The sequence below is a fragment of the Vitis vinifera genome, chromosome 4, assembly GCF_030704535.1.
Source record: "Vitis vinifera cultivar Pinot Noir 40024 chromosome 4, ASM3070453v1".
Lineage (NCBI taxonomy): Eukaryota > Viridiplantae > Streptophyta > Magnoliopsida > Vitales > Vitaceae > Vitis > Vitis vinifera.
In genome coordinates this window covers 18,026,237-18,149,188 of record NC_081808.1, presented here as the reverse complement: position 1 = coordinate 18,149,188, position 122,952 = coordinate 18,026,237, and the positions used below count along the sequence as shown (strand labels likewise).

Genomic DNA, 122,952 nt, shown 5'->3' with positions numbered 1-122,952 from the left:
CTATCATACCCACCATCTCACCACCTTCCCATCCTACCTTCATGCTTCATCAAACCCACCACCATTTCCATTTCTATCCTCTAATATCCATTAAACCCATGCCCTTACGTTTGCATGGCCATGCATGGCCAGCCTTTGCAAATGTCTCCACCATTCCTCTCCATCTCTCATGTTCCATTATGCCCATGTGCATGAAGCCCCAAGTGCATGGCCATCTCTATTTTTTTCATCCCTCATACCCATATTTGCATTCCCGTCACCACCATTCTCTCTCTAGAAATATAAATCGGGTCTCTTTGTCGTTCAAAAACCACATTCCAAGTATGAGATTCACTTATTGAATATGTGTAACAAATGGGTTTGTGATGTGAGTATGATAGATATATGCATGGGAAAATGGGATGGTGGGGTGGGTATGATATTTTGGCAACATGAAAATGGGTTTGTTGCATACCGAGGATAGCATAATGAAGTTGGGAATAAGCTTAAATACATGGAGAAAATAAATTTTGGGATGGGGTCCACAAGCTTGATTTGAATTTGATATTGTATATAAAGCACACATTGGAGTATTTGACTATGCATGGCTACATTTCTTCAAGCCACGTGTCATTCTACTAAATCGCCTTTTTATAAAAATTCAATTCTCAAAATAATTTTTCAAGATTCCAATTTTCGAAATTTAATTTTTCGAAATTCCATTATCAAAATAATTCTTTAAGATTCCAACTTTTTCAAAATTTAATTTTCCGAAATCCCATTCTCATAATAAATTTTCAAGATTTCAATTTCTTTAATTTCCTGAATTTTCATTCTCAAAATAATTTCCTAAGATTCCAATCTTCAAAATTTAGTTTTCCCAAAATACCATTCTCAAATAATTCTTCAAAACTCTGATTTCCCAATTTAATTTTCAATTTCCAAAATTCCATTTTTCGCATTTATTTATTTAATCATTATTATTCTCGTTATTATTATTTTATTTATTTTTAAATTCCACATTTAAATAATTCTTCAAAATTCTGATTTCCAAATTTAATTTCCAATTTCCCAAATTCCAATTTTCGCTCTTATTCGTTTAATAATTATTATTTTCATTATTATTTTATTTATTTATTTATTTATTTTCAAATTCCATATTTAAATGATTCTTTAAAATTCCAATTTCCAAATTTAATTCTCAATTTCTGAAATTCCAATTTCTGAATTTAATTTCCGATTTCAAAAATTCCAATTTTCATATTTATTTATTTAATCATTATTATTTTCATTATTATTATTTTATTTATTTTCAAAATTACATCTTTAAATAATTCTTCAAAATTCTGATTTCCAATTTCCAAAATTCCAATTTTCATATTTATTTATTAAATCATTATTATTTTCGTTATTATTATTATTTTATTTATTTATTTATTTTCAAAATTCCATCTTTAAATAATTCTTCAAAATTCCGATTTCCAAATTTAATTTTCAATTTCTGAAATTCCAATTTCCGAATTTAATTTCCAATTTCCAAAATTCTAATTTTCATATTTATTTATTTAATCATTATTATTTTCGTTATTATTATTATTTTATTTATTTATTTTTAAAATTCTATCTTTAAATAATTCTTCAAAATTCCGATTTCCAAATGTAATTTCCAATTTCCAAAATTCCAATTTTCACATTTATTTATTTGTTTATTATTATTATTATTATTATTATTATTATTATTATTATTATCATCATCATTTTATTTAATTCTAAAAAAAAAATTACATCTTCAAATAATTTCCAAGATTCCAATTTTCATAACTTAATTTTCATAGTTCCAATTCTCAAATAATTTTTAGAATCCTAATTTCTTTCAAATTTAATCTCCAAAATTCCAATTCTTAAATTTAATTTTCAAAACTCCAATTCTTAAATAATTTGCCAATTTCTTTCTAATTTAATTTCCAAAGTTCCAAGTCTTTAATTTAATTTCCAAAACTCTAATTCTCAAATAATTTTAAAAATTCCAATTTCTTTCTAATTTAATTTCAAAAATTCCAATTCTTAAATTTAATTCCCAAGACTCCAATTTTCAAATAAATTTCAAAAATCTAATTTTCTTTCGAACCGTTTTAATTCCACTCTAATTTTCAAATAATCTTCCGTTTCTCTTGATTTTATATAAATAAGAATGATTTTTTTTTTCCATAATTTCGAAATAAGGAAATTTGTGAGACCAATTCATGCAAGATAAATTAGGCTTTGGTAGAAGCCCTACATATAAGTTTTTTCTTTTGATTGTTGACTGTTATACTTAATGAATGTTGCTTGATTTTAGTCTTACTCTTTGATATGCATGTGATGATTTTATACTTGAGCTAACCACGTTTCCATGATAGCGACTATTACTCGCTGCTAAGGTACACTCCCACTCCCATTTTGCTTACTCTTACGCGTGATTCGTTTTATTACTTAATCATTTCATTGTATCCATTAATTTCCTCATCAATTACCACACTTATTTTACCTTATTTAGTAGAGACCTATTCTTAGGGGCTTAGAGGGGTGCTACGGTCTTTACCGTACCTTCCCAATGAGTAACCTGACCCCCAAACCCAGACTTAACTTTTCACAGACCACCTTTTCCAAATAAGGAGTTACACTTAGGGTTTTTCTTTCTTATTTTATTTACCCTTTAAAAATAAAACAAAAATAAGTGGCAACTTCAAGTGTTTTTTCTCAAATTAATTTTTCACCAAATAAACAAAAAAACGAGTTTTGCCATCAAGTGGGAACGCATCGTGCCAAAATGCGGGGTCCACAATATTATTAAGCAATTATTAGCATTATTATTGGTAGAAATAAGGAATTATATAATATTTAGTGAAAAATATATCTTGAAAAAATAAAAATAAAAATCATAAAAAAATAATTTAAATTCCATACACTCGAATCAATAGTAACATAGACGATTAAAATAAGTACTTATAAAAACACACAAAATTATATTTTTAAATATATTCTAATTATGGCACTCTCAAATCAAAGTAGTAAGGCAATGGATAAAATTAGTACTTGTATTATAAAATGGTAGTTTGATAAGAGATAATAATTTTTTATCTAAAAGTGTATATAATTTTAATTATTTTTAATAAAAATAGTATATTTAGATTTTACAAATAGATTCCTACTTTGTGATTTTTTAAATATTCGTATAAATTTTTATTTATAAAAAGAATAAAAAGTTATTTACCTAACATGAAATTTATGATCAACTAAATAAATTTGTGGACATTTCTTAAAATAAAAATCACTTCCTAAAATATCGTGATATCCAGAAACCAGATTACCCTTTAATAGGGGTCAAATAATCTCGGCCAAATATATTATATACGACAAAAAAGAAAAAGAAAAATAGGTTATTTAATTAAAACTGTTTGAAAACTTAATTTCAAAAATCTAATCCTTCATTAGTTTTTTTATTATATTTTAATAAAAATATATTTATTATTTTCTTGTAAAAATAATTATTTCTTTTAAAACTTATACATGAATACCTCAAATAATCAATAATATTTATGTCAAAAATAGATTACTCTTCTAATAAAAATATGGTTAAAACCATAAAATGGGGTTATTTCATCATATTTTAATCAAGTAATTCAAAAAATATTCCACCTTTAACTTTTTTGAATATTTTATTTTTTTCTAATTACAATTATTAATAAAAATAAAATGAAAAAAATAATTCCAGTTGCAACAAAATCCTGAATTTTGGTTGGTCGTTTAAATTCGTTCTCCAGATTTTCGTATGTAACGTTTGCCACGTGGAGTCTCCTCTCTCCCTTCTTTAGGCTTTAAATTAAAATCCACACTCCCAACCTTCCCGGAGAAAGAAAATTGTGATGGTAGGAAACAACGTCAAAGGACGTTGTTTCCCACCAATCTATCAGTTTCAGCTCCACCCTCGAAACGTAAGCTTCAGAAATCTGGGGTTCTACCCAGTATGGCTGCTGCTGCTACCTCCATGGAAGTCTGAGTCATTTTTTCCTCCATGGATGGCATGGATTCGACTAGAATAAATAGCGGGAGCATTGCGGAGAGGAGAGCCGCCAAGTTTGGCTTTGATGCTTCCATAATCAAAACGCCGCGTTTCAGGTGTTCCAGACTCTTGGCGTTGCCGGCGGCTCGGTCGCCGCCCCTCATTATACCTCCGGGCATCAGTCCCACCGTCTTGCTCGATTCTCCGATCATGCTCCCCAACACTCAGGTGAAATTCAATTCTTGTTTATTTATTTTGGCAAACTTCATTTTTCTTCAAAAAAACACTTTTTAGACTAGAAGTGCTTTTTAGAAACACTTCGAAACGGAATGTTAATTGTTGATTACGACTGGATTTTTGTATACATTCTATGGAATTTCGAATGAAATATTGGTGTGTTTGGTGGACTATGGTTTCTCTGATTGGTCCAAAAGGATCAGTTTCAATCAAAATGCAAATGGATGTAGCTGTTTTTTTACCTTAAAATTTGGAATTTTCTAGAAATGGTATGATTTTGTAATAAATGGGTGAATAATTAGGTGGGTTTGGTGATTTAATTTTTTCTGTTTCGGTTCAAAAATTGTATGATGTGGTTTTGTGAATCTCCAGGATAGGATTTAGGGTTGAAGGTTTAGAATTTAAGGCCATTTATGGGAACATTTTTGAAAACATTTCTCAAAGAACAATTTTTGAGGGAAGTTTTCAAAACACATTCTTTGGTGTTTTTTTGGAACAAAAGTATATTTGGAACTTGAAATGTTCTCCAAGGTTTTTCAATCATTCTCAATGTTGTATTATTAGTTTTTTTTTTTTAAACTATTTTCTATTAAAAAATTATCTAAAACAACAATTGCCAAAACTATATCCTTGTTGTAATGTTTTGAAGCTGGGGGATTGCCCCTCTCACCAATCCAAAATATTTTAAAATAAAGTTTTAAATATTTAAATATTAAAAATCATTAAAATAAATATTTGATTATGGTCGATATTTTTAATTTTAAAAAATAATTATATGATTTATTTAATGAACGTCATTTGCAAAGGAAAAAGTGTGTTTTCATATATTCATATGAAAATAATCACAAAATACTAAAAATAATTTAAGTTTCATGTACTTTTCGGTCAAAGTATCTAAGATAGTCAAAGATAGTACCTATATCATTAAAAGTTCATACCTTTGATAAAAAAATGTATGAAATGCTAATTATTTTTAGATAGCCGTTTGAAATTTGTATTTTATAAATTTGGGTTCCTATTTTGTAGTTTTTTTCATATGAGTGTATGAAAACACACTTTTCCCTTTTGCAAATGTTATAAAAATAATTTTTATTTATTTTCAATTCCATGATTTTTTTCTTTCTTTTAGTCTCTTGTGATATTAGTGAAAATTTATGTGCATAAAGGCAAAAGGCAAAATGGCAAAATAGAGGGTATAAAGAGATAGGAGTTAAAAAAATAATGTCTTTGTAATCTAATAAATTATTATTAATTTTTTTTATCTTAAATTATTATTTTTTTAGTTTTTAAATATCAATGTCTCTTGTATTAGTGTTATTTATTTTAGTTTTTTTTGAAAGATAAAAATTTTAAACTAAATTATTATTTATCTTCATCTTGATATGTATATATAGTAATTTAATAAATAATATATTTTATTTTGGTCATTATATATATATATATATATATATACATTGAAGATAACGTCTTATAATGTTTTAATCTAATAAATGACATAAGTTTATTTTAATCATTATTTAGCTGTTATTAAAATAATATAAAATCTTCTATTATAAGTAATCTAATAAATATAAACCATATTTGTATTTTATTGAAAAAAAAAGTCATAAATGATGCTAAATGTTTTCAAGCATAATCATGCCTCTAAAAAATGTTTTCTAGCATGATTATGTATTTAAATAATAAAAAAATATTTTAGTATGAAATTTTAGTAAGAAGTTTGAGAAAATTTTATTATATAATAAAGTCAAAGAAAAGAAGAAATAAAATAGTGATAAAAGAATGAATTTTCTTTTAATAAAAAGAGGGAAAAAAATTAATAGCAAAGTCATAAAAATTTGATGTTTATGTTTTTATTTTTTTTCATATTTTTATTTCAAATCTTAAGGGACAAAATTTGAAAAAATAAAATAATGATAAAAAAAATGAAAGATTTTTCCTTAATAAAAAAAAAAGAAAAAAAAATTTGTAAAGTCATGAAAATTTGATGTATTATGTTTTAATTTTTTTTTTTTTTCATATTTTTCTTCCTAATATTAAGGTTTTATTTTATTTTATTTTATTTTTAAGTGTAATTCAAAATGCTTTCCAAGATGTTGCTTTATTGTCATCTTTTATTTAAACATTTGGTTTTAAATACATTCATTGATTAAAATATGAATTTTAGCTCTATAGAGATAACGCATTATCTCTCCTATTTGAAAGCCAAATGTTGTGAAAGACAGATGATTCATTGATTCCTCATCCCTGCTACATAAGCAGCACCAACTAAACATGTTCTACCCTGTTGCCTTGATGCAAAGTTAGAAATTTTTTCTTCCAAATTGCCATATCTCTTTGGCTATATATCCAATAAACTCTTAAGGAAGCCAAAAGGAAGTATAAGCTATATGGATTTCACCAAGAATTCCCTTCTAGGACAACTTTCCATCCATTACTACCATTTCTCTCATTTCTATTGAGAAGAACATTGGTGATAGCTTCTAGAAACACTACTAGGATGAACACTATTGGTAGCCTTCTTTGTTGAATATTGATGCAACTGCATGTTCCTTCCTTTGCCATTACCCACTAGCAGCTGTGAGTAGTAAATCATACTTATCCTCGTTCCTGACTACATCAAGAAGAGCCCATCCTCAGACTGCAGGTTCCCAATCACGCAATAAAGAATATCCTATGTGCCTAGGCACCTCCATGAGTTTGCCAAGGTGACAATTTGATGATTCTGGTACTTGTAAGGTACATGGCACAGGTGCCCTGATATTTTTTCCATTAGGGTATGAAATTCAGATATAATTCTCATTAAATACCCACCCTATGTGCCCATATGCCTTGGGGTGGTTTTGGATCCAAAGATGGGACCAACTTGGCTTGTTTTTGTTGAGTCACCACTTTATTATTCGATGAAGCATTGGCACCTGCACCTAATAGTGCAAATTGCTCGGTTGCCCTTCAATTTGTCTTCAAACTGCTAACTGGTCAGAGTGGTTGTCTCATATTGCCTCTTAATCTTTTCTAAAATTCCACTACAAAGGCTCTCAACCTATATTTGAGCCCTTATTCACCCATACCAAACTTTTCCTGCTGTACACAGTAGTCCTTGAACCAATGTAACACTAAAGATCAGGAGACAGATAATCTGTAAGGCATGGCTGATATATCCAATTTTTAATTACACAGTGGGGTTTGAACCAATGTGACACTAAAGCATCCATTGCTGAATCAAAGAATACTTTCAGCTTAGACAACCAATAGCCAGAAGGCAGGATGAACAAAGGGACAGAAGCATTTTTTCCTGGGACATTAGATATTGACACTCAACTTGCTGTTTCCTTATTTCCTGTTTCCTTGAAGACATTTATCGTTATGTTGCACTAAAGCATGGATATTGAGTCCTTTCAATTCCTTTTGATGTATATTCTTTTAATTTCCTTTTAGGCACAACTGTCTCCTACAACTGGAACTTTTCAAGTGCCTTCTCTCATTCATGAAGGTTCAGTAAATTCAGTGGCTCCTACTGTAGATGGTGATCAGGCCAATAACTTCAGTGCCTCCGGCAAGTTCAAATCACATGCAAATCCCATCTCTTTGCCATGCTTTTCTAGTATAGAAATTCAGGTAATTTCTGTTTGATCTTAATTGCTATTGCTGGTTGAGTATTACAAATTTCAGATTCATGGTGTTGAACTAATAAGTGGAAATGTTTAACATAACACAAATTTGGGGCATAATGTGGATAATGCATATAATCTAATAGTTATCATATTTGCAGCTTTCATTTGTTTCCAGGTAGCTCCCAAAGTCTTTTTGAGGTCTTTGGTGGGTGAGAAGTTATTCAGTTCTTATAAACCTAGTTCTAATTTTTCCAAGAACACTCTAAATCTCTTCTCTTGGGTTTGTAAGGAATTTGTAGAAAGTTTGCTTGATCCTCATGATCCTTTTCATAATTTTCTATTTTCATGCCTATGCTTTGAAATGTGGGCAGCTAAACTGTTGGACTCATTGGGGCATGGTCCAACTACATATAATATTGGAAAGTATTTACCATTTTATGTGTTCCTTAGTTTCATAATTTTTTATTTTTAATTTTTTAAATATCTGCATCAGAAGCTTCATGTACAGAGTTTCTAAGGATGCAATATTACGCTTTATCCTAAGTAACCAACTTTATCAAGAAAGAATATCTTTTCTATGCCAGGGATCTGACTACAAAGCCTTGAATTGCATTGGAGTACCAATTTCAAAAGCCTAGGAAATGTTTCATTAGTTTCAAGATCAGGCCCATTGACCCTTTGAAATGATTTTTCTTCCCTAGCTAAGCAATGAGGAAGTTTTATTCTTGTCTATTTTGCCAATTCCTTAAATTCTTTCTTCCTACTCAGAATTGAGCTCTTTTTTTTTTTTTTTTTTTCTCCAAAAGTAGATGGATGATTTTGAAAGTATTGAAAGAAAGTTTCCTTTCTCTTGTTTTGCATTTTATAAAACCTAGCAGTCATTTCCCAGGGGAAAGAAGGGGTGGAAGGCTTGGTTCATATCCTATTTGTTGTTTTGTAATATTTTGCTAATTTTCTCTTGTGATCATAGGCAATATCCATGCTTGGGAGTATATTTCTGAGGATCCTCCCATTGAATTTTTCCACTTTCATCTCAATTTTTTTTTTAGTGGGTGGCAATGCCATGGAAGGAAATTGATAAGAAACTACTATTACTTTTCTTTGTGGGGTTGCAACTTTGGTTGGACTGGCCAGCTTACCAGGCTGAAAATTAGAAGGCTCAGGTTAGTTTTTTTGTCCTAATGATTGGGCTTGGGTGAAAAATCTCATCCAAATTGCTCAGGTTAAGGTGTTGTGACCCAACTCAACCTGCAATCATTAAATATTTTCACTCAATAATATAATCTTATATATGTTGGTATATTTGTGTGTGGATGCATGTAACTGGATCAAGCTTGCTGACACACTTACAGGGCATGAGAGTGTAGGCTTGATTTTTACTAAATCACCTTCTACTATGAATGGGCTGACACAGAAAAGAAAGCGGAAGTTACTTCTTGTGTTATCAGTTATTATGTTAAGAAGAGAAACTTGACAAGATAAGTGAATATTGAAAAGAACAGTACAGAAAATCACGCTCACATAGTTCTTGACAGAGGAGGGATGTTGAGGGGCAAATCACCTTTTAGATTTGAAAACATGTGGCTTAAAGCAGAAGGATTCAAAGACCTCACAAGGTTACAATGTGAGAGGTTTCTGTAGTCATATGTTGGCAGCAAAGCTAAAGGCCATTCACAGAGGTCTTTGGGAATGTCACAAATAAAAAATTTGAGACCCTTAACAAAAAAAATAAAAAATAGCACTAGCTGATTTTAGCAAATCGGCTTTGTTGGAAGAAACCATGTAGGGGCAAAAATTAAGCAAAATTTGGTTAAAATAGGGGGATAATAATACCAAATTCTTCCAAAAAAAAAAAAAAAGTGGTCAATGATCAAAGAAGAAGAAATCTCTTGACCAAAGTTGAGTAAATGGTGGTCTTAGGAAGTAGACACAAAGGAGGGGGTTGTCCAAGGCTTTCCAAAATCTCTTTTCTAATTGGGGGATTGGAGACCTAACATCAGTGGGATGTCCTTTGAAAAGTTAAGAAGTGACGAATCTGGGAAACCAAATGTTCCTTTCTCTGAGGAGGAAGTTCTAGCAGCCTCGTCCAGTTTGAGTGAAGATACAGCTTCAGGCCAAATGGTTTCACTATGGTATTTAATAAATGGGTTGGAACTTTGTAAAACTTGAGGTGACGGACTTCTTTAGAGTTTTTTCATAATGGCTCCTTCAAGAGAAGCTTAGATGCTACTCTCTTGGTTTTGATTCCAAAGAGGAGGGGTAGCTGAGGACTTGAAAAATCTCAAACTCATTAGCCTAGATGGGGTCCTATACAAAGGTTAGCAGATGTCTTGACTAATGGAGTAAAGAAAGTGGTAGGTAAGGTGGTTTCGTCTTACAAACATGCTTTTGTGGAGGGTAGACAAATTTTGGATGTAATCCTCATTGCAAATGAAGCCTTTGATTCAAGGCTGCAATTGACCTCAATTAGAAGGGATGAAGAAGATAGACTGAATTATAAGGAATCTGAGTGTGGGAAATTCTCTTACAAACCTTTCCATGCCTCTTTTAGGAAAGAAGTGGGTCTTTCCCTACATGCATGGTGTGGACCCTTGGAACCTTACAAAGGTGAGTTTCTTTGCTTGGAAAGCTGTATGGGAAAGGATTTTAACGTTTGATCAACTCAAAAGGAGGGGATGGACTCTACCAAATAGATGCTACAAGTGGAAAGGGGAAGAGGAGTCAATTGATCATATGCTTCTTCATAGTCCCAAAGCAAGAATTCTATAACAGCTGAATTTTTTCTCTTTTTGGAATAGCCTAGGTAATGCATTCTTGAGTAATAGGAAACCTTCAGAGCTGACATGATTATTTTGTGCGAATGAAGTTCTTTTGCGTCTTTTTTGGATGTTGTGAATGGAAGGAAATAGGAAGTCATTCAAAGATACTGAATAGTTGGATCAAACAATCAAATCTTCCTCTAGGTGTGCCTTTTTGGATTGGATTAGACTGTTCACATAGGTGACAATTCCTTGAGCATGGTAGGCTTTGTAGATTGGTAGAGTTCAAAGTAGGTAAAGGGGGGTTGTTTTTGGTTTTCTCTTCCTTTCTGCTTGCCTGATGGCACTTGTTGTGTACTTCATATATACTTCGGTGTGTGCTTTTGTAGGCTCTTTTAATACATATTATTCTTTTTGCCTATCAGGAAAAGAGCACTACCTTTCTTCATATTCAGGAACTTCTTATAATCCTTGTCATACAATAGCATGTGCCTTTGTTGTGCCTTACACAAATCACCACACTGACTTTACTTTGTGATAGAGGGTTCTCTTGTGCTATTGCTCACTAGTCACTGTTGATTAGAGAAAAATTCATTGAATATGATATTAGACTCAAGTGGGTGTATCAACCAAAATGCTTAAATGAATATTCTGATAAAACTGATGTGATAGTAGAGATTAAGGAATCAGGTACCAAATCTCATTCTAAATTTTAATCACATTTACCGTACACCAATAAGGGAAAGTGTGTCTTCTTTTAAAGACAAGGTATTACTTCCTATATAGTGTTACTCAAGTACAGAATTTACTCAAGGCATCACATGTAAGTTAGTTTAGCGGACTATTCTCCTATCAAGTCCAGCATGTTGAGCATACAATCAGACATATATCCATCTTTATGCTTTTCACATTTTCCAAAAGTGTGCATTATGAATTAATGTTATGGAGCCTGAGATAATTACTTGTTTTTTTATTAGATTAACTTGTGGTGCATATTAATTTCTGAGGTTACACATTATGTTGTTTATTGTACGGCCAACATTTTGCCTAACATTATTTAAGGCTACCCTGTTTTGTTCTTCTATGCAAAGTCATTCTTACACGTAGATGCCGAACTGCATATGTTCCATAAATCACATGCTTAAATGAATACATTCATGCTGCAGTGCAATGTCTTTGTTTCCAGGCCATGCACATAAATTAGACATATTTGAGTGAAATCTAAATGTGTGGCATTTATGGTTTGATTAGGTTTCTTCCCCTTCCGATCTTGCTCAAAGTTTTGGGGCTGAAGTTCACTATCAAACTTGTGCTCCAACACATTCACCAGTGGGTTTCGAATTTGCCACAGAATTCTCTACAGAAGCTTCTGCTAAAAACTATGTGTTTGATTCTGCCACTGATGTAAAAGTTTCAAACACTATGATTTCTGATATACCTAGTGATCACATGTCTCAGCACAAGGAGCCTATCCACAGTGAGAATGTAGGGATGCATCACATTCCAGAAGAACAGAAAGGCACATACCCTTCCATGGGAATGGGAAGAACTTCAGAAGATGGATACAATTGGAGAAAATATGGGCAAAAAAGTATGAAAGGTAGTGAACATACAAGGAGCTATTATAAATGTACTCATCTAGATTGTCCAATGAGAAAAAAGGTACAACAATCACATGATGGTCAAATAACAGAAATTATCTATAAGGGTGGTCATAACCACCCAAAACCACTGCCTAGTCGTCGATCAGCTCTTGGATCCACACTTCCATTTAATGAGATGTCAGGTTTGGGGGAAGGTGGTGGATCTAGTGTCAGAGTTGAAGGTGGCTCAATTTGGAGAAACGTTCAACCAGGATCTAAGAATGATAGAGCTGGTTCTGATTGGAGGGCCAATGGTTTGGAGAGGACATCCTCAACATCTGCTGTAAGTGCGCTCTCCAACTCCTTATCAAACACAGGAGGAATATCCATGGGTATATTTGAATCAGCAGGAACCCCAGATCTTTCCTTAACAGTTGCTAGTCAAGATGATGGTGAAGATGGGGCTACTCAAGGAAGCATATCACTTGGAGATGATGCTGATGATGAAGGTTCTCAGTCAAAAAAAAGGTGTCTTCAGAGTTTTATTTTTTTACCTATTATCATTATTTTTATAGCTGGTGTTTAGTTTCAGGTCACGATAAACTACATAAGACATCTCTTAAGTTGCCTTGTCATTTCAGGAAGAAAGAGAATTGTATGACTGAAAAAAATTTGGCATCCAGGACTGTACGTGAACCAAGGGTTGTTGTCCAAGTAGAGTGTGAATCGGACGTCCTTAATGATGGATATCGCTGGCGAAAGTATGGACAAAAAGTCGTCAAAGGCAATCTGCATCCTAGGTACTGGTTTTCTTTTGTTTCCTTTGTACTGTATTTTTTATGTTTCCCAAATATATATATATATAAAATACAAAATAAAAATAAAAGAAGACGGAGAAAAAGAAGAATAAATTAATTTATTAAAAAAACAGATGCAAATAAAGAAAGCAATCAGTGTGGGTTATGGCAGGAACTCCTATTTGAATGTTGATGAATCAATATATGATATGAAGGATAAATGTTACTTAGAATGATTCAAAGTATTTCTTTTAATAAGCCGTGGTATTTTTTAGGTCACAAAATTCATATGCTATAGTCCTTATTTTTATGAGTGCATCAAAGTTCAGCTTAGTAATTTTTTAAATTGGCAAGATGAGTAATTCATGCTGTTCAACAGCATGTATTGAAAATATTGGTTCCCTAAACTTTTCATTCCTTCAGGAATTACTACAAGTGCACAAGCACTGGATGCTCAGTGAGGAGGCATGTGGAAAGAGCTTCCAACAATCAGAAATCCATAATTGCGACATATGAAGGAAAACACAATCATGAAGTGCCTGCAGCCAGAAACAGCAGTCATGTGAATTCAAGTGGTGGAAATTTGCCTTCAGCTGCTCCTGGTGCTCAATCAGCACTGGCTTTGCACAGGAATGCTAATGCCCCAAGGCCAGAAGCACTACTTCAAGATCTTGTCCCCCACTTTGACATAAAACCTGAATTCAGCAATCAGTATATAAGGCACAGTATGCTTGGGAACTTTGCTAATGATATGAAATTTGGTCCTTCCTCCCTTTATTCAATGCAGTTCCCTCCCCTGCAAAATACCATGCTTTATGCTCCTTTTGGACTGGATTCTAATAATGCTGATCCCCACCAACCTGGTTCAGTTGCTCCAGTAGCCCCAGATTTCCCAATTTCATTGCCATTGAATCTCCCCCCACCTGCAAATCTGGGTCTGCCTGGCTTTGACTTCAACAGTCATGGAAACCCGATTGGTCAAGTTGAGCCATATTTCGTGGGGCAGCAGCTTCAGGAGAACGATATGAGGTTCCTCCATCCTAAAGAGGAGAAGAAGGATGACATTGGTGATGCAACTACATCATGTTCATCATCAACAATATATCACTAGATCATGGGAAATTTTCCAACTTAAAGTTCTTTTCTTTTGCATCTAAGTCATAATGGGAGCAAACTCTGCTACTCCTCTGCAATTTGGTTCTTTTATGATCAATTGGTATCTTTTTCTCTTCTTTTCCCTTGTTTGCTTGTTCTTTTCAAATTTAAAGCATTTTAAGAATTTCCCACACACACTGCACACTGGCATCTGTAACAAACTAGACTTTCCTAGTTCTCACATGTATCAGATAGTTCTTTCTTTCATAGACATTGGTAGCTTAAAATGGTAGCAGAGCTCTTGTTGGTCAACTAAAGATTTCATGGCTGATGTATTGTAGGCTCATTATCCAAATAGCTCAAGCTTTTATGCAAGTTGGTAGCTTAACAAACTCTAATTAGCATTTGATTCTGTTTTAGAGGTATGAATGCTGCTGAACTCTGAGTTTTCTGATTTTGAATGTCTGAAACTACTAATATCTTCTGTGATGCTCTCTACCGCTCTGCAGGGTTGCCCTTCTGTGTTGGTCTTCAACCATGAGCAGCTTGCATTCTTATAGTAGCAGAATGGCAAGAAAAAAGGTAATGTGTCTTGACCCAAACCTTGGAGGTTTTGAGGAAGTTGGTTACAGTCACTCCCACAAAATTTGTCATTAATTTTTTGTGGTGTGTGGGGCTTAGAACCCCTCTAAGTCAGCCTACTTGAGATTTCAACAAGGTGCAAAAAGTTTTTGTGATGTGCAGCGCTTAGGATCCGTCTCCTGTGTTGGCCTTCAACCATGAGCAGCTTGCATTCTTATAGTTGTAGAATGGCAAGAAAAGAGGTAATATATCTTGAACTGAACCTTGGAGGTTTTGAGGAACTTGGTTATGGTCACTCCCACAAAATTTGTCATTAATTTTTTGTGATGTGTGGCGGGTAGAACCCCTCTAAGTCAGCCTACTTGAGATTTCAACAAGGTGCAAAAAATTTTTGTGATGTGCAGTGCTTAGGATCCCTCTCTTCTGTGTTGGCCTTCAACCATGAGCAGCTTGCATTCTTATAGTTGCAGAATGGCAAGAAAAAAGGTGATGTATCTCAACCCCAAACCGTAGGTTTTGAGAAGTTGGTTATTGTCACTTCCACAAAATTTGTCATTAATTTTTTGTGATGTGAGGTGCTTAGGACCCTTCTAAGTCAGCCTACTCTAGACTTCAACCATGAGCAGCTTGCATTCTGATAGTTGCAGAATGGAAAGAAAAAAGGTAATGTATCTTGTTGGAAAGTCAATCTTTCTAAATCTTCCATATTAAGAATAGATGATTTGTATATGTTAGTTTTCCTATTGTAATTCCTGACTTATAGATGGATAGTCTAGAATATGGTAAGCTGATTCCTGACTTGTAGAAAAAGATCTCAAATCTCCTTGTATAAATACACACTTCAACATCAATAATAATTATTCAGCCAATTCTTCTTCTTTTCATGGTATCAGAGCAGGACTAAAATCCTGATTCATTGTTGCACTCTAATCTCTCGTGTAGCATCTCTTTTCTTCAATCATCATGGCAAAATCAGAGATTCCTACGAATTTCTCAAAGGCAGATCTCTCCAATCCCTATTTCACTCACCATTCAGATCACCCAGGTTTGGTTTTGATTTCCAAATCTTTGAATGGAGACAATTATTCGGCTTGGAAAAGGGCTATGATTCTAGCTTTAAACTCTAAGAACAAATTGGGTTTTGTTAATGGCTCGATCAAGGCTCCTTCAGAAGAAATTGATCCTGAAGGTTATGCGACTTGGTCACGGTGTAACGACATGGTTCACTCCTGGATCGTCAATACTCTCAATCCAGAAATTGCGGACAGTGTAATCTATTATTCTACTGCTCATGAAGTTTGGGAAGATCTCTGTGAGCGATTCTCTCAGAGCAATGCGCCTCGCATCTTTGAAATTCAGCGAGATATTGCTTGTCTTCGACAAGAGCAACTCTCTGTCTCTGCCTATTACACAAAATTGAAAGGCCTGTGGGATGAACTGGCTTCCTACAACGCTGCAGCACATGGGGCACAACAAGATCAACAAAAATTGATGCAATTTCTGATGGGTTTGAATGAATCTTACAGTGCTATTCGCGGGCAAATCCTCCTGATGAATCCTCTTCCTTCTGTCCGCCAAGCATACTTCTCTGTCTCTCAAGAAGAAAAGCAACGCCTCCTCACTTCGACGAACGCAGCAGCGGAATCTGCCGCAAGTGCTGCTATGGCCGTGCGCAGCAACGACAAGTCTTCGGCAACCTGGAAGGACGGAATAGATCGATCGAACACAAGAAGGATGGAACCGACTAATCGCCCCTCTGGTTCTCAAAATTTCCGGGAGAATCGGTCTTCTCAAGGACAAGATGGCAGACCATTTTTTGATCAAGATCGGCGCCGCATGGGTTCTGGTAGAGGACACCCCCAGTGCTCGTATTGTGGAGATATGGGTCATTGGGTCCAAAAGTGTTTTCAACTACATGGATACCCACCAGACCATCCAAAAGCAAGAATGAACTTAGGCTAAACTCAAATCGGAATAAAAGTTTTTCTGCGGCTAACCAAGTTTCTGAGGCAGATGAAGGGAAACCTGCAGTTGCATTGTCAGAAGCCCAACTCAAGCAACTTTTGTCACTTCTTAATAACCAAGATGAAAACTCTAGTTCCAAAGTGAATGCGGTAACAAAGCCAGGTTTGTCCAAAGTCGCTTCCCGCAATTGGATTATTGATAGTGGGGCGACAGATCATATTACTTCATCCTCTAAGTTATTGCATAAAGATAAAAATTGCTTGTTACCGCCCGTATTATTGCCTAGTGGAGAAAAAGCGAATATCGTTACGAAAGGGACTTTGCCTCTGAATTCCGTCTATTATCTGCATGATGTCTTATCTGTGCCTACATTCAAAGTTGATTTAATATCAGTTAGTCGTTTGACAAAAGGTCTAAATTGTTCAGTGACGTTTTTCCCTTATTGGTGTATTTTGCAGGATCTGGCTACGAGGAGGACGATTGGTTTGGGTAAACAACGTGATGGACTATACTATTTGGTGGCACTAGCGACGGAGAAATCTCTAACCAACCATTCCTCATCCACAAACCAACCAGCCTGCAATCTCGCCATCTCTTCCACTGATCTCTGGCACAGTTGCTTAGGCCATGTATCACCTTCTCGTTTGAGTTTCATTGCCAAGAATTTTTTGAATTTTTCTGTTCAGTCCAATAATGCTTGCCCTATATGTCCTTTGGCTAAGCAAAGTCGTTTACCTTTTGGTACTAGTGCTATTTCTTCTACAAAACCTTTTGAGATTATTCATTGTGACATTTGGGGACGTTATCGACACCCTTCTCTGTTTGGTGCCCATTACTTTCTCACTATTGTCGATGATTATACACGTTTCACTTGGATATTTTTAATGCGACATAAAGATGAAGCACAATCACTTTTAAAACGTTTCTTCAGCTATGTGTTCACACAATTTGAATTTCGCATTAAAACTTTTCGAAGTGACAATGGTAAAGAATTTACCTCACTTCGTTCCTTTTTCCAAGATAATGGTGTCATCTTTCAACATTCTTGTGTTTACACGCCTCAACAAAATGGGGTTGTGGAACGCAAACATCGTCATATTTTACAAGTAGCCCGAGCTTTGAAATTCCATGCTCAAGTTCCCACTCAATTTTGGGGGGAGTGTGCTCTCACTGCCGTACATATCATCAATCGGTTACCTTCACCAATATTGTCTTTCAAAACTCCTTTTGAATTGCTTTACTCAAAACCACCTTCTTACTCCCATCTCCGTGTTTTCGGATGTTTAGCCTATGCCACCAATGTTCACACCTCTCACAAATTTGATTACCGTGCCATGCCATCCATCTTCATCGGTTATCCTGTTGGTCAGAAAGCATACAAATTATTTGATTTATCAACAAAAAAGGTCTTTACTAGCCGAGATGTCAAATTTCATGAAGATATTTTTCCTTATGTCTCTCTCAAGCCCAACTCTACTCTCCCTTCGTTGACCCATAATTCTGGTCCAATCCCCTTGGTGGCCCACGACATCTCTTCCTCATTTGACTCTACTTCTCACGCACTTTCCCCTCTTCTTTCCAACCACACAAGCACACCGTCTCCCGCCACAGAAAATGATGACTTTTCCTCTCCTTCTCGACCTTCCGAACTCATTATGGAACCTTCTTCTCAGATTGATCCAAACCCTTCACCATCGCCTTCTACAACTCTAGTATCGCCTTCTCCGGGGCCACCGTTTGCATCCATCCCGTCCGCTCCTCCAGCTGAGACACCCATCTTTTCACCAGAAACACACTCACCCAAACCAGCCACTCCGCTCCGTTGCTCCAGCCGCCATATCGCCCCGCCAATCAAGCTCCATGATTATGTTTGCTCCCACGTTTCCTCCAATCAATCGTCTTCCTTGATTCCAGGTCCAACTAAAGGTACACGATATCCACTGGCCAATTATGTTTCTTATCACAGATATAAGCCTGCATATAGATCTTTTGTTGCTCAACATAGTGCTGTCACAGAACCCAGGTCTTATTCAGAAGCAGCCGCTCATCCTGAGTGGCAGAAGGCAATGTGTTCTGAGTTGCAAGCTCTCCAAGCTAATGGCACTTGGTCTCTCACTCCACTACCGGCCGGCAAGACACCGATTGGTTGTCGATGGGTGTATAAAATTAAACACCGTTCAGATGGGTCTATTGAGCGTTACAAAGCACGATTGGTAGCGAAAGGCTTTACTCAATTAGAAGGTGTTGATTATCAGGATACCTTTTCCCCCACCGCCAAGATCATATCTGTCCGCTGCTTGCTTGCATTGGCCGCAGCCCGTGGCTGGTCTATTCATCAAATGGATGTTAACAACGCTTTTCTTCATGGCGACTTACATGAGGAAATATATATGTCTCCGCCGCTAGGGCTTCGGCGACAGGGGGAGGAAAACTTGGTATGTCGCCTTCATAAATCACTCTACGGTCTGAAACAAGCTTCTCGCCAGTGGTTCGCCAAGTTCTCAGAAGCTATTCAATCCGCTGGTTATGCACAATCTCGAGCCGATTATTCTTTGTTCACCAGAAAACAAGGCAAGTCCTTTACTGCCCTCTTGATATATGTTGATGATATTCTGATTACTGGAAATGATCCTGTGAGCATTGCTACAACAAAAAATTTTCTGCATAGTCATTTTCATCTCAAAGATCTGGGTGATTTAAAATACTTTCTTGGCATTGAGGTTTCTGCTTCTAAAAATGGGATTTTTATTTCCCAACGTAAGTATGCATTAGAGATTATTGAGGATGCAGGATTGTTGGGCGCTGCCCCTATTGATACACCTATGGAACGAGGATTGAAATTGTCTGATAAGAGCGATTTGCTCAAGGATCAAGGTCGTTATAGGAGATTGGTTGGAAGGTTAATATATCTAACTGTGTCGAGGCCAGATATCACTTATGCAGTTCATGTGTTAAGCCGGTTTATGCATCAACCGAGAAAGGCTCATATGGAAGCAGCGTTCAGAGTTGTACGTTATCTCAAGAATGCACCTGGTCAGGGTCTGTTCTTCTCTTCGAATAATGATTTCAGATTGAGAGCCTATTGTGATTCTGATTGGGCAGGTTGTCCACTTACTAGAAGGTCCACTACAGGCTACTGTGTATTCCTTGGACCTTCACTGATTTCTTGGAGATCAAAGCGACAGAAAACAGTGTCACTCTCTTCAGCCGAAGCAGAGTATCGTGCAATGACAGGAGCTTGTTGTGAGTTGACATGGCTTTGGTACCTTTTGAAAGATTTGGGTGTTTTACATAAGGAACCTGCCTTGCTGTATTGTGACAACAAGGCAACGTTGCACATTGCAGCCAACCCTGTTTTCCATGAGCGTACTAGACACATTGAGATGGATTGTCACTATATTAGGGACAAGATCCAAGATGGTTCCATTATTACAAGACATGTGAGCTCAGCGCACCAACTTGCAGACATTTTGACTAAACCATTAGGAAATGAGTTTTTTGCTCCTATGATTCGCAAGTTGGGAGTGCAGGATATCCACTCTCCAACTTGAGGGGGAGTGTTGGAAAGTCAATCTTTCTAAATCTTCCATATTAAGAATAGATGATTTGTATATGTTAGTTTTCCTATTGTAATTCCTGACTTATAGATGGATAGTCTAGAATATGGTAAGCTGATTCCTGACTTGTAGAAAAAGATCTCAAATCTCCTTGTATAAATACACACTTCAACATCAATAATAATTATTCAGCCAATTCTTCTTCTTTTCATATCTCGACCCGAATCTTGGAGGTATTGAGGAAGTTGGTTTTTGTCACTCCCACAAATTTTATCATTATTTTTTTGTGATGTACGGTGCTTAGGACCCTCTAAGTCAGTCTACTCGAGAGTTCAACAAGTTGCAAAAATTTCTGTGATATGCGGTGCTTAAGACCCCTCTAAGCCAGCCTACTCGAGATTTCAACGAGGTGCAAGCAGTATCCAGAATGAGAACCAGCTTAAGAATGGAGGAGTGCATTTTCAGTTCTATTGAGTTTTTTTTAGCTGCATTCATGTTGGAGATTTTGAACTCATATTCACTACTCTTGGTATCATAAATTATATTTATATTCTTCTTTCTTATACATTCAAGTCAGTAAAAGAAATGAGGTGCTAAATTTGGGTCGATTTGTGTCGGGTTCGTGTCCTATTAAGAAAAAGGATAATAAAATATATATCAGAGTGCGTTTTACAATAATTCTAGAAAATATTTTCAATCTTTTTAATATTTGAATGATAAAATTTTTTAAGTATTAAAAATATTAAAAAAACGTTTCCTAAAATTATTGTCAAACGGACTTTTAAGAATTCTTTTAGTATTAATTTTAAAAAACACTTTTAACATTTCTAATATTTAAATGATAAAAAATTTTAAGTATTAAAAATATTAAAAGCGTTTTCTAAAATCATTATTAAATGAATTCTTACTCATTTTCATAATTGGATTTCTTTTGAGACATGGGTATCACGAATGTTGATATGGTTTATATTAAATTAACACAAAATTTGGGAGAACAATTTACTTACTCAGGTGTTACCATTTTGAGATTATTATCATCATTTCAAACTTACATAGATCATAAATAATTTTTTTTTTCGAAAACATTGAAGAAAATGATTTTTTTTTTTTCTTGTATGATCTTATTATATAAAATTTATAAATAAATAAATGTAATTAAAACTAGTTAAAATTTATATATTTTTAAATTATATAATTTTTATATATGAAAGTTAAAATAAATAAAATAAGTTTGAAGTAATGTATAAAAATAATTTATTATTTATTATTTATTTATTTCATTTCAGGAAATATTTACTTTTTATTCTAAAATATTATCAAACATGTTCTTTTTTTTTTTTTTCTAAGACCCATTTTAAGGGTGTGATGGTCATTTTACACCTTAACTTTGAAGATTCATCTTATAATTAGAAGGTTGTCAATTATCAAATTCTTGTGAAGATTGGTAAAATACACTAAATTCCTCAAAATTTAACTTCAAAAAGAAGCTAACACATCAACCACTATGATAATATCCAAACAATTCAAATTTAAATAATTTAAATGGTAATTAAATTCTAACATTTAACTAATGTCACAAGTTTAAAGTATAAACTCAAAAATTCCAAGGACAAATTTTTATAATAATCATCACTCATCGCCTCAATTGAGAGTATCTAAAAACTTGACCATAAAAGGAAATGAGATCAAAACCCAATAAAAAATATTAATACAATTTAATGGATCATATATTTTCAATTATAAGATAGACCATGTACAATTTTTTTTCATACAAACTTTAAGTTCAAACATCTTAAATTATTCAAAACTTTTAAACAAACATTTTCATATTTATGTCAATAATAATTTTATATCAAATCCAATTTAAATGCATTCAAAACTTTTTTTTTTTTTTAGTCTGATTATCAAATAACAAATAATATTCAATTAGGTGGAATTTTACATATGGGTGACTAATTTCAAATTTATTCATTTTAAAGTAGATAAGATCAAATACTATTAGTACTAGTAACCTATAACAAAACCATTAAATATTGAGGTTCAAAGTAATTAAATTTCCTATCAAGATATGTAAAGGTTCAACAATTATATCACATTAACTAAGATTAAAAAGTTAATAATTATAACCCATTAATTTTAGTAAAAAAAGTCAACAATTTTAACCCGATGACTATTACAAAAAATATCAACAATTATAACTTGTTGAATATGGTTAAAAAAGTCAACAATTATAACTCATTAACTAAGAAAAAAAGGTCGATAATTGTATCTCCTTAACTAAAGTGAAACAAATCAAGTCAAACACTTTATTTCATTTGTTGAAGCTTACCAAAACATAATATTTCCCTATTTTTTGTTATAACTAAAAAAATGTTTTAACTATTTTTCATAAAATAAAATAAAATAAAATTGTCAGAAGCATAAAGAGAAACAATGACAATATTTTACATAATTGAAAATAACGTATAAAAAGGAAATACTTTCTTTTATAAAATTTATATTATTTTCTCAAAAAAAAAACGCTCAGAATCATAATGAATTTAAACTTAAAGAATCTAATTCTCACTTAACATAACATAACATAAAAAAACAATAACTATTATTAGTAACTATTTATCTAAAATTATTAATTGATAATCTTAAATAATATTTTATATTAACATTAATATTCTTAATTACCAACATTAATTTAAAACTCTTGCTTTTAATCCAATTCCAACAATCTGTCATTTTTTGTTTTTCCTTAAACTAAAACTTTCTAAAATCCTCTTAATATTTGAACTAAACTATTTTTTTATTATTAAAATTTCATTTTTCTCCTCATTTAAACTTAAACCAACCATTGATGAAAATATCGACAGATATTTTGGAAAAAAAAATTTGGGTATTGAGAAAAACTCTAAAAATGATATAATAAACAATATTTGACATTTTAAAATTATTGTATAAAAAAAGATAATATATGTATATGATATAATTAATCATATTTGATAATAATATTGTATACGTCCATAAAAAAAATGAATTTTATAAATTTATTAAATTACATCAAATATTATTTGACAATAATATTATGATATTTGATTATAATATATCTCACTTTAAAATTATAATTCATTTAATTTCAATAGTATTAAATGATATAAAATAAATTATGATATATGTATAATTTTTTTAATATTTATATTTTTATATTTAATTAATATATAAATGATATAAAAAACTGTGAAGAAAATTATAATGATAGATTTTATATTTTTAGTAACTAATTAAATGAAATTTTAAAATAAAATAATTAAAATTAATTTATTTATGAAAATATTTTTTATAGTTTTACCATGTGTTTGTCTAGTGCATATTATTTATCAAATAAGTCGTTAGTTTAACGTTCACCCAAGGTAAACTCTATACTTGTTTTTGGGTTTGGGCGGATTTGAGCCTCAACACTAGGGATGACAATGGGACGGGATTCAATTTTAATAAATGGGTTTGAGAATTTTTTTTAAAACCCAGGGGTTCGGGGCGGGTTACCCTAAACCCACCCCGATTATATATAAAATTAATTTAATTTAAATTTTAAAAATAATTTAATTTAATTTTTATTTTACTATTTTTAATTTATAGATAATAATAAAATATTTTTAATAAAATAAGTTATAAAAATATAATAATTTAATTACTTATAAAATATATTTATTTTAATGTAATTAAAAAGTTTTAAAGTAATTTTTTTAAAATAAATAAATAAAATTAAAAAAAAAAAAGTTAAACAGGACGGGACGGGACGGGCATGAGAATTTATCATACCCGCTCCATTCCATTTAATTTTTTAAATGGGACGGGGATGATAATTATTTTGAATAAATGGAGTAGGGTTAGAATAGTGACGACCCGTCGAACCCGCCTTGTTGCCATCTCTACCCAGCACCCGCTAATTGCGTTGACTGGACCGAAAAATCAAAGGCCAAAATTTTTTCATCCATAAAACCAACAACCATCCTATGCAAGTGGGAATCCCATTCAAACACTAGGCATTGTAGCAATCCAAATCTAAGATTCATAATTTCTTTTCTCATATTTATTTATTTATATTGTTTACATCTATTTATTTGAATATTTAGAATTTTCCTATCTTCATCAATAATCAATCTATATTCACATATTTCTATTTTTTTTTATATAAAAACAAATAAATCAAACCCTAATTTATATTTAGATTTTTCCAACAGAATATTTAAATTATTAAAAACTCTTTAACAAACTAAAATACTAATTTAAAGTTAATATTTTATTTAACAAAACTGATTCCAAACCCTAAGCTCCCAAAACTTCAACCCTACGTTCTCTAATTTATTTGATCTTTATCTAAAAAGATTTCTATATAATGAATTCATTAATCTAATATTTTAATGTTGAACGTTTCCACCATCTTTTAATTAATTAATTTATTTTTAAAATTATGATTTTACCCCTATACTTTAATTTGGGCGGTCGCAAGAGTTCTTAAAAAATACCATGTGTAATTAACTTCAATTTATACTCTTTAATTTTTGTGTTTTTTCAAGCTGCTTTTGGCGGAGATGAAGAATTGCCACGTGTCCACTCTTACCTAAATGCCCATGCAAGCAATTTAACATGTGAAAAATCTTGGGCCTTTTACATACCTATGTTTTAAAAACCGAACCGGCCAATCGGACCGTTGATCGACGGCCTTTTTGATTCGATTCACCCATTTGACCCTCCTATCTAGCCTAGGCGGTTCAATTGGTGAACCGGCCGGTTCTTCAAGAACTGAATCCACCTTTTTCTTATTTATTTTTTGGGCAAAATGGGCCAAAATTCCTTCAAAACTTATAGGAAAAAAAAAATCTACTTTTTTTTTTTTTCCTTAAAAAAAATACTGTGTAGTTAATGGGTAAGAATCTTTGTTGTCCTAACGCAAAGGCAATAGAATAGGTCCAATTCAAAATACTTGTGGCTCAATTTCAAAATTTGAAAATATATATGAAGAGGTCAAATATGATTCTTTTTTAAAAAAAAAAATATGAATTTTACAAATTTTCCACTTGTCAAGTAATAGTTGTTTTAAAAAAAATAAAAATAAAATAATATTTTATCAGTGTAGTTTATGCTATTTAAAGCGATGCAGTAGGGCAAATTCTTAGGTTTGCTTCTTATGACAGATACACCCTCTCTCTACAGTAGCAAATCCTTACCAATTTCCCTCTGTTCTTTATGAGAAAAACCTCAAGAACTACGCTTTTATCCCTGCATGCCCATGCATCAATCCCCTGACCCTAACCCTAACCCTTGTTCATGAGTTGATTAGCTACAAGTTTTCCAATTTTTTAGACTGCAGATTGAAACCCTAGACATTAGAAGAGGCTAGAAGATCAAGATCTTTGCAAGGGTTGTTGTTGACATTACATGGACTAGAAAGAAAGATGATTGAATGGGGAGATGTTTACAAGGTGGTGGAAGCCATGGCACCACTCTACGTTGCACTGCTGCTGGGCTACGCCTCCGTGAGGTGGTGGCACATGTTCAGCTCCGATCAATGCGCCGCCATCAACCGCTTCATCTGCTACTTCATTTTCCCATTCTACAGCTTTGATTTCACCTCCCATATCGACCCTTTCTCCATGAATTACAAGTACATGGGGGCCGATATCATGAGCAAGTTCATCTGTGTTGCTGCGCTTGGCCTCTGGTGCAAGTGCAGTAGCAGAACCGGCAGCTATGGCTGGTTCGTCACCTGCTTCAGTCTCTGCACAATGACTAATTCTCTCTTTATCGGGGTGCCCATTTTAGAGGCCATGTATGGCCGGACGGGGGTCAATCTCGTCCTCCAGGCTTCCGTCGTCCAAGTCATTATCTATAGCACCGTCTTCTTGATTCTCTTGGAGTTCTGGAAATCTTTCGTTTCTTTAAACAAAACAATTCCTGAGGACTCTAATATTGCACCGGTGGGGGCTGCAGAGGAAGATTTGGAAGGGCATAGGACGACGGAGGTGTCGGAAAGCTCGGGGCCGTCGTCTTTCTGGCCACTGATGAGGAACGCGTTGCTGAAACTCGTGAAGAACCCAAACATTTATGCCTGTGTTCTTGGCCTCATTTGGGCTTTTCTATCAAAGCGGTAATACCACTACATGTTCATCTCTACAAATTTTGCAGGGGTTTTTTTAGAATTACCTCAAAATCATTCTCGATATCGACTCATTTTCAATTTATGTTGAAGGATGCATCCATGGTGAATGAGATTAGGGTTTTTGGTTGTGAATGTTTGTAGGTGGCATATTGGAATGCCAAAAATTGTGGAGGGATCCGTACAAATCATGTCAAGAGCTGGGACATCCACTGCCATGTTTAGTCTTGGTGAGATCAATATTAATGTTCCTTAATTTCCACTTCTTATTCTTAATATATTCATCCACTCTAGAACAAGATTAAATTCTTATTTGAAGTATCAAATGTTTGGGAATAATTATTATACAGCCGTTTTTCAATGTTTAATGTCTTTGTAAATAGCTCTTTGCTGAAGTATTAATCCAATTATCATTTTAAGTGGTATTCTTTCAAAAATGGTTTTTAAGGGTCTGTTTGACTAAAACGGTTTTCTATTTGTCGTAACAGAAGACCAGGAAAACATGTTTAGCAACCTATTTTTTGTTCTTAAAAACAAAAAATGTAGTGTTTTTGGATGATATCTTTTAGTTATTTTTTATTATAAAACATCCAAAAACAATTTTTTAAAACTATTCTTAAAAATTAGTTTTTTAAACTATTTTCAAAAATTATTTTTTAAAACTATTTTCAAAAGTAGTTATCAAACATATCCTAAAATTTTATCTAATATTTTATTTTTTTAGAGAAATAAAAAACCCTTTTAAGCATTTAAAAGTGCTTCTAACTCTCGTATGTCTTTCAAACAAGTTTTCAATTTATTAAAGCCTAGGGCTCTGACTTGATCTTCTTTGTTCTCTTTCTATTAACATAATTTGTATTATGAATTATCTTAAAAAGCCACTTACTAATTCATATTTATACGTCTAACAAAGAAGATGATCTAAAATTCCATGTAGACATGATGGTAATGAATGGAAGCATCTTTAATCTTCTTTCTTAGGCTTAGTTTGATTAGGGTTTTGAAATATATGCAGGGTTCTTCATGGCAATGCAAGGAAAGGTGATGGCATGTGGAGCGACTCTGACTGCGTTTGGGATGATTATAAGGTTCATTGCTACACCGGTGACCATGGGGGTGGTCGCCTTGGCAATTGGCTTGCGTGGCAATGTTTTGCGCATCGCCATAATCCAGGTATTTAAAGCATTGATCAAAGCTTAATGCATATGTTTTTCTTTCATAAACACCATGTCTATCGGTGCATTATTGAAAGTAGGTTTCCTTTTTCATTTTTGGAGTGCTTAGTGCCTTGGCATTTTGTAGAATGATGAAAAGAAATTCTACTAATGTTGTTAGTGTTTTAGCTTAAGTCGATTTGACATGTGTTATGGGCTCATTATCTAATTGTTTAAGCTTTTAAGTCAAATAGAAGGTTATTATCTAATAGTTTAAGCTTTTAAGTCAAATAGAAGGTTAATGTGGTATTGGTTATGATTATTTGAGTCCCTAATTAGTAGGTAAACTTGATATCGACTTGTCTTAATTTTAGAGATGACGTGTTTGTACTTCACTAACAACTAACAAATTAAAGTTTTTGAATTAATCTATAATTTCATATTATATTCGAATCTTATTTCTTAGGAATTTATAATGTTATAATCTTTAGGTAAGCCTTGATTATTTGAGAGATAATATTATATATATACCTGTTATCTATTTGTCTAAATTTTAGAGAGTACGTGTATGTCTTTTACTATCAACTAATAAGTTAAAGCTTTTGAATTTATCTATAATTTCATGTGATATTAGAATCTTATTCTTGGAAATTTATTTTCGTATAACCTTTACAAATACCTTATTTTTAAAATCTTTTATGCATAGATTCTAGAGAAACAAACAATTGTAGTCAAAGAAATTTTGACCTTTCTCTTACCTTGTAAAGGTAAAAATAAATCACGCAAGTTTTTATTTTGGCTTCATTTTAATAACCTTCCAAATTTTTTATTTTTAAAATAAAGAATTCTATATAAAATGTCGGATACAAAAGGTATTCACTTGCCTTAACTTTTAGAAAATTTCAAAATTTTAATATATCAATTTTTAAAAATCATTTATTTTTAATGTAAACCTCTAAAAAATTTTATATAATTCAAACATAATTTTTTTACTATTTTTCTATTTTTAAAAATAGCAAAGAAAAAAGTGTGTCCAAACAAACACTTGTTTATTTTCATTAAATTAAATTATAAAAATTATCTATGTATTTAACTTATGTTTTAATTTAACCTTTAAACCTTTTCCCCTTTTTTTTTTCTTAATTGTTAGTGTCTTATGGCTAAATGATAAATAACTAAAATGATGAAAGAAATAAAACTCATAACAAACACAAACATTATATAAATAAGTTTTGTTTAATATTGTAATGTTCATGTACATAAATCATGGGTTTTTTCATCTATTTCCTGTACAAATAATATATGAAATTAATTGATATTTGGATATAGTTTAGGGTTGAAATTATTTATAAAAAAAAAAAAAAAAGCTTTAAAAGACTAAATTGGAAGGGTAAAAGCACAAAGGTGATTCCATAATTCACCCTTTTTATTCTCTCTCTCTCTATATATATATATATATATACATTTCAAGAAATAATATAAATTTGTTATTGATATTGAGATGTTTTTGCTCTTCTATCCCCTTTTGGTTTTTAGGCTGCATTGCCACAATCACTTGCTTCATTCGTCTTCGTCAAGGAATATGGCTTGCATACAGAAGTGATTAGCACTGCGTAAGTTAATTATTTTTATTAACCAACAAAACATAATATTAATGCAAAAATATTAAAAATCTTATAATTAATTAATTTCTTTTTGTTTTGCAGGGTGATCCTTGGAATTATAATTTGTCTTCCCTTGTTGGTTGCATATTACGCGATTTTGGTATACATAAGATGATCTCTTTGATTAAATACTTTAAAGAAAAGGCCATAATTGTTCTCATCAACTCCAATAAGGGCCATTCATCCATCGTGGTTGATTAATTAAGATTAGATTATAAACCAAGCTTACCATCATGTGAATTAGATTAAGTAAATGCATCTTAAATTAAGGAAACATAATGTTTGTTTCTTAGATTTTTTATCAAAACTTGAGATATTCTTATTGCTTTGTGCAATAAGAAACAATGAACACAACTTTAGTCTTATAAAAGTTCAAATTTCTTCTTTACTTGGCACAAATTATATATACTTAGACATAGATGTTTTCATTTTCTACAACTTTATTCTTAAACTTTATAACTTCATAAAAATATTTTATATTATTATATTATTTTTTGTTGAATGCTTCAGATTTTTGTTTTTCCTTTTTATTTATTTATTTTTTTAGATTAGAATTTTGGATATATTTGCTTGCTTATGTGTGTATGAACTTATATCAAATGTTTGCATATTAAATTTGCAATATCTAATAAAATTTCATATACAACTTAGGCTACCTTCATTTTACATTAAGGGCCTCTTAGGTAACTGTTTTTGAAAATAATTCTAAAAAATAATTTTTAAGAACAGTTTTTGAAAAATGTTCTCTGATTTTTGTAAAATAAAAGTTTATTTGAAAACCTAAAATATTTTTAACTTGTTTTTAATATTTTAAATATGTTTTAAAAATAATTTTTATATCTAGTGTTTTATTTTTAATTATTCTATATTTGTATAATTATTTCTTAAAATAATTCTCAAAAAACAAGTGAAAACAACATAAAATAATTAAAAGATGTTATCTGAAAACAATTTTTTTTTTAATAATAGAAAATAGAAAATATTTTTTTGTTATCAAGCGTGTCTTCTTTATTTTTTGTTTTGGAGAACAAAAAATTATTCTAAAAAACAATTCTCAAATAGGTCTTAATTCTCTCTTAATCATATTTTCCAATAATTATTTTTTTCTTCACATATTAATTATTATTATTTTATGCTTAGATGAAACATATGCATCCTCAATATTGTTCCACATGCTTTGATAATTTTATTATTGAAGAATAATTTTGAAAATGCTCATTCCTAAACATTAATATATAAAATAGAGGAACCAAGTTAATTAAACACATGATTATATAAAAAAGATAAATCAAATTTCTAACAAGAGCGGGGTTTTGATTTTATTTCTATAAAAATAAAGTTTTTATTCTTGTTCTTATTTCTAATAAATAATCTAAATGTTATAGCTTATGGAAAATGAAATTAATTTTTCGTTCGTATTTCTTATTCTGAAGTTTCAAACATACCGAGATAAACAAAAATTGAACATATTATTAAGGCTTTTTTATTTTTTCTTTTTTAATAATTTTCTCTTCTTATGGGCTCATTCCCTATTACTTTACTTTTAATCTCTTTGGATCAAGGTTAACTTGGTTGATCTTATTGCATTAGGATGGGAAAGTTATATTTTAAAATGAAAAATCAAAAGGATAAAGATTTAAAAAAAAAAAACATGGAAGGAAAGTATTGAAATTACAAGTTGTCTTAGGCGTCCAATTTGAAATTTTTGGAAGAAAGTAGAAGGAAAAGAATGAAAAGAGACAATGAAAAATAGGTTTAAATATAATAAAAGGAAGACAAATGAAAATTAGGGTTAAATATAATAAATTTTTATCCCATGCCTCTTGAAATTTGTTTCTCATTTTTCTTTTTGACATTTTTTTTAGGTTATATTTGGTTCCAAAAAATAAAAATAAAAATTATAGGAAAATAAAAGGTAAAGGAAAATAATAAATGGATTTAAAGTAAATAAATTATCTTTATATGATATTTCAAATTTATTTTGTTTTATTTTATTTTATGTAAACATGTATCATTTAAAAATATATAAAATTTTAACTAATTTTAATTATATTTTATTTTAATGTAAAGTTAAAATCATTCACATAGAACCAAACATAACCTTAATTTATCATTTACCTCTAAAGATTCCAAAGTTTTACAAGATAGAAACTCTGTAGAATTCATCTACCCTCCCAAAGTTTCCAACCATTGGATTTAGGGCAAGAATTGGTATGTAATTGGCAATTTGGCATTCAACAATCAAGAAGGATGGCCTTAGAAAAAGTTTTTGCTCTATTCTCATTTTAATTATAAGCCATCAATTATGCGAATGACCTTTTGGGGACTTTATATTATTTTATTTCATCCTTCAAAAAGAATTTCAATCGATGTAACCCTTTAGGATCCTTATGATCTGCATCTGTCCCTTTTGGATAATTTTTTCTAAAATAAAAATTATATTTTTTAAAAAACAAGATTTCAAAAGTAAGCATTGGAAGACAATAAAGCTTGATCCCTGTGGGCCCATTCAAAAGATTTATTAAGATGAACACTAAAATATACCAATATAGTATAAATTATTAAAACAGAAATGCTGTTCAAGACTTCAAAACTTGTGATGTTTTTTCTAATTTGATTAGGAAAAAAAATTGATCTCTAAATGCACCAAATCTCTTAAAAGCATCTCCACCCATAAAAACAGCCCACATCCTAAGCACCTATTTGGGAAAGTTTTCAAAAATAATTCTTTAAAACGATTTCTAAAATTAGTTTACTTAAATCTTTCTTTCATGTTTTCCATCTAAACAAACAAATAAACAACAACCTTTAACCCATCTAACAATATTCATCATCCTTAACATCTAAAGCACAAAAACACATATCCGGTGTGAAGCAGAAAAACACACATCAAGTGTTCACAGAAAACATGTTTTAGTTGTTTTTACTTATATTTTAACAGTTATTTTAAAAAATAATTATAAATAAATATATATATATATATATTTTAACAGCTGCAATGATATCAGTAGCTAAACACAAAGCTACACCAAAATTTAATGAATTGCAACCCCTATAAAACATTCCACCGACCATGTGAGCTGTATGTTTGGTTCTCAAAAAATGATAAAGAAAGAAAATAAATGTTAAAGAAAAATAATTTTCTCATATTTGGTTATTTTATAAAAAATTTCAAAACACATCAAATATAATTAAAACCAGTTAAAAACTTATAAAATTTTAAATTGTTTTATCTTTATATCAATGAATTAAAACAATTAAAATAAGCTTAAAATGATAAATAAAAATAATTTATTAATTCTAAATCTTTTTTTTATTTTCCTTCTTTTTTTTTTTTTCCCCTCAAATTCTCCAAGAACCAAACATGGCATAAGTCTCTCCCCAGAACATCGCCCTGTGTGACCTACGACCAGGACTGCCAACCCAACAAAGTTCACGAGTCTTAATGCAAAGTACCTCACCGAAGACCTACAAAATTTGAAGCCTGCCTTCCGGAAAAATGCGGGATAGCTTAGCCACAACCACACCCCAAAGGACCAAACAACTTCCTAGTTATCACAATCTGTATTTCTCCTATGTTCCCTGCATCCCACTAATAACTTCCCCGTATCCAGGTTCAGTCAAGGGAAATTGGCCCCCATTAATAAAACTAGCTGCTGACACAATTATCCTTACTGTATTATGCACAACAAAAACAATATATTAACTAGCATTGCCAAATCCATGATTTCATCAACTACATTCTGATATTTTGTTTTTCCCTGATAGGCCAACAACATACTGATAAACCTTCGGGTCATTATTTCCATTTCTCAAACACACCACATCACCAGAATCAACTTCAACTACATGAGAATTCCTTGTGGGGTGATCACAGTCACATGTCAACCAGACAACCCATCAACGATTCCCTGATTAGAGTCTTCAAGATACCGTCAAAGGCTATATAGGCTGGCTCCCAGCAGTGTATCTGTGCTCATAAAATCCACTAAACAGGTAAATGTTGAGACTAGAGTTTTGATGAAATTAAATTAATAAAACATAATATTCAAATGACGTACTCATTATAAAACCCACAAAATGAACTAAACTATAACTATAATCTTAAGTTCCAAGTTCAAGTTCAAGTTCTGCCCAAGTAAGAATATCTGTATTATCTTCTGGTGGTCATGCGAGTATGGCTTCATTTGAAGTTCTAAATTTTCAAGTTCATTATCATTCAAATAAAACCTATTTCACTTCATATCACTTGAGCTTCAATACTCCACATGTACATTCAACAATTTAACATGTTGCCATACAAAATCACTCTCTCTCTCCAATTCCCATTTGTTCCCAACTTTTTATTTGGAGGGGAAAAAGAAAAGAAAGTGGAAGGACAAAATGACATTGGACTTTGTAGGTATATTGTTTTGGCACACCACATGAACTAATATATGATCACCACACATGTAATTAGCATGACACTTTAACTCATTCGAAACATGGTCAATTCATCAAGCAGCACAATTCATAAAGCTCCATGATCCAGGTCTACTAGTAGTTGACCCTATATACATATATACACATGCAAAACAAAAATTCATTACTAACAAGTTAGAAGTACAATTTATGGCCCCCCTAATATCTTCATGGATTTCTCTCATTTATGTCACCTGAGCTTCTGAATGCACAAGGAATCATAACTCCACTTCTCCAATATGAAAAGGATGCCCCTCTATCTCAGTTATGCCCTCTAATGGAGTCAGTGAAAGGTAGCTTATTTCTCAACGATCAATCTCCAAAACTCCGAAAGCAGCTCTATCTCCATGAATCATCATTGAACATGCTTTCTAGACAGCACCCTACCATTAATATTATTGAGCTAGTTGAAGGCAAGGTTCAAAAGGTCCTATACTGCATGGACTTTCTATGAGGGGACTAACCTTTCAACTTCCAAAACCTTGGGATTGACATGGAGCCTTTGGCTTTACAAGAGGCTCACAAAAAGTAGGAATATACCATATGCATTTCAAAACCATCTTCACTGATTTGAGAGAAGAGGAGGGTAAACAATGTCTGGGGGACACATGTCGAGACAAGTGGATTTACAACATGATAGAGCATTCACCTCACTCATAATGTACCTATGAGCAAGGTGAATGCCTACATCCTGAAATGGATAGGAAAACTTCCCTTGACATGGACATACAAGAAGTCCAAGCTTTTACACAAGAAATAAGCATCCACTTCCAGGTTGGCACCATGTCCTAGTAGGACAGAAAGAGGTCATGGCTATTAGAGCCACATAAAGATGAAATGACATGTGGAGCTCATTAGTAATCCCATGTGAAGTGGGGCTACTAATGACATGGCCTCTGGAAGCGCATTCATGTGTTCTACGGTATATATATTTTTTAGGAGCACATTAGCACAAAAAAATTTTGATAGGCATAAAAAAAAAAGTGCTAACACATGCTCCTATTGAATATATATTCTGTAGAACACATGTAGCCCACAAAGCATGTAAAGTCTATGCTAGTAAGAGGGGCATATGCACCAACCTATATCATATCATGCCACCTTGCTAACATAAGCCACACAAAGAAAGGAGCTAAATATCGGCGTTCAATTTCATAGTGACACTTAGACCTACAATTTTTTGACATGTATCCATTATGATGTAAAGGCCAAGTGGCACATAGATGCACCTCCAAAAATGCATATCATTAGTAGTTGCAATTCATAAAAAGCCATTGATGGAGCATCATGTGTCAGGATCTTTTGGTTTCTTTCCCATACTAGGACATGTGACAACCTAGTGGGATTGTTTGGATGTCCTATGGTGAACGCCAAATAAAATTCTCCCATACATCTCACGATGGAAGCATTTCACCTTGCTTAAAATGCAAATGAACGAGTCACCTCAACATGTTAATTGAGCAATGGTTGGTTTCTCCCCAACATTTACTAGTTGACTTTACCAGTTCCTTCCCACTCTCATGAACAGGGCAACCCCTTGGAAGGGGCAAGGGCCTAAGCCCATCCTTACTGAGATAAATACATCTCCTGCCTTTCCAAGGGCATAGGAATACAACACTGATATACGTTATACCTCCCCACATCAAGCGTGAAGCTCGAAGAACTCAAAAGGGCTTGATGTACCTAAGTGGCATGCTTGACCTGCTTTACTATTGAGCATATGAGATGGTTTCACAGTTTAAGAGACTTGGTTAGAGAAGTTAAGAGTTGCAACTTTTTAAATAACCAAGACATTTTTCAGCCAAATCAAACTGGAGGTTCCACACATCTTTTTGTTGTGGTTGATTTTCCTACCAAGGTCAGATTAGCTAGTGCCTTTTCTACCCTAGTTGGCTCTTATTCAAAACAACCCTCTAGCTAACAGGAAACACTGCAAAGATGGATTCTGATTTTCCTTGAATTAGAAAAAGCCTCTAGTTCAGAAACCCGTCCTCTGCATTCACCACTCCAGAACATTCAACTGCGGAAGGGCCTCCTACATCCCCTCCCGTCCTCCTCTACGATTTCCAGAAATCGAAACATCAAACTAAAGGAATCCCAAGCCCTAAACACAAACCTATCAACCAGATCTTTTGCTCATCAACAAGAACAATCCCACAACCTTTTCTTAACCATCAACAGAAGAAAAAAATAAAAATTTGCGGAGCTAAAGTACTCATATTATCATTATTCATATGATCCATAACACCACACTATTCCCACCTAAAGGATCATCACCACGTCTAATATACACACCATAACAACGCTTCATCACATCTCATAGATCCTAATCACCATCACCCATATCGATAAGCCACAGGACACAACATCGAACAGGAAAAAAAAAGTTCGAAATCAGAGAAGCAAGAATTACTTCTTGAAGCTGCCACGAACCCCAGGGCGAGGCTTAGACGATTCGGGGACGGAGCTGGCATGGAGATTGGAGAGCTTGGCCTCGTCGAAAGGGACCTTAGGATGGCGAGCTTCGTGGTGGATTTGCATCGATTTGAGGTCGGGAGCGGTGATTTTGCAGAGAGGGCACTCGAGCTTAGCGTGGCCGCCCTTGTCGAGGCCGGAGCGGTCTGCTTGGCCGGCCTTGCCTCCGCCACGGTTGGTGGTGGCGGCGTCGACCTTAGCGGCGATCTCCTTCGCCGTGTGCTTCTTTGGTTTCGCTTTTCCGGTCATGCTCGGAGGTCGGCGGTCGGCGGTCGGCGGTCGGTGGCTGATCGATATCAGAGGGGAACCCGAACCCAAACCCTAGGTTTTCTTCGGAGAGGGTGCGGCGATGGGTGGGAAGATCTATATAGAGTATGATTGATGGCGTGTCACTCGTTGATTGCTTCAATTTTTTGGATATTATATATATATATATATGAAAAATTATTTTTATTAAAATCATTTGGAGGGATAGCAATGCAACGGACTTAGACGAGTCGTCGCGAGTATGAAAATTTTTCATTCCTAACGCGTTTAACTTTGTTTTGAAAAAAATTTAATTTTTTTAAAAAATTATTTTTAAAATTTTTAATTACATTTAAATAAATATATATAAAAATAATTAAAATATTATAATTATTTATAATTTATTTTATTAAAAATTATTTTTTATTATTACTATTATTCTTATATATTAAAAATAAAAAAATAAAAATTAATTTCATTTAATTTTTTAAATTAATTTTATTTAATTTTTTAAATTAATTTTATATATAATCAGGATGAGACGGGGTAATACCCGAACTCACCCAAAACCTATCTTGCATTTAAAAAAAAATCTCAAATTTATCTTTAATCCAATTATTTAAATTTCAAATCCTTCTAATTAGGGAAAGAGAAAACTACATTTCTTGTCATCCCTAATTATTTGCACTAATTTTTAATGTTTAGGTTTTATAAAGCTTGTGAAATTATTTTATTTAATTTTATTTTTGAAAATATATTATTTTTTGTGCTATTTGAGATCGATGATGTGTGATGGTCTCCAAAAAGCCCGCGGCCCGCTTTAGGCCCGGCCCGGCCTGACGAGCTAAAGCCCGGCCCAAGCCCGTTTATGGGCGGGCCGGGCCGCGGGCCTAAATTTAGGCCCGGCCCGCCCCTTTAAAAAAAAACTACAAAAATAAAAAGTATTAAAAAAAATATTCATTTCAAAATTTTATTCATTGAATGTATAATTACATTTAAAATTGTGGGAAAAGTTTACATCACTACAAAATAAATACATCCCAACTAGGTTGGCACCTATTTATTTGTCAATCATCTGTATTTTTCAACCATAAAAAATAAAAATAAAAATATAATATACATTTAGTCATTATTTTCTGGCGGTAATGGCGAACTATCATGCATCCATGAAGATCTTGATAATTTTAAAGATTCCATATCGGCAAGCATCTCTGTTTCTCGAATGGAATCGTACATCCTTTTATCTGCTATTTCCCAATCTTTCACACATATCCCTGCTTCAATAACATCTGGCGCTAAGTTGCATCGTTTTTTACTAACTACTCTTCCACCTGCACTAAAAGCAGCTTCTAATGCAACTGTACTCACAGGAACTGTTAGTACATCACGAGCAATTATAGAAAGCATAGGATATTTGTGTTGATGTGATTTCCACCATATTAAAATATCAAAATCTTCTTGATCTTCAAATAAAATTATATCAGTATTAAGATATTTATCTAAATCAGATGTATTATTTGGAGAACTATTTGTTGTCTTTTTTCGACTTTTCAACTTTTCTAGAGCTCCTTTATAAAAAGATGAGGAGTTTGTAGATGTAGGTGGTAATTTAATACTATTAATATTATTACCATATTTTTCTTTATAATAGTTATATAAATTATGTAATAATGAATTTATTTCATTTTTAATTTCTTCAATTTTTATTTGGTCATTAAAATAAATAATTGTTAACCATTCATCCAAAGCTTCAAATTTCAATCTAGGGTCCACAATTAAAGCAATATAAAAAATTAAAGGTATTTCCCCCCAATATTTTCTAAATTTTTCTATCATTGCAAATATTGTATCATTAAATATTTCAAAACTTAAACATTTTTGAAGTACAATAAAAATATTAGTTATTTGCATAATAACTCGATTTGAAGTTGGATAATATACACCACAAAAAATGTTTGTTGAAGTATAAAAAATTTCAAAAAGATCTCTTAAAAGATCTGCAATATGCCAATCATAATCACTTAATGCATAAATATCTGTTTCACAATCATTGTTAAGTAATTGTATTTCATATAATTCGACTACTTTTCTATATTTTGTAATATTTTGTAAAAGTTTATATGTGGAATTCCATCTAATGGCCATATCCAAATTTATATTTTTTTCTTTTCATATTTAACATTTTGCAACAATCAAAAAATAATTCATGTTTTGCTTGAGAACTATTAATACTATATGCAATGCCTCTAATTTTTTCCAATGTATTATCAACATTTTTTAATCCATCCTTTACAATTAAATTTAAAATATGTGCACAACAACGCACATGAAATATTTTAGCATGATCTTCTTTTACTTGCCAATATCGTTTTAGTCTATGTATTGTTGTATCATTATTAGCAGCATTATCTAATGTTATTGTCAATATTTTATCACGAATGCCTAAATCTATAATTTCATCATTTATTAAAGATGCTATATTTTTACCACTATGTGGAGCATTTATTAATTTAAATGAAATTATTCTTTTATTTAATTTCCATTCATTATCAATGTAGTGAGCAGTTATACATAAAAAACCAGTGTGAGTTAAAGATGTCCAAATATCAGATGTTAAACAAATATTTCCTTCAAAATTTGCAAAAAAAAAATTTTAAATTTCTTTTTGTGTATAAATTTTTTTCATAATATCTCTTTTAACTGTATTTCCAGACCAACCTTTAAATTGAGGATTAAGACCTCGTTGAATTGTTCCTACAAAATCATGAGTTTCCATCATGTTGAAAGGTTGTTCTGCTCTTATTATATAATCAATCATTTCTTCACGACAGTTAGATTCATCATAAGAAAATGTTTTTAAATTTCCACTTTCATTTTTACCTAATTGCATATAATTTCTAATATCTACATTATTTTTAGTTTTACAATTTTCGTGATGTCTTTTTAAATGACTTGTGCCTGCATTTGAGCCACCAGTAAGAAATTTATTACAAATTTTACATTTTGCTTTTATTTCTTTTTTATTATTTTCTAAAATTATTTCTATTCTATCAAAAAAATTCCATATATTTGAAGTAAATTTTTTGTTTGATGATATTTCATCACATGGACTAGATGAAGAAGCACTTGTCATATTATAATTATTGATAAAATATTATGCCAAAAATAATAAAGTAATAAATATAAAAAAAAATATAACAAAAAAATAAAGTAGTAGGGGTGAAGTATGTTACTCAATTAGAGAACCGATGCAGAAATTCCTAGCAAATTTGAACTCTTGGAGCCACCAATGCTTGTTTTGCACCACCAACAATATTGTATAATTTGAGGGAAAAATAAAAGAATTTGAAATATTGTAGAATGTGAGAGAAATAGAGAGAATTTGATGAAAAAATGAAAAGGAAGAACATGTATTTATAGGAAGGTTTTTTTAAAAAAAAAAAATTGGCCATGTGACCGTTGGAGGCTTAGCCCCAACGGTCACATGACTCACATGGGCAGCTGGCTGGAGCTCCAACGGTCACATGACCGTTGGAGCCTTTAATTTTTTTTAAAAAAATAATATACTTTATTTTTATATATATATAATTAACTCAATTATTAAGCACAAAAGGAATGTAGCTCAGTTGGTTAGGGCCTTGATATGAAAGCATAAGGGGAGGGGTTCAAATCCCCCCCTCTCCCTTCCTTTCTTTAAAAGCCATTTTGACTTATTTAAAAAAGCTCACGGCCCGGCTCGCCCAGCCCGCCCCCTAGCCTGCCAGCCCGCGGGCTCATAGGTCGGGCTGCGGGCCTAACATTTTTCCATGGCCCGGCCCGCCCGTTGGAGATCACTAATGATGTGGCTAAAAAATTTTAAATGGACACTTTTCAATCATGAGAAAAATGAATTTAATTCATTTGTTAGAAACTTTACTAAACTTCTTGTGGATATTGAAAAATTTGTAAGAAAAGAAAAAAGTAAATAAAAATTCTTTAAATCTCTTCTCTAAAATTATTTTTCATTTTCTTGTACACAAATGCAATCGAGGCTTCTTAAATTCAAATGACGTTGGTTCAGGCTAAAGTTTGAACAACTTTGATTTAACTTAAAGCAAGTTTAGTATTTTGTAATATTTATAAATATATTATCCAATATAATAATTTTTTTATTTTATGAATTTTCTAAAACAAAAATATCAAATTTATCAACTTGGTTTTAATACATAACTTATTCAATATGAATACCCGAATCTAATCCAAATTTGGAAAAATAAGGTTGATTTCCATAAGTAACTTGAATCTAAAGTGGGGTTGTGTTAGAGGTAGGTTTAACGAATTTTAATTGAAAAATGGTGAGTTTACTTTTGTTCATGACCTTTCTCCCCAAGTGAGTAGGAAGTTCAGTTTGACCAAACCCTCTCAATCGGTCAAGTTATTTATAAGCAATAAGAGGATTTAATAGATATATACTAAGAGAAGAAATAAAGAGGCGAGATACTCTTCATATTTAGACTTATTCTATGAAGTCTTGCTAATCCAACCGAAAGTAATTAGTCAAAAAGAGAATCAATTAGATGTGTGACAAATTTTTAACAAATTTAATGTAAATAACGAGTATATAATTCACAAGAAAATAAGGAAGAGAGGAAGCAAGAAAGATGTAAACTCATTTATAGTGGTTTGACAAACTTTCTTACTTCCACTTTCCTTTAATTTCAATCCAAAGTTTGAGGTTTCTCTATATCAATAAAGTTTTCAAACCAAATCTTCAAATTCTTACAATTGGATTCTTCAACTCCAATGGTCTTTAACAATTCCACTCCAGTGATCATTAAGTGCACTTAAACAAATCCTCACAAGGTTTACCAAAGATGCAAAAGTATAAAACTCTCATAGTTTGAAATTTTGGCTAAAAGATACAACAAAACTATGATTAAATGGTACACGAAAGGATTATACAAGTTTCTTGGACAAAGGAACACAAAAATACTTTCAAAGGCTCAAAGAATTATGAACAATGATTTGGAATAGTTCTCTTAGCAATAAATAAAGTGGTGAAGCATTATATAAGAGTTTCAATGAGAAAATGGTCATTAAGCATTTTTTATACTCTACCAATCAATCATGTAGTAAACCACTCAACTAGTTGTTGAAGGTACAAAATATAATAGGTAACCATTGGGAAGCAAACAACTTTGATCGATTGAGCTACCAGTAGGTTAGCGCTCAATCGATTGGAGCTTCAAAGCTCCATCAATGGCTACTACCATTTGAAATTGCAAAAGGCTCCTTTATCAATCAATGAATTTCCCTATTCTTTCATAATTTTGAAATCTTTCATCCTTTTTACTTACAAGATTAGAGAAAAGTATGTTGGTGTATCTATTAAGAACTCATCATTAGCTACTTTCAATGCAAATGCTAGCAAGACCATTTGTAATCAATATAGAACAAATGACAGATCTCAAGTGTGGTATGACTATTGCAACAAACCTCATCATACTTAGGACACCTACCAAAAGATTCATGGCAAACCAATAAATTGAAAAAACAACAAACCTAGTGACAAACCTAATTGTGTATTTCCTTCTATAAATTAAGCTAAGATGACTTCTTCAATAAAGAGCAAATGGATCTTCTTCTTAAACTGCTGAAGTTCAATTTCTCATCTACTATACCTAATATTTCTCTTGCTCAAACAAGTAATGACCTTAATGCTCTATCTTGTGTTCAAATTTTACTCCTTGGATCAATGATTCAGGTGCATCTGACCACATGGCCAGTTTTTCTCATCTATTTAATGCTTATTCATTTTATTCCAGTAATGAAAAAATTAGAGTTGCTAATGGTACTTTCTCACATATTGCAAGAAAAGGCTTAAGAAAAATCTCAGAGAATATAGATCTTAAATCTATTCTCCATGCCCTTAAACTTGCCTATAATCTTTTGTCTATGAGTAGGTTATCCAAATATTCTAATACTTTCTTTGATTCTCATTGCAAATTTTAGGAGTAGAGCTCAAGGAGGATGATTGGTGGTACTAAGATGATAGACGGTCTTTACTATTTTGATGACAACCTCTTCGGTAATAAAAAAAGCTCAAGGTTTCAACAATATTACTTCAATTTCTGTTCATGAACAAATAATGTTTTGACATCTTAGACTAGGACATCCTAGTTTTCCTAATCTTACACATTTATTTTATGCTTTATTTAAAATTTTGGATTGTTCATTTTCTTCAATGTGAGAGTTGTCATTTATCAAAAAGCCATCAAGTTACTTATATCTCAAAACCCTATCATGTTTTAAAACCATTTTATTAGATTCATAGTGATGTTTGGGGTCCTTCAGAGGCTACCACTTCATTAAGAAAAAAACAATTTGTGATCTTTATAGATGATCACACTCGATTATGTTAGGTATATTTGATGAGTGAAAAATCTAAAGTGGAAAAATTGTTCAAAGATTTTTATAGTATGGCTGAAAATCAATTTCAAACAAAACTCGATATACTTCACTCTAATAATGGAACGGAATATTTTAAGGAATGCTCAAGAAATTTTATGAAAGAAAAAGGTATCTAACATCAATCTATATGTCATGATACTCAACAAAATGAAATTAATGAGAGAAAATAATAAACATTTACTTGAAGTGGCTTATGTCATAATGTTTTCTATGCATGTTCCAAACTATTTATGGGAAGAGGTTGTTTTAACATCATCTTATTTTATTAACAGGATGTCTACCTAGGTTTTAAAATATATCACACCTTTAGAGTGTCTCAGAAAACTCTCCCACTATCTAGAATCTAATCTAATTTGCCATAAAAAGTTTTCATCTACATTGTATTTGTTGACATACCTGGAAAATTTTGAACTAAACTTGAACCCAAAGCTGAAATTTTGATTGATGGATTTTTGTTTTTTATCATATCAAAACCAAATTTATAACATAATTCAACTACACTAAAGTAACTTTTGCCTGATCAAAAATTGGCTTTCAACAAAAGTTATTGTAATATAGTGGTTTTAGGTATCATCCACTAAGATGGCTTATTTTCAATAATTAAGGCTTAAATGGGAAGAAAAGAAATGAATGTGATCAACTGAAAATGGATTGACAATTCATGATAAAAATGAAAATGGCAATGACTTCAAAATAGGAAGAACAATTCAATTTAAAACAATCAAATTTTGAAAGAAGATTACTATGAAAAAATACTCGAAATTAGGAATCTCTAGAAAATAATCTCTTATCTTAAGGGCCTACAAATTAAATATGAAGGACCATGAGGTTGTATTGTTATAACAAATCATCCATAAACATTACTTATAATCTCGTTCAACATGACTGGATAAAGCATGTTGAAGTTGATAGACACTTCATATAAGAAAAGTTAGAAAGTAGGTTAATTTGCACTTTGTTCGTGTCATTAGATAGACCACTTACAAATGTTTTAACAAAAGGTTTAATGAGCACAACATTTCAAGCAATTATAGGCAAGGGTTGGGCATGAATAATATTTATTCACCCGCTTGAAGAGGAGAATTAGAAATTTGAATTTTCATATTTGGGTTTCTTGTATATACTTATGTAATTGTATATAACTATAAATTAGATTAGGGAAGTTCATATAGCTGTAAATTAGACTAGGAAGAATAATCCTTGATTTATAAAGATGGTCTTACTTTATAGGGATTATTAATTTATTTTTTTCCTTATTTATTTTTTTAAAATATAGGATTAGTTTATTTTTTTCTTTAAATTACTTTGTAAATATTTGATATAAATTAGGATTGTAACAACTAATTGAATTAGATTTTTTTACCACTTTCTCCCACATTTACCAACTTATTTCTCTCATTCAAAGTTCTTATAAATAAATGCTTTCTTTTTCTAACTATAATTCTTCAAGCGTACCATTAAGTCAAGTGTTTTTCCATATAAAATAAATTACTTCAGTATTTGTGAAGGTTTATTGGAACCACAAAAAAGCTTGAAATTGAAGCATTGAGGAGAGTGGATATAGATTGATTACCGAAACATTATAAATGAAGTTTGCAATTTTTGGCTCATTTATACGTCTCAATTCTTTTTACATTTGAATTAGTTTGCGTTCACACATCTAAGCTACATTTAATTTTCCTTCATCACAAATTTCTTCCCATGGTTGGACCAATAAATTTAGCAATTTTCCTTGTCCTATGGTTGCCCCAAAGAAATTGAATTCCATCATAAATTTCTTCCCATGGTTGCCCCAAAAAGTTTAGAAATTTTCCTTCCATGGTAGCCCAAAGAATTTGAATCCTCATAGAAATTAGGCATTGACAAATTCGATTCTAAAAATATGGAGAGAATCACTTCTTTAAGGTAGTTCAATGATTCTTCAAAAGGATCTCTTTTTTTTATATAAACTATGAAAGTAATTTTTTTTTTAGCTTGTTTCCAAATTTTAAACTATTTTTCTTGAAAATATTATAGATTAAAAGCATAATCACTCCAAACCTTCCATACAAAAATTAAATAAGAGAAACTAGAAAAAAAATATCATGTTTAAACCAGAGAGAGAAAGATTGAACTTGTTCTTCTTGTATATGGTATCAAAAAGAAAAGAAAAAAAAAATGAACCATTTCTCAGTAACAATATGTGGTTTCTGAAACAACCACAAATATGAAAAACCCTAAAAAGGAATTAGAACAACCACCCAGTGACAAAAACCAAAAACAATGTAGGTAGTTACAGAGGGTTGCTCCTAAAGGGGGGAGAGAGATGAATGAACAAGTATTGTATGTAATGTAACCTAACCCTAACCAGGAAATGTACCACCCACCATCTTCCTCTTCTCCTGCTAAATTGAAGCTAACCTTGCCTTATGCACATTCTCGTCTCCTCTGTAAAGCAACCTCCTCTTGTTCGACCCATACCCTTGGTACCTGTAGATAATGCTGTAAAGGCTTTGCCTCATACTCAATATGTCATATGTCTCGATGAACTTCAGATCGTTGATCCTCGATTTTGCTCCTGCAAAGCGCTGGTACTCCTCAACCACAGAAGACAAACACCAATTCTGCAATTTTCTCAAACAACCCACAAGACAGCCTGTCCGGTGCTGCAATTCAAACGTACAGAACCTAATGAGCAAATCATTCAATCAAATAAACAAGAATTCAAATTACAGGGTTCTTAGTTCTTCCTGTTTCTTTTTAACAGTCCATGATGAAGTGGTATGGCATTATAACATGGAACGATACTATTTTGTGCTGCAACAACCTTCATCAATTTATTCTTGTAGAATTCCAATGAAAGCTCTATTTTTTTTCTTTCAAAAATGAATGAAAGTAGTAAATATAGATGATGTGGGAAGAGGATTTTTTCATTCATGATGGCACCCTTGTTGAAAACCAAGGCGTAAATTGATCAACAAAGGGAGGAATTTGAGACAATAATTAGTCCCATGAAATCTACGAGGTTAAATATTAAAAAAAATTTTAAAAATAAAATAAAATAACTAGGAAGACAAAGATTTAATTGCTGATAAAGTGAAGGCCCAGAATCTGCAACATACCTTTCCGCGTTTGCAATGGATCAGAATGGGATGATTTCTCACATCTGCAAACACCAAAAGAATCGAATATCAGAACAATAAAAAAGAAAAATAACAATGCTGAAGAAAAGCGTAATTTAACATTACAAAAGTTAAATAACTGAATTGCCAGTTTATAACATAGTACCCATTAAGACTTTCAAAGCCTCTGAGATGGTATCCGTGGACATTGCCACAGGAGGCTCCTGCAGATGGCAAATGTTCATGTTGTAATTAACAAAACAAAGAGCAGAGAACAAACGATGCAATCTAACAAAATCATCGTGTTTAAAAACACACATCATGTAGAGTTTCCCGTATTTCTATTTAATGATCAGATCAATCAGATCATCAGCAATCGCCCATCACAAAACTCCTCCATATTTCCCAATGTATCATCATCTTAATCACAAATCATAAGTAGTCAAAGTAATCCGAAACAAGGAAAACTCAGAATATGATGCATTCATATGGCAATCACATCAAATGCTTAAAACCTTATTTTTTATGATAAAATCTCCAAACTCTCCCCAAAATCACATACCAGAGTGATTTCTTAAAAGGGGTTCTCTCTACATAGGCTAAACTTAACCGGGAAGAAAATAAGTTTCTTCAAATTTTCAGCTTATGAAAGGATTGTTCAAGTTGAAAAACCTACCTATGATCCAATGATATAAGTCGTTTTTTCCAGATAGTATGCTAAAATATACCGCCCTCTAGAAATAACCCGGTTTCTATAATATCTTACATTCTTAATATAACAATCACCCTATCAATATTCAGTCTCTGCTATAATTTTTTATATTCATTAGGATTGTAAGTAAAAAAAAAAATGATACCTTCTTTCCTTCAATGCCAAACTGGAAGAGGCGGATATTCTGAGATTGAAGAAATTTACAGTTTTCTTCCGGATATGGCTCAGGACACAAGTATCTGTTCCAATTCAAATCAAACCCAAAGTCATATATCAGTTGATTCACATTTCAATCATGTTCAAATTGATGTAAACAGTAATAAAATTTTGAATTACCCTTTGCTTGGCAGCCGAGAAAAGGTAGGAAAATTGAATAATAAAAGAATGGAAAACTTTGAATTTTGGATTCTATTTTGACAACAGATAGAAAATAAAAGGTGAGAATCTAAAACTTCCTACTTTTTTTTCCTTTCTCACTTTCTTGCCAAAAAAGGAAAAGAAAAAGACTCAAATTTGTAATCCTCCGTTTGGCTCCCCAGAAAAGTTAGGAAAATCAAACGTAAAAGAACATAAAAGGATGAGAATCCGAACTTCTTTTCTTTCGTTTTCTTCAAAAAGGACATTGATTCAAATCCGTAATCTTCCACCTGGTTTCTATAGAAAGATAGGAAACAAGAAAAAGCAAAACAAGAGTCGCAATTTTCTTCCATTGTCGTCGATTTTCTCGGGAACCAAACAGCCCATAAAACCTTTAGAAGGGAAAAAAAAATTCAAAACTTCTTTTTCTTTAAAAATAAGCATGAGCCAAATAAACACTCCGTTTGGTTCCCGAGAAAATCCACGAACCAAGCCCAAATCTCCTACATTCAAATCCTAGAACCCCATTACTAAAACCTGCAACAAAACAAGAACAAAGAGAAGCAGAAAACACAATAACATTCATAACAAAATATTTCCTTTTCTTGCATTGTCGCCCATTTTCTCGGCAACCAAACACCCCAAAAAATTTAAAATATATATATATAGGATAAGAAATACCCACATGATGGATCGAAGATTCAGGGTTTCGAGGAAGGGGAAATTGATGGGGCTGGGGAGGCCAGATCTGAAGATGTTCTCTTCAACCATGGAGAAGTTGGAGGGAGGGACATAAACGGCGTCGTTTGCAACGCCATTTTCCAACATCAACCCCATGGCAGGATGATAAAAATTTGTATAATTCTTGACACCAAAGCCAAAATGCAGACGCAAAAAAAATCAAAGAATGGGGGGGAGATTTAAGCTTGTAGGGTTTAAGAGAGAGAAAAGGAGAAAAATCTAGAGAGAGAAAAGAATTCTATGGGGAATTCAGGAATCTGTTTTCGTTGGGTGATTGGTACTTTGGATTTTGATAGGTTTAGGAATTAGGAAAATTAAAATCCCATTGAATTCAAAGTCCAAAAAGTGTGGCCACTTCCCCCACCCCTTTTTTTTTAGGGTTTTTTTTCTGGTAGGGAATCTATTTTAATTGAAAATTCACAAATAGCCACATAGTTCCCATTTACAATATTCTTAAGACATTCATTAAAAAAAAAACATTTTAAAATTTTTAAATACTTTTAAAAAAAATTAATAAGATTTCTAACGTTTCCTAAAATCATTCCCGAGCTCTGAAACTACAAGTTCAATTAAATACATATTCTTTAATTTAATTTTTTATATATATATTTGGCATATTATTTACCTTTAATAATAAAAGTTGATTTAAAATCTAACATTAATTGGTTAAAACTTTTAATATTTCTAGAATTAAAAATAAAATAAATAGAATCCCATTCAAACTTTATCTTGGTGTCAATCTCCAAAAACAGAAATATTATCAACTTGTTTTTACTTTCTAAACAAAAATCAAATATCTTTTTATTTAATCAACATTTTCAAAAGATATTTATTTAAAAATAAAAATATTTTAATAATTACAAAAATACTTATAAATACCCATTTGTCCCAAATTTAAAATATCAATAATTTAATTAAAAAAAATTGAAGTCAAATTCTTTGGCATTCAAAAGTGTAGAACTTATAAATTGGTGGGCTATGATGGGGGAGGATAAGAGTAAAAAGAGGACTAAGTCAAGGATGAGTGAGAGTAGACTAAGCCTTTGGGAATTGGATATTTCCATGAAAAGGGGTGGGGGGAATCTAGAATTCAAAATTCAACAAAGGTTCTTTGGACCTAGTCTTTGCATGGGAGTGTTTGGATACTTTCCTCTCTCCTCTCTCCCTCTTTTTTGTCCTTTTATATGAAATTGACATGTGTTTGGCTGCTCTTTCAAACCGCCCATTTTTGCCTTTTGGTCATTATCACATTATCTTGGGCTGCTTCCTTGGTAAAAAAGTTGTTCCACCACTCTTTTATTTATATAATTTAAAATATCAATAGAAAATGTCATGTTATACCGATACTTATGGAACAAGGAATTCATATGGTCTAATATATGTCATGAAATATAAATATATGAGACCTGAGGTATAAGGATATAAATTAATAAATTTTTAGATATAAATAATAGAACTTAAAAATATGTACATGATATCATTGTTGGCTTGTGAAGCCTAAATCAATTTTGTTACGCTTTATTTGAGATGTCGGGGTCGAGTAACTCATGAGGGTCGAGTTCCTAAATGAACTCACAAGGTTGAACGGGGTAGCCCCTTGGAGAAAAAATTTTATGTAATGATTTATGAGTTTACCCCATATTATATATTTAACCCTTTTTATGTTTAGGGTTTCAATTTTTTCAGAGTATATAGCTGCAATTAGAGATGTGTTTTTCGAGAGTTTCACCATTGTAACTCTTCTCATTTGTTTTGATTAGTGGATTGTTGAGTATTGATACACTCCATGAATATGAGAATAACATTGATCACATTAATCGTTGAACTACGTTAAAATTTTTATATTTTTCTTTATTTATGCTAGTGTGTGTACGTGGTTTGATTAACAAACATATGGGAGCTTTTTGAATGGATAAAAAAAAAAGTACACTTCGATACTATAGTCAATAGATTCCAAAATGTATCACATATGTATTTAAATCTCGTTACTTCATATTAAATCTAATTACTTTATATTAATAGTGATTCTAAGAGACACTTTTAATATTTCTAATACTTAAAAAACTTTTAGAGACAATTATACTTTAGAGATGGATAAGACTAATAATGGGCCTAAGGTCCATAAAATGCGTAAAATTCAATTTTCACCAACATTGTTTATATCTAAAAAAATAGTTATTGCCCTTTTTCAAATATATGAAAATTACATTTTAAAATCTTGTTGTTAATATTAAATTTTAATGAAAGTTTTATTAACTACTTTCACCAACATTACTAAAATGTCATATTATTAATAATAAAATAAAATAGGAAAATAAAAATAAAGCCAAAAATAAATTTAAATTATATAAAATTTTTTACTTAAAATTTAACTTATTCAATTATAAAATATAAAAATTAAATTAAATTAGAAAAATTAAAATTAAAAAAATATAACTATAAAAGTCTATAATAGGTTTATTGTGCTTTCATTTTTCAAATTTTTTTTAATAAAAAAGAGAAATAGAAAAATATTACAATATTTTTAAAAAAGAAATTAAGAAGGTGAAATAAATGTGAAACTTGGAGTTTAAAAGGGAAGTAAAATAGTAAAAGTAAAGAAAAAGGGAAAAAAAATATATAAAAGTAAAAATAAAAAATTATCTCTAAAACTATTTCCTAAAATTATGGTCAAACAATTCATAAAATTTATTTCAAATTTCTAATAAAAATTTTAATGATAATTATTTCATTACTAGAGTCTAAAAATACAAAATTATCTCTAAACTCAAAACATTTAAACCATTTTTAAAACCGAATTTTTGTTTTTAAAAGGGTTATTGAAAACTCATTCATCATTTTTTGACCCCATTTTTAACAAAAATACTCTCGGTTTTTTTTATTTTATAAAATTAATCATTTCTTATAAACCTTCATATAAATACTTGAAATGGTAAAAAATATTTATGTAAAAAATAGATTTACTCTTCAAGCAAAAAAACGAGAAGAGTTAGATTTATAAATATAAAGATTATTTTTTCCCTTTTAACTAATTAATTTTAAGATTTATCTAATTTTAATTCAATCATTTATACTTACTCTTTCATAGTTTTCTATATATATATATATATATATAAAGTTTGCCAACATAATAAGTTTATATAAAAATACTAATTAATTTAAAGGAACGCAAACTAATGAAATTTAAAACCAATGAGAATTAAATCTACATGAAATTTGCATGTATAAGGAAATTTAAGAAAAAAAAAACTTCCACAAATATCAAAAGAAAAAAATGTTAAATAAAGATAATGATGCGGAAAATAATTATTTAATTATTTAAAAAGGCACCATGGCCGCCATGGGTGGCTGTGCTTGAAGACAAGAGATAATGCCCATAAAAGAAAATATTTATTTATTTATCATTAATAAAATAAAATAAAATAAAAAGCACCATGAGTCATGGGTGGATGCTGTGTGCTGAAGAAAACCATTGGCTGCTGTGCTCTTAAGTAAATCTCTGTCATTTGGTTTTCTTCGGAGACCATGGCAATCTGCGGCTCCCACCTTCCCACAACGTTAATTTTTTATTTTATTTTTAATTAATTAATTAATTAATTCTTGTTGGGAACGATAATGGCCACAAACATGTAGTGGTTTTTTGGCTGTACATTGCAGTCATATTGGACGCGTGTCATCGGTTTTTTTATTAAATGCAGGTAATATTAATCCAAACTCTAATATTTTTATAATATATATATCATCATATGTAATAATATTCATTTTCGTTTTAAATTTTTAAAAAAATATATAAAATTTTACTATATCATATACTTTTGAATTAGGCATTAATCGAATCAAACCCTTAACTCACTGCCCTATAATTTAATATAAAACTAAAAAAAAAAAATTGTTATGAAAGCCTTCCTTTAACTTGTATTTAATAAAAGGTTTTTTTTTTTTTTTTTGGAATATTATTAGTGCACTTTGAACAAACTTTGAGTGATGGGATAAAACTCACCGCAATGGGCGAAATGTTATAAGTAATAATAAATATTAATATTTTTATTCAATTAAAATTTATAAAAATATTTAATTGTCCTTTATATTTAATAAAAATATTTTTAAAATAAAATTCTCAAATAAAAAAAATTTTATTACAATTTTTTTTCTTCACATAAATTTATGTTTAAATTTTTTTGGATAGAAATGGAAATAAAATTATAATATTAATTAATATTTATTATTCACTAAACAATTCTATATTTTTAAAAATTATTAATTTATGAATAACACCATGTAGACCTGCTGCATTTAGGAAATGTTAGCAAATGGCAACATGTTGGGGGTGTTGAAAAAATTTGGATACAATGGAGAAAGGAAACACTCTCACACACTCACTTTGATACAATAAAACTCTCTTAGATACAAAATAAGAACAAGAAGAAGAAGAACATAAGAAAGGCTCAAACAAGTTCTTGGAACTTTGTCCAAAGACTCTATTTCCTCCCACCTCTAGAAATATTTTGGGAACTAAATGGAAATAGTCTTGGGATTAATCAAGTCTTTTCACTTTTCTGCATGAGATTTCAAAAAGAAGAAAAGTCATATATATAGCACTCTTAGGGTTGAAAAAAGGTTACAAGGATGAGAAAAAACTCATTGTCTTCCTCAATCTCTTCATCTTTGTAACATTCAAAATTAAATCATATGTTTAATTCACACATTAAACATGATTTAATCTCAAATGTGTAACTCTCTTACACTTAACATCTTAAGTTTATAAAGTTACAAAGATGAGAAGACTCATTGTCTTCCTCAACCTCTTCATCTTTGTAACATTCAAAATTAAATCATATGTTTAATTCACACATTAAACATGATTTAATCTCAAATGTGTAACTCTCTTACACTTAACCTCTTAAGTTTATAAAATTACAAAGATGAGAAGACTCATTGTCTTCCTCAACCTTTCAAGTTTTGTAACATTTCAAAATTTAATCATGTGTTTAATTCACACATTAAAAGTGTAACCCTTCTTACACTTTATTTTCAAAAAGTTATTTTCAAAAGTGTAACTCTTCTTACACTTTATTTTTTTAACCAACAATATATATATATATATATATATATATATATATATATATATATATATATATATATATTTATATAAATATAACAATCCCCCACTTGGTTAAAAATAAACATAAACCCTTATAACCTTAACAGTGAAAATGCATAAAATAAAATATCTTTCGATTTGAATTTTACCTTAGTGTAATGGTCACAAAGCTTCGTTGAAATCCCAGGTTGCTTGTAGCATTAAACCAGTTATTCCTTGTAACGAAACCGGTAACAACACACACACTTCCACTAACCACACGAATGCCCATTATTTTCTTGCTTAGCACTTTTATGGCCATGTGCTCAATCCATTCATGAACTTTCTTGAAAGAAACTCCAACTCTCATGAGAGGCGGCACCACCCCTAAGTTCACATAGGTGAAATTCTTCCAACATCCTTGTTGCCTTTAAGATGCTTGTCACACATAGACTGAATTTCATTAAAAGCTTTAAGCTTAACCCTCCAACGGTAACAACCAACATTAATCATCACAGATGGAACTCACATGTTCTAATGCTGCCACAACCCACTTATCAATGACTTGTTTTTACCCATTGAACTTAAGACTAGTCATTTCGTAGTATTAAGTTGGGTTACCATCATTGGTGAGTTTTATTTAAGGAGTTTTAGTCTCATCCCTCTAGATGTTATCCTTACTAAATCTCTTGTAAGAGGTTTAGTAAAAGGATCCGCCAAGTTTCCACTTGACCTCACAAATGAGATTGAGATGATTCCATTTTGAATCAATTGTCTTACATACTCATGTCTAATGCTTATATGTCTAGACTTCCCATTGTACACTCCACTGTACGCACGAGCTAGAGTGGCTTGACTGTCACAATGTATCGACACTGTTGACACATTATTTGTAGTAAAAGGGATGTCCATCATGAGATCCCTAAGCCACTCAGCTTCTTTTCCAGTTGCAGCTAGAGCTATAAACTCTGCCTCCATGGTTGAGTGTGATATACAAGTTTGTTTCTTGGATCCCCAAGAGACAACCCCACCACCAAGTGTAAACACCCAACCTGTGGTAGATAAATTATCTCCCACACTCGATATCCAGCTTGCATCTGAATACCCTTCAATTATAGCAGGAAACTTTGAATATTGGAGGCTTAGTTCTTTGGTATTCTTTAGGTAACCAAGAACTCTACCAATAGCTTTCCAATGTTCCACGCTTGGATTGCTAGTAAACCTACTTAGTTTACTAACTGCAAATGAAATGTCAGCCCTAGTACACTAAACAGCATACATAAGACTTCCAATTGCACTTGCATACTCAAGTTGAGCCACCGATCTACCATCATTTTTTTCAAGTTTTATACTTGAATCAAATGGAGTATTAGCATCTTTAATCTTGAGATGACTAAATTTGCTAACTACTTTCTCAATATAGTGGGTTTGGTTCAAAGCATAACCCCCGCTATTTCTTTTCACTTTGATACCCAATATAGTATCAACTTCTCCAAGATCTTTCATCTTGAAGGTTGAGGATAGAAACTTTTTCGTTTCTATTATTCCTCTCATGTCATCACTCAAGATTAACATGTCATCCACATATAGACACACTATGACCATATAGTCATCACAAGTCTTAGAATATAAGCACTTGTCCACATTGTTGTGTCTAAATCCATCCGAAAAAATAGCATGATCAAATTTTTCGTGTCATTGTTTGGGAGCTTGTTTTAAACCATATAATGATTTGACAAGCTTACACACTTTGTTTTCATTCCCCAGTAGAACAAAACCTTCCGGTTGTTCCATGTAGACCTCCTCATTGAGATCCCCATTCAAGAATGCCGTTTTGACATCCATTTGATGAACAAATAGATTATGAATTGATGCCAAAGCAAACAATATCCTAATCGATGTTGTTCTAGCCACCGGCGCATAGGTATCAAAATAATCAATACCTTCTCTTTGTTTAAACCCCTTAGCTACTAATCTAGCCTTAAAGGTTTGAATCATGCCATCGGTGTGATATTTCCTTCGAAATACCCACTTGCATCCTATTGGTTTAGATCCTGGTGGAAGGTCTACCAATTCCCATGTTTGGTTGGACATAATTGAATCCATTTCATCATTGATAGCCTCTTTCCAAAAAGCAACATCTCTAGAAGTCATAGCTTCTTTGTATGTTTTGGGATCCTCCTCTATTTGAAGTACTATAGGAATTTTTCTTATAATATCTTCTCTATTTCCTTCTACTAAGTAAAAGGAAATTCTTTGAGAGTCAATCTCATCCGATCCCAACACTTTCTCTTTTCTAGCTCTTTGGCTTTTCCGAGGCACAATGGGTTGCTCAACAACCTTTGAAAGTGTCTCCTCTTGAGACTCTCCAACACTAGTAGGTACTTGAGAATTGCTATCACTCAACAAATTCTCAAAGAACTCTACCTCTCTTGATTCAATTATCACATTAGACTCCAAGTCTAATAGCCTATAAGCTTTGCTATTTGAGGCATAGCCTACAAATGCACACTTAATGGCTCTTGGACCCAATTTTGTTTTATTTGGATCCGTTTTCTTGCAATAAGTAAGACACCCCCACACTTTGAAGTAACCTATATTAGGCTTCCTTCCTTTCCATAACTCATATGGAGATATCTCATTTTTCTTCATAGGAATTCTATTCAAAATATAGCAAGCAATCAACAAAGCTTCACCCCACAAATTAAAATTCAATTTAGCATGCAATAACATAGCATTCACCATTTCCAAAAATGTTCTATTCTTTCTCTCCGCTATGCCATTGTGTTGAGGTGTATAGGGTGCGGTGCACTCATGTATTATGCCATATTCTTCACAAAAAGAATTGAATTCACTAGAGAAATATTCACCACCTCTATCACTTCTAAGCACCTTAATATTTTTTCCTAATTGATTTTCAACTTCGGCTTTGTAAACTTTAAAGGCATTGAAAGTTTCACTTTTGTTTTTCAACAAAAACACATAGGTAAATCTAGAACAATCATCTATGAATGTAAGAAAATACCTATTTCCACCTCTTGTTAACATGCCATTAAGTTCACAAAGATCACTATGTATTAAATCAAGCAAATTAGATGATCTCTCAACACTATGAAAAGGCTTTTTAATCATCTTTGATTTAACACATATTTCACACTTTTCAAATTTCTTGGTATCACAAGCAATCAAACCACATTTCACAATCCTTTTAATAGTGCTTAAACCAACATGTGCAAGCCTATTATGCCACAAAATTAAAGAATTTGAATCACACATATAAGCGAAAGTAGACGTCATTTTATTGATATTATCATTGGTACTAAGTTTGATCATCCCATCACAAGAATACCCCTTTCCCACAAAGTTCCTCGATTTGGTTAAAATTAACTTACTGGATTCAAACACCGCTTTGATACTCGGTTTGCCAAGTAAATCCCTACTAACCAAATTTTTATTCATATCGGGGACATACAATACATTTTTAAGAGTAACCTTCTTGCCGGAGGTAAAAACAACTTCAATAGTGCCCTTGCCAAGCACCTTGGATTTTCCTTGATTGCCCATTTGAACCTCTTGATCTCCCTTTGCATCTTCAAAGGTCTTGAAAAGAGATTTGTCATAGGTAACATGAACTGTGGCACAAGTATCATACCACCATCCTTGCACCTTTCCTTGGACAACGCACACATCGCTTAGTGTTACAATGGTCTCCTCATCAATTGCATTCACCATAGCCCTTTTTTGGTCCTTTCAGAACCTACACTCCCTAGCATAATGCCCGGGTTTTCCACACACAAAACAAGGACCTTTCTTGCCCTTAAATTGCTCTTGATTTTTCTTGGGGCTCATATAATTTCCGGAATTCTTTTTGTTGTTGTTATTTTTACCTCTAGGATGATTGGCCTTTGAAATCGCATTGGCTTTGTTAGTCCCACCATTGGACTCTTCCACCATTTTGTCTCTTGATCTCGATTCTTCCTCAATGCGAAGATGTTTTTGAATCTCTTCCAAGGAGTAATCTTCACTCTTGTGGAGAATCCTCTTCCGATAACCTTTCCAACTTGATGGTAATTTAGCCACAATAGCACCAACTTGGAAGGCCTCCGGAAGTTCAATTTTGAGAACTTTCAACTTATTCACAATTACTTACAACTCATGAATTTGTGGTAAGAGAGGCTTTTCATCAAAAAAATTTGAAATCTATGTATTGAGAAATAAGAAACTTTTTGGTACCTTCTTCCTCGGCTTTGTACTTGTTTTCAAGAGCCTCCCAAATCTCCCTCGCGGAATTGGTGTTGGTGTAGAGATCATATAGTCTATCGGATAAGGCGTTCAAAATATGACCCCTACATATGAGCTCATCCTCCTCCCTCTTCTTCCTTGCCGCCACCACTTGAGGTGCGTCATTTTCCTTTGGTTCCGGTAATGGTGCCAAGGTAGGATCAAGGATGTAGAAAATCTTGAGTGCTGTGAGAAGGAATCTCACCTTGTCTTGCCACCTAGTGAAGTTGGAACCATCAAAACGATCCAACCTCACAAGGTCTTGGTTCATAATCTTGATAGTTTCTCCCTCCATTGAGATTAGAGTCTTTGATTGTTGAAAATTTTTGGATACAATGGAGAAAGGAAACACTCTCACACACTTACTTTGATACAATAAAACTCTCTTAGATACAAAATAAAAACAAGAAGAAGAAGAACACAAGAAAGACTCAAACAAGTTCTTGGAACTTTGTCCAAAGACTCTATTTCCTCCTACCTCTAGAAATATTTTGAGAACTAAATGGAAATAGTCTTGGGATTGATCAAGCCTTTTCACTTTTCTGCATGAGATTTCAAAAAGCAGAAAAGTCATATATATAGCACTCTTAGGGTTGAAAAAAGGTTACAAGGATGAGAAAAAACTTATTGTCTTCCTCAATCTCTTCATCTTTGTAACATTCAAAATTAAATCATATGTTTAATTCACAAATTAAACATGATTTAATCTCAAATGTGTAACTCTCTTACACTTAACCTCTTAAGTTTATAAAGTTACAAAGATGAGAAGACTCATTGTCTTCCTCAACCTCTTCATCTTTGTAACATTCAAAATTAAATCATATGTTTAATTCACACATTAAACATGATTTAATCTCAAATGTGTAACTCTCTTACACTTAACCTCTTAAGTTTATAAAGTTACAAAGATGAGAAGACTCATTGTCTTCCTCAACCTTTCAAGTTTTGTAACATTTCAAAACTTAATCATGTGTTTAATTCACACATTAAAAGTGTAACCCTTCTTACACTTTATTTTCCAAAAGTTATTTTCAAAAGTGTAACTCTTCTTACACTTTATTTTTTTAATCAACAATATATATATATATATATATATAACAGGGGGAGTAGGGGACAACTTCCATAGGTGAGCGGGCCGCATGGAATGCGTGGTCAATGACACTACTACCTTGCCATGGTGGTTATTAGGATGGAAACGTCTCTGAGCAAGGAGCAGTAGGACTGGTGGAGGTTTGTAAGAGAAAAAAAGGGTGAGCTAAGCAAAGAAAGGAAAATTGGGTATGGTAGGCGAGTTTTCTGATATTCAGGGGTTTAAGTGAGAGTTAAGAGGAGGATTCTGGTGGGAGAAGGAAAGCAAGCATATTCTAGGAAAGGTATGAAGCAAGGAGGATTGAGGAGGCTAGGGGAAAAAGCCATTTTTGAGAGAAAGAAGAGTATAGAGAGACGGTACCTATAGCTAAGAGCCAGGCATATCGATGCCTGTGGGGGGTTTTTACTGGTATGAGTATTCACTCCTTGCTATCCTTATTTCCTTCTTGTTGATTTCGGGTTTATTTAATGCTTTGATGGGGATATTAGAGGTTGCATTTCATTTTATTTTATCATTGGACTTGATATTGCCTTGCTCATCTAATTCCTGTAAGCAAAAGTTGAGAATGAATGTGAATGTAGACTTGTATTTGCTACTGGATGCTTGAAAATCATATATTTGTTTTTGTGCGAAGCACATTTCCACTCTCAATCGACTCTTCTAGCTCATTGACAACCCATGAAATATAGCTAGTACACTGATGTTTAGTTCATTTATTTATGCTTTGTTTCTTTTTTTTCTTGCTCTTCTATGTTATTTGTCTCCTGTCTTCATGTTTTCTATTGTTGCTGGTTGAGGTATCCTACATGTAACACCGCTCGAAAGTATCAGCTCCCTAACCATCATTTTCATGGCTTACTAATGTGCTACTCTTGGTGAAGAATTGGATTTGGAACCCACAACTCTGCTTTGTGATGATGCGACCACACAGTTGTTCTCAAAGACTTCCAGGATGAAATGATCTTCATGATGTTCACAGAGATATTAGGATGGTGTGGGTTCCTAGAAAAATGAATTTGGGTTCTATACGGTCTCTTGTCACTATGGTAGCTTCTAAGCTTCAAGCCTTCTATAACGAATCCCTTCGAGTCCACTCACCTACTCCAATCACTTCCACTAGGAAGTGTGTTTATCTCCCAGAAATAAAGCATGTCAGGCACCTCTTTGATGGTGTACGTCAAATCTATGTCTAGATGAAGGCTAATGATGTTTAAGTAGGACTACTGAGATTTTATGATTCGGTGGGGCCAAGATTGTTTCGTGTTGAGTGGTGACTTTGTGGGTGATGAGGTGGTAGGACCATTTAGATGGTATGTGGTGTCGTTTTTGTCTTGGAAAAAATGGGAATTAGAAGTTAAAAGGAAACTTGGAATTCTTTAATTCCAACAATACCAGATCAACTCACCACCAAGTTACCAACAATGCAGCCTTTGCACCCTGGACCCCACTCCTACATGGCCACTCTCCAGTGTACCACCCTGAAGTACACGTGTCTATCATCCTCTTAATTCTTCAGTTTTTGATGTCAAAATTTAATTTTTGAAACTCTAATTTTCAAAACTCCAATTTTCAAATAATTTTCAAAACTTCAATTTTCAAATAATTTTCAGAACTCCAATTTTCATATAATTTTCAAAACTTCAATTTTCAAATAATTTTCAAAACTTCAAATTTTGAATAATTTTCAAAACTCCAATTTTCAAGTAATTTTCAAAACTTCTTTTCTCAAATAATTTTCAAATTTCCAATTTTGAAATAATTTTCAAAACTCCAATTTTTAAATAATTTTCAAATCTTCAAATTTCAAAACTCTAATTTTCAAAACTCTCATTTTCAAATAATTTTCAAAACTTCAATTCTCAAATAATTTTCAAAATTCCAATTTTCAAATAATTTTCAAAACTTCAATTTTTAAATAATTTTGAAAACTTCAATTCTCAAATAATTTTCAAATTTTCAATTTTCAATACTCCAATTTTCAAATTTCAGTTTTTCAAATAATTTTAATTACACTGTAGTTTTCAAATAATTTTAAATCATTCATTTTCTTCATCCTTCATTAGGGTTTAGAGTCACTAAAAATCTCGTTTTTAAATAAACTTGCTACCTTTCCTTTTAAGTAAACACTTTCACAAATTTTCTTTGATTTTAAAATAATTTTTCGTTTTCCTTGATTTTTAATAAGCACGAAGACATTTTTCATAATTCCAAAGTACTGAAATTTGTGAGATCAATTCATGCAAAATAAATTGGGTTTTGGTGGAGGCCAACATCCATAATATTTTCTTTGAAAATAATTCAAGTGAAGTGCATGATTAATATTGTTTGATTTTGACCAATTTTATGTTAGATATTTTACATTTATCATTATGAGCTAACCTCGTTTCCATGACAACACATTCTTATTTGCTGTTAAAGTACGTTCCCACTCCTACTTCATTTATTTATTCATTCTCATACTCGATTTGTTTTATTATTTTATCATTTCATTGACATCCATTGATTTCCTCATCAATTGTCACACTCGCCTCACCTTATTTAGTAAAGATTCGTTTTTAGGGACTTAGAGGGGTGTTGCAGTCTTTCGTTGTACCTTCTTGATAAGTAATCTGACCTTGGGACTCGACTTTAGTTTTCCACAAACCATATTTTTCAAATAAGAAGTCGCATTTAAATTTTCTTTCTTATTTTGTTTTCTCTTAAAAATAAAACAAAAATAAGTGGCTACTCCAATCTTTTCTAAAAATCATATTTTTCACCAAATAAATAAAAAGCGAGTCACACCATCAAATGGGAATGCATCATGAAAAATGCAGGGTCCACACACCCTCACAAAAAAAAAATAATAATAACATTAAAATTTTGCTTATTGTAAGACAATTTTCTAAAAGAATTTTTTTTTCTTTAGAAATTCCCTTTTATTTCAAATCATCAATCCCCAACTTTAAAACCATAAATCATATGGGCTTTAAAGGTTAAAAAATGATTTAAAATATGTTCAACAACTATTTTCAGGAATAATTTTATGTTCTTTAGAACACGTTTAACAACTAATAATTGCTTTCTATTTTTTATTTTCTATTATTAAGAATAAAAAATATGATGCTTTTACATAATATTTTTTAATCGTTTTATATTGTTTTTACTTATTTTTTATTGCTATTTTAAAATATAATTATACAAACATGTAGAATGATTCGAAATAAAACATTAAAAATAAAAATTATTTTTAAAGCATATTTAAAAGTATTAAAAATAGGTTAAAAACATTTTAAGTTTTCAAACAGACTTTTATTTTACAAAACATCACCAAATAGTTTTAAAAAACTATTCTAAAAAATTATTTTCCAAAACCATTTTCGAAAATAGTTACATCCTTAATTTCTTCAATAACAAAGTTGTTTCTAAATACTTAAGTACTTTTAAAAATTTTATGGCCTCTAATATTCCATTTCCAAGAATTTTATTTTTTTACCAAATTTATAATAATATTTGCAACAAATTGGTTTCATATATTTCAAATTACTTTTATAAAAAAAATAAGAAAATAACTTGTATTAAAAGTATTTTAAAACAAAGTCTGACAAATTCGTTGAAAATTAGGTTATATCATAAATAATAAAATTTATTGTCAAATATAAACCGTTTGATAATTCCTATCAAAATTTTTTAATACTAATACTACTCATTTTGTACATAATCATAAAGCATGTAATCCATTTAATGGAGTTGAGGTGAATCGGGTCATCTTAGATTAATTTGAATATGATTATAAAACTTTAAATTTATAATAATCATAAATTAATTTTTTAACTAATTTTATAAAAAAATATAATTGAAATTGTGCAATTTATTAATAAAGAGTCTTTATATTGAAGGTTACAAATGGATCAAGTTTAAGTCGAAGATTCTAAAAAAATCTTTTATTATAACATTCAACACTAATACGATTTATTTAATAAATGGGTTAAGTTTAACTTGAAGTAATGGATATGTGTATTTACACACAATTATGACATCCAAAGTAGGAGTTAAGAATCTCATAGTATTTCCTAATGGAATTTGTGAGTCATATAAAAAATTATCACCCTTAATTTGAAAAACAAGTTTAGGATTGGACCAACACATGCAATATTCAATCAAAATTGGACACCCAATTAGGATTGGATTCGCAATCAATCCAATTTCAACCTGATTCACCATCCAACCCAATTCTAACCCGACCCATGAATCCGATCCGACCCACCATCCAAACCAGATCCCAACCCGACCCGCAACATTGAATTAAAGGATAGATAAGGGGATAAGGTCACAAGCACCAGGCATCCAATGAAAACCCAAGAACAACTACAACCACACCCCCAACATGGCCCCTCCAAATCTTTAACTCTTCTTTCTATCTATGTCCACCACTCTCCTCTTCATTTCTTTCTACCAAAGCCTCTCTAAACTGAGAGCCCTGAGATTACCAAAGAAGCAGGATGGCAACAGCTTCTCCGATGGCCAGCCAGCTCAAGAGCAGCTTCACCTCACCAACAACCTCTAGGGCCCTGCCTGTTGCCTCTCCCAAAGGCCTCTCTGCTTCTCCTCTTAGGCCATTTTCCTCTAGGAGGGCACCCTCCTCTTTCTCCATCAAGGCTATCCAGTCTGAGAAGGTAACTCACAAAAACTACTTCAATTTTTCTTTTCTCAAATTTTGATGAATGCTGAAATTTCTCAAATGGGGTGCCCTTATGTCTAGCCGTAAGGGTCCTATAGACAAAAGGGTGCCCATATAGATATAGTATGAGGGTGGTATAGACAAATGGGTGCCCATATTTCAAGAGATATTGTACAAATTTTTGCGCAAAATTCCACTATTAGGGTCCTATGAACCAAAGGGTGCCCATATCTCTAGATAATTTATACATTTTTTGTGAAATGTTCTATGCATATGGGTGCCCATATTTTTGGAGATTTTGTACAAATTTTTGTGCTTAAGGGTCCTATTCCTATAGAGAAAATGGTGCACATATTTGAATATATTTTGTAGATATTTTTGTGCCAAATTTCACTATAAGGGTCTTATAAACAAAAGGGTACCCATATTTGAAGAGATTTTACGGAAATTTTTGTGCATTGTCTCACTATAGGGTCCTATAGACAAAAGGGTGCCCATATTTTATAAAGATATTTATATTTTATTAAAAAAAATACTTTTAAAATTAAATCTAACCTACTAGAAATATTACATACTTGCATACGTATTTATTTATTTTTCCATTTATTTTTCCTTTTATTATAATTATTTTAGAAAAATGTAAATATTATTATTATTATTATTATTATTGTGCATTGTGCAGCCAACATACCAAGTGATCCAGCCCATTAATGGTGATCCATTTATTGGAAGCCTTGAAACACCTATAACTTCAAGCCCATTGATAGCCTGGTACCTGTCCAACCTTCCAGCCTACCGGACTGCGGTAAGCCCAGTTCTTCGGGGCATCGAGGTGGGCCTGGCCCATGGGTTCCTCCTTGTTGGGCCCTTTGTGAAGACCGGCCCATTAAGGGACACCCCCATTGCTGGGCCAGCAGGGTCTCTAGCTGCTGGTGGACTTGTTGTTATACTGAGCATCTGCTTGACAATGTATGGAATTGCATCCTTCAAGGAAGGAGAGCCGTCGATCGCTCCGAGTTTAACCCTCACCGGGCGGACCAAGGAGCCGGACCAGCTCCAATCGGCCGACGGTTGGGCCAAGTTCACCGGAGGGTTCTTCTTCGGAGGAATTTCCGGCGTCACTTGGGCTTACTTCCTCCTCTATGTCCTAAACCTTCCTTACTTCGTCAAGTAGGGTTTTCGCCTATTGAGATGATCAAAGAATTGTATATTTGTTGACAACTTTTATCACAACCATCGTGTTTAAATTGCATGCATGCCTATTTAGATAATGAAGTACGTGTTGTTCCCTTTTTCCTTTCATTTCAAAGCAAAATGACTACTCTAATAGTCACCAACTTAGACAAAGCAATGCCTATGTCATCGTCTCTATCTATTCGAGCAGAAGAGATGATCTTTTATATTTCATGGTGATAGTATGATTTTGCTTCATGCCACTGGCATAGATAAAGCAATGCATTGTATCGTCATCCTCCTATTTATTCCTTCAAAAGTTTTCGGTATCTATAGCATGCATATGTTTGAAGGCATTGTCAGTCTATGAGTAAAAATGTCTTTATTTTATGTACATACGAACCTACTAGTATCAGCACAGACAACATCGTTGGATCGAAAAGACAAACCATTTTCAACATCTCACAATCACAGAATCGCTAACCAAGCTAGGAGGAACCCGAAACAAGAGGAGCATCAACATGTGCAGCCCTGGAAGACTAAAACTGCCTCAGGGAAACAGCAGGGAGAGACAGCAACTCTGGTGGAATGAGGTTGTCCCAGCCCTTTATAGGGTTTGTAGTTGCAGAACCATCCCATCCTATGTGTGTAACGTGCTTCACATCGGTTGGAAAACCTATCTGCATCTCCTCGTCCGAGTCTTCCATGTCTTCCTTAGGGACTGGAACGAAAGAAATGAACGATTTAGGAGAAGAAAACGATAGAAAAATGATGACCAAACAATGAGAGTTACCAAAGAATTGAGAGAAGTTCTTGAAACCCTTCACCAGTCTATGGAAACCGGTGGAGATGTTTGGCTTTGGGAGGGCCAGGAGCCTGAATGAGTTCTTCATGCTATCGGAGAAGCTTTCTTGATCTTCCTCTTGTGCTCCTTTCACAAGGCAAATGAGAAATCAGAAACAAGACCCGATAAGCCTAAGAAACAAAAAACAAAACACACACACAAAAAAAAAAAGGAAAACCAAGAAACGAAGAGAGAGAACTGATGGTAGATGAGTTTGTGTCAGGTTTTGATCTTCTAGGCTGCTGCTCACTCACAGCCACACTGGCATAAGACACACAGCCTGCAGTGAAGGGAAGAACGACGAGCCTCTCCATTCGGTCTCTCATTGCTTATCAACAGTAACAAAGGAGAGGAGTAGGAAGGAGAGAGGAGACGTGGTGGTTGAGGAAATACAAAACTTCGAAGTGGAGTTGGTATATTATATTGGATGGTTGCTGGCTTTGTTATCAAGTTAGAATGATTCTACTAGTGGAAAGTTAAGAACCAGAATACAGAGTTTGGTGAGAAACAAAGATGGAGGTTTATGTTTACGAGCTCCAGCTGATCAATCAACAAAAGTAGGTCTAATTGCTAAGTTTAACCTACTAATAGTTCAACTCTCAACACATTTGATAACATTCCAACCTTTAAGCCCTCTCAAAACCCTTCCTGTTTAAGTCCTCTTTTTGGTGGGCTCCTCCATTTTACTTGCCTCCCTTTTAGAAGAAGCCACCATTGTTTCTCACATCTTATCTTTCCTCTTTGTCCCTTTCCTGTTCTTTTCCTCCTTTCTCATTTCTTTCGGGTTTCTGGTTTTTTTCAATACTTGGTTTGGACTCCACCTTGAATGAGTGTATCACAAGTGATCTTTGATCCTAAAACATAGAGCTAATCAGTGATTAAGACCGGCTACGAATTTCTTCACTGAATGATGGTAGGGATTGAATAACAGGTTCTTGGGGAAAAGGATGTTCCTGGACCAGGAGGAGCAGTGACCGGTTTTTAGAACTCGGTGAGCCACCAAAAAACTCTATTGAGTTACTTGGCTGAACCACGAACTCACCAAAATTGACTGCATACTTCACCAGAATGGGCACACTGCTGTTACAATGAACTACTCAGTTGACTCAGTAACTCGGGGAAGTTTACCGAATCATGTTAACTCATCAATCCAAAGATGAAGAACAAAAGATATCCAAATCCCCATGATCAAAGACCCCAATATACAGCAATAGTAACAACTTGGTTTGACATTGAGATCAGTTTCAGAAATTATTTCAGGTAGAACCAGCCTTAATCCAGGGTTCCCAAACCTCCAAAAACCACCCACTGAGTTGACTCAGGAAATTAGTACAATGCATGAAAAACATTTGATCTTTACCACATCAATGAGTTTTAAGGATTTCAATTTTACTTCCATTTCTTGAGTTTTACTACATTAGATTTCATTAGGAGTTGAGCAGACCATTCAGGGCTTCCAAAAACTTCCTACTTCAACAATTTTAGACAAATTTAGAAGTTTCCACTTGCCCAGAAAGTTTTACAGAGTTGAGATTCATTATACTAAAAGGAAAGAAAATCCCGGAACCAACAAGACTTCGAGTTTTCATTCTAAGTCACTTGTCCTGGAAATTCTAGGCCCCATCCAGTTGGCCTTTTTCACTTTCCCTTTCACTCATCATATTCTTTCTCCTAGTCCTCTCAAGAAATCTTCACCGTACTTTTTTTCTAAGCCTTTCCCCTTATTTTGTGGCACGTAATTCATTACATTCCATTGCAGGATAAGCCCTATCTGCAAGACTTCAAAGGCCTGTCCTTCATCAGTACGTGTACAAAAGCCGAAAACTAATATGTCCAAAGCAAGTCAAGACCTCAATTATAGCTTGAGATTGTGTTCCATATTTTGATGGAAGTAAGAATTTTCGGGTGATGTTTGGCAGACACATTGCAGCCAAATTAGAAGGTCTCTATATTGGCCTTTGTGTAGCATAGACGTGATCCCACAAAGAGTGAAGGAAACAAAAGCCAAAGAACAGGAGCAAAGACAAAAGCAAATTTTCATCTATGTTTCATCATTGGAGAAATTGAATTACAACATAGAATGTATCATACAGTTACATCCGTCCATTGGGTGGGCGGGGGGGTCGATATTAGTTTTGAGGCCTGACCCTTCAACTAAATGATTTGCTAATATGATCTAAAGCTACTGTAGCATGGAAGAATCATTTTGCATGATAGTATTCAGGAAATAAAAAATAAAAAGCCGATGAATATAAAATTACCTTAATTCTCAATTAGGCATCAATGTCAAAATCAATAGGAGCAGACTGGAAATCATGGACTGAACAACCATGATCTCTTCATTGAATTGTGGAGGTCTTGAATTACTTCCGGGGTCTAGATGAACCCTTGATGAACTGTTTCTGACTTATGGCAATCAAATCCGGTGAGTACTCACTGGCATAATTTATAGCTTGGTGACTTGCAGCATCACCAGTAGTCTGCACAGGAGCAATGCCCATGCTTAAAATGATGGAACCGATGAATGTCTCTAATGATTATTTCCCTGCCCAAGAGCTCAGAAGCATACTTGATAAAGTTGTGACAGTCAATGCAAACGCGAAGGTTTTTCATGACCCGGATCGGTGTTCCAGGAGCAGTACTAATGATGCCATAAGCAATGGCAAGTTTTTCACTGTGATAACCTAGTAGCACTTGTCTTTGCTCTTGTTCTACATCTTGCATCACTGGTGTGACGTCAGTTGAATACCCGATTTCCTTTAACCTTCCAATTAGCTCATCTAAGTATGAATAAATCTTAGTGTCCTGTGGATGAGACCTATCTCCCATGACAAAGCTGTGCACTTGATTCTTCAGCTGAATCCAAGATTGACTCGGGTTTTTCTTAACCCCTCTCTGTTGCATCAGACTCCTGATTTTAGCTGCCTCTTCCCATCTATGCTCAGTGGCACAAATGCTAGAAAACAGAATGTAAGGTCCTGCATCAAATGGTTCAAGTTCAAGTAGTTTTTTGCAGACCCAGATCCCCATCTCGATGTTTTTGTGGACTCGACAAGAAGATAGAAAAGACCTCCATACAGAGCTCAGCTTGGAGATGGCATTGTTATGAATGAACTCCTTTATCTCATTTAGGCGACCAGCTCGGCCATAGAGATCAACCATACAGGTGAAGTGCTCAGCTCCAGGCCTGATGCCATAGACTTCTCTCATCAATCTGAAATATTTGCAGCCTTCTTCAAGCAGCCCGGCATGGCTGCAGGCAGTTAAAACGCCTACAAAGCTGACCTCGTTCGGTGTAATCCCCTCATTGATCATCAGCTCAAAAAGCCGAACAGCCTCTCTTCCTTGTCCATGTAAAGCACAGCCAGATATCATTGAAGTCCATAACACAACGTTACGATCTTTAGCTTGGTTGAAGATCAACCAAGCATCATTCAAGCTCCCACATTTAACATACATGTCAATGATTGAGGAACCCAGGAAAACATCCAGTCCATGTCCAATTTTCTGAATGTAGCCATGGACCTGCCTGCCAAGCTCCAGAACCCCAGCACTTGCACATGCAGAAACAACGCTTGTGAGGGTGAATTTATCGACCTCAACCTGGGAACAAATCATAAAGCTAAAAGTCTTCAGAGCATCTTCAAACCTACCATTCTGAACATACCCAGAGACCATTGAACTCCATGAAACACTTTCCACCACTGCATCATCACAAGACTCTTCAGAATTCATCATTGAAGATTCTTGAGGCAAGTGTTTGAAAATCACCGACGCCTTTTCCATTTCCCCACATTTGCAGTACATATCTATCAGTGAATTCCTCACAAACCCATCATCAAGGACTCCAACTTTCAGTACCTGAGTATGTATCTGCTTCCCTAGTCCCAAAACTGATAAGGAAGAGGCCAACACCAAAGCTATGGAGAAGGTGAGTTTGTTGAATGCAGGTCCAGCTGCAACCATCTTATACAGAAGTTCCAAGGCAACTCTTTCACAGCCATTTCGCATCAGCCCATCTATCATTGTATTCCAACTTGCAGCATCTTTTCCGGGCAATTGCCTAAACAGATCAACAGACTTTTGCATATCTCCAATCTGTAGATAGGAGCTCATCATTATATTCCAAGACACAGTATCTTTCTCGGCCATCAGACCAAACAACTTCTCTGCATATCCAAAGCACCTGCATTTCACATAATAATCAAGGATAGAGTTGTTCAACACAGCGTCTAAATCAAGCCCATTCCTCAGAATCCAACCATGAATTCCCTTCCCAATTCGAGAATCATTCACATTCGAAGAACAACTCTTCAAAACTATGGACAAAGTGAATTGATTGGGGCATACACCTTGATCCTGCATCTTGGTGAATAGACCCAGAACATCAGCAGACAACCCAATTCGAGCAAAACCCGAAATCAAAACTGTCCATGAGAAGACATCCGTTTGGGGAATTTCTTCAAACATTTTATGTGCTTGTTCCAAATTCTGGGATTTCGCATAGAGATTCAGAAGATGGTTCCCTCGAATACCAACACAACCATTCTTGATTAACTTAGCGTGAAGAACCTCAGAGTTTGGGTAGTTCATGGAATCACTAAAGGTTGAAGAACTGTACCAGTATGATTTAGGTGTGATCGGGATTTTCTTGGTGATGGAAATTACAGAGAAAATTTGAGGGCACCTCACAAATGATACCCCAGGACTCAAGTAACAATAACCCCATTTCATTTTACCACTTTTTGTTAACAATTTTGGATCAGCTCATTGTTTAATGGAAGATTTTGAGCGCCGTATGAGCAATGGATACTGGATTTCAGTTTCCACGGTCTGTTTGGTTGATGAGAAAACTGCATGAAAAAAGGCAAGAAACTAAAAATTTGAACCACATGGTTCTTCATTTCTCCCTTCCAAGAAGTGAAAAATAAAGTAGTAGAAAATATTAGATTCAGGATTTCATTCCGTTTCCTCCACTTTCTCAGCAGCCAAACGGAGGCTGCATTAGATGCATCTGCCGTGCATGCATCAACGCGTGAGCCTACCCTCAAAACGACGTCGTATCATAATCCTAAATTGGTTTATATACATATATATCCTACCAAAATTAGCCATCCAATTTTTCTTTTTCAATTTCAATTTTACTTTCATAATTAAAAAAATTCAAAAACATCCCAAAAATGATGTTTAATCATTTAAAAAATTAAACTATAAAAATATACAAATACTACTTTGACTATCAAAAATTAAATTTTCAAAATCATCAAAACTCATTAAAAATTATTAAAAAAAAAATAGTTTATTTTTATTTGCCATATAAGTAAAATATCTAATATTTTTAAAGATAAAAATAAATTTGAAATAGACTTAGAAGGGTAGGTTGAAAGCCCAAACCAATTAAAGAGGCCAAGGCTAAAAAGGGAAAAGTAGTCAAAAAGTATGAACTCGAAAAAGAACACATCACAACAATCTGCAAGCAGGGAAGGTGAGGAAATCCATCACATTACATTTATATGTAAAGCTAGTAACATTATACAAAAGAATAAGCAGAAAATTTTGGTATTAGACCCACTACTACAACTACAGAGATAAACGTATAGGTTGAGCCTTGATGCTAGGAAAGAATTAAGGATAAGGTCAGGCAATTACAAATATCAAAGAGGAGGATAGAAGTAGGAGGAGAGGGAAAAGCCCAGGAAGAGCAGGCCTCCTACTGTTGCAACTGTGCCTTGGGAGATCTTGGATGCTAGCATGCTTCCTCCCACCACTGCCAGTGATGTGCAGATTGTGTGCCCTATTGTTGCCCCCACTGCTACTCCGATCGCATTCTTGTGTGTTGCCAGCTGCACATTCACAAACTTCACCTTTCAGCAACTGAAATGAAAAGGATTGGGATGTGGAAGATGAATGCATGCTATGAAATTATGCTTGTGTGTAAGGGATTGATTGGATGTGTTGTTCGTTTACCAATTTATTACGTTTTGTACTTCCAGAGAACTTCAAAAGCAAAGAACATGGGAACATGGACAGCAATGATATGTGTGGTTTGTGGGTCAAGGGATGGGCCCAAACAACCAAAAAATTCGAGATTCTAAGCATTTAAAAGAATTGTCCAATGGAAAGCTAATGAAATTATACACTCAGTATGTAGTCGAAAATTTCAAAATACAAGGTTTTTTTAAAAAAAATAGACGGAGCAGGCCTTTCCAGCAAGATAAGTGGCTCGGGAGTAGTTGAGCCTTGGGCCTAGGTTCACTTTAACAACTATGTGGAGTTTTTCAGTGTATCTAGGTTTTATCCTGAATCCTTGTGTACCATGAGGGAGTTGGGGCATGGAGGTTTCCCCCAACATAAAAATAAGAGGGAAATAAGTTTGATGTTGATGAACTGCATCATAGGCACCATATGCAACTGATGATATTAAGATTTGAGCGTCTTCCAAATTAAGGTCAGACGCAAGTCTATTTCCTTACAGTTTTGAGGTCTCTCGTTTGTAAGACCCACTTAGATGGCATCTCTTGTATACCCTGAGTATATATTTTTGTTTACCTGTAAGAAAAATCTCATTTGTCCTGACTTGTATCGGACCCATATTGTTTCTACATTAACCTAAATTAGGTCTGGCTGTCACTGTCCTCGGCAATAATTAATTCTACTTACTTTTGTGGAGAAACCAGTTTGCAGTATGCAAGACACTGAACAACGATTTCAATTTCAATGGAGGAGCCGCTCAACAAACAAATTAAAAATAATATAAACATAAGCCAAGATGGACTAGATGGAAAAAGAAATTTCTAACCGCAATTGTTGCGATCTGGCTGCGATCCCCCCACTCGGCTAGAAAAGTCAAAATAAAAGACTGCACATGATAAAACACAGAATGCCTCAGTATATGAATATCATGAGACATCAACAAACTGTGACCAAAATTTTCTTAACACATATTGTAACTATAGAATCAAATGTCCTTTGTAAGCCTCAAGAAATGGATAAAAGGATTAATAAGAAGCTGAGGAAACAGAAGTTCCATGTAACCAGAAGGTCATAGTATGTTCCACGAGACATACCTCCAAGAATATTGGTGTGCAGAATCTTGAAAAGAAGCGGCGGAAACTTGTTTTCCCTTGTCCAGACTCAAGTTTCTCTTCAACCTAAACATATGAATCGACAAGTAATCTCAGGATAACCATAATAACGTGTTCAAGAACAAGGGGAAAAAAACTTGTCAGGGTGTCAATACTGATGCAACATTTTTCAGCCACTAATTATATATGAAGTAGAACTTGCAAGGGTAAGTGAGGATAAAAATATTTTAAAAAATTTGAGTAATGGATCCTGCATTCTTTTGGATGAACCTGGGGCTTTTATACAAGGAAGCAAAGTGACAAATAGCACCTATAGACCCTGCCTACATATATCCAAATTGACCAGCCTATTCTAGCTCTATGTTGCATGGACACTTTTAGATATGTAGAGCTGTATGAAATAAGCGTCAAACCATGACAAACTTCATTTAGATCATATATCCCTTGCACATATATGCAGCACAACATAGAAATATTTGCTATTATTTTTAATCTAAAGTATTACATAACTTAATATACTAGGTAAATGAAACTTTGGCTTTCTGAACAAGACACTCCATATGAGTTCAATACTCCATCATGCTAATGCCAGAGTGGCTCGGCATTGATATTTTATGATCTTAGTCTGTATAGACATTATAAAGCCACTGAAAGCAGCAGATCAGGACTTGAATCCAGATTGCAGTAGATCTGATTTATAAGTGATGAATGACACTCTCGTCAGAGCTGCACAACATAGCGGACAGTAACAGTGCTCTTGATTTTTTCCCTATAATTCAATTTAGTAAAGATCTTAATGAAACACTTGGAAGAATTCTAAAAGAAATGATGGCACTAACATGTTTTCACATAATCAAAGCAAATGTTCCCAAAAACCATATCACAGATTATAAGTATCATAAATATTTGTTATACGGTCCCCTCAAAACTTGAGAACGTGTAATCCAACTTTAGTAACATTTTAAATTACCAGTAAGAACGAACAAGCATTATATCATCATACTGATCTAACCAAACAAGAGTCTAGAAAGGCAAAAGTAGATAAGAAAATGAATCAGTTTTCTACACCTATACAAATAAAGTGAATCTGCAACTGATATTTAATGAAAAACATACTTCCTCCATTTCCTTTTTCTGGGATGCCTTTGAATCTGATCTCCAAGCAATATAAAGCAGCCGCAGTCCGAAAAATGCATAAAGAACTACACACAAAAAGAGTATGGGACATCTAAGTTCATATTAACCTCATTCAAAAGCCCAAATGACTCATAATTTAATTGCATAATCAAGTTGGAAAAACATCATCCATGCAATGTAATATAAAACCAATAGAAAGCTAAGCTTTCAAGATTTACTCACACTTAAATATGCATATAACTAGTCATATTGTGTAGACAATATCTGGGGTATTGTTATACATTATCCTATTGATTTAAAAGTACAGTCCAATTTTCAGAATTTTGGTTCCTCAAATATTGACAAACATTTGGATTGTGATATCAGGATTGTTCGGACCTTACTTGTGAAGGTGGTTAGGGATGATGATATCATCACTACATGAGAGAACATAATGATATCATCACTAGATGAGAGAACATACAAGCAAGCGAATGACAACATCAGGCATTGCATCTCAAAAAATGTCACAAAAGGATCCACAATACAAAGGATTAGAATTTCATAGCTGATATTAACTTTATGGTACATAAATCTTGCTACAACATACATCATCATGCAACATTATCCAAAAAAAAAAAAATTCATCATGCAACATTAATGAGAGCATTCCCTAAAATGGTTGGGAGGCCAAAAGCTAATAAAACTGAGGGTCTATCCAACCTTCTAATGGAGGGATGGGTAAATAAGGAGAGAGAGGCTATGAAGGTTCAATGGGTGGCTGTGCCAAATTTTTCATATTGCTTTAGAGTTTGGGCATTCCCTCTACTAGGTTCCTCAAGCAGCTCACCACATGGTGGATTTGTTGGCAAAATAGGAATCAATCAGTTAATCAAGTTTTGCATTCATGGTTGTAACCACTTTTAGTTGTTGCCATAATTTTTCTTGTTTTAATGTGAAGTAGCAAGGTACTTCTCAATGCTAAAAACTTGATGGTAGAACAGCATATTATCCACCTTGTATCAGCAATTAAGGTGTTTGTCTTTACTTTATTTGGCTGGCACTGCTGTATACTAGTTTGTGCCACCTTTTAATACTAAGGGCACTTTAATATATCTCTTATTTTTCTATAAAAGGAAGAGTCTTCCAAGAAGTCAAAGGTCTGTATCTAGTAAAGATTGACATGGATTCGAAGAATAATCATAGGAATTTAATGAAAGAAATTGTTACCAAATCCTTGCCATTAGGTGAAGAAACCAACCCCCACCCCCACCCACAACACGAACAAAACATCATTCTAGTCATGAATAAGATCATTGAAAGAAAGGTGGGTCCTAAATTTGGAGAATTCCGGGTCAAGGATTCTTCGGCTTTATAAAGGAGAGAAACAGCATTGGCCTCCATTAGAAAAACATGAGACAAAGGACAGCCCAATACTTGCAGATGCTTACCCACCAGCACTGAAGACAAAAATAAATGCCTTACTCTATTCCTCACAAAAGAAAAAATATATTTATATTTTCTTGTCTGAGTCCTTAAAGATTCAAAAAAGGGAAGGGAGGGGAGGGCAGATTGTGTTTGAGACTATTCCTCACCTTTGAGGAACTGAAATACTGTCTAGAGACCCACCACTAACATCTCACCACAACAAATAATGCTGCCACAACCAAATCCACTGCCATTTCTACCTCCACTAACTCCAAAATCAACATCCATCACCTTCCCCTTCATAGAGACTGCCACTGCTACAGCTTTTAAAAGAAATACCAACACGTCCACAAATCAGAATTGCCATCACCACACTATAATTACCACAACCACAACCACCTACACAGTGAGACTAGCCCAACTCCATCATTATCACTATATCAACTCCCAACACCACTTGATGAAAAATAGCATTGCTACTGCCACCAAAACAGAACACCATCACCAATACCTTAACACTACAGCAACTGCCACATCAACACTCATATTCCCCATTCATCCATACCAACACCACTGACATCAACCCCATCGCAACCCCTACCAACCTCATCACCAAATTCCCTAGCAACTCCTCTGCCACCTCTTATAGAATAATAATCACTGCCTACTACAACACCACCATAACCATATAATAGAAAGTTCAATATGCCCATTTTTTCCCAGCATATTACCTAGCACTATAGACTTATAAGAACTGGTTACTTAAAGAACTCATCCTTCTCAAATAGACCCCTCCATATCAACATCATTATTTCATTAGTAATTACACTATGCCTCATTAAGAGAAGAAAACAAATTTCAAATTAAAACAATATTTTGAGAATTAAGTGGAAAAAGGTGGCCAAGACAGATGGAAGTCGGAAAGGATTTTTTTTTTCTTTTTAAAATTTTTCTGGCTTGGCGGCATAGATATTCAAAATATTAAGTCAAGATGGCTTCTAAGCACAAGCCAATAGTTTCTATAAAATGAAGAATAAGATTATAAGGGAGAAAGGAAGCAAAAACTGCCAGAAATAGACAAATAAATTTATGTTAAGAACTATACAACCAATTTCAAATTTTCTACATGCATCAGGAATCCAATAATTAAATATAAGAGTAGGTCATAAGTCAAAACTAAAATCAGCCAGCATGAGGCAACCAAAAGGTAAACAATCAAATCGATGTTTTAAAATAATTAATGTCAAGCGTCAAAATAATCAGGAAGCAGAATATGAAAAAGCATTGCATAAAAACTAAAAATGAACACATGCACTGCAATAAAGCAACATAAAAACGTAAACTACATACCTGTAGCTGCACTATTTGTATGCTTCCTTGATATCAAATTTGGCACAATCCTGCCAAGCCCAGTGGAGAGTACCTAATTGGCATGAACAACAACTTTGACCTTGACAAAACTGAGAATAAGGGAAAACTTAATAATAAATCGTGCTTCATAGTTTCTGAAACTACAGAAAACCTATGGCACATGAAAATGATCATTGCATCACACACGTGCATTGGGGCATCAGAAGAACAAATGGAGAAAGCCGAAGCACAAAAAGGTACAGCTCTTGTATGGAAAATAAACAAGAAAATAGATAGCTTACCGTCATTACAATCAAAGCACTGAGCGCACCAGATAAAACAATTGATTTAGGGTGTCTCATTGCCATAAGAGCTGCTATTATAAATGTTTCATCTCCAATCTAATAACACCATTATCAATAAAACATTCATCAGATGCAAATATAACAAAACTGGTAAACATACAGTACCACAGTAACAGTTTGAGGCTCACTATAATAATCAACAGAAAAATGCCCATTTCTAAGGTCCAAAATGTTAAGACAACAAGACAGTATTTTTAAATGTATCATATGCTGTTTGATACTTTCTTGAGATGATACATTGGTACCATTAGAATATGTGATCCATTCTCACGGCCGAATAATTATGACCTCCAAAAACACATAAAATAGAACTGGCAGCAAAATGAGACATTTTGGCAGTGAATCACAAATTTATTTATGAAATTGACTAAAAAAAATAGAACTAAGAACTAATTGCAAGACCTAAACAACAATTATTGCTACATAAAAACATTAATAAGAAGAATAGCACTAAGAATCGAGTGAACGAACCTCACTAACAATTATCATTGACAAACTTGCAAAGAAAGCATCAAAAACTCCAAGACCGGAATCCAAACTGAGATCAAGACTAATAGAATCAGGGTCCTTCTTGTCTCCTGTAGTTTCAACCTCAAGGTCCTCCAGAACAATCTGTGCCCAGAAATTTATACAAACGTATAACATCCATGCAGAGAAAGAATAAACATGAGCATATAAGTAAAAACTTTCAATACATATAGATTCTAAACCAATACCTCCTCTTGTATCAATGCCAAAATTTCTTTTTTTTTTTTTTTGATAGGTAAAAAGAGTGATTAAATTAAAAGTGCTTGAAAAAGGTGCATCAAAGTATACATGGAGTATACAAAAAGCACCTTCCGGCAAGCCAAAGGAAAGGCCAACAACAACCCGCCCCCCGAACCAAGCCTAAAGCATAAAACACCTAGAGAAAACTTATCAATGCCAGACTTTTACTTCAATCAAGTCCCTCTCATGGCTGCAAGTTGACCCAATTTACACTTTTGTAGGTTCTCATTTGTTCATCATTATTGGCTTATATTTCCAGAGCCTAATTTTACATTCTAGGTCTTGATTTTACTTTTCTGAGCACCTCTAGTGTATTTTCCAACAGCATTTACTTTTGACCCAAAACTGATCATTCATTACTTTGAGAATCACTCTGCTTTCTGTTTCTTTACCATATTCTCCCTTCAGGCTTTGTGGGATACTCTTCATTGGAGCATTGAAAATAATCTAGAGAAAGAATCCGATTCTCTCAAGCAATCACTTGATCCCACAACCATCCCAAAACTGGTGCCCATTTATACTCAAACACATGGTAGTCCAATTTTTTTAGGTGAAAGCTCCAATTTGACCAATTGAGCTGATGGAGCAGCTCAACCAGCTTCAGTGTTTAATAGCCAAACAGTCTTTTTCTGCAGAAAATTGAAGTTTGGAAAACAGGAGAGCATTTGAAGTCTTTGATTGGAAAATCTACCATAACCCATCTTGAAGAAGCTATACCAATCTTTCTGCACCATTTTCTCCTTCCTTCTTTCTCTTTAGAAAAGAGAAAGCAGGTAGCAATTTCTGCCCTTGTTGCTAAATGGCCCTTAATTTTTCTATTCTGGCTCTCAATTTTCATTCTTTCCATATTAAAACCAGAGGAATATAGAAGAAAGTTGGCTTCGCTAAGCACAGCTCAATTCGCTACTTTGGCCCCAAATTTCCAATTTTTTCTCCATTTCCCCCCAACCAAACAGAAACCAACCCTAATTTTCCATTTTTTCCCCAGAAATTTCCCTTTTCTTCCCACATTCTCACACCAACCTAACAGAAACAAAATGAAAAGAAGAACAAAACGACAGAGGAGTAATCACCTTGCTACGCCGTCCCAGATCCAGAACCGATCCATTCGTCTCACCCTGTTCAATTCCATCCACAGATTTACAAAAAACCTCAACAGCAAACCACAAACCAATCACGATCAATAAAACGGAGACGCAAAATCGAAACAGTACCTGAGACAAGGCCACGCAAAAGATGGACGCAAGGAGAAAAACAACAGCAACCAAACCAAATCTCCTTCCACTTGCCCTGAAGTACAAATAAGAACCCATGGCGTCTGAATTCGGAGAAATCCAAAGGGAAAATGAGATACGCTCGGGAAATCAGATCTGGATACCAGATCTCAATCGCCTTTCTATGGAGTGCTGGTTTGCTTGCTCGGAAACACCTAAGCCCGTGACATTATAAGGGAAGTCAAGAGATTTTGCAATCGTGCAAGATCTCCTAGACTTGCTCCGGGAGAAGTTGCATCCTACGTTATATATCACTCGGTTTCTCTGTCGGTCTTGCCATGCTCTAATTTATTCAAATTTTTAAAGATGAAGGTCGCGTTGTCTATATGGACTCCACCAAATGGTACATGTAGCACTCTTCAAAAGATTAATCATGGAATATACGCGACCTAGGTTGACGCTAAGGTCCTCTTGGTTATTTCTAAAAATATTTTTCAAAAAAAAATGAAAAAAAAAAAAACTGGAGGCTATTTTCAATTGGTTTTTTTTTAATAAAAAAATTTTAAATTTCAAAAAATAATAATAATTACATTGTTGGTATTTTAATAATGAGTATTAGATTCGTTGTTAATCTAATCCAACAATGTCGGTTGGCAATCCTCTTATTGCTCTTAAGCATCTGCACCAAGGTTAATCAAGGGATTCCTTAATTGTGTTCATCAAGATAGAACTGGGTAAGGGAGGAAATCCTCGAGATTAAGTGATTTTAAAGTTTTGCAAGAAATTAAGTGGCTATGAATTGAATCAAGAGTGTGCACACAAGTGAAGGAATGATTAAGTTTTAGGGGCAAACTTGTTTTTTTTTTTTTAGTATAAGTCTTATTTATATGGTTTCCGCTTGTTATGTCTTGAATGGTTCAGGGGGAAGGGATAAAGTCGACTTTCTCCTTGTGAATGAGTCGTAGTTGGTTAAGTATGTAGTATCATGTCAAGTCTATTATTAATTGGTTAGATATGTGCCAAGTGACACTCAACAGGTTTTAGGGATATTGGTTGTTGATGGGGCATGTTACTAACTAGGGTTCGCTTGTTTTACTAAGTCACAAGAGTGATAAGTCAAGCAAGAGTGAGCATAACTTTGACATCCAGTTGCTCGTGTTGCAGTGCTTAGTGCCCTCAAGAGCTCTCTCTCGACTATGACCACTTAAGACTAGAAGAATCAGGCAATCTTCATTATGGTACATTAGGTTAATAGGTGAAATCGAGTAGGATTGATAGTCCTAGTCTCACCCAAGCATCGGTTCCCAGACTACAAGAAGGGTGTGGGCGAATGGATGGAGATGGGAGCTTGGTTCCCTTGAATGAAGTGTAATGTAAGGATGCTTGGCATTCCAAGGGGATCAACCTCGAGTGAGGGTGCTTGATGGTTGTATTGCAGACTTGCAGTTGGGTTGTTTTGGTCAATAGACCCCAATGGTTATGTATGGATAAACTCGATACCTCCATACACAATCATCCTTCTTTCATTACTGATAACCCGACTCTTGGTAGCTTGGCATGTAAGGGTATCAACAAAATTTATACCTAAGGTCCTTACACTAAAGTAGCAAAGCTACTATAGCATAGTGGCTCTAGGATCGAACACTGGGAAGGGTTTTTACTTTAACTGGTGAAGTTCGGAGGATGGAGTGAACTTTTCTTAATAAAAATTAGGTTAAGATGAAAACATAAAAAGATGAAGGTGTTGTAAACTAAACTAACATGAAAATAGGTTAAAAGATGGAAAAAGAAGTTTCTCAAAGCTTTGGATAGCCATGCTTAACTCACTGTGTAAAAATGGAGATTTTGGGACTTTTCACCTCGAGTTGGGGAAGCAACTAAGGTGATGCTTACTTCCCGAACCGGTATGAGTTTAACAACTGAGTTTTAGTCCTTGAAAACTTACAAAAAGGGTAGCTGAACCTCATAAATGCTCTTTTATTGATATAGGTCATCTCCTCGACTTGCAATACAATGGCTCGTAGGAGATAACTAATGAACGTCAGTGGATCTAACAATAAGAATCCACTGAGACCAAAAGGTTATCAAGTATTAGCCATTCAAAGCAAGTCAGAGGGATTAAAAGCTTTACTTTGAATGAAAACATTTATGACGCTCAGCTACTTACATTTATGGCTTGGAAATCTCCATCCTGACACGGGAGCTTCACATGGCATCCATTACTTCAAGAAACTAAAAGGTTTTAGCCTCTCATCCTTGGGGATTTCATCCTCCAAGGATGTTTGACTACTAAGAAAATGAGAAAGAAAAGAGAAAAGAAGCTTCTGAACAAAAGTGCTCTTATAACTTATAAAGTTACAGGTTACAAGATATCTTTGTCTGAGGCTCTTCACCTCTATTTAAAGACAATAACAAGCTAAATTACAAGAGCTATTACAAAAGCAACCTATTCATTGGTTGATTACAAGGGTAAAATAGGTATTTACAAAGCAAAAAATCAAGCAAAATATCTTGGAGAACCGGCAGCGGAATGGAAAGATGAAGGGTCCAAATTTCGCAAGGTGAAAAGCCACTTTGCGAAATTTCGCAAGGTGGTTCTTCATGGTGCGAAGTGGCCAAATTTCGCACCATGAAGAAAATATCCTTGCGAAATGGTCAAATTTCGCACCATGAAGAAAATCTCCTTGCGAAACGGTGTTCCCATGGTTTGATGCAGTTGTCTTCCGAAGGCCATATCTTCCTCATTTCAGCTCCAAATCATACACGGTTTGAGGCGTTGGATTCTTGACTTCCTGAGCTTTGAAATGGTATATAGCATGTAGAAAATGAACTTTGGGAAGTACTCCAAAAGTGCGAAAGAAGACTGCAGCTGTTGTCCTCTATTTTCTTCACTCTGTTTTCCTCTTCTCCATTGTTCTTTCCTTGCAAAATGGTGTTCCCATGGCTTGTGCTCGTGTTTCCACTTGAAATTCAAGCCTGTAAATGTCCAAAAACCTTGCTTAACTCGCCCAAGTAGCTCCTCCATCAATTGGCATGCTTGAATTGGTTCATAAGCTGATGAAAAACATGTAAACTTGCCACAAAATGGTTAAAACCAATTACTAAGGACCTTAATGAATTAATTGGGTTAAATGAATATGATTACTACTCAAAGGTGCTTAAAACCATTATAATTAGGTCTACAAAATAGCACTTTTTGGTAGTAATCAATTACTCTTTTGTCACTCAATACTTAAATTTTTTACATACCATATTCTTTAGACAAACATATTCTAAATTAAGCAAAACCTTATGGATAAAATTGCTCAAATTTTAAAATTACATGAAACTAGAAAAAAAAAATCAACCTAAAAATTTTACATATGGTTAATAATTTTTCAAAATTTCTCATTAGAAAAATGGGCTTCAACCTATTAAGACTTGATGCACTAGATTCATTAATGAATATGATAATTTAAAAAAAAAAAAAAAAGACTTGAAGCTCAATTATTAATCAAATAATACAACAAATTCATCTAAAAAACTGAGCTAGAATAAATATATTGTTCTTCCTTTGTACAAAACCATAATTTGCCATATATTCGCACCAAATAAAGAGACCAAACATCAAAAGTCTATTAATTTTAAAAAACAATTTGGAACTCAAAAGCCAATCTAAGTAATAGTAAATTTGAGATATTGGAATTGATCCAAAATTATAATTGTGATCCTGTTTGTCAACTGTTTTTTAAAATAATTTTTTGTTCTCTAAATAAATAAAATAAAACACATTTTACAAACAAAAAACTATTTTTCAAAAAATATCTTTTAGTTGTTTTCACTTCTTTTCTATGGAATGTTTTAAAAAATAATTATATGAACATGGAAAATGATTAAAAATAAAGCATTAAATATAAAAATTATTGTTAAAACGTATTTAAAAACATTAAAAATATTTCAAGTCTCCAAACAAACTTTTGCTTTACAAAATATTAAAGAACAATTTTCAAAAATTGTTTTTCAGAACGATTTTCAAAAATAGTTACCAAACAAAACCTATATTTTCATGAATTTTTTCATTAGGCAAAAGAGCTCTAAAGTAATATTTAATGTGTCAATTTTTTTTATGATAATTTCGGTATTTAAAAAAAATAGAATCCAAAAATGAGTCTAATAAATATAAAAACCATAACAAATTAAGAAGAAGAAGAAAAAAAAAGACTACTATTTCTCCTCTACATCCAATTATAATTTTTGGAATTATCTCACTCAACATAATCCAGATCAAGGCAAAGTTAATTTTTATGTTCTTTAAGACTAGTAAGTTTCAAAATTAATTTTGGATTAAAAAATTAAGACAATTTTTTATTCCTAGAAATTTTGTGAAGAAATAAAAAGAAATAAAATAAATAGGAAAATGAAGGAGAGAAAAAGTGAAAAGAAATTAAAAATAGATTTAAAATTAATAAAATATTTTTATGTGCTACTTCAAACTAATATTTCTTATTTTACATCTTCTATGCAAAGATTAAATAATTTAAAAATATATAAGTTTCTCATTAATATTTGATTTTTAAAACCAAATATAAAAAAATCATTTTACTTATTATTATTTTTCAATACAAAATTCATAAACTGAGAATAAATCCATAATATTCTATTAGTGATTGCTAGTAAATATATTTTTAGCGAGCTTTGCATTTTTTTAAATTTATTTTAAATAAAACAGTATCAACTATTATTATTTTTAAAGTATTATTAATTATTTTGAACAAAAATATAATTATATATTAATATCTTTATTAAGATGCTAATATTCATATTTTATATATCTTTCTATGATATTTACTACTATGAATTTTTTCACAAAAAAATAGATTTATGATTTATTATAATATTATTTTACATATTTTATCAAATATTATTTATTTTTAATTCATAAATGTAAAATAGTTTTTAGTAACTTAAATTGAATTTAATTTCATATAACTATAAATTAAATTTTCAAAATAAAATAATTTTTAAAAATAAAACATTAATTCTTTTATTCAAATTGGTTTTCTGAACTACTTTTAAAAATAGCTTACCAAACACACTATTTCCAAAAATAATTTAAAAAAAATGATTTTGTTAGTTTATATATCTTTAATTACAAGTTTCAAAAATAAATATGACATTCAACATCATTTATTTATTTAAATGAGATTTCTTTTTTCTTTTTCTTTTTTTTAAAGTATTTTTAAAAATGGCTTACCGATCACACTATTTCCAATAATAATTTTAAAAATGGGATTTTGTTTTTTTACCTTAAAACAATTTTTAGTTACAAGTTTGAAAAACATGACAAAAAAAACCCTAAAATAAATAAATCAATGTTATAAATGCATTCATAAAATGCATTCAATACAGTGATGGATGACCACCACCTTCTCCCTCCTTCCTCTTTTCCATGTGCCCGCTTTATTACTTTTAATGTCCCAATTATTTTAAGCTTCATTTATTACATTTAAGACCATAAATAAAGTAGCAATTAATTGTAGACTTTTGTATAAAAGGATCTTGGAATGAAAAGAAAACTCATCCCCAATAAGAGGTTCTCTCAAAATCTCCTTATTCCTCTTTAAATTACGATATCTCAATCAGTGATGAACAAATGGAAGGAAAATGTGATTGAAATAACATTGCTATTAACACTAATTTTGTTTTCCAAGTGACTTTTGATGTCATAAGAAATGATGAGGATCTCGAACCATAAAATGCGAAAGAATGTTGACACAAAAATGATTAGCCAAAATGTTTAAAAAAAAAAAAAAATTTGGTCAAGTAGAGTTAAACTTATTAACAAAACAAAAGGTTTTTGAACCTATAGTCCAAACACCTAAAGATGTAAAACTTATTGGGTACAAATGAGTATTTGTACGAAAACAGAATGAGAAGAATAAAATTGAAGAATAAAGTGTGATTAGTAGCACATGATTTCTTACAAAGACCTAGTAATAATTACAACAAAACTATCAAGATTGAGCCTTAGAAAGCATGACATAACGTAACAGATTGAGATTCATTTATAAAATTATTATGTATGTTTCTTGGTTTCCCTTTTATTATCACATTTGCATTAATTGGTTATTTGAGTATACTTATTTGCATTACTTGCATTGTACATGACTTGAGTCCATTAGGATTGTACAAAAGATTCAAGTCATGGATACCTTGTAGAGTGATGACCACAATTGATTCATGGATTTGAGCAATCCATTTGAGACTATAATGCACTACCTCCTAATTGGAGGAATGTCTTCTTTTAGTTATCATAATGATTTTCCCATGGTAAGTGCACTAATGCATGTGATGCATATTGAATAAGACATGCCATAACATAAGATTATCAATTGTCATGATTCACCAAGCTACTATACTACATGGACTCTCAATTTTCAGAGAATATTAAGTCTATGTCGAAATCAATGTCAAAATCATAGGAGGGCTTTGACTTATGGATGAGACCTTAATGTGGTCATACATCCCTATGATTGAGTTACTATTGATAGAGGCTTGTGGCAACAGATATTCTCAATAGAGACACCATAATATTTCATAATATTGAGATAATGTATCTCATTGGGTGATCCAAAGAACATGTGACTTAGAAGACTATGGTCGTAGCATTTCCTTCCATGGAAGTTTTGACATATGCTCCTTGAAACTAGAGTATATTAATTTATCACACCATAGGTGGGATCCATAACTCAAGAATTGAATAAATAATCTTGCTAGGTGATAGCATTATCTTGTTAGATTACGAATATCAGTTCATAAGAAGTTTGCATGCAATGGATAATAAGGCAAAAAGCTGAACTATGTTCATTATAATTTCATAGGATATTAGAGTGCAATTGATTCTCTTTAGTGAAATAATGAATCAACTTCAAAATTAGATTCTAAGGTCGCCAATATTTTCTTGTGAGTCCCTACGATCCCCACTCAAGCTCTTAATACAAGAGGACACACTTTTTTTTTTTTTTTAGGATTTTGAGTTTCTAGATCATAAGTGTGCATAAAGGCGTTTTGGTAAAAAAGTAAGGTTATACTACGTCTTACGAATTGTCTTTATAAATTGAGCTAATTAATTAATTAGAGCTTATAGAGCTAATTAATTAATTAGGATCCAAGTGGGTTGGATTAAGTGACCCAAGCCCATTTTGGGCTCAAGTTACTTAAGCCCATAGGGAGCTTTATATATTCCTTTTAGGAGTTAGGGCTTTAACTTTCGTCTATCATCTTTTAGAGAGAAAACCTCCAGAGAGAAAGAAAAAAACCCTAATGGTCTTCTAGAGAGAAAAGTCTTTTTATTTTCCTTGAAGGAGAGATCGGGTGAAAAAAACACAAGGTAAAAGACATCTACGGTGGTTGTTTGATATCTTTATCGGATAGGAAATGATCTAGAAACATTCAGATCAAAAGTATGATTCTTATACTCTCTAGATCTATCTAAATAGTTTTTTATTGTCATTATTTCTACTAGAATAGTTTTTAAAGAAGCTTAAGGTAGAAAAGTTATGATTCAGGGCTAAGGAATGAAGTAACTTGGGAATAACAAAGTAATCCGGAATTCCTAACAAAACATACTCTCCTATTATGGACATAATCAAATTTTGATTTTTAATTAATTTAATAATCTTCGAAGGATTGGATTTAGGTCTCATGAATGTTATTACAACATATTTATATGAATCCATAAATAATGATATATACATGAAGATCTCTTAAGGATTTAAATTGCTTGAAGCAAATAGTACAAAGTCTTGTAACATATACTCGATCAAGTTACAATGATCCTTGTATGGATTAAAGCAATTTGGATCATGTGGTATAATCGACTCAACGAATACCTACTTAAAGAAAGGTATGTGAATAACCTTATATGTTCATGCATTTTTATTAAAAAATCAAAAAGCAAACTTACAATTATTGTTGTGTTTGTTGGTAACTTAAAATCTTGTTGAAAAAATGAATTTGAAATGAAAGATTTTGGCAAAACAAAATTTTGTCTTGGCTTGAAAATTGTTCATTTTCCAAATAGAGTTTTAGTACATCGATCAACATACATTAAGAAAATTTTGAAGCATTTTCATATGGATAAAACACATCTCTTATGTTCTTTAATGGTTGTTTGATCACTCGAAGTGAAAAAAGGATCCATTTCACTCTTACGAAAATAGTGAAGAATTACTTCGTCCTAATGTACTATATCTTAATGTTATTAGTGCATTTATGTATCTTATCAATTATATATGACCAAACATTATTTTTTTTGTCAATTTATTAACAAGATAAAGTTTTGTTTCAATCTACAACAGATATTGGAATAGTATCAAACATATATTGCTCTATCTTCGCAGAACTACTAATATAAGTCTATTTTACTCAAGGAAATCGAAACATAATTGCTTAGACATGTAGATGCAAGATACCTTTCAGATTCACATAAAGTTAGGCCACAAATAGGGTATGTATTTAATTATAATAGTGTTGTTATTTCATGGAGATCTGTAAAATAAACAATGATGACTACATCATCAAATCATTTGGAAATATTTGCAATTCATGAAGCTTGTCGTGAATGTATATGACTAAAATTTATGATCCAACATATTCAAAAATCATGTAAACTCTCCTGTATTAAAGGAAGCCTGATAATATTATTTGAAGATAATGTGGTATACATTGCATAGATAAAAGGGGACTATATTAAAGAAGCCTTCTTAAGTTCTTTTTCTCATTCTCTCATCTCAATTCTCTTTTACAACATACATTTTTTTAATTTATTTTTCATTTTATAACACATTATCAATACAAATTGCTTTGAAGGTAATTCTCTGATCTTAACTTTGAGGTTGTTTATATAAAATAAATTTTGCATATTTATATTGATTTTGTTTATTTAAATTGTGTTATATATTGTTAGAAACTATAAGGAAATTATTTGGTTTTGATTATAATCAATAGTTATACTAGTGTTATCAATTTATTGTAATTGATTCCAATAATATTATTTTGTTATATATCTAAAGTTCTTTGACAATGTCGAATCTCACAAAATTTGAATTTGTAGCACTTGACATTTTAAGAAATAACTATCTATCTCAGGTCCTTGATGTTAAAATACATCTTGATGCAATGATTCTTAGAGCTATAATCAAAGAAGGAAGTCAAGCATCCCTGTAAGATCACGTAAAAATACTAATTTTCCTTCACCGTCATCTCTGTAAAGGTTTAAAAAATGAATATCTTACGATGAAAGATCTTTGTACTCTATAAAGTAATTTGAAGGAAAGATATGATCACCAGAAAACTGTGATTCTCCCAAAAGCTCGATATGACTAGATGGACTTGAGATTGCGAGATTTTAAAATTTTTAGTGAATACAAATCCCAATTATTCAAATCAGCTCTCAATTAAAGTTGTGTGGAGAAAAAAATCACAGAAGAAAACATGTTAGAAAAAAAATTTGCTACATTTTATGCCTCGAATGTGCTGCTCTAGTAGCAGTATTGAGAGCATTGGCTTTACAAAATACTTTGAATTAATATCATGTCTTCTTGTTGTTGGATAAAATAATAAACTTTTGATAAGAAATCACTAGTCTCATCCAACTGGGATTGAACCATTTCTTGAAATGAATGCAATATTATCCCAAACTTGTGGATGTGGACGAGAACGTGGACGTGATTGTGGAAAGAACCCCTGCGCAATAAAGTCTCTCTCAACTTGTCTCTCTAACTCTTTCTCTAGTTCTCTCAATTCTTCTTTGTATAAGATTGATAGTTTGTTTATCGTTTTATAACAATTAACAATTAATGATAGACTTTTGTAAACTTATAAAAGACTTTTGGAATGAAAAGAAACTTCATTTTGAGTGAGAGAGGTTCTCTCCAATTCTCTCAAGCTCTCACAATTCTTCTCTCCTTAATACATTTATGAGAATATTTATATATTTTTCCTTATTCCTCTTTAAATCTTGCATTTTGTTTATTTTTGTTTTATAACAATAAGATAAATTGTAAAAACTATTCCCATATTTTTAAATCCTAATTTGTTTTTAAAAGCTTAAAAGCTCAAATGTGTGCTTGAATGGTCTATATGGAATTAAAAATGAAAATTGCTTTTTCATCTTAATATATATATATATAACATGAACACCTTTTTTAATTGAAAAAAATATAAATAAATTGTTTTTTTCTTTTTTTTTTAGGTTAAAAAATGATAATATTTTTAAATTTTCTGTTTTTTATTTAGGCTAGTTTGACTCCCTTACAATTTTTTTTTTCTATTACACTTCACATTTCATCTAATTGACATAACATACACATATATTTTATTTTTCTAAAAACATTATAATATTTATTCAAGAAATAATTTAACCAAATAATTTGAAAAATATAATTTTTCTTTAAGATTCACATGCTCACAAAACATTATTAAAAATTTTTTAATTATAACATAAATTAAATTGAATTTGAAGACTAAATCAATTAAAAAATATAAGAAAGAAAAGTGAAAGAAAAAAAGTTTAGGTTCACAAAATTTTCTTGTAATTTTTTTAAGATACTAGAGACTTTAAAACTATAAGTTATAGATACTTTTATTATATTCACAATTTTTATCATAAACCAAATAATCTATTTTTTTTTAATTTTCTTTCGTCCTTTTCATTTTCCAAAATGTAAATGAAATATTAACTATATGTATAAATGATGGAAAGAGTTTAAAAAGTAACAAGTATTTAAAATTTCCTTCTCTAATTTATTGTTAAAATATATGAAAAAATACAAAAAAAATATTTAAAATTTTATATATTTTAAAAATCTCTTTTTTTTTTTAAATGTAAAAAATTGAGAAATAAATTTAGAGAAGCATATAAGACAATTTATTAAGTTTAAATCAACCAACTTTTATTTTTCTTATTTTATTCTATTTTTTATTTGTTTATTTATTTTGGCTTTCCTTCAAGCTCTGTAAACCTAAACGAAGCCTTGGAAATTTTGGGAGAAGTTTGAAAGAAAGGAAATAAAGGAGAGAATTATGGAAGAAAATAAGAAGTAAATATATATATATATAGTGGGTATTTGGTAAATAAAATCAATAATTTAAAGTGACTTAATAACTTAATTTAAATCATTAAATAAATTAAATATATGTAGTGAAATAATTTAATGGTATGACTTAAAGTCAAAAACAACTTTAAGTAATAAGTAAAAATAATTAACTTATTCTTAAATTCACATCTTTACATTTTTAAACTTTTTTACCCTAATTATCTTTATGATTTTTTTTGTTACTCCACGACCTCTACTACTCAATCTTCTTCACTCAAATTATAATTTATGAAGATAAATATGTCAATTTGATGATTTAAAATAAGTTTTAAATTAATTTTATCAAACAATCTTAATACTTAAGTAATTAGTTTTAAGTCAATAACTTAAATATAATTTAACTTAAAGCCAATTTATGTTATTAAATAATAAATATTAAGTTTTATGAAACACCCCATTAAATTTTAAACTTTTTTTTCTTTTAATATTCTTACCATTTTTACAAAAATAACATATATATATATATATATATATATATATATATATATTCTTATTATTGTGATTGATCCATACAATCATACATTTATATTTTATCATGTCAAACTTAAAAATAAGTTTTTCTTTTTTTTTAAAAAAAAAAGGTTATTCAAATTAAAAATAATTAAATTAGAGTAATAAATTTTGAAGTTTCACTTAAATTCTAAAGTTTTATTTCAAAAAAAGAAATAACTTATCATTTTATTTATTTTTATCATCAACTAATTTTCAATAAAATATCAAAATATGAACGAATAATTATATCACATTAGCATATTATTTTATGCGATACAACAAGCATCCTTGGAACAATACTTTTCTAATTAAATTTTCTATATTTTCTTAGTACTTTTCATGATACAAATAAAATCTAAAAATATCTAATAAAAAGAATTACTAATTCAATATGAATTTGCTAAATGATTTGAAAATGAGAAAATGTACAATTCCCCAATTGCTCAAAGTGGATCCATCTCAAAGCCTCAACTCAAATTCAAGTTCATACATGGAAATGGAAGTGAACCCATCCAACTAATGGTTGACCCATCAACCACCATGACTCAAAATCAACATGTGTTTTTTTTTATTTTAAAGGTGGAATATAATAGAAATTGCTTTAAACCATGTCTTGTATTTGGGTCATTGCCACTAAAAAGGTCCACCCCACTATGCCTAAGTTGTGCTCTTATGGTGCCTTTGACCAAGAAACAACCCAAAAAATAAAAATAAATAAAAATATTAAAAATTGAAAATAAAGAGAGAGAGAGAGGAAAAGAAGGGGAAACTTCCTATTGCTTGCTTCACATCTCTCTTTGGCAAAGCTTTACTTATTTTAATGGTTGTTTGCTTGATGTGTCATTTAGCCCTTTTTAGGGTTTACTTTTCTCTCATGTCTATTAAAGTGTGAGGAGTACAAAAGGTACCTATTTTATTAAAGGATGATACTTTTCTAACAAGACTTAGATTTATTGATTGATTAACTCATGATCATCCCTAAATCAAATTTTTTATATTATGTTAATAAGAAAGTTTATAAAGTATTGAATGATTGTCATTCTGATTTGATATTATATTGATAAGTTTGGAAAATTTTAAGGTATCAAACAAAATTTGTACTATTAGGAAGGACACTTAATACAAAATTTGGGTACAACAATGAGATCTAATCATGACACAGATAAATGAAACATTTTTTATCACACAGTCATTTTTTTATTGAACATCTATATGGTACCGAATTGGTACCATAGAAAAACCCTAAAAAGTTTTTAGATTTATTTACCGATCTTATTTGATATTATGAAAGTTATAAACTTGTAACCCCTTGCATTAATAACCTTTTCTAAATCAAGATTTTGATATTATATTAAATTATCAATCTAACTAAAGAATTTAATCTAATAAATAATACAACTCTGTGTATATCAAACTCATTTGAATTTAAGTACTTATAGGCATTAATATGTTTAATTTTGTGCAACATTACTATTTCATATGTCATTATCTTTACTAGTCTGTAATTTAATATCCCGATTATTTTCAATTTTTTTAAACACAATTTCCTTAATATGCTTTGTTATCCTAAATGAAAATAGGAAATTGAAGTCTTTATTTGATTGAATTTTTAAATACTTACTAGAATTTTGATAAAACATTTGGTGAAATGATGGATATGAGTTTGCTTATGGTATTACCAATTAAACATGTCATTTGTGCATCTTGTTTTCGTCGTTTTATAGTTGATATTTCATTACTTTGCATCTTATATGTGGTTTTTTTTTACTTTGTGCCTAGGTCTCATTCCTTTATAACATGGTCAAAATTATTTATACCATAATTTCATATATGCTTTATTATTAAATCTCAATAATTTCTAATTATTATTTAAGTTTCTTGTACCTATTCTTGCAAGGCTAATATAAGATCACCAATCATTCGAACTTTTTCAAGAAAGACAATATCATATCAATTTGTGCATCAATAAATGGTAAATCAATTATTTTAATCCTTATTTTGAACACTTGCAAAAAGAATTAAGTGTCTATTTGATAATATATTCCAAAAACAGTTCTTAGTTATAAGCTATAACGGAAATATGAAAAACAATTTTCTTAATTTATTTTTCATGAACATTATAAACTTTTCTAAAATATTTGTAATCCTTATAATTGTTGCTCAAAATAGTTAAAATTTATAATGAAAAATAATCCATTTTTAGAATATATTTTTTAAAAAAAAAAAATTCTCAATAAGAGTTTTGAAAATAGTTCTCAATTATTTTTAGAAAGAAAATTTTGTTAAGTACTCAAATATAAAAAATAGTTTTCTCACTTATTCTCTATAAAAATATTGTATGTTTATATGCAATATAAAAGTTTCTAACGTATTCTTTATATTTTCAATTATCGCTCAAAACATTTTATAAGAAAACAAATAAAAATACCTTAAACTTATTCTAAAGAACTATTTTTTATCAAAAGTTTGTCGACACATGTTTTCTAATTTAAAAAAGTCTTTTATTAAGTTAATGCTATGACATCAAAAATTCAAACTTTCTAAATTAAGGCATGCACGTCGAGAAGCAACAAATTAGACAGGAAACCAATGCGTTTTAAAATTTTAACATTATATTATAATCAAAACTAAAACGATATTTTTATTATTAATTATATTATATAATTATAAAAAAATGGAGGGCATGGAATGGAATTGGAATCACCAAATACCAATCATCAATAATAAGTTAGGAGAGCATATGTCCAACAACCATAAAATCCCAAAACTAGCAAATGGAGTAAAGTTGGCAAGCATGTGAGAAACATCAAGAAATAAGAAATTAAGGATCAACCACTTGCAGAGCCAAGGACCCTCTCCTTTATAAAGAGAAATTAAAAGGAAGCAAGCAAAGCAATAAAGTCCAAAGGCCAAAGGCCAATGGAAACCAATGTGTGCAAAGCCTTCAAAACCTCCTTACAATGGAGTCTTTGTGTTCCCTCCCAATCCTTGTGATTTTCCCTACCCCCTTTCCCACTCCACCATCCCACTAACCACACACTTAAATTTTTCTCTTTTTTTTTTTTTTTTCTCTCTTGGCCGGTAGCTAATTTTCCCTTCAATCAACTATTTTTTTTCTTTTTGTTTTTGACTTTAATTAAGTTTTTTTAAGTTATAATTTTTTTTAATAAAATTAATCAAATAAAAACAAAAACCCGTATTAAATTCTTTTTTTTTTTTAAAAAAAAAAAAAGAACTTGTAACTTCTTGATCAATGAATCCAAACTCGTAAATTAATCAATAGACTAGATAGTTGAATATGGAGAGATGACTTTTTGTCTCTTTATTTCTTCATTTATATGAATCGGTTGATGGGTTAACAATTAAAACCACCTTTTGGGTCATGATGATTTAACTATCAATGACTTCCATGAGCTCATTAATCAAGAAAATTGAAATAAAAGAAATTCAACTAAATTTTCAAAGTTTTGAAATTTTGAGTGGAAAAAAAAGGATTGAGAAAGAAAAAATGTCTCAAGTCAATTGTTTTTTAAACTAATAATTTTATCTTTTGTTGAATCACGGAGTAAAAGTTTTACATTTGAGTGGTCCCTTTTGAATGTGTCATTCTAAAAAGACAAAAGACTATTGGATCCTAAACTATTTTGATACCAACCATGTCCAAAGTAAAACTCCTCACTTTTTATAGTGCTTCCATATCTTTTTGGAAATGCCTTTATTACATATCTAGGTGGATGAAAATTTTTCACATGCATATCAATTTTGAGGTTTTTCTTTTTTCTTAAAAAAAAAAAAAAATCTTCCCATATTCTTAGAAATTGACACCAATTTTATAGTTTTATATATATATATATATGAATTTTCCATTTTCTCTTCCAAGCTTATGCTCTCCCTTCTTTTTTCTTTCTCTCTCAACATGTAAGTCTTTCAAGCTCCAAGCTTTCTTCTCATCCCATTGTAAGATATTTCTCCTTATGTATCTATATTTTATGATATACCTCTTATGATAGAATTATGTAAATTTTCAAGTTTGTTTTATGTTTATCTCCTATCATGGATGGTTTGTTTTATATATATATATATATATATACTTTTAACTTTAATTAAAAATACAAGTTCAAATTATGAAAATGTGTCTGACATACGAGAATAAGAATGAAAATGGAGATAAGTTATAAAAAAAAAAAAAAGCACGAGAGAAGAACAAAGAGGAACAAAAAATTGTTGATTTTCATAAAAATGAATTTTTATTTATCATATTTATATTTCTAGTTGTAATCTAAGTACAATAATAAATGGGAAATGAAATAGACTTTTCATTTACATTCTTTATTTTAATATTCAAATGTGCCACATAGACAATTCTAACATTACATACCATCTTTAAAATGCTATAATATGGAATAAAAAGTTCATTCAAAAACCAACAATCAATTCAATTTCTCATTTATAAACTCGGTTTTATCTATATTATGCTTTTTTTTTTTCGTAATAATGTGATTTGCCTCTATTCTTATTTTTATTCTCATTATCTTAAAAAATGAAGCGATTTCTAAATAATCTATAAAGAACTTTTCGATAAATAATATTTTAAGTTAGAATAAGTTTTATTAAAATTACTCAACTCAAATTGAGGGGATTATGGTTATTATTTATTATTATCTTTCATTTTCATCAAAAGTGAAAATGAATAAATATTCCATAAATTGAAAAGAATTAAAAAAAAAAAGTAGCATCAAAAAGTACAATTTCATTCCTTAGAATTATAAGTGGAGGGGGCCCATGGCAACTTTAATTTTGTCCTAAAGAATAAAGCCATGTACTTAATATTTCAATCAAATGAACTACTATTATCAAGAAGAGTTACCCATGAATTCTAATGAAATTTGGGAAAATTCCATGGCATTTTAATTCATGAATTTTTTGGGAAATTGGATTCTAGGCCATCCCAAATTCATTCTAGTTCCTATGTTTTAGGGATGTCATTAGCACATATTTAATATATTGGCCTATATTTTCATAATTTCACCTTTGTAACATACATTTACACCCAAATCTATATAAATAAATACTAAATAAATCAAAGTTTATTTATTTATTACTTTATGCTAGATGTAAATGAAATTTATCGAGAATTCATTAAAGATGAGTATAATTTCTAATAAAATAAAAGCTATTTAGATATGTTTACACATATGACTATAAGGGGCATAATTATCTAATTTATTCCTCGATCTTGTTAGATTTGCATAATCTCGATTCAAAATTAGGTTACAAGTGTTTTATATCCCCTAAAAATTCTACTTAAAAAATGATTTAGTTTGTTCTTTGTTGTATAAAATTATAAATATTTTTTTTAAAAAAAAAACCTATCGATTTAGCACATTAGTGAAGTAATCATCATAATTAATCAAATTTTAGTAATCGATCCAAGAGAATGATCATTTTTATTGAAATTAAGATATGAGTTAAATTCTATGAAGGACAATATATAAGATTTTTTAGCACGGGTGAACATATGATGGAACAGTGATATGCATGAGTTGAATAACCATAACTTGCAAATTGTCAAAAAAAAAAAAAAAATTTATAATTAAAAACATTTGACCATAGAAATTTTATTTTCATAAAAAATTATAATTAAAAATGGGCAAAAATTTTCCAATTTGTTGCTCCCAATTGGATAGATAATCAAATTGATTCTAAGAAAAAAGTATTTACTTCATCTTGCCTAATTTGGACACTTAAAAAAAAAAAAAAAAAGAGAGAGAGAGTGAGAGAGAAAAAAAAAAATAAAACAAAGGAAAATTAGTTAGTGAGACAATGAAAAAAAACCGGCCTGGAAATAGTAAAAGGTGGACGAGTGAACCGGTTCGACCCTCTAGTACCCGGTTCGACCCCACACTAAACACTTCTGCGAGTATACACTCCTCATACTCGCCTCCGCAGTGCCACACCTGTCCACACCAACATTAATGTCAACCACAGGAGCTCACTCACCAAGCTTCCTTCCTCACCTTTTTCTTTTTTCAACTTTTTATCAAAATAATGAAAAATGGATAAATTTTTAGTGCACTTTTGACTTTTTTTTTTAAATTACATAAATCACATATAATTTTATAAAAAATATTATATAATGGAAAATAAATCAAACACATTTTAAGTGGATGTTTAGTAAACAAACTTAATGACTTAATTTTAATCATTAAATAAATTAAGAATATTTGGTAAAATAACTTAATAATATAATTTAAAATGAAAAAACAATTTTAAATAATAAGTGTAGGATTTCAAATGCTACCAATCATTTTAAAAGCAATTGCTATCAAGAAATGTGCATACTTTAACCTTATATTGCATTCGTTCAAAGAGATAACACATTCGAACATAAGAAGAGTTGATAGACACGGTCAACTCTCTAATCTGCCAACAATAAGTAAAAATAATTAATTTATTCTTTAATGCGTATCTTCATTTTACATTTTTATTCCCGTTTGTCCCTAATTACCTTCATGATTTCTTTTGCTACTTAACGATTTCTTTTACTACTCAACCTCCTTTATCCTAATTATAATTTATTAGGATAAATATGTTAATTTGATAATTTAAAATTAAAATTTTAAATTAATTTTAACAAACAACCTTAATACTTAAAGTAAGAATTAAGTAATGAGTTTTAAGTCAATAATTTAAATTAAAGTTAAGTTATTAAGTAATAAGTATTGATTTTTACCAAATACGCCTAAGAGTCTTACTTATTTTATTAATTTATTTTATAATTATGGGTAACCATAGATTAAGATTTTCTTATAAGATGATGTTATTTATGTTATAAAAAATTATTACACTTCAAAAGTATTAATGAAAAGGAAGTCATAAGTAACATTTTATTCTCATTTTAATTAAATTTATTTATGCATTATATCAAACATTTCGTATTTTAGTATATTTTTCATATTTTATAATAAAATTATAAAATTAACTTGTTTGGAGTGATTTTCATAACAACAATTTTAAACGGTAGCATTTATTGGTATAGTAAAACTTTTATAAAATAATACTCTTATGACTAAGAGAAATTATTATCCTAATAAGATTATTAATTTATTGATAAATGAATAGATTATTAATTTTTGGTAAATGAATATTTATTAATTTATGATAGTATTATGTTTCTACTACACAATACTTGTACATATATAATTTATAAATTTTAAAATATTTAATGTGATAAAATTTAATGCATAAAAATATAAGAGACTTTAAAAATAAAAAATGGCTTTTAATTAAAAAAGATAAAAATACTCCTATAAATGAAAAAATAGTATCAAAATTTATAGTGCGTTTGACACTAATTTTAAAAAATATTTTTAATATTTCTAACACTTGAACAATAAAAAATTTCAAGTACTACAAAGGTTAGAAACACTTTTTAGAATTACTGCGAAACAGACTCTTAGTGTTATAAAATATAAAATGTTTAAAGTATGTTATGATTTCAAGAAAAGAGTTAGTTTTAAAAATTAAAAATTATAAAAATTTCCATAATATGGTACTGTGAAGTTCGTTCTTTTATTTTTTAGAATAAATTTGAAAACTTGTAGAATGTTCCAAGCAATAATTAGAAAAGTTGAAAATATTTTAAGATTATTTTTGATTCGTCAAATGTAATACAAGATATGATAATATATAGAAAACATATTATATTCCATATTTAGTTGATAAATGAGATATTATTCCATCTCTTATTATATCTAATATTAAACTATATATGGAATAAAATAAACCATAAAATATACTATCTAATTTATTGATAATAAGTTGAGACATATTATCTAATTTATTGTTATACACTCGAAGAATGTGCTATTTTTAAGTGGAACTATCTTGTAACGGTTTATAGGGTTTTCGATCGAATTGGTCATCTTTCTTGTAGCAGTTCATATGATGAGTTCATAGCAATGACAATTTGAGTAAACATTTCAATTATGATAAATTTATTTTTCTTATAAATTTGATTAAAAAATTATAAAATTGTAGTTAAAAAAGAATTAAAGAAATATTTAATATATTATAAAATAATAATATATTATGTATTTAATATTTTTAATTTACAAATTTTAAATATTTAATCATAAATATTAATAAAAACTAAATAAAAAAAAGTTACTTATTAAATTTTAAATTATTGAGAAATTTGTAAATAGTATAAACTTTGGAAAGAAAAAACAAAAAATAAATAAAATATTGACAACAGATGTGAAGCAGAGAAGGCGAGTAGTGGGGAAGTGGGGAGGGGGGCGAGTGGGGGAGAAGGGGGTGGGATTTGGGAGAAACGCGGGTGAAAAAAGCAAACCAGATGGACTGGGGTTGGGGAGAGGGTGTCTGGTGAATGGTTGGTTTTTATTCCTCTCCTTGTTTGTGGAGAGGAGAGAAAGAACCCCCTTTCTCTCTCTACAATTTCAACATCTATTCTTCATTTTCTCTCTCTCTCTCCCTCTCTCTCTTTCTCTCTCTCCCTCCCTGCTTCCCAATCAATCTGCCACCGTTGCCCAACCCAGACCTTTTGTATAATCGTATCAACTCCTCAACTCCTTTCAAATTGGTGTGATCACACCCAATCAGAAGAAAAAGAAGAAGAAGAGGGGGTTTGGATTTTGGTTCTGGGTTTGGTTTTGGTTTTTTCTGCCTTTGGGTAATGGGAATTCCGGCTGCTGAAAAGTGATGGGAACTGGATGGAATTCGATGCCGGAATTCCGATGCCTAGAGGGCAAGTGACCGAGGGATCCTCCCTCTCGCCCTCGCTCAATCAAGGTTCTTGTTGCTACAATTTCAAATCTTCACTTTTTTTTTTTCTTGGTGGGAATTGTGTGTAGTGAAGTTCTGGTTCTGGGTCTGGTTTGATCGAAGCCGAAATGCGGGTTTGTGCTGTTTTCCTTGTGGGTTTCCAATTTAGAAAGTAAATCATTGTCCAAAATTGAAGTTTGTTTTGTTTCGTGGGAAGTGATTTTTTTTTTTTTAAATTTAAATTTTGGATTTTCGAAGTTTGTTTGGAAAGCACGTGAAATTTGTTTTGATCAAAGCAGACTTCTTATTCCTCTTTTTTCTTAATTTGTTGGGTGAATTTTGGTTTGTCCGAAGCAGACATGCTACTTTTGTTGTTTTTGTTCTTTGTTCTTTCTTTCCCAGTTTTGTGATGGAGAAGAGTTTTGGCTCCTGGCAATGGAGGTTTGTTTTCGTTTTTGGTTGCAAATTTTAATTCTCAAGTTTGTGTTTGCAAAATACATCAATTTGGTTTGATCAAAGATCAAATGTGAGTTTCTTCTGATTTTGTTTGTTTTTTTTTTCAACTGTTGTGAATGAAAAATGTCTTCTTTTATCTCTTATTTTTGTTTATGATTGAAGTTTTTATTTGGTGTTATGTTTTTATTTGTCCAATTTGTTTTGAAAAGCAGATAAAATTTGGTTTGATGAAAGCTAAAATCTAAGGTTTTTTTTTTTTTGTGAGAATTTGGTTGTGGGTGCGCAGAAATGACTCTTTTGTTTTTATTTAGCATTCTCATTTCTCAATTCTCGTTAAGGAAAAAGGTTCTTTTTGACAAATGAAGTTTGTTTTTATGTATCGTGTGAGATAATTTTGTTCTTTCAAATTTGTTTCCGGAAATGGGGTGACATTTGGTTTGATCAAAGTGGAAATGTGAGTTTGTTTTGTCTTTGCTTCTTCACAATTCCTTTTTCGGGTTTTTTGTTTTTCAAAACACAGATGAATTTTACTATTATCAAAGCTGAAATTCAAGTTTCTGTGAAAGAAATTTCCCAAGAAGGAAAAATTGAGATCACAGTATGTAGAATATGTTATGGTGTTTGTGGAATTTTGTTTGGATTCAATTTTTTGCGTTAAACGACTTGTACTTGATCATATTTGGATTATTTCTCTTTCACAACAATTTCTCGGGGGAAAAAGCTATCTTCATTGTTTGGTTACCGGTGTTTAGCTTTAGATGTTGTAGTTGCTCTATGTGATGTTGCTCTTTCAGTTAAAAATAACCTAACTTTTTGAATTTTTAGTTATGCCATGTTTGTTTTTATGGAAAGGATGAAACATGAGGAACAGAAAATGCTTACACAAACACGGAAAAAAGAAGGAAAAAGTGGATTAATGTTTGGAAATGGAAAAACCAAGGAAATTTTTCTTAATGGAAGATTGTACTTCCGAACCTTTATTTGGAATAAAGGTTCGTGATATCCCAAAGAATTTACCATAAAACAGATGAATTTGGAAATTGTGGGAAAAGAGGCTGTGGACGAGGAAATGAAGGCTGTTTTGCAAGTCCCTTCAAGCTGATGTTTGACTAGTGCTTTGAAAGATTATTTATCTGAAATTACTTCCTCTTTAGTTTGTTATACGGGAAGTATTTTTAAAAGATGATCTGACTTACTTTCCTATCATTGTTCCAGATGCAATGTGGCAAATGAACTTGAGATCGAGTGAAACAATGGAGTCTGGACCTTATCCCGAGCGTCCGGGAGAACCAGACTGTTCTTACTACATCAGGACAGGATTATGTAGATTTGGGATAACTTGCCGGTTTAATCATCCTCCCAATAGAAAACTGGTAAAAAAATGGATGAATTTATGACCTCAGAATTAATAGTATGCAAGAAATGTCTGTAGGTGATGAACTACATTCTTAGTTATCTGAATCTTTTGGACTTCCATTGTATGGTCTGTTTAGTTCGTAATCATTTTATAATCTTGTTATTGGTTTCTTATAGGACTAATAGAAAATCCACAACATTTTTGCACATATAACTTAACCAGACACAACGATATGCTTATTTGACTACATGAGAATATAGCTTGCATACATGCATAAAGGTCCATTTTCATGCTCCTTTTTTCAAAGTTTCATGCTAGTACTATTTGATACTAATTCAAATAGAGCAGCATGTTTCTGTATGTACACATGTGCATTTACACACATACATGCTCATGTTTCCTCTAAACTTAACCTTGATTGATAATCTAGGCTATTGCCACTGCAAGGATGAAAGGAGAGTTCCCGGAGAGAATGGGACAGCCAGAATGTCAGGCATGTGTCCTATTCTTTATTTTCTTTCCCTTATAAATGGCAGTATTTCTTCTTCATGTATGTGCTTTTTGAAGTTGTAAATTTACTATTTGCCTAAAATATATCACTTGTACTATTTGTTTTGCATCCATTTTTTACCTTAGATTATATATGAGCTATGCAGTTGTTGGGATAATTTGTTGATTTGACTGGGATGCATTGAAGTAAAATTATATTTATTTTAGCTGATAGGGGTTTGGGTTTTGTGATGTCTATATTTAGAATCTCTAGTTAGCAATTATATGTTTAATAAATAATGTTGTTAACAAGTTGTTCTGGTATAGAATTGTAATAAAACTGGGCAGTAATGATGCTGGATGTTGTGGTAATATCTTAACAATCTTTCCTATACTATAATAAATGATTCTGAAGGCTGATATTTCTCTGAGTTATTTTCAGAAGACTTTTAAAGTCTTCTTTTGAAATAAATTTAGATACTGTTTGATCTGCATGTTTGTTCCATGTGGCAAAAAAATTTAACCCATAATACTATGATTTTATTGGTAATATGGTTCTTGGTAATATAGTTCAAAATGTATGGACCCTGCATGATTGGGGGTGCCAATTGCTGGTGCTCTTAAGGCTCTTTAGTTTTCCCTTAAATTATCCCTATGATTTTTTTAGGTAGCGCAGTGGTGAGGAGGAAGAGTTTGTACCAGCTCAAAAATGAAACTGTTTAGGCAATAGGCCGAGTTCTTTTGTAAGTTGAAGGCAGGGATAACTTCCCCCTTGTTTTTGGGCAAAGGAATCATCTGGTTAGAACTTCAACATTGAATTCAACCATGAATATAGATACATATAACTTGTAAAGTATATAGACCACCTTCAATACTTGAATCCTGCAGAGAACAGGAAAATGAAAATGAGATATGGTTAATTGCAGAGTCTGTTGGAGCACTTGTGTTAAAGTAAATGTGAAAAAGGAGAAATTGTGCAGTGGTATGACTATACCAAAGTGTGAATCACCTGGATTAATACATTTTAAACATTAACAAAGCAAATGAAACAATGTACTAACAAGTTTTCATGAGAAATTGGAACATGCAGCAGACATCTGCAGAATGCACCTAGTAGGGCTCTAATGTCCATTCAGAACCATTGATAAATGTGGGATAAGAACTTGTCCTGGGTCCCGTATTCCAATTCCTCATCTTTGTTCTTTTGCTTTTGTGCTTTTTGATGACCTGAAGTTGAATGAACAAAGTTACTTATAAGTTACTTTTTATACTTTTTCCATGCTTCAGTTAGTGCATTTGTTGAAGTAGCCCCCAGGAATTACTACAATTGTACTGATTGTATCCATCTAACACCACCTTTCAACTGCAAAAACCTGGTTTTGAAGGAAAAGAGGTGCAAGTTGAGCAATCTATTTGATGTTTTGAACTTTTTATTATTAAGTGCCAAAAATGAAGGTTGGTCACACCGCATGATTTGTTAAAGACTGTATTTGATCTTTTAGCATAACAGAAATTCATGCCTGTATGAAGAATGTTCAAGTTCTTATTGATGTGGACAGACCCAATCAGGAACATCTCTGTTCTCTAATTGCTAGAGAACTCTTTTTTATTCCAACATAGCAGAGGTAGACATGGTCAAGTATAGAGTAAATTTGGAAAGAGGGGTATGGTGTCCATCTAATGTTAAAAAAATCCATTTTTGTTTCATAAATCCATGGAGAACAATTAGATTTTTCGTGGGTCTACGGCATTTTCCTGGACTACCTTACAGTGCATGCCTTGCATCACTGAGGGGACTCAGAATACATGATTGGCCAATAGTTGACCTTTAATTTCTATGCTTTTAATTATTCTTATTCTTTTATTTTATCCTCATCATTATGATTGTCTCCTTTTTTTTTTATAGGTATTATGATTATGTCTCCTTTAATCAATGTTTTAAACAATGGTCCGATTGTTGGGTTAGTTGGTTCAGTTTATTTGACTTTTGTGAGTTTGAGTTCCCGTAAATTTATATCTAGAACAGTTAGATATCTTGATTAGAGGATTTTTGTTTTTGTTTCTGTTTCTGTTTTTCGCTTATGGGACACCTAATTTGTTGAATACTGTACACATCCCAATTGATGAGGACAATAGTTTGACTGGAACATCTGGCTGCTGTTGTTTCTCTTTCATGATAGCATTCTCTATCCTCATATTCAATCAACTAAAATGATTTGACAAAGTTGGGCTCAAAGAATTTTAGAAGGGCTAAATGATTTCCTTCTTTTTAGAGCCCTTTCCAGGAGTTTTCATCCTGTTGCCTTTCCTCATGCATCTGGTCCGCTACATGCTAATATGATAGAAGAATGTGGACTTATGTTTTCATGTGTTCCACATAGGAAATTATACCATGAATAGATTAGATGATTGAAACTCCAATGTACTCATGCTTTATTTTTTATTTTTTCACCCAGATTAGAAAATGATTAAAAATTGACTTCTCATTGTTTTCTAATGAGATTGGTTTTTTCTAGAAATGTGGTTAGCTGATTTTTAAGTATCTTCCATATAGAAGTTGAATTAAGCTTGTTTTACATTGAGTATCACTGTCTTCTTGTGGTACTGGTTAAAAGTTTCAGTTTTAATGTCCTCATATCATGTGTAAGATCTCTATTTTCTCATTTTTTTAATATGTTCTGAGTTGGAAGAGTTGACAAATTTGCTTTGAATGGTTCTCCAGTACTACTTGAAGACAGGAACTTGCAAGTTTGGAGCCACATGCAAGTTTCATCATCCTAGAGACAAGGCTGGAATTGCTGGAAGAGTTTCTTTAAATATTTTAGGCTATCCACTGCGGCCGGTTCGATTTTTTATTTCTCTTTACTCATGTTACTGGAATTGATTTGAATGTGCCAACCATGTTAGGCTTTTCATTTCCCCCAGTTTGGATTCACCAAATTTTGGTACTCTGATCAGTTTCTTTCTTCTGTTTCATTTTTTTTTTTGGTTTGTTCATATTATTGCATATGAATATTTTGCCTTGGTGCTATCTATACTGCACACAGAAATCAAACATGGATTTGAACTATGCATCCACGCTGGTACAAAATGTTCTGAAAAAGAAAGGCATGGTGGGGTTATATATATGCAGAAACGTATTTATACTTGAATGATATTTGGTTAATCTATATGAACTTCTGGCTTCAAATGTACAGTTACTAGTTATGGGTTCAATTCATAATTTATGCATGGAGAGGGATGCCATAGCATGATAAATTAACTGACAAATATAAAAATTAAAAATTGCAATGTTTTGATCCTTGTTCATTCACCATAGAAAACACCAGAACATAAAGATTCAAAAGAGATGAGATGGGGGAAAATATTCATGCAAAAGTTACACAGAAATGTTCCCTCTTTGTGTTTGAAAAATAAATAAATGATTTTTTGATGTTCCATGTAATGGACTGATATTAGGTGTATGTCTTACACATGTTCAAAATGAGAAGATTTATTTTAAAATTCTGAGGCAGGGTTTTGTCTGTGTGTGTCTTGCCATGTTTGTTCCATACCAAGTGTACATCATGCACCTGACATTGCCAAAGCTCCTGCATTTTAGTGTTTGTGCTTCTTTGGTGGGATGAAATTTTATATCCTGATTTTCCCTGTTCTTTCTTTCGTGTAGGATGAGATTGACTGTGCTTATTATTTAAGAACTGGACAGTGCAAGTTTGGAAGTACATGTAAATTTCACCATCCTCAACCATCTAGTATGATGGTTTCATTGCGTGGTTCTCCTGTTTATCCTTCTGTTCCTTCTCCAACAACTCCTGGTCAGCAGTCATATGCTGGAGGGATCACAAACTGGCCCTTGTCAAGAGCATCTTTTATACCCAGCCCACGCTGGCAAGCTCCCTCAAGTTATGCACCTTTGATGCTACCTCAGGGAGTGGTATCAGTCCCAGGCTGGAATGCATATAGTGTAAGCTTTTCCATTAGCTTTTATTTATCGAAGTGCTTTGATTCCAATTGTTTCCATTGGTGAGGCAGGCTTCTTTTGATGATTTTCCTTCAAAATGTCTTTGGAAGTGACTAAAATGAGTAATGGCCTTTAATGACTGTTAAATTTACTTCTACTCCAGGTCTAGTATCTAATAGACATACTTCTGTTCTACACATGGAGTTGTGATTTTTTATTTTCCAAGAGACAGGTGCTACTCATGTCTTTAAGAAATCGCTTCAATAGTAATGTCTAGGATATTTCTGAAGTACATTATGTCTTCCTTTGCCTTGACAAAAAAGATGGTGATTGATGTAATTGTGAATTTACTTCCCAACACCATCAGAAGTCAGTTAAAATTTAATTATTTTTTGAAGTTGGAACCAACTGCACATTTATGATTGTGCATTTGTCTTCTAGTTATTTTATTTTTTCATTTTAATTCAAAATTTGATTTCATTCACTTTCTTGAACTCTCTGTTGGAGTTTAGGTTGCATAGAACTGATGCCAGACAAGCTTCACATTTGCTGATGCTTGCAATAGTCTCTGAATTTATACTGAAATGGAGATTTGCAGGCTTTATGAGAAGATAAGAAAATATAATATTCTGCCTTGTATTGGTTGTTTATGATTCATGGTTACTAAATGGAGATTTGTGGGCTTTTTGAGAAGAAAAGAAAATATGACATACTGCCTTGTTTGGTTGTTTATGATTCAGTGTAACCATGGAATATCTGAGGTGGAACAGGAATTCTATTAATTGGGTTTCAGGAGGAAGTGGTGGTGGGGTGATGCTGGTTGTTGTGGTGATGGGCTAGTGATGGTGGTTGTGGTGAGGTGCTGGTAGTTTTTGGGCGATGGGATGGTGGTGTCTTGGTAGCAGTGGCAGTGGCAATGAGGTGCTGATGATGCTTTTGCTATGATGGAGGTTGTTATGGTATTGCTAGAGAGAATGAATAGATTATTGTGCCCAAAATTGGGTTGGGATATCCATTTATTACTTGTCCCTTATTTTGGGGACTGAGGCTGCTTTCAAAATTGAATTAGGGGGTAAACATCAACTTGATTTTGAAATACAGGATTCAAATTATTCTGAATAATCCAATTCTGAAGCTCCCACTTGTGGCATACCAGTGTCTAAGTTTGGGAATTTGCTTCCATTTGGTGGTTGATCCTCATTGAAATGCTGTCTAAAAGTTGTAAAGAGGCTGGCAAAGGTATAAAGTTTTTAAGTGAGAAATTTAAAAGAAAAATTAAAACCTCAATTATCAAATTTCACTTGAGTTAAGATCCATGAATTAAGGATTTAACTTAAACATTGCCACTGATAAAACCTGTAATATTGTATTGATATCTTGACCTTTAACTTTTTGACAGATAAGAATATTTTATGAGATTTTTGATCTCCGAAGATGAATACTTTTATTTTAGTACAATTGGAAATCATGATTCTATACTTGAAATGATGATGCAAATATGGTTCAATGGAAATATGTTCCATAATCTATGTTTATAGCTGCTCCCAGTGGCCCATTTAAATTTTTCTTCAAGTAGGGTTATATATTTGATACCTATGCATGTTTATATGTCCATAAGTTGCTCTTGAATGAAAGTTAGGGAGCCTTGATAAGTGCCAGCATACTTATGGAAAGTCATTTTTTCAGGGTCAGTTGGGTTCACCTTCAGAGAGCCAGCAGCAAACAGGAGGAAACAATCAGATTTATGGAACTTCACGGCAGAGTGAACAACCAAATACAGGATCTCAAGGGACATTTTCTCCGTACCGGTCTGGCTCTGTTCCCATAGGATTTTATGCATTGCAGAGAGAGAATGTATTTCCTGAGAGACCTGGACAGCCTGAATGCCAGTTTTACATGAAAACTGGAGATTGTAAGTTTGGTGCGGTTTGTAGGTTCCATCATCCCAGAGAAAGACTGATCCCTACTCCGGATTGTGTTTTGAGTCCCATAGGCCTCCCTTTACGTCCGGTGAGTTGCCTCTTTGCTTTTCAGTTTTGTTTTCCATTTTGGTTATTGGTATTGTAGCATATGGCAAATGTCTTTACTGTTTCTTGGGTTTTGCTTCTGAAGTTCTTCCAGTTGAGGACCTTCTGTTTAGATAACTCTTACAGGGCTTTGCATCCTTGGTTATTTCAGTGATCTGCTTGAGCTATAGTTTATAACTAATACCTTCTTGAGTGCTATTATTATTCTTCTTGTTAGTATTGTTATCATTGTTATTATTTTTGTTGTTGTTGTGTCATCAGTGCAAATAAGGGTTATATCTTATGATCACTCATAGTATCACTCTGAATGAACTACTGGTGTTCGATCCATGGAATTTGTCAAAAAAATTGAAGTGGAACATTTTCCTGTTAAATGTACTACAAATAAAATCTTTGCATTAGGTTTTCTGATCGCAGATTTTTTTTATCTTAATGAGAAGTTAGGTGGTTCAAGAATCACTAGGAACATGAGGATTTTGATCATCTGATAACAATTGTGGTCTGGTTGACTCTCCCCATAGAAACACATCTTTCACATGGTCTAAGGTGCAAGAAAACCTGGTTTGCAAGAGACTAAATCGATTTCTGTTTACTGATGGTGGACATAGACTTTCAGAGGCTTCAGATGAGAGAGCTTTTCTTTTCCTTTCTCTTTACGTCAATGGTGAACATCCTCAGTAGTATGCTACTTATGGCATAAGGCTTCATGATATTGGAGGATTTTAAGGTTGGGTGAGAAGATTAGGGCTTTCTTGTTTTAAACATGAAACTTGTTTTCTATTTTTTGGAAATATCAAAAGTGTAAATAACGTGGAGAATATGTTTGATAACATGTTTCTAGAATTTCCTAAATATCTTGAAAAAGAGTCATGCTAAAAAAATATTAAAATATCTTTTTTATTCAAAAAATGCAAGCTTTTTAACAATTGAAGCAATTCAGAGAGGAACACATTGATTGTTTTCATTTTTGAAAATGAAAATATTTTTGGAAAAACCATTTTCATTTCCGCTACCAAACATGCCCTCAATACCCTGTAAATGATACTATTTTTTCTGGTCCGAGGTTTTTGATTTCATCTTAGGTCTTAAGGCTGATATTGATAAGAGCGCCATATTAGGGGTTAACGTCAATTGTTAGCTTCTATGGAGACTAGTCTCCTTAATAGGTTATGAGAGTAGTGTTTGGCCCTTTAAATGGTTGGGCCTTTGGGGTTTGGGGAAGGAATAGAGATCATCTTATTAGGATGGAGGAGGGTTTGGCACTGGGGGGACTTCATTGTGGAATAGATATTTCTTTGATATATGTATGTGGATTTCCATAGGGAGTATTTTTTAGTATTTTCATAGTAAATAAAAATATGGGCTGTAAGCTAGTGAATCGGATAGCAACCTACTTCTTGGGAATCCAATTGTTGTTATTGGAAAACGTTTCTCAGGACTGTTAGGATTAAGTGCCCTGGCCAACCCTAACGTGTAACTCAATAGACCAACTAAGATATAAATACCCCCTTGAGTCAGGTGATAGAGAATAGACCAAGTCACTCTTCAAATAGCTTTGTTCCCTTGTTTTTTATCTTTTAGTTTTAGGTGGGCTCTATCTGGAGGGCTAATTTCATTAGTAGTGCTTGGTCAAAGACCAAAGGAATCCACTGTTTGAGCTTTTGCTGGAGGTGGTGGAAAGACTTCTGTACAGAAGTCAGTCTGACAGGTCTCAGTTGGAGGTTTTCCAAGTCTCCGGGGTAGGCTTGTTGGCCGGCTTCTGATGGTTTCCTGTCCCAATTCAACATATTGGTAGCAGGCTTGGTCTGGTTTCGATTCTGTGGAAAGATAAGAGACTTTGCTGCACTGTTAACACTCTTGATTTAATGGAAGCACTCACCAATCATTGTGTTGAACATCAATCTATTACTCTGCTCAGTTAGACTTCTGAATTTTGGGTGTGAAGGAACAGTTGGAATATGTTAACTATAAACAGGATCAAAGAGCATAGTGTGCAAGGCAAAGGAAAGACTTTCATTCAGCTCCAATGCGTAGAATCGCAAAAGACTATTATGGTAGGAAGATGGCACTCATTACATGGCAAGTCAAGTTTATGTCAGTCATATAAAACACCAACACATAGAAAAAGGGCTGAAGGAACCGGTCCAGGCACTTGTTGGAAAATCCCCACTCCAATTCTGAGGAAGCCATTCTCCATTTTTTGACACGGAGAGAACTGGAGACCAAACTCCAGTCGAGCCCTGTGTTGACCGTTGAAGACCAGTATTTGTAGCTAAGAGTTTTGAAATTTAAATAGATTTCATTGATACTAGAAACAAAGGAGGAAATTCAAATTTAGTTAAATGTTAAGAAGTACCCAACAGGACCCCCCCCTGGATGCTCCACTCTATATGAATAGCAAGACTGGTCTAAGTAAGAGTTTTAGAGTTTTAAGTAAATTTCATTCATACTAGTGATCAAGGAGGAAATTCAAATTTAATTAAATTCCAAGAAGTACCTATATAGAAGATCAGAAGAATGTACATATTGCTCTAAAGTTGTTCTGTTTTTCTGGTTTAAAACAAACACTCTTCTTCTTCAGGGTTGGGTATACCTAGAACCTTCATGATTATGAATCTTTCAGGCTTAAAAGTCCCCAAGTTTGGTTTCTGTAAATAGTACCATGTAGCTAAGTACTTCCTCTCCTCTTTCACAAGGAAAGATTGATACTGTTAAGTTTTTGAGTTGATGTGTTTTGGACCTGCTACCATAATGCATAAATGTACTTCAACTTTGGTTGCTCTGATATAGAGTCCTTGTCTAGTTATTTATAAATTTGATGGATCTGGTTTTTATTTTTCAACAGGGAGAACCTTTGTGCATTTTTTATTCTCGTTATGGGATCTGCAAATTTGGTCCAAGTTGCAAGTTTGACCACCCTATGGGAATCTTCGCATACAATCTGTCTGCATCATCTTCAGCTGATGCTCCAGTTGTTCGACGATTGTTGGGGTCATCATCAGGAAGTGCCGCATTAACTTTGTCATCAGATGGGCTTGTTGAAGCAGGCTCCACAAAGCCCAGGCGACTTTCACTGCCAGAGACAAGACAGATGCCTCCTGGTGATGATAATATTGATACAGAGGGATGATCACTCCTCAAGAATTGAGCTGGTTACTTCCTTACAACAATCTTTTGGAGTATAAAACAAGAGTTATCTGTAAATTCATTTCCCATTGTTGGAGATGTACAGAGTTCATGTTAAGTCAAGTCTGTTCTTCTGAAAAGTGCGTCTCAGTTGACAGACTTGACTCCTCTGCACCTCATTTTGCTGCTTTGTATAAATCTGCATACATTGTCACATTTGGTGAAACCCAATGTGAACATTTCATCTGTTCCAAAGTCCATCTTTCTGGTTCCTGCAACTTTTTTTTCCCAGTATTTTATATATGTTACATCAAACATTCCCTTAGTAGCTATTGGCAGCCTCTGGCTTTCCAGTGAATCTTTGGTCACAAGCACCCTGGTTTGAAATCCTCACTAGTCACCCTGGTTTGAAATCCTCGCCCTGCATCCTAGATTTTTTTTCCTTCCCTTTCACCTCTTTTCGTTTTCCCCATTATGGTTGAATTTGCTTTACCTGGCTTTGTGTTAGTACTACTGTTACCTTTTTTGTGACTCCTGTTGAGTCCTTTAATCCCAACTGTAATTCCTGTTCTACAAAGTTAATTTTCCTGGAGAATAACCTGACTTGTATCTCAGACCTTCAAACCCAACTGTAATCCCTGCTATATGATATTTTTTTTTGTTGCATAGTTATTTTGGTAGATAGGTTTCACCTTTGCAGAATTCTCAGTGGGCCGACTGTTGGTTTGAAAGATGGCTTCTGAAAGCAGCAGAATGAAACAAAAGGATCTTGCTCATGTCCTCACCGGGTGAAATTCTTCCAACCTCAACCCCAACCTCCAAGACGACCTTTGTATCTCTTGAGGGCTCTCTCTCTGGTTCAAATTGCTAGTTCTTTTTCTGCAAGGAGAATCTTGATCAGCTCGTGGTTTGGTTCAGTTTCATTTTGCAATGTCGAGTTCTCAACAATTGACTTTGTGGGAGGATAATTCAAACAGCAGACAGTCAGTCACAGAATCTATGGACCAGTCATGGAGCTACACTAGTCTTCTGAAAAATTACATCCTTGAAGGAATCCTAGCAGGTACAAAGGGAACTTGAAAAATACAATATTTATCAGGTTTTTAGTGGTTGAGTATTATACCTATTTGAAACTTGCTGAAATTGTGCTTATTCTTGCAAGCAGGTTTTGCAATCTCTTGCTGACTGCCAAATTTTTTGTAATTGGTTTTAAATATGCTTGTATGCATCTTTGTTACTCTTTTTTGAGATGCTTGATTGCGAATTATGCAGTATTCCCAGTTGAACTGTGAGCTAATAAAAAAGGCAGATTCAGATAGTAGAATTTGAACTTGAATTTCTTGAGTTTCATTGATTACCTAATGCTTAAACTGAGACTGAGGTGGTCAAATTAGCTAAGAAGGGGAAATGTGAAGGTATTTGAGTTCAAACAAGGTTGATATCTGGTTTTGCTTGGGCCATCAACTGTTCTTTTTAAGCATCTTTCCCACACTTTTATATGCCAGGTTCAAGAGGGAAAAAAACATGGGGCAGGAAGCATAGAACTGTGGATCCCTGAATTTCATTTGGTTTCACATATAATGAATTCTTGAACGTTACTGGGTTCACGATACAATCTTCGTTCTGTTTTGTTGTTTGTATTTGAAATATTGAGTAGCTCCTAAATCCTATACTGTTTCACGAGAAACTATTTGATATTTGTGTGATTTGCATGATCTGGAAGTTGAAAGTGAACTTTCTCTCCTTGCAGGATTTCAAGTATATTTCATTTTTTTAGCTGTTTGTTCATGTTCTTGGCTTACTCATGAATAAACATCATGAATTTGGTTTCTCAAAGTTCTAATTTTTCTGATTTCATCTTTTAAGTGTATGATTTTCGAGTTGGTGACCCTTATATTTCATTCTTTTAGCTGTTTGTTCATGTTCTTGGTTTACTCATGGTTAAACATCATGAATTTGGTTTCTCAAAGTTCCAAGTCTCTGATTTCATCTTTTAAGTGTATGATTTTCGAGTTGGTGACCTTTTTTTGGAGATATGAAATTTTTTGTTGAAGTAAAAAATTCCTAGGAATGTATATGAACTTGTGATGCATAAATTTTTAACATTGTTGTACATAAACCCAAAGAAGCTTCAATCAGTGCTAATATACAACTATTATTATTGCCTGTCAGAGTGCTAGTTGGTTAAGGTGAATTCTTGGATGTGTGGTAGAGGCATAGGGTCTTGGGTTCGATTCTTGCCTTTGGTTGAATGCTTTGAATTACTTGGTGTTGGTTGTGGTGGGAGCGATCAGCACCTCGAGATTGGGGTCTCCATGACGAGTCCAAAGGGCTCTGCCATGGAGGGCTCCTTGGATATTCATTAGTGTTATGCCTAAAAAGAGGGGAGAGGGAAAAGAGGGTTTTGTCCATGTTTCTTTTAAAGCTTTCTTAAGAATATAAAAAAATAGTTATTAAGTGGGTGTTTAGTAAACCTACTTAGTAACTTAAAGTGACCTAATAATTTAATTTAAGTTATCAAATAAATTAAGTTTGTTTGATAAAATACCTTAATAATATGACTTAAAATAAAAAATAATTTTAAATAATAAGTGAAAATAATTAATTTATTTTTAAATCCACATGTTTATTTTACTTTTTTATTCTCATATGTTCTAACTACCTTTATAATCTTTTTTGTTATTCTATGATTTTTATTGTTACTCGATCTTCTTTGCTCTAATTATAATTTATGAAGATGAATATGTCAATTTGATGATTTAAAATAAATTTTAAGCTAATTTTATCAAATAATCTTAATATTTAAAGTAAGAATTAAGTAACAAGTTTTAAGTCAATAATTTAAATATAATATAATTTAAAATCAACTTAAGTCATTAAATAATAAATATTAAGTTTTACCAAACATTCCTTTAGAATGGTTCTTAAGTAAGGAAAAAAGCTTTATTTGGGAACTCATATATGAGAAACAATTTTGGTATCTTTCTTCGTAAAGGTATTGTACATTTATGTATAATGCAAAAGACACCTAAAGTATTTTCCAATATTTGAACCTGTTTTCAAAACAATTTTACCAAATGCTTTTTAAAATCAAATATTTGTAAAACATGTTTTTGATTCCAAATAACAAACAATTTTTAGGAAGTGTTTAATAGTAATTTTAAGAAATGCTTTTAATTTTTTAATATTTGAATTTTTATTTTTTTTTCAAGTATTACAAAAATGGGAAACACTTCGTAAAATCACTATCAAACATTTAGTGAGACTTGAGTTTTTTCTTTCTCTATCACTATTTACACAAAATTGAACTTGTTTTATAATGTTTTGTATAATAAAAATATGTTAGGAAGTTTGAAATGTTATTAATTTGTTTTATATATATATTTTAATATGTTTTAAAAATAACATACACTTTATTTTTAATTATTTTTCATATTTATATAATTAGTTTTTGAAATAATTCTCGGAGAACAATAAAAAACAATTAAGGAATGTTTTTTGAAAACATTATATATATATATATATATATATATATATATATATATATATATATATATATATATATTTTTTTTTTTTTTGTTAAGAACAAAAAATAATTTTTTGGTTGCCAAACTTTCCTTTTTTTTTTGAAAAATATAAAACCCTTTAAAAACAATTATCAAACATGGTCAAAATACTCTTAACTTATTTCTATGCTTTTTAAATATTTTTTTAAAAATAATTTTTGAATTTTATTTTCAATCATTATTTATATTTATATAATTATTTTTTTAAATAGCATGGTGAAAAGAATTAAAAATTACTAAAATATTTTTCTATAAAATATCATATTTTTTATTTTTAAGAAAAAAATAGTTTTTTTTTTGTTTTTGTTTTTTGGTTGTCAAGTAAATATATTTTTATTTCTTGATTTTTAAAATAAAAAAAATAATTTTAAAAATGGTTACCGAACATACCTTGTTGTCTTCCCATCCCTTTCATGTACTTGGAATCTAGAGGAGACTTATCCGACTTGGTGTCGACTTAGGTGGTGTTTGTTTTTTGGCTGAAATAGAAAAAGCCAAAACGTTTGACTTTTTCTATTTAGTTAAAAGTACCTTGTTGATATTAATTAGCATAATTAAAGTGAACTTGTTATTAATAAGTTTAGTCTAATTATGTTGGTTGATGTCAATGAGTTACTTTTAGCTAAATAGAAAAAGTCAAATATTTTAACTTTTTATATTCAGCCAAAAAACAAACACCACTTTAGGCTTTTTCTAAACAATTGTATCCGAAAATGCTCATGAGAGTTCTTATAACTAATTTTGTTGGATTTATGCCTCCAATTTAAGCTATCAAAGGCTTCAGCAAAAAAGAAGAAAACTAAAGAGCTAATGCTTTATTTGTTTATTTTTTAATTTTTAAATAAATCATTATTCCTTGCTTCTCCTTCTCTTTTCTTAATTATGCAACACATCCCATCTCAACCTTCCCAAATGGTTACGGTGCCCTTTTGGGGAGGAGAAAACAGCCAATATTCATTTTCTTGTTCAACCTTCGATATTTCATAATTTGATGATAATTTTAAGACTATGTTTAGTTCTCAAAAAAACGCTAAGAAAAAAAAAATGTTAAATAAAATGATTTTCTCCGGTTTTGTTTCAATATATAAAATACATAAGAAAATAAATTAAAATTAAAATTAGTTGAAAATTTATAAAAAAAGAAAAATAAATTAAATGAGTTTGAAATAGTATATAAAATAATTTATTAATTTTAAATCTTTTTTTCTTTCATTTTTTTTTAATTTCTTTTCCTTATATTTTCTGTTATATATTTTAGAATCAAACATAGTCTAAATATTAATTATTTTTAAATTATTAAATTGTGAGATTTTAATTTCATAATTAGGAAAATTAGGTTTGAGGAGCCACAAATAGAAGCATTGTAAATGAGAATTTTATAATGCATAGATAACCCAATTATTGCTTCACTCCAAAGTTATTTTGCCAAAGAAGAGTCTTTTTATTATTTTTATTTTTATTTTTACAAAAATTAATTCATTTTCATATAAATTTTAGCCAAATAGGACAAATAGAAGAGGCAAAAACAAGAAACAAGATTACAAATTTTTTGAAAAAGTTCTTTCCTTTGCAAAAAATTTCCATCTTTAATAGGAAACTTCTAAATAATGTGGCCTTTTCTTGTCAATTGTCATATCATAGTCCTAATATAACCAAAACATCACATTTTCATATAAATTATGAAATTAATTATTATTATTAAAAACCCATGACCCTGAAATAAAGTTAGGTTACGATGCTCAAAAGTCATAAAACCTTTCTTTTGGATGATCAAATGAATTTACTTTTCACTAAAATTTGCTTTCCTTTCAATATGGGCAAGTTACCTTTTCATAAAAAAAAATCCCTAAAAAATTTTAAAATTAAATATATGAAAATACAACTCATAGGGTGGACTGTGGGATGACCACAAAGTCTAAAGGAGATATGGTCTAGGGTGCTTGATATAATGACATTCACACAAGACACATATAGTAGTAGTGAGGGGTGGGGGGTTTGGGTCTTTCTTTCTCATTTTTGCCATTTCTTCTACCTTTCCATTCTCCAATCAAACCCCCAAAAACCCAAGTCCCCCAAACCACAAAATCCCCATTGCTATGCTAACCCACCTCAATTTCATCACCACACCACCTCCTCCTCCTCCTCCACTTCCTTCGTCACCACCACTTCTTGACCGTTACAAAAACCATTAAAACCCATCAAAAACCCCACCACCACCACACACCCAATCCTCTTGACACTTATTTATGATCCACCAAATCAGAAACACCTCCACAAAAGGAAGAAACCCATCTCCATCACCACTCCCTCTCCCCACAAAACCCACCCATTTCAGCTTCATAGCAACATGTCTCCATATGGGGTTGTGCTCTTCTTGCTTCTCATGCTCTTCACCACTGTGATGATGATCAATGTGAGTAAAACCTAAAACCAAAAAATCCACCTCAGATTTCATAGATCCCTTCAATTTTCTCCCCTAAATGGGTCGCCCCCTGAATGGTTCCTTCTTTTCTAATTTTGTTTTTGTTTGTTTGCCTGGATTTTGAGGTAAAGGAGGCAAGTGGGTATGCAACTGGGAACATCGGCAGTAGCAATAGCAGTAGCAGTAACAGTAGAGTTGAGATGATGGTGCCAGTGGTGGAGGAGAGAGTGGAGATGGTGCTGAATGAGAGCAGGAGGAGGCTGGGGAGCTTCCAGATATGTGCCCTCTGTACTTGCTGTGGAGGGGCCAAGGGCCTCTGCCTGCCCTCCCCTTGCTGCTATGCCATCAACTGCAACATCCCAAACAGGCCCTTTGGCTTCTGCTCTTTCACTCCCAAAACCTGTAATTGCTTTGGCTGCCATCTCTGATTCAATCCCCTTTCTCTCTCTCTCTAAATTATTTTTACCTTTTTCTTTTCTTTTCTTTTTAACTGATTTTGGGGGTCTTGATTCTGTTGGGTGTGTGTGAATGGCAAGAATATCTGTTCTTGTTTTATTTGTTTATTGTTATTATTATTATTATTATTATTAAATATTATTATCAAATATTATATTATTGTTACTAGTTATTACCATCTCCAAGCATGTTTTGCCCCCTTCCATTATGATTACACCTTTTCTTTACAAGTTCACATTGGTGACATGTTCTATAATTTTTTTTTTCTTTTCTTTTAGGAATGGAGAAATAAAATATTATGTATTTATTTTTTGTTACATCAATATTAGGTGATAGATTATAACAAAAAATAAAATAAAATAAAATAAAAAATTAAAATAAAGGTGGAATATAAATCCATGTATGCCAAGAAACTATTTTTCAGTATCTAGGACACAACTGAACTTTTCTTGGAAGTGGGAAAATCTTGTTTGGACATAGCACTGCTAGTTTTTATGGGCATTATGTGCATCATGTGTGGACAACAAGGTATTGAGTTTTGATGATGTTTTTTTAATGTGTGTAGTGCTTAGTAGGGCTCTTATGCTACTAATGACTCTGTGGGTTGCTTACTTATTTTAGTGTTGTGTTAATTATTTGTTTAATGCATTAGTGGGCGTAATAAGGATTGTATTATATAGAATAATTTTTGATAATCCACGTGGGTATTCTTTATTCCCACTTGTGTTTTTGTTGCTTCAATTGGGTTGGGCTTTGATTTCGTATTGGACTAGCGGTTCGAGTAGCATTTAGTCCATAAAAAATACGGGTTTCTTGAAATGCTTTCTTTATCGATACAATGATATGTTATGTAATTTTTTTTTATAAATTTAAACAGGACGGAATTTATCTTAAATATGCTTTAAAGAAATTTGAAGGAAGGGAAAAAATCTTGGTAGTCCAGTCCCAATTTGAGAAGTGGGACAGCCGAATAGGGGAGTGAGAGTGGGAGAAAGTAGAGATTGAATTACCTCAAATGGAGGTGCCCTAATTGTAGGTGGAGAAAGACTTTAAATAGACGAGTTTTAATTGTGGGTGTAGAGGAAGATGAAGATGGAAATGTATGATCACTCATCAATGCCTTTAGGTGAAGCCAACCAGGCTGTGTGAGTTGGGTGGGAGTTGGGTAGCCACAATTAAACCTATCAACTACTTGCAACAATAATGGGGTGTGTGTGTGTGTGTCTTGGTTTATTTTATATCTCCTCCTACCTCCTCTTCAATCTCATTTTTATGAATTAAAATAGAATTTACAGAAGTTTGGTACAATTCTCCATCTTCTCTATCAAATGGGTTTTTGGTTTGGGAAAAAATATGTTTTACAAATTTGGGAAGAAAAAAATGTTTTCCAAATAGGAGTTCAAGGGGGGTGATGTGGGATGTGGGGACATGGCACTGTGGGCATACACACAAGCAGAGTGTGTGAGTTTGGTGCCTTGAGAAGAGTGTTTTGGGAATCTGACTCATTTTGTGATGCCAAACTTGCAACATCCCATGTGCTCCTTGGAGCCAACCATCAAACAATTGGTGACCACTCTCTCTCACTCTCTCTCTCTCTCTCAATTTGATCTTCTTTACAGTTGCATGGCTTATAATAGCATTCTCATTTCATTTCAAACAAATAAGTGAATTTTTTTAAAATGAAATTTCATATTTTCTATTTTTGAGAAATAAACTTGTATTTTTATTCTATACTTGTTCAAACAAAGAAAAATATTAAATAAAATAAAATAAATTATTATTTAAATTTATAAATAAATTGTAAGAACAATGAGGAAAAAGTTTTGGAGGGTTTATCGAGTCTAAATTTATTTATTTATTTATTTATTTTCCTTTCTTCTTATTTCTCCAATCATCCATAATCCAAACCGAGCCACTTATAATAAGTTACATGATTAAGGTTAAGGATAGTAAAGATTGAACTCACTCATACTTGTGATTAATTCCCAATGTCAATTAATTGGAATCGGAGTCAACTCAATTTTTTTTTTTTTTGCTACGAATTTTATAAATTTTTTATGACAAGCTATTATTTATGTTAAATAAAACTAATTTCTAAAAAAATTAATCATTTTTCAAAGCAAAAAAAACATTTTGGGTGTGAAACAAAGTTGATTTTCCCAAAGTAAATGCAAAAGACATTGAAAAAGTGTACTAATTTGTGGTACAAAGAAGAGACTGAGCAGAGTAAGTTCAATCAATAGATGCCAAAATTAAATTCAACAAGAAGGTGTCTTTTGGCCTTTTCGTCCAAACATTTTTTACTTGGACTTGAAATGATTGAGTAATGTTTTACTACCTAATGACAAGGCTTGTAAATTTGTTTATTGAGATGTCACGATTAAGATTTTAAGTGATTCCAAATTCAATCTATGATCCAAAGAAAGATAAAAGAAAAAAGAGTTTGGAGTATCACGTTTGGTTTTATGAAAATACTAAAAAAAGAAAAAAAAATTAAAAATATTAATTTTCTCAAGTTTGGTTTGATCATGTAAAATATGAAAGAAAAAATTAAATATAATTAAAATTAATTAAAAATTTATATATTTTAAAATCATTCAATTTTTGTATAAAACAGTTAAAATAAGTTAAATAAGTGGGAATTAGTATATAGAATAATTTATTAATTTTAATTTTTTTTAATTTTCTTATGCTCTTCTTCTTTATTATTTTTTTTTTCCATACATTTTTTCTCAATTTTTTTCTTTCTTTTTTGGGAAATTAGACATTGCCTATAAAGGTTAAGGTGTTTGGTTGGTTCTCATCTTGGATCTTAGGGTTAAAAATTTAATTCTAGGATCATAGAAGGGGTAGCTCAAAATTTGGGTTATGTTAAGGCACAAAAAAAGTTGATCAAGATATGAAAAGAATGTTAATGGTATTGAATATGAAAAATATGATCAAGATACAGAGAACAAATACTGTAGAAGTTAAATTTTAATAGAATTTTCATACCTTTTATAATCCCTTAAAGGCTTCTCATATATGATAATTAATCTATCAATGGAGCCTATTTTAAAACCCTAACTCAGGTTGATTTTTGAGTGAAGTAGAAGCAAAGTGATTATGAACCCTAGTTGATGAATATATTGTGAAATCATGGGAAAATTCTCTTCTTTAGACCCAAGAAAACACCATAATAATTGGTGGATGAAGTGTTATAGACTCTTACCATTTTTTTTGCATAAGGATTACACTTCCACCATACTTTATTGAATTAGTCAATGGACGATATTTTTTGAGAGTGTTTTTACTTGAAATGATTTTAGTGAAAGTGTTTTTTCATGAATTGTTTTTAGGAGAATTACTTATCAAGTATTTCTTCAAGATTTTTCAACACTATAATTGATTTTTTAGATTTTTAAAAGTGCTTCCTAAATTTTACCAAACACTTAGACCATGTTTGATAATTATTTTTTAAAACATTTTTGAAAAATAGATTTTAAGAATGGTTTTTGAAAACTGTTTTATGATAATTTGTAAAACAAAAATATGTTTAGTAGCCTAAAATGTTTTTAACCTATTTTTAATATTTTCAAATATGTTTTAAAAATAATTTTTATGTCTAAATCTGTACTTTTAATTATCATATATGTTTATATAATTATTTTTTTAAAACAAACTCTAAAAAATAAGTGAAAACAATTGAAAATAACTAAAAGATCTTATTTGAAAACACTTGATTTTTTACTATTGAGAACATAAAATAGTTTTCTAGTCACCAAATGTGTTTTCCAATTTTTTTATTTTGAAAAATAGTAAACTGTTCTAAAAAACAATTACCAAATAGACTTTTAATTTTTTTTTCAAAAACATTTTTTAGACCAAAAACATTTCTTAAAATAATTATTAAACGGGCTCGAATATTTTAGTTGCCCTAATATTATTTTATGGTGGTAAAAGAGGTTTTGAGAAGGGAAAAAAAAGGTTCACACCCTTTTAAATAATAAATTAAAAGAAAATATTTAATTTTAGGGCAAGACATTTAAGACAATACAAACATGTCATGCAAAAGATTACTAAACACTCACATGTCAAGATGTCACGGTATCTGCTTTTCTCTTTTCACTTGTCATTTACTTGTAAACTTCAATGGGTTATATTTTTACTCTTTTCTAGGGCTTTCATCCAAAGACTTTTCTACTTTGGTCGAGGATAGGGTTACACTATCCAAAGGGTCTCTACAATGGATTTGATACATCTTAGTGGTGAACTTCTGCTCTTTCCATCTAGTACATGAGGTGTTTATGATGTCTTGACTCGTAAGCCGACAATCAAAGTTGAAAGCTCTTTAAATTGGATGCCCGTTTTGACGGGATTGAGAAAGGAGATTTAGCATTATCATCGAGACAAAATGTCACCTTCTGCATGTCATTCATTGTTGGAGGTAGCTATTGGGGCCTTAAACCTAACCCATTGGCGCATGGAGTTTAGGCCACTAGGACTCCGATTTTCAAACCCCATGGCCCATATTGTAAGGGGGCTAACAAGTCACGTGTTCCCATAATCCAAGAGCTTCTGCTGCAACCAAGGAAGAAAATATCACCCAAATTAGGTGATATTTTGGCGATTGGCGAAATATCGGTGTGTCACCTACACGACAAATAGCATGGATATATCGCCTGGTCAAAGCTTGGTCAATATAGGCGGTCAATGGTCAAAGCTCAAAATTGAGCCTTTTATTTCCTACTGTCAAAAGATTCACAATGCATTCCCAGTTCTACTAGGGCAGTCGTGCCCTTTGATAAATAATATGTACTAAGGAAATATATATCAAAACTTCTTATATAAATAACATATTAAAAAAACACTTTAAATAACAAATTACTTATAACTATTTTATAATTAAATGAAAAATTTTTCATTTATTTGATTAGTAAAAATATATCATAATTTTATTAATAGTGTTTTTAATATTATTAATATATTAAAAATTTATACATTTATCATCATTTATTTTATAATATATCATAATTTTAATATTAAATAGATTTTAAAATTAAACATATTATAATCACAACATTATCATCAAATAATATTTTATATAATTCAATAATCAATATACACTTATGAAATTTATATTTTTTTATTAACATGTACAATATTATATATATATATATATATATATATATATATATATATATATATATCAATTTATTCCAAAAAATTGATCAATTTTAGGTTTACGGATATTTTGTGTTAAAATATCCATCGAAATATATTATAATTAAATATTACAATATAATGATCAAATAATATTTAATATAATTCAATAATCAATATACACTTATCAAATTTATATTTTTTATTGACACGTACAATATTTTATATATATATATACATTAATTTATTTAACAAAATAACTTTAAAATGTCTATTATACTTTAATATTATTTCTAAAAGTTTTATTTTATATTTTTATAAAATTTGGTCAATTTTAGGTCTACCGATATTTTATGTCAAAATATCCACCGATATATTTCCGATATATTCGTAAAATCGAAATACCGATATATCCGTGATTACCGATATTTTCATCATTAACTGCAACCAAGGATGAAAATATCGGTAATCACGGATATATCGGTATTTTGATTGTACGGATATATCGGCGGATATTTTGGAAAAAAAATATCGATAAGTCTAAAATTGATCAAAATTTATAAAAATATAAGAAAACTTTATAAAAATATAATTAGAAGTATAATGATATTTTTAAGTTGTTTTATTAAATAATTTGATATATGTATAATATGATTTATCATATTTGATAATAATATCATATATGAATGTTATAAGTGTATATTTATTATTAAATTATATCAAATATTATTTCATAATAATGTTATGATATTTGATTATCATATGTTTAATTTTAAAATAGATATTAATATTAAAATTATGATCTATTTAATTAAATTGTATTAAATAATATAAAATAAATTGTGATATATGTACAATTTTTTAATATTTAATTAATAATTAATTATATTAAAAACACTACGAAGAAATTATCATGATAATTTTTATATTTTTGGTAATCAATTAAAAGAAATTTTTGAATTTAATTATAAAATAATGATAATAAATTTGCTCTTTAAAATATTTTTTTAATATTTTCTTTATATAATGAGTTTCAATACATATATGTTTATTGCATGATATTAAACAAGGGGCATGCTAGCCTAATGGTAACTTAGTTGAACCCCAAACCAAGGGGTTTGAATCCCCTCAATACAGAAAAAGGGCATTTTTGAGACAGTGTAGCACATTTGATCTCTGTTGACCCACATTGACCATTTAATATATCGCGAGATATCGTCGATTTTTGGGGATTTCTCCCAAAATTATTCGGATCGATATTTCTCCATGAAATATCGTATCAATTGATATTTCTCCATGAAATACCCTCCGATACACGATATGTCGGCATTTTTGGGGATTTCTCTCGAAATTATTCGGATCA

The 122,952-nt window shown here is 31.9% G+C and overlaps 9 protein-coding genes across 16 annotated transcripts; 5 read left to right on the top strand and 4 right to left on the bottom strand.

The window, feature by feature from the left end:
* The first annotated feature begins 3,852 nt into the window (after positions 1 to 3,852).
* Positions 3,853 to 20,818, top strand: LOC100253049 (retrovirus-related Pol polyprotein from transposon RE1). Of its 5 annotated transcripts, none has more exons than XM_059736373.1 (10): positions 3,853 to 4,249; positions 7,697 to 7,876; positions 11,883 to 12,742; positions 12,898 to 13,014; positions 13,435 to 14,528; positions 14,616 to 14,688; positions 14,851 to 14,930; positions 15,093 to 15,174; positions 15,272 to 15,351; positions 20,515 to 20,818. In XM_059736373.1, the coding sequence occupies exons 1-5, from the start codon at positions 4,034 to 4,036 to the stop codon at positions 14,120 to 14,122; spliced, it is 2,061 nt and encodes a 686-aa protein (XP_059592356.1). In that variant the 5' UTR covers positions 3,853 to 4,033; the 3' UTR covers positions 14,123 to 14,528; positions 14,616 to 14,688; positions 14,851 to 14,930; positions 15,093 to 15,174; positions 15,272 to 15,351; positions 20,515 to 20,818. The 5 variants fall into 5 exon arrangements, with proteins under 5 accessions (XP_059592356.1, XP_059592355.1, XP_019074741.1 ...); XM_059736372.1 differs by having other exon boundaries at positions 12,856 to 13,014; XM_019219196.2 differs by lacking the exons at positions 3,853 to 4,249; positions 7,697 to 7,876; positions 11,883 to 12,742; positions 12,898 to 13,014; positions 20,515 to 20,818 and adding an exon at positions 17,112 to 20,415 and having other exon boundaries at positions 14,114 to 14,227; positions 14,448 to 14,528.
* Positions 20,819 to 25,393: 4,575 nt separating this feature from the next.
* Positions 25,394 to 29,541, top strand: LOC100242778 (auxin efflux carrier component 5). Its single transcript, XM_002272270.4, has 5 exons — positions 25,394 to 26,346; positions 26,500 to 26,585; positions 27,371 to 27,528; positions 29,046 to 29,122; positions 29,216 to 29,541. Exons 1-5 carry the CDS (start codon positions 25,655 to 25,657, stop codon positions 29,286 to 29,288), a joined length of 1,086 nt encoding a protein of 361 aa, XP_002272306.1. The 5' UTR covers positions 25,394 to 25,654; the 3' UTR covers positions 29,289 to 29,541.
* Positions 29,542 to 32,852: 3,311 nt separating this feature from the next.
* LOC100253066 (uncharacterized) lies at positions 32,853 to 36,550 on the bottom strand. Of its 2 annotated transcripts, none has more exons than XM_002278638.5 (2): positions 36,048 to 36,550; positions 32,853 to 33,143 (listed from the first exon to the last, which is right to left on the bottom strand). In XM_002278638.5, the coding sequence occupies exons 1-2, from the start codon at positions 36,356 to 36,358 to the stop codon at positions 33,116 to 33,118; spliced, it is 339 nt and encodes a 112-aa protein (XP_002278674.1). In that variant the 5' UTR covers positions 36,359 to 36,550; the 3' UTR covers positions 32,853 to 33,115. The 2 variants fall into 2 exon arrangements, with proteins under 2 accessions (XP_002278674.1, XP_003631886.1); XM_003631838.4 differs by having other exon boundaries at positions 32,853 to 33,161; positions 36,048 to 36,467.
* Positions 36,551 to 44,907: 8,357 nt separating this feature from the next.
* Positions 44,908 to 48,108, bottom strand: LOC100247948 (tyrosine-protein phosphatase DSP3). Its single transcript, XM_002278707.5, has 5 exons — positions 47,661 to 48,108; positions 46,764 to 46,857; positions 46,073 to 46,130; positions 45,907 to 45,950; positions 44,908 to 45,450 (listed from the first exon to the last, which is right to left on the bottom strand). The coding sequence occupies exons 1-5, from the start codon at positions 47,810 to 47,812 to the stop codon at positions 45,190 to 45,192; spliced, it is 609 nt and encodes a 202-aa protein (XP_002278743.1). The 5' UTR covers positions 47,813 to 48,108; the 3' UTR covers positions 44,908 to 45,189.
* A 14,377-nt stretch (positions 48,109 to 62,485) lies between these two features.
* Positions 62,486 to 64,129, top strand: LOC100242802 (photosystem I reaction center subunit XI, chloroplastic). Its single transcript, XM_002278744.4, has 2 exons — positions 62,486 to 62,822; positions 63,510 to 64,129. The coding sequence occupies exons 1-2, from the start codon at positions 62,649 to 62,651 to the stop codon at positions 63,999 to 64,001; spliced, it is 666 nt and encodes a 221-aa protein (XP_002278780.1). The 5' UTR covers positions 62,486 to 62,648; the 3' UTR covers positions 64,002 to 64,129.
* Positions 64,130 to 64,292: 163 nt separating this feature from the next.
* Positions 64,293 to 65,370, bottom strand: LOC100259906 (CRIB domain-containing protein RIC4). Its single transcript, XM_002278863.4, has 3 exons — positions 65,044 to 65,370; positions 64,794 to 64,931; positions 64,293 to 64,721 (listed from the first exon to the last, which is right to left on the bottom strand). The coding sequence occupies exons 1-3, from the start codon at positions 65,168 to 65,170 to the stop codon at positions 64,540 to 64,542; spliced, it is 447 nt and encodes a 148-aa protein (XP_002278899.1). The 5' UTR covers positions 65,171 to 65,370; the 3' UTR covers positions 64,293 to 64,539.
* Positions 65,371 to 67,109: 1,739 nt separating this feature from the next.
* On the bottom strand, positions 67,110 to 78,573 carry LOC100265089 (putative pentatricopeptide repeat-containing protein At3g23330). Its single transcript, XM_002278801.5, is given in 10 exon segments — positions 67,110 to 69,459; positions 70,494 to 70,687; positions 71,644 to 71,703; positions 71,912 to 71,995; positions 73,046 to 73,131; positions 75,824 to 75,896; positions 76,126 to 76,224; positions 76,660 to 76,800; positions 78,030 to 78,074; positions 78,171 to 78,573. Coding segments are annotated over 10 exon segments (3,027 nt in total). The 5' UTR covers positions 78,270 to 78,573; the 3' UTR covers positions 67,110 to 67,313.
* Positions 78,574 to 98,144: 19,571 nt separating this feature from the next.
* Positions 98,145 to 111,339, top strand: LOC100254791 (zinc finger CCCH domain-containing protein ZFN-like). Of its 2 annotated transcripts, XR_785694.3 has the most exons (8): positions 98,145 to 98,614; positions 100,259 to 100,416; positions 100,831 to 100,893; positions 103,612 to 103,731; positions 104,557 to 104,853; positions 106,537 to 106,860; positions 109,723 to 111,066; positions 111,169 to 111,339. XR_785694.3 is itself a non-coding variant. In XM_002278898.5 (7 exons), the coding sequence occupies exons 1-7, from the start codon at positions 98,536 to 98,538 to the stop codon at positions 110,005 to 110,007; spliced, it is 1,326 nt and encodes a 441-aa protein (XP_002278934.2). In that variant the 5' UTR covers positions 98,145 to 98,535; the 3' UTR covers positions 110,008 to 111,339. The 2 variants fall into 2 exon arrangements, 1 of the variants encoding a protein (XP_002278934.2); XM_002278898.5 differs by having other exon boundaries at positions 109,723 to 111,339.
* A 4,175-nt stretch (positions 111,340 to 115,514) lies between these two features.
* Positions 115,515 to 116,546, top strand: LOC100249671 (uncharacterized). Of its 2 annotated transcripts, none has more exons than XM_010650945.3 (2): positions 115,515 to 115,982; positions 116,123 to 116,546. In XM_010650945.3, the coding sequence occupies exons 1-2, from the start codon at positions 115,917 to 115,919 to the stop codon at positions 116,417 to 116,419; spliced, it is 363 nt and encodes a 120-aa protein (XP_010649247.1). In that variant the 5' UTR covers positions 115,515 to 115,916; the 3' UTR covers positions 116,420 to 116,546. The 2 variants fall into 2 exon arrangements, with proteins under 2 accessions (XP_010649247.1, XP_002279065.2); XM_002279029.5 differs by having other exon boundaries at positions 115,523 to 115,982; positions 116,117 to 116,546.
* The last annotated feature ends 6,406 nt before the right edge of the window (positions 116,547 to 122,952 follow it).

Bases quoted from the DNA above. Each gene is read 5' to 3' on its own strand.
- LOC100253049 (XM_019219196.2), top strand. From the start codon at position 15,307: ATGAGCAGCTTGCATTCTGATAGTTGCAGAATGGAAAGAAAAAAG. The intron at 15,352-17,111 runs GTAATGTATCTT...TGTATTTTGCAG, and splicing joins GCAGAATGGAAAGAAAAAAG to GATCTGGCTACGAGGAGGAC.
- LOC100242778 (XM_002272270.4), top strand. From the start codon at position 25,655: ATGATTGAATGGGGAGATGTTTACAAGGTGGTGGAAGCCATGGCACCA. The intron at 26,586-27,370 runs GTGAGATCAATA...AAATATATGCAG, and splicing joins CACTGCCATGTTTAGTCTTG to GGTTCTTCATGGCAATGCAA. The intron at 29,123-29,215 runs GTAAGTTAATTA...TTTGTTTTGCAG, and splicing joins ACAGAAGTGATTAGCACTGC to GGTGATCCTTGGAATTATAA.
- LOC100253066 (XM_003631838.4), bottom strand. From the start codon at position 36,358: ATGACCGGAAAAGCGAAACCAAAGAAGCACACGGCGAAGGAGATCGCC. The intron at 33,162-36,047 runs GTAATTCTTGCT...TTACCTGTTTAG, and splicing joins GTTCGTGGCAGCTTCAAGAA to TGGATTTTATGAGCACAGAT.
- LOC100247948 (XM_002278707.5), bottom strand. From the start codon at position 47,812: ATGGGGTTGATGTTGGAAAATGGCGTTGCAAACGACGCCGTTTATGTC. The intron at 46,858-47,660 runs GTGGGTATTTCT...GAATTGGAACAG, and splicing joins CTGAATCTTCGATCCATCAT to ATACTTGTGTCCTGAGCCAT. The intron at 45,451-45,906 runs GTATGTTGCAGA...TTTGAATTGCAG, and splicing joins TCCATTGCAAACGCGGAAAG to CACCGGACAGGCTGTCTTGT.
- LOC100242802 (XM_002278744.4), top strand. From the start codon at position 62,649: ATGGCAACAGCTTCTCCGATGGCCAGCCAGCTCAAGAGCAGCTTCACC. The intron at 62,823-63,509 runs GTAACTCACAAA...TGCATTGTGCAG, and splicing joins AGGCTATCCAGTCTGAGAAG to CCAACATACCAAGTGATCCA.
- LOC100259906 (XM_002278863.4), bottom strand. From the start codon at position 65,170: ATGAGAGACCGAATGGAGAGGCTCGTCGTTCTTCCCTTCACTGCAGGC. The intron at 64,932-65,043 runs GTTCTCTCTCTT...GCCTTGTGAAAG, and splicing joins CACAAACTCATCTACCATCA to GAGCACAAGAGGAAGATCAA. The intron at 64,722-64,793 runs GTAACTCTCATT...CTTTCGTTCCAG, and splicing joins GAACTTCTCTCAATTCTTTG to TCCCTAAGGAAGACATGGAA.
- LOC100254791 (XM_002278898.5), top strand. From the start codon at position 98,536: ATGGAATTCGATGCCGGAATTCCGATGCCTAGAGGGCAAGTGACCGAG. The intron at 100,894-103,611 runs GCATGTGTCCTA...ATGGTTCTCCAG, and splicing joins TGGGACAGCCAGAATGTCAG to TACTACTTGAAGACAGGAAC. The intron at 104,854-106,536 runs GTAAGCTTTTCC...TCATTTTTTCAG, and splicing joins CAGGCTGGAATGCATATAGT to GGTCAGTTGGGTTCACCTTC.
- LOC100249671 (XM_002279029.5), top strand. From the start codon at position 115,917: ATGTCTCCATATGGGGTTGTGCTCTTCTTGCTTCTCATGCTCTTCACC. The intron at 115,983-116,116 runs GTGAGTAAAACC...CTGGATTTTGAG, and splicing joins CCACTGTGATGATGATCAAT to GTAAAGGAGGCAAGTGGGTA.